At 49.3% G+C, this 121,896-nt stretch overlaps 1 protein-coding gene across 1 annotated transcript; it reads right to left on the bottom strand.

Moving 5' to 3' along the window:
- Positions 1–356: 356 nt before the first annotated feature.
- Positions 357–105,760, bottom strand: SH3PXD2B (SH3 and PX domains 2B). Its single transcript, XM_043595955.1, has 13 exons — positions 105,529–105,760; positions 70,961–71,041; positions 59,440–59,515; positions 52,792–52,868; positions 39,927–40,018; positions 35,980–36,005; positions 27,869–28,003; positions 23,702–23,806; positions 19,618–19,735; positions 16,372–16,598; positions 14,405–14,454; positions 13,366–13,491; positions 357–5,800 (listed from the first exon to the last, which is right to left on the bottom strand). The coding sequence occupies exons 1-13, from the start codon at positions 105,601–105,603 to the stop codon at positions 4,256–4,258; spliced, it is 2,733 nt and encodes a 910-aa protein (XP_043451890.1). The 5' UTR covers positions 105,604–105,760; the 3' UTR covers positions 357–4,255.
- Positions 105,761–121,896: the final 16,136 nt, after the last annotated feature.

Here is a 121,896-nt window from a genome sequence, read left to right as displayed (position 1 = left end):
AAATACGGACACCTCAGCTGTGTTAGAATTGCTTATTGCTGTAACAAGCCTGGTGGGGGCACCTCCTTTTGTATGTTTATAGAAGACCTAGAAGTGAAGGCTACTGGCTGTAGCACTGGGTTTGGCCTCTTCAAGGATAACAGCAGTTGAGTCACTGAGAGGCCTAATTTGGAGGAGGGATGCAGACAGGAAGGAAGAGGGAAATGCTGAAGCGTGATGAGGGTGTGGATAGCTTGGCAGGGTAGCACCAGAAACCAGACATTACCCTACGAAGCTGGACGTTCAAGTCTGTGGGAAAGGGTCCTCAGCAGGTGGTCCATGAGCAGGTGAGGACCAAGGAGCCTTCTGGGTTTTCACTCTGCAGTGCTGGGACTGGTCCGTCTGGGACCCCGGCTGTGGTCTGTCTCAATGTCAGAACCTCAGCCAAGTTAGGAGCAATTCCTCCAGGCGAACAGAGGGCATCCTACACCCTCAGGCCTCAGTGTGAGCCAATTTCCCACTCCTCCAGGCCATAGAGTTTGACATTAGGTAATCTTTGGTCTATGGTGTGGTGTGGCTGGTTTGCAGCAGAAGCCTGGACAACCAAGGGGGAGGGATAGGACTGCAGTGCAGGGCTCAGGCTGTCCCATACCCACTGACGCAGTCCAAAGAGAAGGGCGAGACCTCCCAGGGAGCAGCCTGACCCAACACTTAAGAGACGTGGGCACAATGAAAGGATGGCAGCCAAGCCCCAAATGTTCCTGTTCCTGATGATGTCGAATTACCAGCTACTTGAAGGCAGGAGTGACTTCTTGATCCCACACAGTGCTTTGTACTTGATAGAGGCTGTAAAAATACTACACAGTGCGTCCCTCAGCCTAAGGACCATCCAGATCCTGGGGAGATATGGCACCTGCCCTTTCACGAGGCAAGTTTGTTTTCCTACGTTTCGCCTGGTAGTGGGATCCTCGGTGGGCTCAGAAATGTCCTAAGGCCAAGAACTTTGCCTAAGAGATTGGTTACATGGGAAGGCCTTGTGGTGGAGGCTTAAGATGATTGATTAATGGGAGCTCATGTGGGCTCCAGCAATTTTCAGCGGGGTAGGGCGTTAACAGTGGTCCAAGCAAGCACCCAGCTCCCCCGTCTCAGCCTGGGACAGTGACATAAACCCACCAAATGGCAGAGATTTTTTGCAAAGGCCTAGTCTGCCAAGTGGTGATCCTACAACTCAGATTTTCCAGAGAGTTGGTGGCACTGTAAGCTGTAGTTTGGTCGTAGGACGTAGGCTGAAACAGTCATCACAAGGAACGAAGCAGGGGTGAGAAAAGAAAAGAAAACAAAACCCACCTCCGCCTGCCTTTGGCCTGTGGCCTACTGCTACGTGTGATCACGAGGTGAGGGGAGGAGAAACCGAAATTATGAGCGAGGGTGACCCGCTTCACGCACATTTCATTGCCATTGGCAGAGGAAAAGTCCCGGGACCTGGGGAGAGAGCACCCATGGACGCGAGTCTCAACTCGATCACAACTTGAATGAAAACTGGGCACGTGGCTTCACCCTGTGAACCTCAACTTTCTCTCCACCGCTCAGGGCTGATCCTATGCCCTCACAGGGCTGTCGTGAGGGTTAAGTTAAAGTAAGGAGTTTAAGCACCAGTGACCTGCCCTGAGCGTGGCATGGGAGTTTTAACTGTGGTCTTGGGCATTTTTCTGTGGGCATCACCTCAGGGGAGTTTTGCATAGGCTTCACCAATTGCTCGCAGAATGGTGGCCACCGGGCTGAATGCTGTAAACCTAAGTTCCCGAGCAAGGACAGCTAGGGAGAGCCACAGGGCCATCAAGACCCCCTACTTCCAGTTGCCTGAGGAAGGGCCCACCACTGTGGCAAATGGAGCCGGCCCGAGAGAGGAGTCCTCAGGCCCTAGACGTGTCCTGAGCAAAGAACGGTGAACAGAGAGGAATGTGGTTTCAGTACCTTCGGTTCGCGTCAGAATTATACTAATAACAAAAAAGCAAATTCTTTCATTTGCAGGACCACTTCTGCCCACAGGGAGGTGGAACCAGTCTGTTCCCACCCAGCGGACCTTCGGGAGGAGGGAGCGGAGCCAAAGATAACCCCTTCAGTGGAATCAGCAAACAAAAGCCAGAGCTCTTAGAGCCGGGCTTGGAGCCACACGTATCCTGGTGTACCCAGTGCCTAGCACGTGGTAGGCACTCACAAAATACTTGGAAAGGTCAACGGAAGCAGAAGTGAATCAGCAAAAAAGAGACCGAGTTCTGTCTTTGGAAATGTAGTCGAATCCTGCATAACAGCTTCATAAAAGCTGTTTAAGCCAAAGTGGGTCAAAAACTCCGAAAACCATGCTACGGGCTCGCTCCCTTCCAAATGAGGGGATGTCAAAGATGTGGGTGGCCCTCTCCCGGCTCCCCCTTTCCCTGACTACTGTCCTTCCCCACGGTTCTGGGCAGAGGGCCAGGGGGCAAGTGGGCACCGCCAGAAGCACCCCGGGGCCCTGCCCGGGGTCCACGAACCGACTGAAGGAAGGAATAAAGACGCTACTGTGACTCAGGACGCTCCTTCTCCCATAGAAGCATCCAGAGCCCACATGGCAGTGCAGGCAGCGGACAGCAGAAGAGGGCTGTTTGCACAGAAGTCTTTGGCACTGCAGGGGGACAGTGGGCATCCCTGGGAAAGCTGGCCCTGTGGTCCCCAAAGCATCACAGCAGACGATCACTGAATTGGAGATTGCCGAGCTGGATCCTCTTCTGCAGGGTAGGGTGGGTAGCTGTGCCTCCGTGAAGCATATCTGTCCAAATGGGTGGAAGTGAGATGACAGAGAGGGAGAGTGCATGCAAAAAAAAAAAAAAAAAAAAAAAAAAAAAAGAAAAAAAAGGAAGAAAAATTGCTCTGTGAATGCCAGAGAGGAGCAGGAAGCAGCAGCAGAGAGGGCCGGGAGGCGTCCGCCTGTGGAGATGCAGCTGCTGGCCCCTGAGCCACCAGGGCCCCTCAAGGCTGGCACGTGAGACCATCTGAGCTCCCTTGGCTCCACGAGCTTTATCCCCCAGAGCGGGCAGCAGCACAGGAGGAGGAAACAGGGCCCTGTGGCAGCCGCCAGAGCCCTGGGCATCCCCGCGTTGCCGAGGAGTAGCTGTCCACGGTGTAGGGCAGCCTTCGGTGCAAGCTGTGATGGGTTGGAGGCGTGGTGGGTGTGGGAGCAGCTACTGGTGCCCACGCCACGAAGAAGCCCTTGGCCACCTGCTCCTGACACTGTTAGCTTCTTCCTTTTCCCTGCCTGGTTAGCCTCTTACTGGGGGGAAGGGCACCGGCACCGAAGTCACACTAGCTCGATTCAAGTCCTCGTTCTTCTTCTGCCCAGCTCGTGTGCCCCTGGGCACACTGAGTCTGAGGTTCTTCGTCCGTAAAACAGGTATACTACAAGAGAGGGTTGATGTGAGGGTTAAAACATGAATGTAAAGTGCCAAGTACAGAGTCTGGCACCTACTAGCTACTCACAAGGGGCATGGATTGTGATGAGCTCCTTTCAAACCGACTTTGAGATTCTTGCTCTATGGAGACAAAGTGAAATGCCCCATGGTGGGGCAGGGATTCCTATTTAAAAAGCCCTGCTGTGGGAAAGTGAAGCGTGCTGGGGCTGGGACCATGCCCTCAGGATCAGTCAGGGTCCCAAGACAGAAGATGGGAGGCAGAATGGCTCAGCAGACCTTCAGGTCCACTCCTGGGACAGCTGCATCTGGTCAAACCTGAGAGGCTCCCGGGCCCCGAGCCTCGAGGAGGACATCTCCTTGGGATTGGCAATGGAGCCAACTTCCAGGGGATGGAGTTCTTTCTGGTACCAGGCATTTTGGAAACTGAGTAAATAAAGTCACTGGGATTTTAGAAACACGGAGAAGTTGGGGGCCAGCCATCACGGACTGGGTGGGGTGCCAGCAATGAGAGACCCTTTCTGCAGTTTCCAGATCATGGGTTCTGGTCTTGGAGGCGTCGGAGAGTCACGGTCCCGCTGCTAGGTGGCCTACACAGGGTGGCAATGCCACCGGCCTTAAGGCAGGGATGCTGGCTTGGAGAGGAAGCAGGGGGTGTGGCCTCTGACCCTCTGAGCCTCCAGGGAATGCTGTGATGGGAGGGAAGAAACCACAGTACTCCAGAGCCTTCCTTCCTTTTAAGCTGCATGAAGGTTGATAAATTAAGAGGCATATTAAATATGTGGGTAAAGCCAGCAGGGATGCACGGGACCGCCACACAGGGAAGGAGGTGGCTACGGCTTCTTTCTGAGATAGTTGGAAGGAATCCACCCTTCCCAGGAAGGGGCCCCACTCAGGACCTGGCAGAACCACCAGCCACTGCTGTTCTTTTCCCGGACCTCGAACACCGTCCCCTCCTGGAAGCTGCTGGTATCTTCGTCTCCTTCAAAGTTGGCCACAGCCACATATAAAGAGTCCTTCGGGCCATCCGCATTGGGGAAGGGGGTTGCGGCTACTTTCTCCCTGTTTTCTCCGATCTTGCCCGCCATCCGTGGTCCCGGACCACCTTTGCCTCTCATGTCGTCTTGGCCACCTGAGGAATTGGAAAGGAAAGGTTTGGCTTTAGGAGGGACCAGCAGGGCCCGGCCTGGGGCAGGAGCTGTCTTGCCTTCGTTGGCTTCTCGTTGTGGTCCTCTGACCTCTGGGAGGGGCCTGGAGGATGAGGTGGTTTTCTTGGGGGGCGGTGGTCTGCGGGGCAGGACCACGGGTCTCTGCGGGGAAGCCTCCTGCAGTGGGGCGGGCACACTCTTAGGCACAGGATCTGCGGTCTTGGCTGGCCTCGGAGGGGCTCTGCAGGACATCTCCTTTGGGCTGAGCCCATCCTGTTTGGCCGTCCTGTCCTGGGTGCGGCCAGGCCCGTCGCCTGGGAGGAAGCCCCGGCTGAAGGCTGCATCTTGGCCCCCAGCAGGCTGGTGGCCGCTCTCTCCATCTAGTAGGGGTTTCTCTTGGGACTTGGCAGGCCTCAGCTTGCTCCTGAGGTTGCAGATGTCTACTTGGTCTTCGCCCTGAGGTGGCTCTGTCCTGGGGGAAGGAGTTGGTTTGGGCCTAACCTGAGGTTTGGACTTCAAGAAGGGATTCTGGGGAACAACTTCCGGCTTCTCCTCTGGTGGCTCAGCTTTGGGTCTGGAGATGGGTCGGAGGTTGGGCTTCTTCACTTCCTTGGCCAAGACCTTGTGGCCACACTCCAGCCCCATCTCGTTTTTCAGCTGGAACAACTTGCTTTTGTCAGGTTTGGGCTCTGGTCTCCTGCTGTCTCGGGACGGGGGGGTGTGTTTGGCTGGAATCATGGGCAAAATCATGCCCGGAGGCTTGGGTGAGGAGCCCCGGAGCTGTTCCATCCTCTGCCGCCCCCTCTCCTGCAGCTCCCCTTCCGACTTGACGATGGATTCTTTCCGGGGAGGGAGGCTGGGCTTCTCCTCCAGGTCGGGGCTTGAGATCTCTTCGTAGCCTGCGCACGAGGACATGTCGGAAGACGCCTTCCTCAGGACCTCCTTGCCGCCCTTCCAGTCTTTGGACCACGGTATCCCGGAGTCCGCGGTACCATGTGGCGCGTCGGGCAGGGGCCGGGAGGGGCCGACGGCTTCACTGCCCGTGTTGTTCTCCGCTGCTGCTGTGTCCCCCAGACGGAGCTGGGTCACCTCGTTGGGCAAGGGAGCCAGGAAGTTGGGTCTTGAGGCATTGCTTGTCTTCTTATACTTGTCAATGAAGGTGGCTGGGGCCCACCCTTCCTTATCTTCGATCTGAATGTACCACCAGCCACTCAAGTTCTTCTCGATCACCTGGAGGGAAAGACAGAGGAGAGCATTTAGTAGGGATGGTCTCAGGGCCAGTGGACCAGAACAGTCTGGGAGAACCCACATGTGACTGGATTCTGGAAGCAAGGACTTTTCACTCAGCAGATCCCCAGACAACGGCTGCAGTGGACCATCTATGGAGACCTTACTGTGGGTCAGAAACATCTTACATGGGGGTAGGTTCTGGTCTAATCTTGAATATCCCCCAAAGCAGTCCTGGAGACATGGACTTGGGTACAAGTAATTAATCTGAGAGGTGATTTCAGGAGGTGCAAGTGAGAAAGTGGGAAAAGAGAGCCAATTATGAGTATGTTATTGTTTCGGGCCACGGGGGCTTAATCTGCCAGGACCCTTTGAGACCATGCAGAACTCACCCCAACTTGGGGGGTGGGGACATTTATCTCCTGATTCCTAGTCCCTGCTCCCCCCCACCCCCCCAGGGCATTAATCCCCTGGCCTCTCTGGGTGGTGCCCTAATGGGGGTGTAGGAGATGGGAGGCTGTCATATTCAGGGACCTGTGTGCGGCTGCAGGAGGGTCGGGCTGCAGGACAGGCCACCGGCAGTGTCTGCTCCAATTCCACACTCAGCTCATCTTTAGACAGAGGGGAACCTCTGCCGATGAAGGTAAAAGAAACTTTTATCTCCTCTCCTTCTCCCTCTGGGACAGACACCCATGGGTGGAATCACCCATGGTATTTAAGATCTTATGTTTCCTGTCTCCTTTTTGTTCAGTATCATATGGCTGAATTGACTAGAAGGTGTGTATGTTACATGTTATGGGCTGAAGTGTGCTCTCTCCAAATTCATAGGTTGAAGCCCCAGCTCCCATGTCTTAGAATGTGACTGCATGTGGAGGTAGAACCTTCTAAGAGGTAATTAAGTTAAAATGAGGTCATATGGGTGGGTCTTGATCTAACATGACTGGTGTGCTTATAAGAGGAGATTAGGACACAGAGAACACACAGACTGAGGGACGACCACGTGTGAACACAGTTAAGAAAACAGCGGTCTCTAAGCCAAGGCAAGAGGCCTAGCGAGAGACCAAATCTGCTAACCCTTTGATCTTGGACTTTCAGCCTCCAAAACTGTGAGGAAAGAAACCTCTGTTGTTTAAACCACCCAGCCTGTGACATTTCGTGGCAGCAGACTGAGCAAACGAATATTCTGCAGTTCCCTGGCAGGCCCCCTCCACAGGAGACCTGATTAATGCTTGCAACCGCTGTGTGAGATGGGGATTATCATCCCATTTTACAGATGCAGAACTGAGCCTCGGGACAACTGAGGGACTTGCAGAGGGTCTTGTGGAAAGTTAACGGAGGAGGCGGGAGCAAAAGGCAGGTGTGTGCGTTCCAGAGCTGGAGCCTTTACCACTACGCGACCATGGCCGCCGGGAAAGGGGACCTGTCTGGGGAGGAGCTGTATTCGAGGTGAGAAAGTGCTGGGGGCAGAGAGGGCCACGGGTGCAGTCCTGCCGCCGCACTCCTCCGCCCAGCCTAGGGCAGGAGGCAGAGGCCGGGCTCTGAAGCCCGAGGTGTGGGTTCCAGTTCTGGCTCCACCTTTTATCGCCTGCGTGGCCCTGCACAAGCCACCTGCTTGAGATTCCACAGCGTGAGATGGAGGACGGTGGCGAGAACAAGAACACCCCTTACAGGATTTTCAGGAGGACTGCATAAGCGAATGCACACAGTGGCCCTTGGTCAATGCCGAAAGGTAAATGTTTCCTATTATTAAATTACAGTGGAGATCACTGACAAGGCAGGATGCATGTGACAAGTGTATATTTAACAAGCCCTGCTGGTTTCCCAGAAAGGGTATTGATACAGGCAAGCCCTTTGCGTGAGGGTGACCAGCATCTCCCCGACACCCAGTGGCTCTGGTAATAATTAAAGGTGACTCTGGGCATACAAGTCACTGTCGGCACACCCACGAATTCAACCACTCCAAGTGTGTACGTGAGAAAATGAAAACAGGACGATAATCGCGGTGAAATACATCAATGAGGATTTGCTAAGCTTACGCTCTATGCAAAGTCCTACGGCAGAAGCACTCAACACGTGTGTTCTTGATCACAACTTACGGGAGTTTTCATTTACCAGAGGGAGGCCGAGAGCTATCATGAATAAAAGCCAATGCCAAATCACAAGAATGAAGGGGAAGGAAAAAAGCCTGGGCATTAACGCCAGAGATGCCTGGGTTCAAATCCCAGCTCCACTTACTAGCAATACAACCTTGGGCAGTGGACCTAACCTCTCTTTGTCTCAGGTGCATCTGTAGAATAGGCTGAAGAGGGGCGCCTGGGTGGCACAGTCGGTTAAGTGTCCGACTTCAGCCAGGTCACAATCTCGCGGTCCGTGAGTTCGAGCCCCGTGTCAGGCTCTGGGCTGATGGCTCGGAGCCTGGAGCCTGTTTCCGATTCTGTGTCTCCCTCTCTCTCTCTGCCTCTCCCCCGTTCATGCTCTGTCTCTCTCTGTCCCAAAAATAAATAAACGTTGAAAAAAAAATTAAAAAAAAAAAAAAGAATAGGCTGAAGATATCGACCTCTTGGGACTTCTGTGAAGACTGTTATCGAGGGCGTAAGGTCCCCGGCACAGAGAGGTGCCTCTATCATCATCATCATCAGCAGCAGCAGCAGCTGCACATGTTTTGAACATACACAGACCAGGCAGGCAAGTAAGGTGATCCTGGGCATCGTGTTGGAACACTGTGGCTCCATTAACGAAATCTGAAGGCTAAGATGAGATTGAAATGAGCCAGGAAGCAAAGTAGGGGAGAAGGTAGAGGATACAGAACTGCTCATGAGAAGAGAATACTTGGGTAAGCCAAAAGCTTTAGTGGCTTCCCACCGGAGGCCCCCAGGCTACCACTGGCAGAGCCGTATGCTGACATCATGGAACAACAAGCAGTTAAGTTTCAAGGTTGGGTTATGTCTGTGTTTTCTGGAAAAGAATGTCGGGTATGTGAGCTTTTAAAATGGATCAGCTTCAGCAAAGAGAGACAGGATAAAGGCCAGAAATAAAAAAGGGGACTGGTTCTAGTTGAAGTGGGGGGTGGAGACTGGCGGGAGGCACCCCAACACCCCCAGGAAACTCCAGGGATCCATGAGCCCCTGGCTGCACGCAGAGTCAGCCCTCAGCTTTGGCGCATGGTCCACGACATCCTGAGCTGCACTTGGCTGATTTCAGAACATTCTGAGCCAGGTAGCGGTGGTGCCTGTCGGCAAATATTGTTTGCCGACATGCTTGAACAACGGTGTGTGTGTGTGTGTGTGTGTGTGTGCGTGTGTGTGTACAAAATGCTGGAAACTTATTGTCTTGAAGGAGAAGGTGGTTTTATCATATTTTTCAGCACTCCAAGGGAAAGAAAACCAAACCTTTATACTATGCAAGTTGGATTTCTGGTTTCGAGAGGAGGGTGAATAGCAGCTTCCCCTCGATGCGAAAAAGCCAGGGAAATAAATGAATACAAAGCCAAGCTCAGAAGGAGGAAGGGGAGAAGTTAGCAGACCAGGAATTGTGAAGACTCACAGATGGACAGAGGCAGCAGAGGGAGGCTGTGGCCCAGGGCTGCTGCAGGGGTACCTGCCACCAAAGGTGGAGCAGGGCTGAGGTCTGCCAGACTTCAAGGTGGGGGAGCCTGGGAACAGGGTGCCCAGGAGCAAGCAACAGGGGATTAACTGAGATACCAGAGCAGAAGCAGCCAGGCTGGTTGATTCCTCACAGCCCTTCTTTCCATTTTTTTAGGGCAGGCAGAGTAAAGAAGGTGATTGCTTATAAGTGGAAACAGGGAATGTGAGAGCTTGGGTCAGAGAGACCCCACACTATTCAGTGGCTGGCTTGAAGTCTCCAACCTAGCGCTGGAACTGGTGGGAGCTGACCAGCACTTTGTGTACAAGCCCCCTCTGGACTGTCTGACTGCTGCCTCTTCTTGCACAGCCCAAGGCAAGTACTAACACCATGAGAAGAACGGAAATAAACCAACAGCACTGCAAAGGATATACGGCTGAGAAAAGAGATAATGGACTATAACAGTAGGACCTTAAATTCAACATATTTAATATTCTCAGAGCATGACGGAAGGGCATCAAATTTGCGAAAGAACAGGCTCTGCTGAAACAAGAACAGGCACCCGGGAAAAAGAATCATTACTGCACTCTCAGAAATGAAAATAATTGTGGAAATAAAACCAGCAACAGACTGAACTGTTAAACAGCAAATGAATGAACTAGAAGATGAGGCACAATGCTGGGGCACCTGGGTGGCTCAGTCGGTTGGGCAACCAACTTTGGCTCAGGTCATGATCTCCCGGTTGATGAGTTCGAGCCCCACATCGGGCTCTGTGCTGACAGCTCAGAGCCTGGAGCCTGCTTCAGATTCTAGGTCTCCTTCTCTCTCTGCCCCACCCCCCGTTTGCACTCTGTCTCCCTCTGTCTCTCAAAAATAAATAAACGTTAAAAAAAAAAAAAAAAGATGAGGCCCAATGCTCCAAGAAGGCAGCACCAAGGGACAAAGATGGAAACGTGAAGAAAAAGTCAGGAGACGTGGAGAACAGGGGCAGAAGGTCACAAAGCTGTTTAATAACTATTCCAGGAGGAAAGAATAAAGAGGGTGAATGGAGGCACTATTTAAAAAAGTAAAAGTGGGGAACTCTCTAGGAAGATCTCGAGGCCTAGATCAAAAAGGCCCACCACAATGCTAAGCAGGTAAAAATAAAGAAAGTCACACCTAGACGCACTTTCGTGAAATCCAAACATTTTAAAGATAACGAGCTCCTGCGAGAATCAGAGAAATGACAGATTTTGAACGAGAGAATAAGAATTAGGTAGGTAGTAGCTCGTGACCAGCAGCACTAGATGTGAGAAAAGAACAGAGTGATCTATGCAAAGTGCCAAGGGAAGGGAATTTTCAACTTGGATTACAAAACCCAGTCACTGAAGAAGAAGAAAACAACACTCATCTCTCATTATGTCAAGAAAGCATGTACAGAAGTGAGGGGCTTGCTCTCAGCTGAAGACTGAGACATAGGGCTCAGATAAGCCATACAGGGTAGGGAAGGGAAACCAATGTGAATCAGGGGAGGCTTCCTAGAGGATTGAAAGAATGAATTTGATTTTGAGATGCCAAGTTCAGTTCAAAAAATGGCCTTCAGTACCTTTTGTTTGCTTGTTTACTTATTTATTTTGAGAGAGAGTGAGAGAGAGAGAGCACAAGGTGGGGAGAAGTAGAGAAAAAGAGGAAGAGAGAGAAAATCCTAAGCAGGCTCCACATGGTCAGCACAGAGCCTGATGCGGGGCTCGAACTCATCAACCTGGAGATCATGACCTGAGCTGAAGTCAGACGTTTAACTGACTGAGCCACCCAGGCCCTGAGTGCCTTCTATGAGAAGGCAGGTGGAGTGCTAGGAGCTGGGTTAAAGCAAGGTCAGTCCTGGCAGAGAGAGTAAGAGAGCTGGAGAAGGGCCAGCTTGACCAGTGGGGTTCACAGAAAAGCTGTGGAAACAGGCTTTGGTTGGAGACACAGCCTGGGGTGTGAAAAGATGCTAGGAAGAAGGCACATGTTTCATGTCGAATCGGATGTATAGGTTTTACAGCAGCAAAATGGGGAACTGGGCATAGAATGATCTTTTAGCACAAATCAAGATGCCTTGAGTTCTCTGTAGATATGAAGTTGGAAAGGCCAGAAAGGCCAAAAAAAAAAAAAAAAACAAACAAACCGGCAAAAGGAACAGCTATGAAGTCTTTTTAGAACTTTGTGGGTATTTCTGCTTTCCCCTTAGTCTGTCTACTTAGACTGGGATTTGCATTTTATAAAATTAGCTGGAGAGACTTTAGCTCTCTGCAGATAGCCCTCCCTCAATGGGCTGAAAGACATTTGGTTGAGGATGACTTTCTGGAGATGCCTGGGAAGAATCGGTGGTGGAGAGGCCCAGGACACAGCACCTTCGGGGAGCCACCTTCTGCTGAGCTGCCTGGGCAGCTGCCCCAGGGCATGAGGGGAAAGAGAGAGAGAGAGAGAGAGAGGCAGGAAGTGTCAGAGTGGGAGGGAACCAGCAGGTGCTTTGCAGATCTCTTAGAGAGTGATTAAAGACCCTCAGGGCAACCACACTTGTGCACTGGCTCAATAGTCATCCATCCACTGCTTATGTCCTTCAATCAGCCAAACGTTCACTTCTTTTTTTTTTTTTTTTTTTTTAAATTTTTTTTTCAACGTTTTTATTTATTTTTGGGACAGAGAGAGACAGAGCATGAACAGGGGAGGGGCAGAGAGAGAGGGAGACACAGAATCGGAAACAGGCTCCAGGCTCTGAGCCATCAGCCCAGAGCCCGACGCGGGGCTCGAACTCCCGGACCGCGAGATCGTGACCTGGCTGAAGTCGGACGCTTAACCGACTGCACCACCCAGGCGCCCCCAAACGTTCACTTCTAAAGCACCCACTACGGACCAGCCCCAATGCCAGGGCTGTGGGTAAGAATGAAGAAGATACTCCCCGGCCTTCTGAGTGTCAGGCAGGAGGCTAGTGGGGAGACAGATTTTCACTGAATCGATATTTCTGGCAAACCTACCATGTGCCAAGCACTGTGCTAGCTGCAGATAAGGTGCCCGCCCTCCCGACATTCCCAAATGTCCAGCAGATGGCTAACAATAGGAGGTTAACAGTCCTGGCTCAAATCTGGAGACACACATGGGTTCAAATCCTGCCTCTGCCACCTTTCAGCTGTGTGACTTTGGACAGCACCTTTTTTCCTGAGCCAAAGCTTCCTCATCTGAAAAATGGGGATTGTGAATGGTCCTGCCTCACCAGAGTAAATGATTAAGAGAGAGACTGTGTGTGAAGTGCTGAGCTCAGTGCCTGGCAGCTGACTGCTACAGCATTACTTCCAGGCTCTCCGGGAAATACGGGAAACAGCCTCAAGCTCTGACTCCACGAGGAAAGGAGAAAGAAATGGAAGGAGAGAGAGGATTTATGTTGGCCTTGGTGCAGGAACAGAGCAGACAAGCAAAGGAGCGGGACGAAAAGGAGAGAGAGAAGCAAGAAGGGAAGTAGGTGGTGATAAAAACAGAATACAAGGCAGTCACAAAAGATCACACAGTGTATGATTCCACTTATATGAAATGTTCACGCAGGCACAGCAACAGAGACAGAAAGCAGATTAGTGGCTGCCTAGGGCTGGGGGCAGGGGGGCTGAGAACAGTTGAGGGGAGACAGGGAGTGGTGGCTAATGTATACAGCCTTTCTGTTTTGGGTGTTGAGAACGTTCTAACACTGAATGTGGTTGCACGATTCTGTGAATATACTAAAAAAACACTGGATTGTATACTTTAAGTCAGTGATGCGTATGGTGTGAATTATGTATTGGTAAAGCTGCCACAAAGAAAGGAGAGAAGGGAGGAAGGGAGGGAGGGAGGGAGAGAGGAAGGAAGAGAGGGAAGAGGGGAGGAAGGAAAAGAAGAAGGGAGGGAGGGAGGGAGGGTGAGGAGAGAAATGAGAGAAGCAGGAGGTGGTGCATGGTTCAAGAATCACAAGTAGGCAAAGGGGCACCGGGTCCACTCACCTCGACCTTCAGACCCGCCTGGAAGCTGATGCCATCAGGGATGGTTGTCTGGAACTCAGCAATAGTGTAATACTCTTCCTCCACTTGGGGTGGAACGGGAGGCTTGGGCAGGTTAAGACCTCGAGGCTGGCACAATTAAACACAGTGCTAAATCCAGGGTAAGTCCATTGCCATTGGCTGAAGGGGGGAGGCGCTAAGGGTCGGGGGCACACAATCACCCTCAAGGGGAGCTGGTGGACCCATTTGGATTCTAAGGGACAAAACACAGAGGACCATCTGTGCAGATCATCTCCTAGATGGTTCACTGGACCATCAGCTTCAGAGTGAGGAGGAGAAACATGGGACATTTATCTACAATCATGAAAATCTGGGGCAGGACAACAGTCTCTGAATTCAAGAGGCAGTGAGGGTTGTGGAAAGAACACGGGCTTGCAGGTCAGACCCATCTGGGTTGGAAATACTGCTTATGCGTGCTGTGCACCTTTGGACAAATCACTTCCCCTTCTGGAGCCTCAGTTTCATCTCCTGTAGAATGGGTATCTACCTGGTGGGATCACTGTAAGCATTCAATAGGTCCACGTAATGAAGCACCCAGCACACTGCAGGGTGCCCAACTGGTGCTCAATAAATGGTAGAAGGCTCAATTTTCAAAGTATTGGTTAGAAAAGGTACCTAAAGATTTAAAAACAGAGTCTGAAAGTAAAATACCAGAACGGCACCACAAATACTTATGCCTCATCCCAGCTTTGGTTTCGAGTTACCTTCTCTGAGAAGACTGACCTACAATAAAGCAAAGTGGGCTCAGGAAGCAGAGGGCTCATCCTGAGACCTAACCGTGGCAGAGCCATAGGTAACTTGCATCACTCCCAGGGGACCCTAGCCTTTCCCCCTCTGATCAGACCAACACTTGTCTGGTCTGCGACACTTGTCCAGGCAGCTGTGTGGAGAGGCAAGAGAACATCTCTGGGAAGGGCAAGGTGGGAGTGAGGGGCCAGATTCGGATCAGGGCCTGGCTTCCCGGCAGCAAGGGTCCACTTACTATGGTCATATCTCGGCGAGGAGGGGGTCTCTGCCTCATCTTGGGCGATCCTACAAAGAGACGAGAGCTTACTGCACACACATGCAGAATTCTGCAGATGGAATTCTTCAGGGGGACACCAGGCAGGCATTCGTGAGCTGCTGTGACCCTTCTTGTGGGAAGAAACAACCTGACTGGGAAGGAGCCGCTCAGACTTGGCTTGGGACTATGAGGACTGCCCGTGAGCCGGAGCGGCGTGCAGCTCTCCAGACAGGCCCCACGATGTAGGCTTCGGTGGAACACAGGCATGGTAATGCCTGCCTGCCACCCAGGGGCAGTGGCAGAGATGAAAGGAAAGGGTGCAAACGAGGCTGGAGGCACCTGGTGGGCGTGCAATGTTAAACCACACATAAACAGAACAAACAAATGTGGGCTGACGACATCAGGGGTTTCTACTCTGGAACTGGGCTGCCCTTGCTCTGAGTCTCAGGCTCAGGAGGATGACTGCGTAATGGTCCAGGCTCCTGGCTCAAGGCGGAACATGTGTCATCCCCTGAGCTGGCTCAGCACAGGTCCACACGGAGGGCAAGTCTGGCAGCTGGGATGTGCTAATCTCTTAAATCCCCATCTCCCCTGTCTTCTGTTACAATTAGTTAGCGATGGAGTTTTAGCCAGCCACTAAGCTGCCTATGTAAAGACTGCACTTCCCAGACTCCCTTGCAGCTAGGTATTGCCATGTGACTAAGTTCTGGCCAGGGGGACGTGACAGAGTGGAGAGCATGTAGCTTCTGAGTCAAGTCCTCCACTCCTCCCTGCCTTCTTCACTGGCTGGACTAGTGGGGCACCACCCTGGGCCAGCAAGATGAGGGCAACACAAGATAGCGTCTCATAAGAACTTTGACTGCACAGAGCTGCCCCAGCAGCCCTGGACGCAGAGCCGGACAGCTTTGTGAGAAAGAAATGAACATCTAAATGATCTCAGCCCCTGTTCCGGGGGGGGGGGGGGGGGGGGGGGAGGGGTTGTTACTGGGGGGGGAGAATTTGCTTGAGCATCGGAACCCATCTTCTAACAAAGACATGGGGGTTCAGATTCTTATTTGCTCAGCGTTAATGGGAATCCTGTGCTCTTGGCCGTGATAGATTAGAATCACAGAAGCCAGGGGCTGGCCAGAAACCCCGCCATGGCATGCCAGTGTTTTTTTTTTTTTTTTTTTTTTTTTTTTTCCTGAGACATCAGCTGAGCAGAGAATGGAGAAATTCTTGGGTTTCAAGAATTCACTGACTTTTACGAGTTTGCTGAGCTGCTGTAAACAGTTGGAGAAGTCTAGCTGGGCCAGGGGACTTTCCCAGCAGACGGCTTCCTCCTGCCCTGCACAACTGGGGCAGGGTCACGTGCCCGGGGGTGGGGTCCCATGCTCACTGCAGACAACAATAAGGAACCCATACTCTCAGGTGTGTTGGGAACATTCAATGGAAGCATATATACAGAAGGCTTTGGAAAGTAAGATGCATAAAGAACTGTTGTTCGAGTCAACTCAACGCAAGGTCAACAACTTCTGGCTCAGAAACGAGGCCCTAAAGAGAGGGCACAGGTGTTGGGGTCAGGTGGGCCTGGGTTCAAGTCCCGGCCCTACCATTTACTAGCTGGGTGGCCCTGGACAAATCACCTCATCTCTCTGGCTCCTAATCTGTAAAACAAAAGTAATTTAGTCCCTCTGAGGTCGTTACAAGGAGTCAATGAGACTAACTGTAAGATTCCTGGTACATAGTAGGGCTTGAGAGATAGAAGCTATCACGATCAGCGCAAGATCGTGGAAAAAACCATGGTCTGGAACAAGCTCCCCAGGGTTTCTGGTCCTGTTTTCCTGTCTACAGGATGTTGGGCAGCAGGGCTGTTGTGAGGATGAGGGACACGTGAGGAGCTCTGAGCACGGAGCCTGGCACATAGTAGGTCCTCAGCCCCCGGAGCTCGGTGGGGAGTCACTCACTCTGCTTGATGTCGCTGTCGGGCCCCGGGCGGCCTTCAAACCGGCCGTCCCTCTGGTTGTTGAGCAGCTCTCTCTCCCTGCCCACCGTGCTCTGCTGCCGGGAAACTCCGTCCAGGTCGAGAACGCCGGTGTGGGTGGACGAGCCAGGGCCCAGCTTCGGGGGTGAGGGCTCCCCACTGCTCTTCTTTAGGTAGGAGGCTGGGGCCCAGCCCTCTTTGCCCTGGTACCTGGGAAGAGGAGGGATGCTGGACAGGCTGCTCTGCCAGACGCACAGAAAGAAGCCGTGTTCCTACCACGCACGGCACTTCAAGTCCCAGACGGCAGGAACGATGGGCCAGAGGCCCTTGCTGACCTCAGCTCGGCATTCAAGGCCTTTCCAACCCGCCCTCTGCCTGCCTCCCCAGCCTCATCTCTTAACAGCAACCCCCATGCCCCTCCTACCGCACAAGACTTGGAGTCTCCCAAAGGCACCACCATCGTTCACTCCGGCGGCCTCTGCTCTTGGAAACTCTGTGTCGGGAAAGCCCCTTCCCACTGTCCTTCCTGTTCTTTCTTCCCCAGCTCTGCTTACTGTCATTTCCTTTCTCAAGCCTTTCCTGAGCCTCACAGAGAACGAACCCCTCCCTCCACGGTGACCCAGTGTCTCCCGCACACAACACCACCCTAGCACCTGGGACACACAGTGCACTCGGCTGTGGCGGTTCTGTCTCCCCAGCTAGAACACGAGCTCCTGGGGTACGCTGCACCTGACTGATCTCTGTGTGGCAAGAGCCTTGGTGCCAGGGAGTTGAATAAAGAAATAAAAGGACAAGTAGACAAACTGCCCACGGCCTGGCAAAGGCAAGCAGCCATAAAGCTCTGCTACACTCACTGTCCCGTTACAGTCATCGCAGAGATGACAACAGTGATAACTTCCACTTAGTGGGCACCTACTGTATGCCAGTCTGTTCTACCCACTTTCCCGCTGTTGACGTACTTCACGCATCCAACCCTGGGAGGCGGCAGAAACGGATTGAGACCTAGGCAGTCCGCACCAGTCTAGTCTCTGCTCCTAACCTGTTTTGCTGCCTCTTCCCAGCAGCCCCAGCTTCTGGCACAAAGCCTGGCACAGCCAGGGCATGGCTCTAGTCACACTGGCTAACATGTAGATTAAACATGCATTCAGGGGGTGCCTGGGTGGCTCAGTCGGTTAATTGGCAGACTCCTGGTTTTGGCTCAGGTCACAGTCTCAAGTTTTCGTGAGTATGAGCCCCACGCTGGGCTCTGTGCTGGCAGCATGGAGCCTGAGAGTCTTTCTCTCTCTCTCTCTCTCTCTCTCTCTCTCTCTGCCCTTCCCCCACTCATACTATATCTTTAAAATACATAAACTTCAAAAATAAAAAATAAAAAAACAACCACCATGCATTCAGCTGGTCAGGAGCTGGTTCCACGACTTGCTAAGAGTCAGCTGGTGGTCACTGAACTGCAGAGTGACCGAGACCCTGACGGACAGCTCACTGAATTCCAAAGGGATTCAATGAATGCGATCGCTTAATTCTCTGCACAACAGAGCTCAGTTTCATAGCATGAGCCGAGGGGTCAAATTGGACCAGAGGGGTGCTGGAGCCTGCGTGCACCAACCGGTGAGCGTCAACTGTGTTCGTCTCTTCCGAACTCCACATTTAGTGACATTGCACGGGAGGCTTGGAATCACCCGGTGGGACTATGTACACTTTGGAAAACACCACAACTCAAGGGTAGTTTTCCCTTGAGAACCGGATGTCAACTATTTGCAAGCACCCCGCTGGTCTGGCCCACATAATGCATGCCCACACCTCTGGGGGAGAGTGGAAGAGACCTGAATGGCTGGAGATGATATATGGCAAGGCCAAATCTCTCGTCAAGAATCACTTCAAGAACTAAATAGCACTGTGTTTCAGTGACGACAAAGGTCCTTTATAACTGGAAGCCAATTTACAGGAGACAGAAATCTGCAGGATTTGATGCCTTTCAATCTTAAAATATCTTCTGAGAGAGAGCCAATCTTGTCCTAACTGGAAAATGTCATGCTACCTAGAATCCAGGCCCTCGGCACGAGACAGTTCACTGTCTGGGGTCACAAAGCCACAAGCAGAGCAGTGCACGTAGAGGTGAGTGGCTCTGGGGTGAGAAAGGTACAGGTTTAAATCCTGGTTTGTCACTTTCCAGCCTCAGCTGAACCTTCAGATGATGGCATGCGTCGCTGACATCCTACCGCAACCTCAGGAGGGACCCAAGTAAGTCACTCCTTGAATTCCAGAGCCACTAAGTTTTGGGATAATTCGTAATGTAGCTGACACCATATGCACTCAGGATAGGTTAGGTGTCACTGTCACTACTCCTGCTTCAAACCTCAGTCCTGTAGACCCCTCCCAGGAAGCCATCCTGCCCCCTGAGCTCAGGAGCTCCTCTTCTGTGCTCCAGAGTCCCCATGCATCACCACCCTGCCGGGGGACTGAGCCTGCCTGCCGTGCCTGCTGGTGTGAACCTCTGTGTCTTTCTCACTGTTGACTCCCCAAGTCCCAGAATGGGGCTTGGCCCAGTACAGATTCTTGGTGTGGGTTTGTTGAGTGAATGAATGAAATGCCACAGGCTGAACCCCGATGAATGGCCCTAATATCCTGCATCACATTGCTGTATAGACACCAGGTCCCAAGGACTTCTTTTTTTGCCCTGATGTCTTGTTGCCACTGCCTGCCTCCTAAGGTAACCAAGGAGGGGTTCCCAGGACTAACACTGGGGAAGTGGCAGGCAGGCCAGGAGGAGTTGGCACTCATAGGGTTCTGATTGCATCACATAGGCGAAAGAGCTGTGATAAAGAGTTCGAAAGCTGGCTTCCAGCTTATACTACTGAACTCTGAGATGAGGGCAATTTTTGGCTCTAGGATGAATTGCGGTCCTGTGGTGTTATGCATCCTGTTGGTGTCAGAGCAGGGCTGGAGTGGGAAATCACCCGCACAGGGCAATGCAGCGTCTCCTTACGAGAAACACATGGGGGTGGAAACCAGTCTTGCTCAACAGGGTTACCACTATCTGTGGTTTGGGGCATTTGGAGGTTTTGTCTATTACGGATTTTTAGAGAAGGATCTGGATAGGGAGGGAGTCTAAACGGCACCGAGGAGAAGCATCCTTTTGTGGCTCAGGCCAAAACCTCATCCCATCCATCTGTAATCACTTACAGCCTCTGAGCACCCAGAGACCATGTGACCACTCAGTTGCAGCAGGTACCTGATCTTCCACCAGCCTTCCAGGTTCTTCTGGATCACCTCCACCACAGCCCCTCGCTCTAGATTCATTTCATCCTGGTCACGAGCTGTGTACGGGTAGATGACTGTGTACTTCTCCTCTGCAGGGACAAAGGGATGCTGGGTTAAGCCAAAGACAGTGAGAGTCCTGGGATGCTGACGGCCAAGGCTGTGATACATGAGACGCCCTTGCCCACTGAAAGGAACGATTTCCTCCAGAAATTTCTGGGGACCCCCTAGGCCCTCATTTAGGCCTGGATGACCCTGTGCAAGCAGCAACAGGACACAGGTCAGGTCCCAATCCCTCTGTCCCTCTGAAATCCCTCAGGGTCATGCAGTCATCCTCATCTTCCCCAAGGTCAAAGCTGTGCTTCAGGGTTACTTTCCTTGACCTTGCTTTATGCAGTATTCCAACTCATGGCAATCTCATCCCCCTTACCCAGGTTTATTTTTTCCCTCATACCAGGAATTACCTTCTAACACACCACACAATTTACCTGGTGATTGTGTTTTGTGTCTGTGTTCTCTGCTAGAATACAAGCACCACGAAGGTAGTTATTCCTCTGTCTCTAGCACTGGGCACGGTACTGGCAATACTGTGTAACTATTTAGTACATTAGTCAACGTTTAGTAAATGAATAGTTCTCAAAGGCCTGGTGGGAGCCACCTAGCTCATGCCAGAGGGGGTTAAGTCATCTGTGGCTCCTCCACATTCTTGCTGGTAGAGGGTTCAGGGGTAAGCTAGATTTGGCAACAGATGGTTTCAGGCTGAAATCCCTACCAAGGAGGCTACAGCTAGCAATTTTCTTTCTTCCTTTAATTTTTAAAAGCAATTGTCATTACCTAGTGGGTAACTGATCTTCATTTTTCATTAATTATTTTCAAGCCGCTGGATCCAACCACGCCTGAAGCTTCAAGTTTATTTTTAATATTTTGGTTTTTTTGAGATATAATTGACATTTAACACTGTATTCGTTTTAAGCGTGTCACATGATAATTTTATGCACACACATGACCGCACGCGTGCACACACACGTGCGCACAGTGAAATCACTGCCTACTTCAATTTTCGTTAATGTGACTGGGGTGCCTTCCACCTCACTCTCAGTGGTGCCTCAGTCTTTCCCCTCAAAGCCATGGGACTATTTCTCAGGCTCTGCTTGGAGGACTGCTCACTGTCACAAGCTGGCAGGGCCCTCCGGAGAACAAGAGAATAGCTCCCGTGCTCAACACTGTCAGCAGGGACTCCTGAGACAGAACAGATGAGTGTCCCCAGGGACCCTGAAGAGGACACGGAAGGGCTTTCCTATTTAGCTTACATTCCGGCCCCCAGGGAGTGACCGAGCCAGCTGTGGGCTGGTGTTGCTGGCCAGCATGTTGGGGCCGACTCTCTTCTCTTTGGGAAAACACCACAAGCTGTCTGTGGCCTGCCCAGCTGGTGTCGAGGGAGGTGGAAAACACAGAGGGAGTTTATTTATTTATTGATCTAGCCCACTGACCTGCTCTGTGGGGGCTGAGCTGACTCAAGTTGCAGATATCCTGCGTACAGCAGAGTCAGCTGCTCCCCTCACTCATGGTAGCTGCAGGGTGGGTGCGGGTGCTGTGAGGGGTGCAGGGGGTAATTCAAACCCGTAGATGCACAGAAGTTCTCTCTGGTTGGGTGGGAAGGGTTGCTGCTTCAGTCCTAGACTAAATGCAGTCAGTCTTACGGGCCCTGGACTCCTGGGGGCCCACCCCTCACCTGAATTACACAGGGAGATTCTCCGGCACCCGGAGGCGCTCTCTGGGCTCCATGAAACACTTAGTGATCCCGAACAAACCTTACGGTGGGAAACCTTGCAGACTGCATGGCAGGTGCCCGCTGACACTGCATGCCTAGCGTCCATCTGCCCTTCCTCTGTCGCCACTACCAGCCTCCATCCACATGGTTTGGGTAAGGCTGACCTCACCACTGCCTTGGAGGGACGGGGAGGGTGCAGGACCCCGGCCTGGCCAAAGTGCTGTCTTCCCCTGGCCACTGTGATTGGTTCAGGGATAGCATGTGGGTCGGTCAGAACCAGTCCTAAGACTTGTGTTGAAGGAGAAGCACTTTCTTTGGTAGGTATCTCTGAAAGGTGCCTGGAATTGCTGTCATGAGAAAATGGTGTCGGCAAGGTAGACAGCAGAGCAGAGGGGAGGAGAGTTAAGTCCCAGGTCCCCATAATGTTTTCAAGCCCCTGGATCCAGCCATGCTTGAAGCTAGTCCTTCCCCAGACTTTTCAGTGACGAGCTGGTACATTTCCCTTTTGGCCTAGGACAGTTTGATGTGGGTTTCTTCCCCTTGTGATGTGTCTGATAAAAGAAACAGGTCACTGGCTCAGCATTATAGAGGCCCCAGGCATTATTTTTCAACTTGGTAAACTTTAGAGCCCCAGGCCGAGAAATATTGCCCAAACCTACATACCAACACACACAGAACAGGCAAGGTCACTGTTTCTCACATGCAACAGGCATGGGCAGTCCCCGAGCAGGAAGACGCATGCAGACGCAGGGACCCAGCTCCAAACACTGAACAGGGAAGAAAACCCCAAGGTAGGCACCTTGACGCCAGCTGATGGCATACAAGTCCCCCAGAGTCCGGCGGCGGCCCACAGGCCGGGGCAAAGACCAGTACCTCCATGAGACTGGACAGGCAGCATGTAGAGGTGAAGGGCAGAAGGCAGAGGTGAGAAGAAAGCACTCCCAGTGTCTGGAGGCAAAGGGGACGCTGAGCGCACGTTCCCATTTAGGAGGAATTATTTCTGAGCCTACGCCAAGCCCCAGGTATCTTAAAAGGACCAACTTCCTGAGTATTAACCTTGAACTCGGGTGCAGAGGCCACCAGTAGATATAATTCTATTCCTAGCGTGACTTATAAAGAGGCACTAAAAGAAGCCCTTGTGTCAAGGGAGAAGAAAAATGTGCAAACTTAGGAAAATGTGGGATCTCTCCACCTTTTAGCTGTGTGACCCCAACCAAGTGTCTCTACCTTTCTGAGCCTGTCTCCTCATCTATCAGATGGGGTTAACAACCAGTCTCTTACAGCGGGGTGCCCACAATGGTCATCATCAACTGCCTAAGGGAGCTACAGCTCTCATGCAGAACACCACAACCCCTGAATCTGAGTGGATTCTTTGAGTTGGCCCAGCCCCTCAGAGCTTGGGGGCCCCACAAAACCACCAGTAAAACGACATATGTTTTCGATGAGGGGTGCTGGCTGTAATAAAACTAAACGCAAACCCACATACACATTTTTTATTAACCTTTCAGCACAGAATTATCCCCCTTCTTGTCACCCTCTTTTCTGATAAACACAAAAAGTGGTTTTGTGCTTTCCCCGAACAGTCAGCTAAAAGCCCAAATCGTCACCCCTGGGTAAGGCATAGTTATTTAATAACTGTTCCCAGTTATTTATTGTCTCCGGTTCTTTGCCAAATGCTTTGCATGTGGAATCTCCTTTAATTAAGAAAAAAAAATCTCACAGTACAGACACCATCATTTCCATTTTTAGAGGAGGAGGCTGAGGTGGAGAGAGGTTAAGGTGCTGGCCCAACTCAGCTAACTCACATTCAGGTCTGACTCTAAAACCCTTCGATTTATTAGCTAAGATGGACTCCTACTCTAGTCTCAGGAATGCTTCTAGTGGGGAAAACAGAGTCAGCTGGGCGTTAGCATTTTTGGCATTGTAGGAACCACCCTTCAGGACACCTGTAGGGGAAGTTCTCCAGGAAACAGAAGTGTGCGTGGAGAGGGTCAGTCCTAATGCTGACACCCAGACTGGTCGCTGAGAAAGCACACGCTGATAGATACTTTCAGATGTCTTGCGAATGAGCTGGAAGGAGCCCAGCATCTTGGCCGTCAGAATGGTTCGAGTGAGGAATAGTGAGGTGCGGGGGTGATCAGGCTAGGGCCCTCCTGGGGGTCCCATGGAAGTGTTAGGTCCCCAGCTCTGGCCAGCCTCACCTGGGTTGGCTCCCAAAGGCCCCTAAGGGTGGGCTTGCTGTTAGCCCCGACCCCACGGCAAGTGCAAGGCTCCAACTCCTTCCTACCTTCTTCAGGCTGTAGTGAAAACTCATCCTGCATACCATCCTGCCCTTCCAGGCAGGTTGCGGGGACCCAGCCTTGCTCTTCAGCCGTGCTGACAAACCACCAACCTGGAAAATGAGAGTGCAGACTGATGTTAGTTGGGTCAGATGTGAAGCTTGGGGGTCAGAGTATAATAATATGTTCAGCCACTATGAGTCCATGCTTAGGGTAAGGCAAAAAGTTGCCATTTTGTCATGGAACACAGCTACCCATGTTAGCTGCCTGCTAACTGCTAAGAATAGCCTAAGAAGAAACCCACTTCTGGGGCGCCTGGGTGGTTAAGCATCAGACTTCAGCTCAGGTCATGATCTCACAGTTTGTGAGTTTGAGCCCCATATCGGGCTCACTGCTGGCAGCACAGAGCCTGCTTTGGATCCTCTGTTCCCTTCCCTCTGTGCCTGCCCCCCCCTTCTCTCTCTCTCTCTCTCTCTCTCTCTCTCACACACACACTCTCTCTCTCTCTCTCTCTCTCTCTCTCTCAAAAATAAATAAACATTAAAAAAAAAAAAAAAAAGGGGCACCTGGGTGGCTGAGTTGGTTAAACGTCTGACTCTTGGTTTCGGCTCAGGTCATAATCTCATGGTTTTTTGAGTCTGAGCCCCACATTGGGCTCCGCGCTGACAGTGTGGAGCCTGCTTGGGATTCTGTCTCCCTCTCTCTCTGCCCTTCCCCTGCTCACGCTGTCTTTGTCTCTCTCAAAATAAATAAATAAACTTAAAAAGAAAGAAAGAAAGAAAAAAACCCACTTCTGAGCTGGGACAGGGGAGAGAAAGGTCATCCTGAATGGTGAGAGTAAAGAATGTAGCTATCTTCACTAAGGTATGCAAGGCACTAACCATTTTACTTACACTGTTTTATATAATCTTCAGATTATCATCCCCATTGCACAGATGAGGAAACTGAGGCTCCAAGAAGTCAGTACGCTTGTCCAAGTTCACATGGCTCAGGGCAAAGCTGCTATGTGCACCCAGGGCTAAGAGATACTGAAGCCACTGCCCTGATGACTTATCTGAGACACTGAGTTTGCATTTGCTCGTGTCAAAGTAAATCTGGCTGCTGTGTAACTGAGAGGCCTCTCACCCAGACTCAGGTCCTCCTCCTTTCGAGAAGGGCTTGTACCCTGTGGCAGGCAGAACAGTGACTGGCCAAAGATGTCTGAGTCCTCATCCTGGGAACCTGTGCCTATGTTAAGGAACTAAGGTTGCAGGTGGTGGGATCAAGGTTGCAAAGCAGCTGAACTACAAATAGGGGGTTATCTGGGGTTATCAGGGTGGGCCCCATGCATTACAGGGGAGGCAGAAGAAGAGTCAGGGAGGTGTGGCTGTGGAGGAAAGACGAGAGAGGCACAGTACTGCTGGCTCTGAGGACTGGGGAGGGACCATGAGCCAAGGGATGGGGTGGCCTCTAGAAACTGACTGGAAAAGGCAGAGAAGCAAATCCTATCCAGAACCTGCAGACGGGAACTCAGCCCTGCCAACGCCTTGATGTTAGCCCAGTGGGACCCAATTTGGACTTGAGACCTACAGAACTGTAAGATAAATAATTTACGTGGTTCGAGGCCACTAAGTTTGTGGTACTTCGTCACAATGGCAACCGGAAATTAACACAGGGCCCAACAGGCTCTGCACAGTATAATGGAAAAACAGGATCTGCTCCCCAAGATCACATACCTCCAAGCCCTGGAGACCCCAAAAAAGAAGAGAAGGAAGGGCCAGCCTACTGAGTAGCCTTTCTGGTTTTACAGGGAGGCCTTTGCTTTTGACCTCCCTGACTTGGAAGTCACCTACTTTACTCGGCTGGATACTCCTTTTGCAATACAAGTTTTGGTGGCTGTGTGTGTGTGTGTGTGTGTGCACGCGCGCGCGTGTGAATGGGGTGGATAAGTCTGTGGAAAACCAGAAATTAGAAGATACACCGTATGTCTTCCTAAGAACTCGTATCTGCCGGTATTTGTGTGGGGGTTCAGGAAACTCACTATATAACAACGACAGTAACGTGTGCCAGACTGTCACAGTGCTTGACATCTGACTGGCGGGATCCTCACAATAGCCCTACGAGCTGCCTACTATTACTGCCCCATTCTACAGATGAGGAAGCCGAGGCTCAGAGAGAGGCTGTGACTTGACTAAGGTCACAAAGAAAGTGGCAGAGCCAGGATTCATTCCTAGGCTGTCCTAGCCTCACAGTCTCAGCTCTTAACTCTGCACCAATGCCTCATGCGTTGCTAGAGGGAGAGTAAATTGCCATGACCAGTTTGGAGGCAATTTGGCAGGATCTTGAAATTCAAAATATGTGTACCTACGGTCCAGTAGTTCTATGTCTCATTGTCTAACCTAAAGAAACACTCACCAGTGTGCACAGATATTCTATTCATGGTAGAGAAAAATATGGCTTAGGTAGATCAACAGTAGGCAGATGTTAAGGGAATAAAAGCTGAATGTTGACTAAAAAGCATGTTGCAGATCAAAATGATCAAAAGGTACAGAATGATAACACTGGGGTTAAACTATAAAGTTATATCAACACACACAAAATGTTGTGTGTGTGTGCAAATGGTTACGTATCTATGTATGGGCACACATGTAGACATACAGTTCACACACATACACACATGCACAAAGACACACATATACATATATGTATATGTACGTGTATACAGTTATCAAGAAGGATTCGGAGTGAACCGTTAGAGGGTCTATTTGGGGTTTTGAAAGGGGACTAATGTTGAAGCTAGTGGAAAAAGCAGATTTTAACTTTATGGTTGTTCTAAGAAGAAGGTGTCCAGTATTACTTGGCTGGTAAAATACAATCAAAAATAAATGTTGCCAGTTTTTTGGCCCCAGGAAGATTTCATTGTCTGCCTCCTTTCCCCTGCCGCCTTCTGGACACACGAGGCTTATCCTCAACACCCCATCCCGGCTTCCACTCTCCTCCCAGCCACAGAGTCTTCCCGACTTCACGCAAGTGGGCTGCCCAGAGGGGTGGGGGCTGCCTTCCTTAGTCCCTGCGGAGCACATATTCATTCCCAGGAATCAGAAAGTCACGTGCCCTTGGGGCCAGCTGGAATTGGTTTGGAATTCCAGCTCGGTAACCTGTCATGAGATCTGGGGTGAGTGACCACGTCACTTAGCGTCTTGTTTCTTTGGCTGTGATGCAGGGATGGTAGTTGCTATATTGAGTAATTAACGAGTTTGGTTGGCTAATGCAGATCTCATGACTGTGGTAACATGATTCAGATGCTGCTGCAAACACAGCTTTCCCTCTGTTTGTTGGCCGTTTGTTGGTCCTTAACTGGCCAATGGGGTGTCACAAAGACGGGCCTGCCAATCATATTATTAGGCAAGGTCACATTTTAGCCACAACAAAGCGGGTGGGTTTATGCCACTTTTTCCTGGAGAGGAGCTGCTCACCCCCTATTCCTTGTCCTTTTCTTTCGATAGTGCTGATGGCTACTCTGTGGCTAAGGAAGGCAACCGGGAGGGAAACCCACATCCTTGAGTACCTATTGTGTGCCAGGCACACTCTAGGCACTATCTCATTTGATCCTTATAATAGCTCTTTGAAGTAGCAGCGTTTTCTATTTTGTATATTTTGCATATGAGAGAATTGATGGTCTGAGAGGAGCAGCAAGCTGGACTGCTGTGAGATGCAGAGTTCAGGCTCAGTGTCGGATCATACCATATTCCGTCCCAGACCTGGCCAGTGTACATGACCAGCGGCCCCCGTGATGACAGGTGGGCCAAAGAGTCAGGTGGCGCGTCCGTCCCACCAGAGCCTACAGCTGGCGGGGCCTTCGTGAAGACTCCCACGGTAATCAAAGGCAATGTTCCAGTGGAATGCTGGACTCCATGTCTCTAAGTGCTTTGAAACCAGAAGACACGTTCACGAGATGTGACCCTCAGAATAAATCAGTAACAACTGACCCAACAGGATGGTGGTGAGTTGTGACCAAGGGGGATATCTGAGCACCGTGATCAAACAGAGGCAGCTTTCTAAGAGGTTGTCAGCTGGATCTGTGGAAACGGCCCAGCTCAGATCAGCGATTGCTGTTTCTGTGTTTCTAAACATCTCCTGTCCTAGGGGCTCGGGGACAGTGTAGGGCGGGGAGGGAGATGGTTTAGTTCCCCTACCTGACTCGTTCTTCTCGATGATGTCCACCACCTGCCCCACGCTGAGGCTGATCTCCGAGCTCTCCTGCTTCTGGTAGTCTGCCACCACCACATACTGCTCCAGGACCATGGGGTCCACTGAGGTCAGGTCACCCCCTGTGGATACAAAACCCACATGCAGCCACTGCCCACACGTGAAGGAGCGAGAGCCAGGGGAGAAGGGTGGGTCAGGAGAACATTCCAAAGAGAGAAAGAAGCTATCATAGGACTTACCTTGAGGGTCACCTCATCCATTCCTTCCTGCATAATTTGCTCGTGCAACCACCAAAATTTACCAAATACCTATTCTATGCAGACACTGTGCAAGGCACTGGGGATTCAGAGTTGGTCAAGATATGGTACCTGCCTTGAAGAAGCAGACAGCCTGATGGGAAAGTGCATTCATGCATACCAATCCTTCCTTCCATCCATTTATCCGTCCATCCACCCGCCCATCCAAAATCACTCATCTTGTAATTCAGGAAGTCACCAGTCATGTTCCAGACCCTCTATTAGGTGCTGGGGGTACTAAAGTGAATGAAACAGACATGACTCCCAGTCTCAAGTAAGTTAACCTAGTTGGGGCACATAAACAAATGTACATCATGACAAGTATACAGGATAACAGAAGTATTAATTTTTGATAGCTACATTGCTGGAAACAACCAGGAAGCTGGACCAAGACTGGGAAAGGGGATGCCACATTCAATGGGGTGGTGAACAAGACCTCCCTAAGACAGGGGCATGAACAGAAGACATGAGAGGATGGGGAAAGAACGGTGCAGGCAGACTCTTGGATGGGAAAGGGCCCGGAGCCTTCTAGGAACTGGGAGGAGGGCAGGGGACTGAAGTCCAGTGAGTGAGGACAGCGGTCCCGTATGAAGACACACAGGCAGGCAAGGGCCAGAGCAGGCAGATAAGAAGTTTGGATTTTTTTCACCCTCAAGTAGAAAGCCAGGAGAGGACTTGAAGAAAGGAATGACAAGTACAGATTTACATCTTTAGAAAGATAATTCTGGCTGCCACACGGAGCCCGGAAAGAAAGCAGGAGACCAGACGGAGACCAGCTGTCAGGCAGGAGACGGCCGTGGCTTTGGACCATGGCAGTGGCAGTGGGAGAGAAGGGTGTGGACAGGTGCGCCAGGAGAGGCAGTTTCCACAGGACGCGGTGGATGGTGCCCTCTGGAGTTGTGTGGTCCTGGTTAAGCAGTAAATCACACCTGCCTAACAAAAGAAAAGATATTGCAGACTATGGCTGATGTAAAGGGAAATCTGCATTCAGAGACTCCAAAGAGAAGGGAATGGCCCTCTTAGAGCAGCAGACGGAATGCGGTGGGAGGGCAGCCTGACATTTCTGGCCACAGGGTCTTCATTTTCTGCAAGTCCTGATTCACAGCATTTCCTCCTATTGTTTCCATAAACAACTGAAATAGCCAGGGAATCCCACCTCTCTGTGTCCAAGCACACCCGGTAACGGAGTGGTGTGCGAGCGCCAGGCCACCCTGAGCCCGTTTTGTGCATCTCTTCCCAGCTCTGTTGGGTGGCGCCTTGCCGGTAGCTTGAAATTGGCCACCGTGGGAGTATTTACACCATGGATATTGGCAAATGCTACAAAGCAGGGCTTTCGATCAGAAAGCTGGTTGTGAAGTATTTACCAGCATGCCAGTGCCCTCCAGCCTCCGGCATCCAGAAAGAGCACAAAAGCCCTTTGTCAGCACCATGCGCTCTGAATTTTTGATGTGGGAAGCCAGAATAGGGCATTGTAGCAGGGTGAAGCGTTACTGCCTCTTGGCTCTGTGACTGAGGCCAGTGCCTCTTCCCAGCTGAGGTTGATGGAGGGAAACAGGAGTGGGAGGGTCCCAGGGCCACCCTGGGTAGAGAAAGCACGGGAACAGAGAAAGAGCAGAGGAGAGAGAGGGAGATGTAGGCCAAAGGTTCGGGAGCAGGTCTGGAGGGAAGCAGCCCCACACGAATGCCCGTCACACCACACGTAAACTGTATGGCTGCACACCATACATAAACTATGTCAACACAACCACCTGGAAGGTGGCTACTACCTTGTTTTACAGACACGAAAAGAGAGGCCCCGAGATATCAAGTGACTTCCCTCGGGTCCCACAGCTGGATGGTGACAAAGCCAGACTTGAATCAGGTCCACCTGGCTCAAAGGCTCCCAGCGTGGTGGGGTGTGGTGGGGGTAGGTGAGGAAAGAAAAGACGCTAGGGAAGGAAGTGTGGTCTGAGGCCCGCTTGCTTTCCTTCCCTGTGGGTTCCCATGAGCACCTGTGAGCACCCCCGGGGACCAGTAAGGCCAAGTTTTATTTCCTTGTGTCTCTCAGGGGTATCTTCTCTCCTCCAGCACCTCTCCTGAGGCTGGCCTGCAGGGCTGACTTCCTCATTGCCTTGAGCACAACAGTCCACCCCAGCCAGCCCAGCTGGGCTTTTGGTCGCCTTCGAGCAAGCTGGTTATTGCCCCTCCCACTGCCCCCACTAGATAATAAGCTCTGGACAGCAGAAGTCTTGATGGTGTCCTGAACCACCTGGCACTGGGCCCACAAAGATCCTACCATGTGAGTGAATGGAGGTAGATTCTGGATTGCTGGAGGCTCCTGGCCATTGATAGCTGGGGACAATTTCCCCAGGGAATGCAAGAGGTAGAGACTCCAGAGTCTAGAGTTTTTACCCCGGGATATAGCCTGCCTTGGGGATCACAATCCCAGGAATGCAGCTACTCTTCTGATTTGGCCCTCTGGTGGGCTGTATCCAGGCCAACTGTGTTTCTCTGTGCCTTAACTTGAGAGAAAGAACTGGAGAAGACAGGAGAAAAGTATCCACTTCACAGTCAGGTTGGAACTTGTGCCCACTGCTCAGGTGCCCAGGGTCTTCCAGGCTGGAGGTCAGGGGGCTGGTGGAGTCACAGTGCAGCTGTACTCATGCCTGGGGGTTCTCTGCTGCCACCTGGAGGCAGGTCGGGATTCTTTGTCACAGAGCCACAGGTTTGATGAGGGTGGACCTTTTTAGTGCTTTGTCACCTGACTTTACTCACATCCTCTGCACCAGGGACTGAGTGAGGCTTCTTTGGGATGGTGGTGGTGGTGGGTGGGGGGAGGGGGGAAACGACACTTATAACTGGTCTCTATCCTGTCCTCCATATTGCAGAGTGCTTGCTTCAAAAATGCTACTCTGATCATGCCTCTCCCTGCTCAGCACCTGCTGTGGCTCCCCAATGCCCTCAGGTTCTCTACAATCTGGACTCTGCTGGCCTTTATGGCCGTGTCTTTTGGCTCCCTCATCCCTGGTGTACCTAGAAAACATCATAGGCTGTTTTCAGGATGCCTTTTCCTCTCCTCTGCATTCACGTGGGAACCACCTATTCTTAGCCTCCTAACTCGTCTCTTGCCCCAGCCTTGACTGCTATGATTTGCTCTGGACACAGCAGCTATAGTGATCCTTTCAAAAGATGTGTAAGATCATGTTCCCCAAAGGTCAAGACCCTACAGTGGCTCTGCCTCACTCAGGAAAAGCCCGGTGGCCCATGGGGTCCTGCCTGATCTCTCTGACCATGTCTTCTCCACTGTGCCCAATATGGCATAGGAAAGTGCATGGTTCAGCGTCCTGCTCAAGTGGTATCTCATCAACGGGACCTTCTCTTGACCACCCTGCACTGCCTCACCTAATTTTATTTTGCCATAGAGTTTTAAAAAAAAACAAAACACAGAGTCTGTGTAGTCACTAGTTTTCCTGTCTGTTTTCCCACTCTAGAACATAAGCCCCATGAGTGCAGGCTCTTGTTTAGTGTTGGACTCCCTGCCTAAAGGCTCACAGGCCCATGTGGTCTGCTTTGGTGCAAAGGGAATTTGGAAAGTTGTTCTATTTTTATAGGGTTGTAAAGGAGAAGGAGAGGAAGAGGAAAAATTATTATTATTGACAGAACCTGTATGTGGCCTGCAAACCCTAAAATATTTGCTTTCTGGCCCTTCAGAGAAAAAGTTTGCCAACATCTGGCCTAGAACGTGAAAGGCACCTACTAGGCTCAATGAACACCTGAAGGAAAAAAAAAAGAATATTCTAAAACTCATCCTTGGCAGACTTCCTTCATCAGAAAGAAATTAAAATGTCTTCCTTTGTCATACCTACAACATTTCATTTTCTTTATCCTCCTATTCGTTCTACCAGACTGTAAGAAGGCTTCCCACATCTTGTTTACCTTTGCATTCCCTGGGGGCCTAGAGCACTGTCAGGTACACAGTAGGTGCTCAGTAAACATTTAATCAACAACTGCATTTGTCCTGTTCACTCGCCACTTAGCACAGACACTCAACGGATACTTGTGGACTGAATCGACAAATGATGAAGGGAAACTTCTAGAAACTCTTTGCTTGGCATGGCGCCAGGCCTCCTCCTGTGTTGAGAGTTACAGAAGGCACCTGTCCATCTTATGGGCAACCAAAGACTGTTCCTTCTTGCCTACAAGTAGGGATAGAGCTTCGATTAAGTCAGGGTCCAGTTAAGTATGGTTGCTCTGTCCAAAAAGTTAATTGTTGCCACCCAGTTTTAACAACTGATGGTGGTACACCTGTACCATATAGTTTTCAGGAATCTGATCAATGGAGTGATCTATTCATTTCTGCACCAACTCTCCCAACCATGCTGCCAAGGGCATTTGGGAGAACCAACAGCAGTGACAGAATCAGAAAATCACGGGACTCACTGCAAACAAGACACAAATCCAGGAAGTGAGGAGGTCAGGGAGCAAGGGTTAGGACTCTGGGCTGGCGATGAGCAGATCTGGTACTGGCACAGGGCTCAGGGCTGGCACTTCCTCCAAGACTTGCTCAGGGGCCACGTCTCTGTCTTACATCTCCTTCTTCTTCTTCTACGACAGCAGCTTTTATACTGAAGTAGCCTGCCATTAAGTGGTTCAGAAAAAAGTGCATGGGGCTGCCTTTCCAGCAGTTCTTTTGCCTTCATTTTACCCAGAGCACTCAACTTACGAAAACTTCATTGGTTTGACTACCAGAATTCTCACACTAGGCTTCAGGCCACACTAGGCTTCAGGCTTTAGGTGGACACCTACCGGTGGACAGTGATACTGCACCCAAGCTCTATAATGCATGTAATAGCAATACCTCAAGCTGATGCAGGTAGCTAAGTACTAGGAGCTACAAGTTTGAAATCAAAGTGTTCCTAGGTAAGCAGTGTCATTCTTGTGGTCCAGCAGGAATAAGAGAAGGAAAAGGTGAGCATAAAGGAGGAGATTCGACAGCAGAAGGGTGATTTTGACATTGAGGAAGTGCTATAAAATATTCTCAAGAGATACAGTGCCTAATCTACCACAGAATTTCCTAGTTGGGATGTTTTGATTCATGATGACATGTTTTGAATTTTATTAAATTTTTTTTTAATGTTTATTTTTGAGAGAGCGAGCAAGCAGGGGAGGGGCAGAGAGAGAGGGAGACACAGAATCTGAAGCAGGCTCCAGGCTCTGAGCTGTCAGCACAGAGACCAATGTCAGGGTCAAACTCATGGACCGCAAGATCATGACCTGAGCCCGAGGTGGATGCTTAACCGACTGAGCCACCCAGGTGCCCTGACTTGTTTTGAATTTTAAAGATAACTGCCATGGACTGAATTCTGTCCCTCTAAAATTCATATACTGAAGCTTTAACTCCCATGGGATGGCATCTGGAGGTGGGGCCTTTGGGAGGTAATTAGGTTTCGATGAGGTCATGAGGGTGGGGCCCCCAGGATGGGGCTAGTGCCCTTACTAGAAGAGACACCAAAGGGCTCGCTCTTGCTCTCTCTCTGCCATGGGAGGACACAGAGAGAAGGCAGCAGCCTAGAAGCCAGGAAAAGGACTCTTGCCAGAACCTGATAATGCCGGCACCTTGATCTCAGACTTCCAGGCTCCATACTTGGAAAGAAATAAGCTTCTGTCGTTTAAGCCACTCAGTCAATAGTTTTTTTGTTATGGCAAAATATAGTGAGCAATGATAAAGTGGGATTTTCTTTCCAGAAATTGACCATACTGCCAGTCTTACTGGAAGCGCCAGTAAATCAGAGTATACTTCAATAAGTAAAGGGTAGAAAAATCAAGAAGAAAGATGCTCCTTAAATAATCAGATGACCTCTTAAATTTTGGTGGGAGGATTTTTTTCTTGCAAGATGAGCAGAAGTTGAGACCACATTAGCCAAAGTCTGCTGGCAAATTCTGGAGACAGGTGAGCTTTCTCCAATTCAGAGTACCAGCACAGAAATCTCTGGGTTTGGGCTGTCGACCTTAAATCCCTTTCACACTCAATCAAGAAGGCCATTACTAACACAGAGGAAGAGTTCAAAGGTCAGATAAAAAAATAAGGCTCATCTCCGCATGGGTCCTTAGTCTGAAAAGAAAAATGTTATTTTCCATCCAGCTGAACTATAAATAAATCCACCCCTCCATCATTGCAGGTGAATGATGTAATAGTCATCACCACAAATTAGAGCTTCTTCTCTCTTTTCCAGACCAGTCCCCTCATCAAGCCTGTTCCGACCGGACACTTTGGTTTTTGCAAACTAGAGCTGTCTCTTTCCTCTCTTCCTTCAGCCGTTCTCTCCAGGAAAGTCTCTGCACACTCAAAGCCAGAAACTCTTGTGATCAGCCCAAGAGTTCCTCTTCTCCTCTCTGTTCTTTTCTAAGAAACGTATCATTATCCTCAGAGCCCAAGGGCTGTGCACAGCTTGAACAGGATGCCATGGCTCTGGCCAGTACTTATTAAACGCAAAGTGCAGCTCTAAACAGACTGGCTGGGGAAAGGCGGGCGTTCGTTCCAGACACGAGACCTTGAGGCAGAGACCTAGCTCCTCTCCACTTTCCCTTGCAAGCACAGCTTGGGCCCTGTAAAGCTGACCACAGGCCCTGTACCCAGGGGCAGTAAAGGGACCAGGGCTACTGAATTTGGAATTTCTACTGATGCTGGACAGGGACATCCATGTGCTTTGAATTAATGGCAGCACTATAAAGACGGCAGCAAACACGTATCACTTAAAATGTGCCAGGCACTGGTCTGAGTGCTTTATACATATTACTATAAATCCTACAATAACCCTCCAAGATGGATTACTATTATTATCCCCCATTTTACAGATGAGGAAATGGAGGGCCACGAGAGGAGGCAGGCATCCTTTTTTACTTCTGGGATCTCTGCTTGGCCCTTCTCTCCCCACAGCATTATCAATGCCCTCAAACTTCCTGGAGTCCTAGATACATAAAAGAACTTGGAATTCTGGAAGCTCTGAGGACCATGCTGGCTCCAGGTGTGGTGGTGTGGGTAGGGGACTCTGCAGATATGGGGGGGGGAGGGCGCAGATAATACTGGGTTTGCAGAAGAAAAGGTTGGACTATTGTGAGTCTAAAGTTATCAACCCCAGGCCTGCGATGACTCAATCATTCCTCTGTGCATACCTAAATCCCCACCTTCTCTTTTCCCATCACTGCTCTAGGGAGTGGAAGGGGTGCTGGGAAGGAAGGGAACTGGTGCCCGGGAGAAGGGAGTGAGTGCCAGAGGTGGTGGAAAGAGTCGCCCTTATTGCCCAGCAATAACAGCAGCCCAGAGGCTGGGCCCAAACCTGTGCCTCCCGCCTGCGCACCTCCCCGCAGCCCTAACTGCCCCTTCGCTCTGTGGAAAGCTCCCGTCCACTCTTTAAGACCCAGTGTCCCTCCTTTTGTGACCCCTTCCAACACCTGAGAAGAATGCTCTTAGCTGTGAGTCACCACATTCCTCTGTCTACAGCAGAATAAAGGTATTTAATCCCCTACAGGTGGTCAGGAGGTATCGGGCTCCCCTATTCCTCTGAGGCATTCTCAGGGAAAGACAGCAGGTCTTATCCACTCTAACTTTTTGACACAGGATGCAACAACCTCCAACACTTTTTTTGGAAAACAGGCTGGGGTATCAACCAATCAATCAAGCATCAACCCATCCATCCACCCATCCACCCACCCAGTCCCATGCTGTATCCCTCAGGCAGTGCCCAGGGACTGGCAACCATGGGTGCAGAGTAGGGGTATGCTCACCATTGAATGAATAGGAGAAAATGGAAAAATATTCTTACCAGATTTCTTTTTCCCAACATGCTCCCTGCACAGGAAAGAAAGGGGTGGGAGAGAATAACAAGTCAGTACTGTTATATAGCGACACGAGTTATTCCATTAGGAAATGGAGATTCTCCATTCCACATCAGCTCCAGTGAATGAAGAAAAGCCAAGTCAGCCCCAGGGACCCAGACTCTTCAAAGAAGAAAGAACTCCTTTTCATTTACTCCTTTTGCCTGATAAGTGCTTCGGTGCCCTGGGGACTAGCATCTCCACTCTGTTTGTAGAGTAGGGGGCCCTGGGGAGGAGCTGATGTGGGGGCATGCAGTATAAAAGCAAGAGTAGGCCCCCATGTTGCACTGAGCCTGATGCGCACCTCGTCAGGCACAGCAGAGGCCCTGTCCCACCTCCTGGGGGTGCCCTGAGCCATATACACGAAGCAGAAAGCTCTTGGCAGTAAGTGGTGAGGGGAACACACTATAACACTGGGTAGGAGTCTGGATAGCAGTGAAGAAAACACATCTCCCTCGTGGTGACAGAGAGAACACTACCGTGGGCTAGAATTCACACCGAACAGTGAGTAATGTATTTGTCAACCCTTGTATTTGTCAACCACATCAGAATGTGTACATACCGCTGCATCACAAATACAGTATGACAAATCAGGGTTTACACATACTTTTTAAGTAAATTATCCCAGTAGTAAAAAGGTTTCCAATGCCATAAAGAGAAAAGGGAGGTGACAGGGTGGTTGGGTTGAGACAGATGTTGTGGTGGCAATAACATTAGCCAAATGTTATTACCATATGCCAGTACCCTGCTAGATACTGTTTAGTTCACTCACTTAACACTCAGAACAGCCCTTGGGAATAAGTACTCTTTTAATGCCTATTTTATAGATGAGGAAAATGAGGCCCAGAGAGGTTAGGTAACTTGCCTAAGGCTACACAGCTAGTAAGTAGCAAGCGGAAGCCAGATCTACCTATCTAATTTTTGTTTTATGTTTATTTATTTTTGAGAGAGAGAGAGAGAACGCGAGCAAGCAGGCGAGGGGCCGAGAGAGAGGTGGACAGAGGATCGGAAGCAGGCTCCGCGCTGAGAACAGAGAGCCTGACACGGGGCTTGAACTCACTAACCGCGAGATCACGACCTGAGCCGAAGTCAGACACTTAACCAACCAAGCCACTCAGGCGCCCTACATTTACCTAATTTTCAAAAATTGAGCTATCATTCACACATCATAAAATTCATTGTTTTAAAGTGTAGAGTCCACTGGTTTTTGGCATCTTCGCAAGGTTGTGCAATCATCACCCGAATTCCAAAAAAATATTCATCATTCCACAGGGAAGCCCTGTACCTATAATGGTCACTTGCTATCCCCACCCCTCCGAGTAGCTGGCAAACGGTAATTTGCTTGCTGCCTTAAATGACTGGTCTATTCTGGACGTTTCATATGAATGGGATCATACAGCAAGAGGCTTTTTGTGATGGCCTTCTTTTGGGTGGAATGTTTCCAAGGGCCATCCATGTTGTACCATGTGTCAGTATTTCATACCATCTGATGGCTGAATGCTATTCCCTCATGTGTGGGTAAACCACACTTTGCCGATCTGCTCATCAGCTGATGGGCATTTGGGTTGTTCCCGCTTTTTGTCCATTATGAATATGCATCTATCAACATCTGAGCTGAGGTCAGATGCTTAACTGACTGAGCCACCCAGGTGCCCAAATTTAGTCTCATTTTACAGTCTGGCTTTTTAGCCACCATGTAATGACGCTTTCACCGTTATCTTAGAAGGGGGTGAGGGGGCTCAGACAATCCCCTGAGCCTGGGGCCACACTCCTGTGCAGCTGGGAGGAGTGGCAGGGCCCCAGTGCTGGGCTGCGCAGGTCGGTCGTGATGTCCCCTGGCCAGGCACTACCTCAGTGGGGCTAAACTTCATCACCCGTGAGTGGGGGGTTGGGGGGGGTGGTGGTGAGAGCTACGGAGGAATAATGTAGCTCAGGCTTCCTGGCACTTGCTGTGGAGACACTGCTGGTCAGAGCGCTGTATCTGGACCGCCCCAGTGAACCCTCATGACAATCCTCGAGGGTTACTCCATTTCACAGACGGAGACACGGAGGCCCAGGGAGGCGAAGCACCTCAGCCAACATCAGAACCCAGGAGACCTGGCTGGGGCCCACTCTCCTGCCCGAACCCTGGCCTGGCCAGGGGCAGGGGGGGCTGCAGCTGGGGCAGGGGGCTGGGGGCAGGAGGGGGCTCTTGGTTTCCAGCAGCAGCAGCAGCAGCATGTGTGGGCTCACGTAGGCACATTACCTCTCTGTGTGACATGCCTGGCAAGGTCCCAAGTTTTCCCGTGCACGGCAGCAAAAACCTTCCTTTAACAGCACCGTTTGGAATCCATCTCCTGTCTGCCTCAAGACTGCTGGGAAAGACCCCCAGTCTCCACCTTCAGCCCTGACTCGGGAACGAGCTTCAGGAGGCTGACCAAGGGACCAGCTGCTTTGCTGCTGTTCATTCCTCCCTAAGCCAACAACCAAGGCCCACCAGGGACTGCCTGAGGGGCACCAGAGCCATCCCCTGGGCCCTCAGCAACCCTCCAGGAAGACGTCACCAGGTAAGTACCTGCCACGTGCCAGACTCTCCTTTATCGGCAGGGTGGTGTTCAAGCCTCACAACCATGATGCGATCAAGGTCAGCCAAGCCCACCTTGCTGATGAAACAGAAGCTCAAGGAAGTCAAGACACTTGTTCAAGGGGACAAGCAGGAAAAGGAAACAGAAATTGGGAACTTTTCCTTCTTTCCAGGGAGCCTCTTGGAACTAGATACATATCCTCCAGCAGGATGCTGGTTAGCTGCCGTAGCTGTTACTTTGTGCTTTCTTTGGTACAGTCCAGGCGATGTTTTGTATTTTTAGTGGATGTTCTATTGGTGTGCATGTGTGTGTGTGCACGTGCTCTCTCTCTCTCTCTCTCTCTCTCTCTCTCTCTCTCCCTCTCTCTCTCTCTCTGGTCAAAGAGCCTGGCTGGCACTTCTCAGCCCTTCCTGACAGGTGCTGTCTCTTGCTCCTAGGACCCCATGACGGCCCTGCATCTGTAGGCTGGTCTCCCCTCCCCTCATGGCGACTGCAGACACACATGGTGGTCTCCCCCACAACAAAACTTGTCAAAAAGCACTATGTGTATATCACTGTCTCACTGGCGGGGCATCCGGTGCCATCAACTCCTGGTATGTGACAGCTAGAAGGCAGGTGGGGAAATTATTTGCCGCATGCCCCAGGTGGTGGGGACTATCGGCTGTGCACGGACAGGCGCCAGGAAGTGCTGTCTGTCTGCCGTAGGGGCTGTGGTGAACATTTTGGATAGCACTGGACCCTGGACGACCAAGATCAAATCCTGGCCCTGGCCCCGTAACCCTGAGCAGGTCTCGTCACTCACCCGTCCATCTCCCTCACGGTCCTGAGCACATTCACCCTTGTGGGCAAGGCACTGGGATGAATCTCCTGCACAGGCCCTGCCTCAAGGGCCCGTAGCCTCCTGTTTCTAGCATGCTCCATGCATTCCGTGGTTAAGTGTGGATCTGTAAGGGGTTCCTTCCCTGGGAGGGCCACATGGAGCAAGGCCCCACCAGGGCTCAATCAATGGGATCCAGCTCAATTCTTACTTTGCTTTAGCGGCATCTGGGTGGCTCAGTCCGACTCTTGATTTTGGCTCAAGTCATGATCCTAGTGTCATTGGATTGAGTCCCACATCAGGCTCTGTGCTGAGTGCGGAGCCTGCTTGGGATTCTCTCCCTCCCTCTCTTTTTGCCCCTCTGCCCCACTTGCATGTTCTCTCTCTCTCTCTCTCTCTCTCAAATTAAGAGAAAATCTTTACTTCGCTATACTCTCATTCTTCTTGGGGCTGGCCTGGCAGCAGGGACAGCTGTGAGGGCACACTCTGGGAAGCTGTACACACGCCAACTTACTCTTTGGGGGGATTCAGGTCCTCAGGTCTTGTCTCAAAGAACTGCAGCACCTCATCACACTGAGAGATATAGGGGGGAAGCTGGATCAGGGCCTGGAGAAGAGACACAAGTGAGTCCAAGGGAAGGAAAGGGGTGTCGGGAACGCAATGAGCCAGGGGTTCTCAAACTTGGGTATGATCAGAATCTCTTGGCGGCGGTGGGGGGGGGGGCGTGTGAAAACAGATGGCTGGGGACCAGCCGCAGATTTTCTGATTCAGTAGATCTGGGGTGGGGCCTGAGAATGTGCATGTCTGACACCTTCTCTGGTGCTGCTGCTGGTTTGCAGACCTCACATACACATGCATGCACACACATGCACTCTGTAAACACACACACACGCGCGCGTGCGCATTATGGGCGTATCTGAACAAATAACACGCACACATTTAGATAAAACACTCAACTATGGACTTCATGCCACGTCATCATTCTTACACAACTTCGTCTCTACTGGATATTGGGTGTCTACTGCACAAACATATTCTAGTTTACCGACCCAGCTGCCTAGTGGTGAATGCTTAGCTTGTTTCCAACACGCCCACATGGATGTCTTAACTCACAGATCTGCAGTGTTAAAGTGAAGGTGCAGCTTTAGGATTTGGGTGGAGGTTAGAAGTTCCCAAGTTATGGGGCATGTGGGTGGCCCAGTAGATTAAGCATCTGACTTTGGCTCAGGTCATGATCTTACAGTTCATGAGTTTGAGCCCCACATTGGGCTGGCTGCTGTCAGCACAAAGCCCGCTTTGGATCCTCTGTCCCCCCTCCCCCACTCGTTCTCTTAGATAAATAAAAAAAAAATTTTTTTTTAAGTTTTACTTTTTTATTTTTTTTAATGTTTATTTCTGACAGAGAAAGAGAGAGAGAGAGAGAGAGAGAATAAGAGAGGAGAGCAGAGAGAGGGAAACACAGAATCTGAAGCAGGCTCCAGGCTCTGAGCTGTCAGCATAGAGCCGGATGTGGGGCTCGAACTCACAAACCATGAGACCATGACCTGAGCTGAAGTCGGACACTTAACTGACTGAGCCACCCAGGTGCCCCGCGCCCCCCCCCCCCCCCGCCAAAAAAAGTTTTAAAGAAAAGAAGTTCCGAGGTTACTGAGGGGTTGAAACATCTGGTATCTCCCACTGCCCGAGTCATATAAATCTGCCATCCCAGCTCATCAGTTAAAGGACCCTCAGAGGTGTGCCAGCGGATTGGATAAGGAGTGGGTAGAAAGCACAAATGGGACTAGGTGTCGTGCTAATTTACCTACCAATAGGTATCCATTCATTGATTCAACAGACATGATCTTTGTGCCCAGAACTGCATGGTTTCTGTGTCCAATACAAGAAGTATAGGGTACATCCTGATCACGAAGGGATGTGAAACTAAGACATGGCTCCACAACGAATAAACAGCTCAGCTTAACAAATCTATTTAAGCCCCTTCTGGCGCAGCTCCTGAGGACGCGGATCTGTGTGCAGTAACGCAGCTTCGTGCACGCATTTTATTACAAACTTCTCTGCAGGGAGGGTGCCTGGGCCCATGCACACATTTGAATAGCACAGGCCATTCTGCCAGCCCACAGTCATGCTCTGGAGTGGGCAGGACTCCCGTACCCCCTTACCATGCTGAGTGTGAGCTGGGTGTGGAAAAATCGTGCCTTGTATTTTCTACATGACAAGCCTCCATAAACTCACCTCCCATTCATCCCCTGCAAAGTGACCCCCACAACCCTGCTACAGGGCTGTGATGGACTAATGGGGAGACGGATGCAGGGGAGGTCTCCAACGGAACCCTTCTTGGAGTCTCAAGAGGTATTCTGAGTTATTTTTCTGGTTTTTAAAAAGTTAAAAAAAATTTTTTTTTAATTTTATTGATTTTTGAGAGACAGAGAGAGACAGAGCGTGAGTGGGGGAGGGGCAGAGAGAGAGGGAGACACAGAATCCGAAGCAGGCTCCAGGCTCTGAGCTGTCAGCACAGAGCCCGATGCGGGGCTGGAACTCACGGACCACAAGATCATAACCCGAGCTGGAGTTGGACGCTTAACTGACTGAGCCACTGGCGCCCCTGGTTTTTAAAAAGCTTTAATTGTGGTAAAAGACACATAAAATTTGCCATTTTTATCATTTTTTTTTAAAAGTAGGCCCCATGCCTGACATGGGGCTCGAACTCATGACTCTGAGACCAAGAGGTGCATGCTCTATTGACCGAGCCAGCCAGGTGCTCCATCATCTTAACCATTTTTAAGCATACGGTTCAGTGGCATTAAGTACATCCACTGTGTTGTGCAATCATCACCAACACCCATCCCCAGAACTCTACTTTGCAAATCTGAAGCCCTGTACCTATTAAACAATTCCCCCTTTCCCCAGCTCCTGGCAATCATTCTGCTTTCTGTCTGCATGAGTCTGACTACTCTAAGTACCTCATACAAATGGACTGATACATTTGTCCTTTTGTGACAAGCTGCTTTCACTTAACTAATGGCCTCTAGGTCCATCCATGTGGCAGCATGTGCTGGAATTTCCTTCCTTTTCAAGGCTGAGTAACACTCCACCGGAAGGATATGCCACATTTTGTTTATTCGTTCAGCCAAAGATGGTCACTTGGGTTGCTGACCCTGCACAGCCTTTGAGTCAGGCTCCTGTCCCGGATCTAAAGTGGGAGAACACATGCGAAGCGGGTGGACATGTTTTTAGTAGGGTGATGTCCCCAGTTACTGTCCATGCTCTATCCTTCTGGGTTGAAAGATGTTGACCATACGGGGCCTGATATTTGTGGTTCGTTGATTTTGTTAGCCTTGAAGTAGCTTCTGCTCTGTAGCAAATCCCCAGGAACTGACCTTTTCCAGGCCGGAGGCAGACAGCCCAAGAGGGAGAGAGTGGGCCCTCCCCTCCCCTGCCTCTGGTCCCTGACCGCCTTCTCCTTCTGGTTTATTCATTCTTCCTGGGACGAGCTGCCATCTTGGGGACCCCTGTGGCTCTCTCATTCCTCCGAAACCCTGCAGTTCTTACAGTTAGAACCACATAATGAAAGAGCTGATTATATGCTGGACCGTGGCTGCTTAGTGGGCAGAAATCTTGCGGCTCCCTCCAGACTGCAATAACACCATTCATTCCCTTATGTGGGCTCAGCACTCGATGGCTCCTGAAACGCGCTTGTCTGTGTCATTCCATGTAATCCTGGGAGGGCTGGCCCATTTCAGAGATGGGCAAATGGAAGCTCTGGGGAAGTAGGTAGGACCTGAGAGCCCAGGACTGGCTGACACCAGCTCCTCTACCCCAAATCTACAGAGGGCAGGGGTACATAGTTGCTCATCCTGCACCTCTCTTCATGCCTAGACAGTGCTGGGGAGACCTTCATACCTGGTTGAAAGTATTCACTGGATCAATGACATGAGGAAATGGACTGGATGTGGCCACGTGGCCCTGTTTGGGGACAGCAGGGTGGGCCCCGAGGTGGCCATGGCCTCTGCCTACAGGGACTTCAGCAAGGGTGCTCCTTGCTGAAATGAGCAGAGGCTCCAGAAGGACCAGCGAGGGAAGGGACAACAAGGCCCACGGAAACTTCCTGACAATGCCAAGTTCTCTTTTGGTTTTGAGTAATTCCTGGGAAGTAAAAGCCAAACCTCCAAACCATAAAATACAGCCAAGTTACTAATAAAAGGCAGCCCGAACGCTTTGATGTTTGCCCCTTCCATTCTGGAAGGACAGGCTAACAGTAAAAACATGACCTGGGGCAGAGCAATACTCCAGAATCATCTTGTGTTTGGTCAGTAAAGACAAAGAACCATAGTTCCAGGAAAACTCGGTTCTTCCCTGGATAGAGTCCGGGCCTTTTGGATAAATGTGGCTGGTCAATGCAGGGAGGAGAGGAGAGGTAAGAACAAGTGTTGTTTGCTGAGGGTGACGAGGAAAGGTCAGACAGACCCAGCTCCTCATTCTGGCTCTAGCCATGTCCCATCACCTCTCTGAGCCTCAGTTTGCTCATCTGTAAAATGGAAATCACTAACATCCATGTCGGAAGGTTGTGCTACAAGACTTTAAGACTTCCATCATACACCAGCCCCGTGGTAACATTAAGTTAACCCTTTGTCTCTCAGTACTGTATCAAGTACAATAGGGTGGTGGTTCCCAGAGGTGGTTTTAGAGCCAGCAAAAGGACTCTTAAATAACAGCGGCTTGGCTAGTGAGGGAGTTTTCTCAGCTTCAAAAGAGTGCCCCAGAGAATGAACACTTCTCTCTCTTTACATTTTATTTTTATCATGTTTAAAAATTGACTTACTTTGAGTGAGGGGAGAGAGAGAATCCCGAGCAGGCTCCACGCTGTCAGCAGGGAGCCTGATGCGGGCTTGAACTCAAGAACTGTGAGGTCAGTGACCTGAGCCCAAATCAAGAGTCGGATGCTTAACCGACTGAGCCACTCAGGTGACCCTCTCTTTATATTTCAACAATTTTATTTTAGGGTGATAAGAACAGTCCCCATGAGATCTACCCTCATAGGAAATTTTAAGTGTACAATACAGTATTGTTGGCTGTAGATCTCTACAGCTCATTCATCTCGCTTGCCTGAAACTTTATGCCCGTAGGTTAGTAACTCCCCATTTTTCCGTCCCTCCAGCCCCTGGTTAGCACCATTTCGCTCTGTGATTCTATGAGTTTGACTATTTTAGATACCTCATGTAAGTGAAATTATGTAGTATCTTATCTTTTTGTGACTGGCTTATTTCACTTTAGCACAGGTTCATCCACATTGCCACACATTCAGAATATCCTTCTTTTTAAAGGTGGAATAGTAGTCTATTGTACGTATATACCACATTTAGGTTGTTTCCACGTCTTGGCTATCATGAAGGGTGCTGCAATGAACATGGGAGTGATTATATCTCTCCCAGATCCTGACTTCAATTTCTTTGGATGTATACCCAAAAGAAGTGCGATTGCTGGATCACATGGTAGTACTATTTTAAGTTTTTTGAGGAACCTCCATACTGTTTTTCAGAGTGGATGCATTTTGCATTCCCACTAACAGTATGCAAGGGTTCCAATTGCTCCATATCCTTACCAACACTTGTTTTTTTGTTTTTTAATAATAGCCGTCCTGACAGATGCGAGGTGATATCACATTGTGGTTGTCACTTGCATTCCCCTGATGATTAGTGACATTCAGCAGTTTTTCATATATACAGTTAGTCATTTGTAGATCTTCTTTGGAGAAATGTCTATTCAAGTTCTTAACCCATTTTAAAATCAGGTTATTAGCTTTTTTGCTATTGAGATATATGGGTTCTTTATATACTCCGGAGATTGACCCCTTCACAGATACCTGATTTGCAAATATTTTCTCCCATTCTGTAGGTTGCTTTTTTTTCCACTCTGTTGATTATTTCCTTTGCTTTGCAGCTTTTTAGTTTAATACAGTCCCACTTGTTTATTTTTATTTTTGTTGCCTCTGCTTTTGGTATCAGATCCATGAAATCACTGCCAAGAGCCCTGAAATATATCCACACATATGGGCAACTGATTTTTGACAAAAGCGCCAAGAACATACAATGAGGGAAGTGACAGTCTCTTCAACGAGTGGTGCTGGGAGAACAATATCCACACGCAGAAGAATGACATCGGGCTCTCATCTCACACCACACACAAAAATCCACTCCACGTGGATTAAAGATTGAAACATAAGACCCCAGACTCTGGAATTCCCGGAAGAAAAGGCTTTTCTAACTTGCCTCTTAAGAGCAGGACCAGGCTGCATGGAGCTTTGGGCAGGCAGGCAGCAGCAGCTGGCTAGATTTAAAGACATATCCTTTGTTCCTGTCGTTTCATTGCTCTTATTTTTATTTTTATGGCAAATGATGCCAGTTTTATATTATGGTCGTGTTAGAAAACTTCCTCTAAAATGTGTATTTTTAAGAAGTTAAAAAAGTGAGTTCATTTGAATAATAATGATACAGGGGATAGCATATAGTAAAACTCTTGAAGAGAGGTCTCAAATGGCTGGTGTCTGGTGAGCACAGCTGTTAGGTGCCTACAGTTTACTTGTTTTTTAATGTTTATTTATTTTGAGAGAGAGGGAGAGAGCATGCATGCATGTGAGCAGATGAGAGGCAGAGAGAGAAGAAGAGAGAAAGAATCCCAAGCTGGGTCAGGGCTGTCAGCACAGAGCCCAGTGCGGGGCTCAAACCCACCAACCGTGAGATCATGATCTGAGCCAAAATCAAGAGTTGGTTGAGTGTCTGACTCTTGATTTCGGCTCAGGTCATGATCCCAGGGTCGTGGGATTGAGCCCCGTGTCAGGCTCCAAGATGAGCATGGAGCCTGCTTGGGATTGTGTCTGTCTGTCTGTCTGTTTCTCTCTCCCTCTGCCCCTCCCCCCCTTGTGCTCTCTCTTTAAAAAACAAAACAAGGGGCACCTGGGTGGCGCAGTCGGTTAAGCGTCCGACTTCAGCCAGGTCACGATCTCGCGGTCCATGAGTTCGAGCCCCGTGTCGGGCTCTGGGCTGATGGCTCAGAGCCTGGAGCCTGTTTCCGATTCTGTGTCTCCCTCTCTCTCTGCCCCTCCCCCGTTCATGCTCTGTCTCTCTCTGTCCCAAAAATAAATAAACATTGAAAAAAAAATTTTTTAAAACAAAACAAAACACTACATTATGGGTGTGCATACTCACGTGTGTGTAAGCTACACTCCAATGATGGTTAAAATCTGAAGCATCTTCACTAGAAATGATCATTTTTAGCAAGTAAAAAACTCTGATCACAAGCCCTCCCTCCTGAAAAGGCTACTTCATGGCTTCTGTTGTCTTCACCTCTGATCAACACCATAGCCTTTATCCACCAGCACAACAGTTGTTAGAAATGAAATTCTTTACTGGTGGAATGAAGAATGTTCTAGAAATATTCTCAGATACTCTAACCCTTGCATAAAAAGAACCTGACACATCCATCCTCCAAAATGGTGCACCGGGTCTAGGATTCTGAATCCACTGTGTTCTGTTTCTTCTAGGGGATTTTACTATCACACCAGCTAATCACCAGTGGGATTAGCTGATCCTGGCACAGGGATAATCATTCCATTTGTCTTGAGGAAACGTTCATGTGAAGTGGTGTCAGACAGTTGGCATTCCAGTAAGCTTGCAGAACAACTTGAGAGGCTGTTTAGGGAGGTGCTTGATAATAAATGTTTGTATATGTGGCAGAATTTGGCATGTTTTCACTGTGTTCTTCAATGAACAGAGGTTCTTAAATTTAATGTAGTCAAATAAATCAATCTCTTTATGGTTGGTACTTTGTGCCTTTAGAAAGCCTTCTAAACCTAGAGATTATCAAGTTTCCCCCCCCCCCCCTATTTTTACCTTCTAAAGCCATTTACAGTATTGCCTCTTACATTTAGGTCTTTAATTTCCTTGGAAATGATTACATGTGTGGTGTGAGGCAGGGATTAGTTATCTTTTGTTTGTTTTCCTCATAACGATTCCCATTAAAATTTTTTTTTAATGTTTATTTATTTTTGAGACAGGGAGAGACAGAGCATGTACAGGGGAGGGTCAGAGAGAGGGAGACACAGAATATGAAGCAGGCTCCAGGCTCTGAGCTGTCAGCACAGAGCCCGACGAGGGGCTAGAACTCACAGACCACAAGATCATGACCTGAGCCGAAGTCAGCTGCCTAACCGACTGAGCCACCCAGGCGCCCCATAAGGATTCCCATTTACTGAAGAATCCAACCTTTCCTCAATGACCTGTAAGGCTGCCTTTGCCAGTATTAAAATGTCCAAATACACACAGGTCTGTTTCTGGATTCTCTATTTTGTTCCAAAGGTTTGTTTCCTTATGCCAACACCATACTATGTTAAGTACTGTAACTTTATAATTGGTCTAGCAGAGCAGAAGGTTTCTTCCTAGCTGGTAACTAGGTCTAGGGATACCTACAGCCTTTGTCTATCTTTCCCTATTGGAGACTACCAATTTCTACTAAAATAAGGCTAAGAGTGATAGATTAAATTGGCTTAAATCAGCTCACAACAATGTCAATAACAGATACCCAAATGCTAAATAAGTCTATGTAGTCTGTAAAAGATTTTGCAGACTGTGTGAATAGATAGTTTCATCTCCCTCCAGGAGGGCAGTTCCCTTGAAGCTAAGCCAGGGAATTTGGCCAACCAAAACCCCAAAATATCTGCTCTGCTTCTTATGATGCAGTAATAGCAGGGGGTGGTAACTTCCATGTGGCTCATACAACGTAAGCGGCTTCTTCCCTATGGCTAATCCAAGTGAATTCATGATCTCCGTACCATTCCAAGCATCAGCCAGACGCAGGCAGCTGCTGCTATCTGTTCGTTTCAGGGTTTTATTAAATCTCCTTTTCAAAATCAAATGTCTAGAGGTTTGTGACCCCCTGGGTATGAGGAAAGTGTGACTCTGGAGAGGAGTTGGGTGGGCAGGGGAAGAAGCAGGATAGCACAATTTGGTCTGAGAAATCCTCAGCTGGCCAAGGTGACCCCAGAGGTCCAAAGTTCTTGCCAGCAAGGCTGGCACAAAGGACTTTTAGGCTCTAGAGGTTTGAAAAGACACAAAGCACAGATGATCCGAACTTTCCTCTGAGAGCTGGGAGGCAGTAGTAGCATCTTTGTGCCTGGGTGACCTTCTCTGTGCTTCACTCCCCAATCCTTTTTTAAGGGTATCTTTAGGAGAGAAAGAGTCTGAGTTTATCTACGTCTATGAAATATATGCTTGAATATTTTGATCTCTTGAAGTTTTACTTTCTTTTTTTTTTTTTTTATTTAAAATTTTTTTTCAAGGTTTTTTTTTTTTTTTAATTTTTATTTTTGGGACAGAGAGAGACAGAGCATGAACGGGGGAGGGGCAGAGAGAGAGGGAGACACAGAATCCGAAACAGGCTCCAGGCTCCGAGCCATCAGCCCAGAGCCTGACGCGGGGCTCGAACTCAACGGACCGCGAGATCGTGACCTGGCTGAAGTCGGACGCTTAACCGACTGCGCCACCCAGGCGCCCCATGAAGTTTTACTTTCTTAAGAGAGGCCATATGTGGTATGTGAGTGCCAAGGCCTAAAAGGCCAGGGTTCAACCATCAAACTCTGTAATACTCTCATTGTAAGTAACTTTGTCGGGCCTCTGTTTCCTCATCTACACAATGGGAATAGTAAAACCTACTTCTCAAGGTTATTGGAGGGATGAAACGAGGTTATGTCCAGTAAAAAGAGGACAGGAGTGATCAGGAATGATTTTCCACCCTTCCATGACATCTCCTGCCAAGACAAGGGTCATCTATGCCCACACTGCCTCCTTTAAATTTTTTTATAGATGTATTGAAGTATAATTTATGTACATAAGAACCACCCATTATAAGCGCACAATTCAATGATATTTAGTAAATTACAGAGTGTGCAACCATGACCACAATCCAGTTTTAGAACTTTTCCATCACCTCAAAAATTTCCCCCACCTAATTTGCAGTCCATGTCTGCCTATGCTGTCTTCAGGCCTAGGAAACCACTGATCTGCTTTCTGTCTCCGTAAAGTCGCCTCTTCTGCACATTTCATGTAGATGGAATCATGCAGTATGTAGTCTTTTGCATCTGGCTTTTTTCAGCATCATGTTTTTGAGATTCATCCAAGTTGCAGCATTTATTGGTCTTTCACTGCATTTTACTGTCGAATAATGGTCGATTGTATGATTACTCCACATTTTCTTTATCCATGCGCCTGACGATGGACATTTGGATTGCTTCCAATTTTGGGCTATTATGGATTAGTACTGCTAGAACATGTACCTCCGAGTCTTTGTGTGGACATAGTTTTTCAATTCTCTTGAGTAGATATCAAAGAGTAGTTATACGGTAAATTTCACTTTTTGAAGAAACTGCCAAACTGTTTTCCAAAGTGGCTTTCCATCATGTATCCCCTCCAGAATGAGGGCTCCAATTTCTCCCTATCTTTACCAGCTCTTGGTTTTGTCTGTCTTGTTGATTATAGCTATTCCAAGGGCTGCGTAGGGTATCTCATTATGGTTTTATTTTGCATTGCCTAATGAATAAAGAAGCTGAACACCTTGTTATGTGTTTTATGTGTTTCCTAGGTGAAATTTCTATTCAAATCTTTTGCCTATTTTTAAACCAGGTCATCTTTATTGTTGAGTTGCAAGAGTTCTTCATATAGACTCAATACAAGTCCTTTGTCAGAGATATGATTTACAAATATTTTCTCCTAATCTGTGGTGTGTGTTTTCATTTTCTTCATGGGATCTTTTCGAAGTACAGAGTTCGGAAGTTTAATGAGTCCCATTTATCAATTTTTCTCTTTTGGTGTCACAGCTAGGAACTCTCTGCCTAAACTACGGTCATGAGGATTTTCTCCTATGTTTTCTTCTAGAAGTTTTATAGTTTTAGCTCTTACATTTAGGTCTGTGATCCATTTTGAGTTGTTTTTTGTGCATGGTGTGAGGTAGGGATCCAACATAATTTTTTTCTTTTATTTGGTGTACAGATGTCCTATTATCCCACACTGTTAAAAAGATTATCCTTTTCCTACTGAATTTCTTGGCACCATTTTGAAAATCATTTGACTATAAATTTCACAAAAGTTTATTTCTAGCCTCTTACTTCTATTCCACTGATCCACATGCCTATCCTTATGCCAGTACCACACTGTCTTCATTGCTATAGCTTTGTAGGAAGTTTTGAAAATGGATAGTAGAAGCCTCTAATTTTGTTCTTTTTCATAATTGTTTTGGCTATTTTGGGTTCCTTGCATTTCTCCACACAATTTAGGATCAGCTTGTAAATTTCTCTAAAAAAGCTTACTAGGATTTTGCCAGAGATTATATTCAATCTATAGGTCAACTGGGGGAGAATTGCCATTTTATTTTATTTTATTTTATTTTATTTTATTTTATTTTATTTTATTTGTAGTATCTTTTGTTTTGTTGGTCATTGGGAAGTTTGAGAGAGACAGCGTGAGAGGGGAAGGGGCAGAGAGAGAGAGAGGAAGAGAGAGAGAATCCCAAGCAGGCCCTGCACAGAGCCTGATGCAGGGCTCAAATTCACTAACTGTGAGATCATGACCTGAGCTAAAACCAAGAGTTGGACTCCCACCAACTGAGCCACCCAGGCGCCCTGGGATTTGTTTTTCTTTGTATTTCTAGTCCTGTCTTTCATCCATTTTTCCTATATGGTTGTTTGTCTTTTTCATATCAATTTCTCTACACACACACATACACGTGTATATATTATACACACACACACAAATATACAATATATTGTCCTCATTAAGACATTCATCCTAACACTCAAATTCTAATTTGCCCTCCTAGATTTTTAAAAAGTTTTTATTTAAATTCCAGTTAGTTATACAGTGACCCAACACTTCCATACAACACCCGGTGCTCATCGTAAGTACCCTCCTTGATCCTCATCACCAATTTTACCCATCCCCTCCCCTTCCCACCCCTCTGGTGACCACCAGTTTGTTCGCTATAATTCAGAGTCTGTTTCTTGATTTCTCCCCCTCTCTCTCTCTCTCTCTTTACCCCTTTGTTCATTTGTTTTGTTTCTTAAATTCCACATATGAGTGAAATCATATGGTATTTGTCTTTCTCTGACTGACTTATTTCACTTTGCAATATGCTCTCTAGCTCCTTCCATGTCGTTGCAAAGGCAAGATTTCATTCTTTTTTATGGCTGAGTAACAACTGCCATTTTAACACTATTGAATCTTCCAATCCATGAGTATGGAATGTCTCTCCATTAATTTTGAGCTGGTTTAATTTCTGTCAAGTGTTTTGTAGTTTCAATGTATAAACCTTGTAATTCTTTTATTAAATTTATTCCTAAGTATTTTATTTATTTTGATATTATTGAGAATGGAATTATTTCCTTAATTTCATTTTTGGATTGTTCATGCTTAATGCTTAGAAATACAATTGATTTTTCATATTGATCTTGTATCCTGTGATCTTACTAAACTTTTGTATTAGTTCTAGTAGGTTTTTTTTTGTGGATCCCTTAAGATTTTCTACAATAGAATCATGTCATTTGTGAAGGAAGGCAGTTTTACTTCCTCCTTTCCAACCCATATGCCTTTTATTATTTCTTTTTTTGTCTGCTTACATTGGCTAGATCCTCCAGCAAAATGTAGAACAGAAGTGGCAAGAAAAATGTACTTGCTTTGTTCCTGATCCTAGGGAGAGAGAGCATTTACTGCTCCATTGTGATAGTATTTCTTGCTCTTCCCACCCTCTCCAATCAGAGCTTCTAGTGATTTGAAGCTAGAGAAATAAATACTAAAGATAAGGGAAACTAAACAGAGGAAAAGCATGCTTTTTTTCCCCAACCACAGCCTCCAGTCAAACGAAATACAACCAAAAGGCAGGCACCTTGTGGTTTAGAACATTCAAGGGATTGGAAGCCAGCTGCACTGTCCAACAACAGGGGTTGGCTGAATAACTTCTGGGACATTCACACACACAGTAGAATACCATGCAACCAGTTACGGGAGGTTCAAGAGAATGTTTTTATAGCATGGGGAAATTCTTATATTACAATATTAAAGGAAAAAGAAAGAGCAAAAAAAATAACACATGTGGGATAGTGTCAAAACCATAAAGAAATGCATGCAGAGAGAAAAGATAGAAAGGAAACATAAGAACCTTAATAATTGTTGCCTCTGAGTTGAGGGATCATGGGTGGTTGTTTTTCTGTTTTTACATTTCTTCGAACTGCAGATGACTATTTTGTAGCCAGAAAGGGAAAAGAAGGAAAAAAAAAAACACCACACAACCCAATGAAAGACATGAGACACAGGGCAAGTGTTGGCATTTCTTAGACCGACCTTACAGTATTCATCAATTGGGATCAGGCGTTTGACAGCAACATCCCGGATGTGGCTTCTTCGGAAGAGAATTTTGCCTGCAGAAAATGAAAGCACACATGACACTGTATGCGAGCAATGACAAGCTGTCAGCAATCCTGGAGGGTGTGGATGTGGCTGCCTCTGTTAGGTGTGAGTGGGACCCAAATTCCTGGCTTCCATTAATATCCCCTGTTGGATGTCCACAGGGCCTGGATGACCCCACGCATGGTCCTCCAAAGCCTTGTTCACAGATCAAGTGCAAGGGCTTGAGTGACTGGGGTCGACTAGGCAAGTTTTGGTGAGATAAGGGAGGCTGGACCAATCGTGTGGAAGGAAGGGGCTCCTGCCAGATGAAGAAGGTAGGTCAGATCTGATGATCCAACTCCAGGGTTCTCAGATGGGGCAAGCAGTAGAGAGGACACTCTGATATGTCCAACCTAACAGCTCAGTCTCCTTTCTTCCTCTTTCCTCGTACACCTAGTCTAGCCTTACATTCCCCAAATACTCCACAGTCTTCATTATTTTCTATCTTTTTCTCTGTCTGGAAAACCTTCCCCATCTAACATCACCCACTCTCCCAGTGGGAAACTTTTTACCCACTTTAAATGGACTAAGAGTTCATGTCTCTTTCTGACTGCACACATCACATTGTTGATTTCCATCTTCTTCTTTCCTACTAGTCATGGAGCTCTGCACAAGAAGGGATGGACTGGGCCTTAGTCAATTGTATGCCCTCACCACATGGCACTCATGTTTGATGAATGTATAAGGGGGGATTTCACTTGCCAAGATGACAAATCCTTCAATTGACAAATCCTTCAAGATGACAAATTCCTTACAATCAGTTCTCTCTAACAGAAGAGTGCCAAGCCTTCCTATTTCACTGAAAACGAACTGAGAATCAATTGATGACTTGCTCGGTGATATCCAGAGCTTCTAGTGTGACATGTGGGCAGGTCACAGGCAAAGACAAGTATATAAATGATGCCGCTGAGGATGTCTGGAAATATCCAAGATGCTAAAATGTTATGGGTGAGGTTTGTTTAAAGCAAATTGGTGAGGGGCTCCTGGGTGGCTCAGTCGGTTAAGGGTCTGAATCTTGATTTCGGCTTAGGTCATGATCTCATGGTTTGTGGGAGGGAGCCCAATTCAGGCTCTGCCCTGACAGCACAGAGCCTGCTTGGGATTCTCTCGCTCTGCCCCTCCCCGCTCATGTGTACATGCGCATGCTCTCTCTCTCCCAAAAGACATAAATGTTAAAAAAAATTAAGCAAATTGGTGAGTTCCCGTGAGTCTCACAGGGGAGAGTCATGGCAGATGGTGGTCAGGTACATGCACTGACCATTAAGACAGCTCGGCCTTACCCTTTTGGACCTGTCACACAGGGAGGGGGTGAGCAAAATCAGAAATAAGACACCAAGGGGGGGCCAAAAAGGTGGGGGATGGAGACAAGCTCCTCTGCCAAGCTTATCAGAGTGTCAAGAGGTCTCCAGGGGGAAGTCAAAGAGGAAGACACAGGGGGACCACAGCGTTTCAGACAGCAGAGTACGGACAGCTATGGAGAGCTTCACTTACTTCTGGTCTGAGGAGGCAGGTCAAGGAAAGGAATTTGGGCCACGAGCCTGGCAGGGTGAGGAGAGATCAATCAGCATGCCAACATTGCTCTGGTGAGACCACACAGAATGAGCTTGGGTGAGCAGGAACCGAATAGGAGGAAAGATCCAAAGGAATTTTCGTAATAGGACAGAACTGGAAATGATGATGGGAGACAGTGTACTGCCTTTGAGATGTTCCATGCAAGCTGGTAAGGGAGATTTGCACCCAAAGAGACCGTGTGGCTAATCTAACATTTAAAATTATCTGACCACTTGCTCTTGGGCAAAAGGGCACAATTAGTATATTAGGTAGATATGGTCAGCCTCATAGTGAGGTGGTTTTTTTTGTTTTGTTTTGTTTTGTTTTGCTTAATTTCTACCAATTAGAAAGAAAATAACAACCCACAGTGAGATAAAATACATCTTCCTCATATTCCTTAATAACAAGGAATCTCCTTTGTTTATTATGGTGATTGTTTTAATTCTGCTCATGAGTCAAACTTCGGACATACCATGTCTATTAGGAAAGAAAAAATCGAGAAGAAAATGCATCACAGGATTTAAAGTGCTTGTCTCCAAGGGGTAGAAGACAGAGCCTTTTTGTTTTCTTCCTTGACTTTCCCCAAATTGCCTACCATAAACATGCATTGCTTCCGGAATCAGAAAATTTTGTCCTTTACGATAAAAAAGTAAATTACACAGCCACGCGGGGAGGGTTTACAACCTGGCATCCCTGCTCTTATTCAGTTGATAGATAACAGTCTCCACGTGAGCCCTCTGCGGGCCAGCGCAGGGGGCTGCCCTCTTGGCACTGAGTCAGTGTTTCCCAACAGGGAGGGACCCTGCTGACATTTCGGGTGGGGCAGTCTTTCCTTGTGTGGGAGGGTTCCCCACCCTGCAGGATGTTTAGCATCCGTGGCCCAAATCCAGAGAAAGTGCACAGCCTTCCCAACCCCTTTCCACCCCCAGTCACTGTGATAATCACATTACCACCCTCATGGGTGGGACCATTTGCAGTCTAGAACCCCTAGGAGAATCCTGAGCCTTGAGGAAAAACAAGGAATGCATGCCTGTGAAGAGAAATCTCCTACAGCAAAAACATTTGGTCCCATTTTGATATAACGTCCCTTTCCGTAAATCAGAGGAAGGGTGGAGAGTGGGGTTGTTCAGGCCTCTTACTGGGGAGATCGTGACCTGACTCAAACAATTCACAACGGGCATGCTGCTAGCACCAGCCCATGGGAACAGCACAGGCTGGTCCTGGAGGCACCACCACCAAAGAGAATTCACCTGAGGCCCAGCCTGCAGGGGCGGAGAGAGGATGGAGAACTCAGGCACCTTCAATGTCTCCTGGATGGGTGACACAACAACAAAAGCACCATTCCTCTCCCTGCGTGGCCTCCGTGGGATAGGAGTCTCTGGGTAGATGTCTGGGGACAGGAAGCCCTGTGGCAGCAGTGGCACCTGCCAGGGAGGCCACAGACTCTGCAGTCAGAGGGGCCCTGGGCCAATTCCAAGGTGGTCTCATACTGACTATGCTGCCTTGGGAAATTCATTTCTCTCTCAGATCCTCAGTCTCCTTATCTGTAAAATGGGAGAGCAGCCCCTATTTCTTAGTAGTACCCTCCATGACACACGCAGCACAGGGCCTGGCCCTTCCTAGGTGCTCACAAAAAGAGTAAATCACTTAAAAAAACATGGGTTAGACGATACGGCCTTATATTCTGCAATTAAGAGCACACATTCTTTCCTCAACCTGCAGCTTAGTTTGTGAAGACCTGTCTCCAATGGGCTAACTCATCGTCTATCCGCAGCAGAACTGGAACCTGGCTCAGGCCCTGGGCTGCGGGGCAGAAGCACGTGGCCAGTACCTCCTTGACCGGTGGCTCTGAGTGAAATGCCAGTTGGGCAACGGCCCCTCGTCTGCACCTGATGCCTTTCGGTGTGAGCTGTAGGGAAGGAGGGTGAGCCCGAGCCTTCCCCGGCAGGCCAGCTTTCCTGGAGTGGAAAGGGTGCTCAGCGGAGAGCACAGCCTTTGGTGGGAATGGGCAGGCTTTTGTTTTCCACAGCGGTGGAAGGCCAAACTGTAAGTCTTATTTTTCAAGCTGCATCCTCTGCCAAGTTGGCTTCCCCAGCTCTTGCTGGGATGGAAAATTGTACAGGGCTCCTTTCCCCTCCCCCTGCCTTTGTGCTAACATGAGACTTGCTTTTGTTCTGCTGACGCGGCAGTCCTGGCAGAAAACTGACCCCGAGGAGAGGGGATGTGTCTCCCGCGTATCCCTGCCGTTGGCCTCAGCTTCAAGGAAAAGCCAAGGGGTGGGCTGGGAAGGAATGCTCTAGGGGTCCTGGGGCCCGACCAGACCACTCCAAGCTGCAAGTCGGTACCCTGAGCAGGGCAAATGGGGCTGAGTCTCTGAGAAGAGCATTTTCATAAATTCGTGGGTGGAAGATTACGTAACCACAAAAGCTTTCAGGGGCTTGGGAGAGGGTCGGTTCAAGTTCTTCCCTGTCCTGGGAAGTTTTTTCAGAGCTGGTTTTGCCTTTCATCCAGTGAAGAGTTACAACTTACTGCTTTCCTTCCTTTCCTTGAAGAAAGGCCTACATTTAGAGTCCAGTTCAACTTGAATATTCAGACTGATCATTTATGTATGATTCTCAAATATGAAAACCAAGACATTCCAAAGGAATATCCCAGGATCCTGGTTCTAACTTTGACAGAGAACCCACTATATCCAAGGGCAAGAAGCTTGTAAAAGGGGAGTCATGGTCCCATTTTATAGATGTAGAAACAGGCTCAGGGGCAGGGGGATGTCATCTGCTGGAAGTCACACAACTGGGTCTGTTGGACTTTAAAGCACACGCTGTGGGGCACTGCTATTTGGCAGCTGCAGTCGGTACACTGGGTTTTCTCCAATAGGAAACAAAAATTCCAGGGTGATTGCACACTTTCTCCGTGGAAGAACTAAAAACATTAGCTTTTTTAGGCAAATGATTCTCCCAGTGGATGGGGGCCTGGCAAATACATCTACCCTGTCTCTAAACCCACTCGATGATGCTAACATCTGGAAGAACCCACTCGATGTGTTGCCGACTGCAGAACTCTGGGGCGGGGGAGGGGTGAGTGAGCTCCTGTGTGACCTAGGGAGTCCCCCTCCTCTCTGGGTCTGCTTCCTGTCTGCAAAATGAAAAAGATGGAAAGGGCCCTCCCAGCGCTAAATATTTGTGATTTGGGGCAATTGTCAATTTGCTGATTGTCTGTACATAATAATAGTAAGTGCTTGGTTGCTGCTAGTTCTGTGCTAGTCCCTTAGCTAATCCTCATAACAACTTTATCATTTAAGCATCATTATCATCTCCAATTTGCAAATGGAAATAATGTGCGTGCTTAAATAATTTACTGAAGGTAACCGAGTGGATCCGCAGGGCACTGGGATTTGAACTTGGGCCCTCTGACTTCAGGCATGAATTTTGGGGCCAGCCATACCAGTGTTTAACCCCAGCTCTGCTACTTGTGCAAATGATTATAATTCCTCTGAGCCTCAATTTCCTCATCTGTGACATGGGCACAGGGTTGTTCTGAAGACTAAATGTAATGAATGTAAAGCACTTAGCCCAGTGACTGGCCTGCAGTAGACATCCAATGTTACTACTTGAAGCACTAACTCTGGTTCGGGCAGCCCCATTTTTTGAGCTGAAGCCTTCATGCTGTTCCTTCGGTAAGGGAATTTTTGCGGGGGAAAGGAACACTTAATGTCTTGAGAGCAGGGACCAGCCATGATTGTATTAACTCCTCCACAGTGCCCAGAGTGGTGCTGGGCACTCAGAAGGTGCTTGGTAGCTATGGTAGATAGGCAGGCAGAATTTCTCAAACGGACCCCAAAGATGTCCCATCCTAGTCCCCAGAGCCTGTGAATATGATGAGATCTCATTCCTGGGCTCATGTTACAATATATGCCATAATTCACTTTAAGTGAGGGAAATTATGCTGGATTAGCTAGGGAGGTATACTGTAACTGTATGTACTCTTAAAAAAATTTTTTTTTTTAGGGGCGCCTGGGTGGCGCAGTCGGTTAAGCGTCCGACTTCAGCCAGGTCACGATCTCGCGGTCCGGGAGTTCGAGCCCCGCGTCAGGCTCTGGGCTGATGGCTCAGAGCCTGGAGCCTGTTTCCGTATCTGTGTCTCCCTCTCTCTCTGCCCCTCCCCCGTTCATGCTCTGTCTCTCTCTGTCTCAAAAATAAATAAATGTTGAAAAAAAAATTAAAAAAAAAAAATTTTTTTTTTAATGTTTATTCATTTTTGAGACACAGAGAGAGAGACAGAGCGTGAGTGGGGGAGGGGCAGAGAGCGAGGCAGACACCGAATCTGAAGCGGGCTCCAGGCTCTGAGCTGTCAGCACAGAGCCTGATGTGGGGCTCGAACTCACGGATGGCAAGATCATGACCTGAGCTGAAGTTGGACGCCCAACTGACTGAGCCACCCAGGCACACTGGAAACAGTACTTTAGCTCTATAGGTACAAGGAAGTAAATTCTGCTAACAACCTGAATGAGGCTGGAAATGGATTCTTCCCCTATCCTCCAGCTAAGAGCCAGCTTGGCCAAGATGATGACTTCAGCCTTATGAGACCCTAAACAGAAAACCCAGCAGAACTGCCTGGCCTTCTGACCAACTGAGCTGTGAGATAATAAATGAGTGTGGCTTTTAAGCTGTTAAACTGGCATTAATTCATTATACAGCGATAGCAAATTAATATTGCAGCCATAATAAAGATGCCACTCACTACAAAAACTTTATGAGCTCTAATTATTCCCATTTTAGAGACAGAAAAAACTGAGGATCCTGGAGGTGAAGTATCTTGCCTAAGTAGATGGTGTGGCATCTAACCCCAAAGCCCATATTCTTAGGCACTAATTTCCACAAATGACTGGGACTCTGGTCATTAGTATTATGCCCCAAGGAAACTGAGCTGAGAGATCTGGGGGCGGTCCTGGAACCCCCAGAAGCCCCTTCTGACAGCATGTGTCTCACCTACCTGGCAGAAAGGGAATGATCCGCTGTTTGGGATCCTTCTGTCCTCCTTCCATGGGAAATTTGTCCAACATCTGCATCTAAACGGAGAAAAGAGCAAAAATGGAAGCCTTTAATATGATACATGCATCTCTGACATTTTAAGGGAATTATGTGAAATATGTGATTTGATACATAAAGGCTCACTTTGTTCAGCTTTTCAGAAACCCAGACATGTGCACATGGGAAAGACAATGTCAACTGGACTTAGGTTCTCCATGAAAACAGTTCTTTATGTCCACAACCGCCATATTAGTGAAGGCTCAGAGCTGGGAGAGACCATTCTCAGTTTTCTTGGGGTTCTCTAGCCACAGGACCTGAAATGTGAACAACACCCCCAGAGCCACCAGGCCAATCTGCTTCCTAAGAACTGCAGGTTTTGTTAACTAACAAACCAGTACGACTCAGTCTGGTTAGGTCTATGCCTGTGAATCATTACACTCCCATGCCCCACTAAGACTCCCCAGCTTGGCTCAACAGATACATCTGTGCCTGAATCTGTGCTAGGCGCATGGGGTACAGAGATGGAAAGATGCACAGTCTAGAGAGAGACTGCAAAGGAAACGGATCGTTACAGGGTGGTGTAGGCGGTGCCTGCAGGGAGAGGCGTAGGCTGCTGTGGGGGTGAGAAAGAACAAGGGCAGAGTACCCGAACTGAAAACCTTTACCAGTGGGACGACGCTTCGGATTTGATACACAAAATCACAAGGACCTGCAGCTGTGGTCTTGGGGAAGTGACATACCTTGGGCCTCAACTTTTAATTGGCCAAAATGATACCAACTTGCAGCCTTACTTTATGGATTAAGGCCGGGCCGTGGTAGTGACTAAGGCTGTCGTCAGATTTCTGGTTCTTCTCACGGAAGATGCGCACGTGATAGATTTGTACTTCCCACCCCGCACTTGAGCTGGGACATGGCCAGTTAAACGTGAGGGAGAAAAGACACGCGTCACTTTGGGGTGGACGAGTTACGAGCGGTGCGTGATTCACTACCCCCCACTTCCTTCTGCCATGTGACCGGCCACACTCCAGACCCTGGCTTCTCTGCCACTGAGGGTCTGGAGCCCCCAACGACCTCTGATGGGCAAGCAGCCCAAGGGAGAGCTGACCCTTGTTGTATAGAGAGGCCATGACATCCTACTGGTATCTGGGCCCAGGATTCAAGCAGAGGGAAAGGGAGTCTGGGGTGTCCCAGAGCGATGGCTGGAATGTGAGAAGCCTGCTCATCATTTCCCCTCCAGGAGAGAGTCACCCTGGCTTTCAAGATGTCCCTCCAATAGAAGGAGAGAGGCTCTGACTAGCCCTGGAGAAATAAGCAGGGCTCTTGTGCAGGGGGAGGGAGAAGAGGCCGGAAGAGCAAGAGAAGCAGGTTGTCCGTGCCAGGCATAGACTCGATTCTTTAGACACAGGCTCTCACTAAATCTTCAGAATGCTCCTTCAAGGTGGACAAGATTAGCCAGGAAACTGAAGCCCAGAGAGTGGAGAAACCTGCCAGAGGCCTGCAGCCAGCAAGTGGACGGGCCAGAGATGGAAGTCCATGGCTTCTCCACCGTCGCACACCCCGCCTCTACGAAGCAGTGAAGATAACAACTAACACGGACTGCTCCTCAGGCTCGAGAAACGGGCTGGGGTTTCACGCCTCCTCCGCGCTGTCTTATGGGATGCCCCAGGGAGGTGGGTCCCCCTCAGCTTGGCCAGCACCCTGAAGGGCTGCCCGGAGGCCATGGTTTTATATGTGGTTCCCACCCCCCCCCGGCCCGGCCCTACTCTGTGCTGTGTGGTGATGGGGAAATGCTTGGTTCACGTAGTTCAGCAACTGGCGAGGCCACGGCGGGCCTTCTGGAAAAGGCAGGCTTCTTGCTTCAAACCCAGGAGTTTTTCGAAGCCAGCACAAAGTAGGCTCTCAATAAAAACCGACGAAAGCAACCAATGTTCACTGAGTGAACACTGTGGAGGACAGCTTTACATGTTTGCCAAGTACCCTACTTAATACTATTCACGTCACTAATATTAAGTAACAATCAGTAACCGCTACTAACATTTGCTTGGCAGTTTACAGTTAACAAGACTTCTCCTATGCATGATTTTATCTGCCCTTTACAATAACTCTGTGACATAAACGTATGCTCCCCATGTCACAGAGGGGGGAAACTGGGGAGCAGAGAGCGACGGCTGCCTTAGGTCGCCCAGCTAAGTGGCGGTCCGGCCAGTTCAAGTATCTTAATGTAAATCCCATTCTCTTTCCCTAAGATCACCCTCAGAGGTGGCTTTGGAATGTCATGCCAACGTGAAAACTCAGCCCGAGATGTAGTTAAGTGTAACATTCTGGGCACAGGTGAACGTGTTTTCTTTTGAAAAGCGGGGTGACCCATCAGTCCCAGCTGCAGTCTTCTAGCGATTATAGCTGTTGCCCGACACCATCTTTTTTTGTCCTTCTCAATTATATTTGTTAAGACACTGCTGAAACACCACTACAGGGAACTTAGGGGGGAAAAAAAGGGTCTGCACCAGTAATCCATCCACCCTCTCATGCCCGTTCTCCATTCTTCAGGCTTCCTTCTGAGCCCGTCCGAATGTGCATGCCAGCTGAAGAGGCCTCCCCCCAGTGTTTCTTATGGTCAACAGTCTGCTTAGGAAGCTATTCTCTCATTCTCTGTCCTGACTTGCTTTTTTTTTTTTTTTTTTACCCAGACAAGCATGGCCCAAAGAGCTGAAGTGTCTCCCCAAGTGTTCTTTATTAATTTGAGGCAGCAGACCTGGGTTTAATGCTGCAAAGAGTAACCACAGATTATTATTACCCCTGGGGACCAGACAGCCCTGGGGTTAAATCCTGATGTTTCCTCATGCCAGCTGTGTGTCAGCGGCCAGACTCCTCACCCAGGGAGCCTGATTCATCATCTGGGGAACAAGGACCACAGCCTGCCTGTCAGGGTCCTTGTGTACATGAATGCTGAATGTGAGCCCTTTAAGGACATACAGGTGCTCGCAAACAGATCCTCCCTCCTTGCACTCTGTTCATAAGGAATACATTATTCTGAAAGTTCTTTGGGAATAATTAGTAGTTTGTGAGGCTGTGACTTTCTTTTTCTTTAATTTTTTTAAAGTTTTATTTACTTATTTAGAGAGAGACAGCATGAACAGGGAAGAGGCAGGGAGAGGGAGAGAGAGAACCCCAAGCAGTCTCCGTGCCACCAGCGTGGAGTCCAATGTGGGGCTCAAACTCATGAGTCGTGAGATCACGACCTGAGTCGAAATCAAGAGTTCGACGCCCAACTGACTGAGCCACCCCCAGAACCCTGAGGCTGTGTGTTTTTAAAAACTGTGTTATATACACTTAACATAAACCATTTCGACCATTTTAAACATAAAATTAAGCGGCATTAAGCACATTCATACTGCTGTGCAACCATTACCATGATCCATTTCCAGAATTTCTCCATCCTCTCAAACTAAAACTCTATCCCCCATTTAACACCAGCTCCCTATTCTCCTCCCTTAGCCCCTGGCAACCACCATTCCACTTTCTATCCGTATGAATCTACCTATTCTAGGTACTGCATATAATGAAACCACACAGTATTTTGTGTCTGGCTTATTTTACTCAACATAATGTCCTCAAGGTTCATCCGTGTTGTAGCAGGTGTCAGAATTTCTTCCCTTTTTTTTTTAAATGTTTATTTATATCTTAGAGAAAGAGAGAGAGAGAGAGAGAGAGAGAGAGAGGCAGAGGGACAGAGAGAGAGGGAAACAGAATCTGAAGCAGGCTCCAGGCTCCAAGCTGTCAGCCCAGAGCCCAATGCAGGGCTCGAACTCATGAGCCGTGAGATCAGGACCTAAACCAGTCGGATGCTTAACTGACCCAGCCACCCAGGTGTCCCTTCCTTTTTTTTTTTTTTAATGTTTATTTTTGAGAGACAGAGCACATGCGTGTGCGAGTGCACGAGCAGGGGAGGGGCAGAGATAGAGGGGGACAGAGGATCTGAAGCAGGCTCTGGGCTGACAGCAGAGAGCCCAACGTGAGGCTTAAACTCACGAACTGTGAGATCATGACCTGAGCCATAGTTGGACGCTTAACCGACTGAGCCATCCAGGCGCCCCAGAATTTCCCTCCTTTTTAAAGCTGAAGAACATTCCATCGCAAGGCTGTGTTTTAAACTTAGCAAAACTCCTCAGACTATCCAAGGCCCCCCCACAAGCCAGAGCTGGGTTGTGCAAGAGAACTTTCTGCAACCATGGAAATGTTCTCTATCGGCATAGACCTTTTACGGTCACCACTAAGCCCTAGGTTGAGCTCCAAGATTGAGCACTTGCAACAAGGCTCTGGAGACTAAAGAATTGAACTTTTAATTTAATTTAATTCTTATTAATTTAAATAGCCTCACATGACTACTGCCATCATAGTGAACAGTGCAGGGCTGGACTAGAACATCCATCCTCCTCGTTTAGCCGTACCCAGGTTTATTTCGCTTTCTTTATCACCCTGTCAATGGCAACTATAGTCTAAGACTGCTATTTGAAAGGACAGAAGATCGGAGGCTTGGGAGCTGTTTTGCTTCTGGTCTTAGTGTGTCCAGTGTGGCCAGTTTCACAGGCCACAAGCCGCTCCTATCCAGAGAACCGTCATCCTTGGCACCCACAGGCCACGTTCCAGACACTCTGTGGGGACCCCCCAGACCCAGGCTGTCTGCAGCAGCAGGACCAGAGACATGCCAGGCTAAGTCCCACTGTGGACCGCTCTCCTTGGAAACTAGAAAATCCATGCCCCTCCCCCCAGATAATAAAAGGCAGTGGTGAGAAGGACTGGAAACCAAGGAGGAAAGTGAGTCAGTCTGAGGGGTAGGGAGGGAGAGGGAGCCACGTCAAGTGGCTACACTGCAGGCCTCCGAGGGGGATGAGAGAACCCTCCATCAGCAGTTTTCAAGACATCAGCTTGTGGTAGAGAGAAAGGAGACGTGCTGTCCAAGGAAAACAGCATGGAAGCTGGCATGGAGGGCCACACGTGGTTTGTGTTAGTGGCAGACTGGACTTGGAGGGCTTTCCTCCCTCAGTATCACCAAGCTTCACAACCCGGAAGAGCCAGGGCGGCCCATGGGGACCGTCATGTGCAGCCGCTGGCTGGACAGAGGCCGCGTGGTCCTCAGAGCAGGACACAGCATACCTGGACCTGTGTGACACGGCTCGCTGTCCTTGAGGCTTCTGTCCCCTCGAGGAGCTGGCCTAAAGGTTAGCCTGCTCCGGCGTCCCGGTGGACATGCCACGTGGGGCCCGCCTCTCGTCCCACCGATCCATCTCTCTCTCCCGACTGCCCCTCAGTCCACTGCCTCAGTCTGACCTCCTCACTGGTCTGCCTGCCCGTTGGCCTGCCCCACCACCTCCCCACTGGTGTGTGCCAGCAACTGTGCAAAGAGGGAACAGATGAACGAATGAACGAACAAATGAGTAAAAGAAAGTGGCTCTCTGGTTTGGCCAGCCATTGCCTAAGAGAGGGGAAGTTATATGATAATGTTCCAGGTGGAGCAACAGGACCCGGGCTGGGATGCAGAGGCAACTGACCAATACAGTCTCGCTTCTTTCTAGTTTAGAAAGAAAGACTTGCTAACTGTGTGGAAAAGGGCAACGACGGTATTGTCTTCTTAGCGACACACGACTGAGGTGGCAAGAGCTCTTCAGACGGAAGGGAAGGAGTGTATGAAGCGCGTACAACACGTGGGAGGTGCGCTGCGATCTCAGAAGAGAACGTCTGTGCAAAGGAGTGTGTCCGAGCATTTGGATAAATATGCGTGGCGGGCTCCTCAGCCGGCTGTGGGCTAGGATCTCACTGGGAAGCCCCCCCCGGGTGGGCAAGGCCCGCCTGGGGAGTGAGAGCTCTTCGGTTCTGCCACCCCTGTACTTGCCCCCAGAAGAGACCAGAAAAACACTCCCTTCCCTTTGGCCCCTGGGGTGGAGCGTGGGGGCTCCTGGGCAGACAGTCCCCAAAGCTCGGAAGTGCACGGGGGGGGCAGCTAGACTCTCAGCAGGGGGACAGCCCAGTCCTGTCTCAATCACAGTGGGAAACAAATGACTTTGCTGCGTGACTTGGGACGGCCTCTCCCATCTCTGGATCTCAGTTCCCTTCTCTGGCGAGAAAGGCGCGGATCGACATGCTGCCTCCAGGTTGCCTCCAGCTCTGAGATGTGCGGCGTCCAGGGCGCAGCATCCCGCGAGAGCCCCTGTGCCTAGGAACAGCCCTCTCTGGGTCCTCAGAGATGGAGCGTTCTTGCACGTGGGACACATGTGAGCTCCCTGCTGGGCAGAGTGACCCAGCTGGCTCTGTGTCCCCCACCATTGTAATTCTGCAGGGCGCCCTAAAAGTCCTGCTTCCTCACGCCTTTACACCTTTGCACATGCAGTTTCCTCTTTGCGGAAAGCCCTCCCCCCGTCCTGCGGGCAGGTCAACTCTTTACTCCTTGTCAAGGCCCTGCTCAGATGTTTGTTCCTCCAGGAAGCAAGCTCTGCCTGGGCTCCCTGGCTGGGACAGAGGTCCCTCTCTGCACACCTGGGGTCTGGCTCAGCACGTGTTTAACCGTGCCTTCTGTGAGGGAAGCCCTGGCTCCAGGGATGACCATGACCCCAGCCCAGGGGATAGAATGAACCAGTGGGAAAACTCAGAGGGCAAAGGTCGCACGGTGCAGTGTAAAGCAGACCCCCTCATGCATCTGAGGCCCGTTTGTGAAGGGCTTGTGGTCTGCGCGGAGTAGCCCTGAGGATAGGCCCCGCCCACATCTAGAAGGAGTGCCAAATGGGTCTTTGAAGGCCAGCTACAGGCAGAACTCTGAGGCAAAGCTAACTCTGCAGAGACATGGGTGAAGGCAATTCTGGGCCTCAGGGAGGCCAGGGGGCTCCGTGGTTAGGAGCCCAGGTTTCAGACTCAGTGTGCCGCAGCCTGAATCTTAGCCATGCTGTTTCTGGGCACATGACTCTGCCTCTCTGAGCTTCAGTTTCCTCATCTGTGACATGGGCACAATACCGACTTCGGGCCTGCAAATCAGGACTAAACGAGGCGGCGTAGAAAATGGGCACCTGGCCCATTTCAGTACGTGATTGCTGATACTGTTACTGTGCCACTCAACCAAAATGCATTTTCTCTGGGCACTGCCCTCAACACTGTGGGCATCTTGCTCAGACGCCAGCTCCCTCTGTCACACTCTGATGGACTCTCCAACGTGGGCCTAGGCTAGGGCAGAAAGGGAGGTTCAGAGAGGCTGAGTGGCCTGCCCAAGGCCACACAGCTGGGAAGACAGAGGACTAGGACCTGACACCGGGTCTGCCCATTCCAAGCCCAGGGCTCTGTTACCTGCCCCCTCATGTCAACCAGACTTGTGGCCAGATGTCAGCTAGTAGTGGCAGGCATGACGATCAGGGTCCGGCTCCTCTAAGCGTGAGAGGGTTAGGAAATCACATTGGAAGGTGAATTGTCGTAAACAGGACCTTCTCGCTGGTGACTGTGAGTCTCTCTTCCCACAAAGGAACCTGAGTCATGCTCCTTCTTTCTATTCCAGGCAGCCTCTCTGGAGAGGATTTCCTCTGCCTGAATGTCTCGCCCCGACCAGAAGGAACATTTACTGGTTTTTGTCATCTACAGGCTATTTCTCCCTTTCTGGAAGCAGCTGTCTGATTTCTTCCGGGGACTATTTCTACTCCTCGATTAGTCTACACTCATTCTCCTCCAGTCCCCAGGCTGGCCCGGACTGACCCAGCCATCGACCCAAGATGAACCAATGAGACTTTTGCTTAAATTGTTGGGGGCATTCTTCTTTTTCCTGAAGCCACTGAGCTGACCTGTTGGATACAGCTTGGAGCTGCGGCCACCACTATATCACACACCACCCTGCTTGGGCATGAAGAAAGCTAAGAAGTGGAGAAAGGCAGGTGGACATTTTTGCTCCTGGATCCAGCCACACCTGCAGCCTAGTACCCTTAGACATCTCAGTTACATTTGGCCGATCAATGCTCTTTTTGAATAATCCATTTTGACTAGGTTTCTGTCATCTGCAACTAAAACAGTTCTGACTAAAATGAGATCTCACAGCCAGTAAGTGGCAGTATTTGGATCAAGGCCCAGGATCTTAACCACTCTATTAAACTGGCATCGTCGCCTCCTCTGATCTTCATGCCAGTTCCTAGCAGCAACCCACGCCCATCAATAATCCCAACAGCTGACATTTGCTCAGGGCTTGACAGCCCAGAGACTGCTCGCACACATCATCACTCTTTTTAAAAAAGCAATTGAGAGATACTTCATGTGCCATAAAATTCGCCCCTTTAAAGTGTACCATTCAGTGGTGTTTAGTACATTCACAAGGCCGCGCAACCAGGGCCATCATCTAATTCCAGAACATTTCCATCACCCCCCAAAAGATACCCCGTACCCAATAACAGCCTCTCTCCTTTTGCCCCTCCCTCCAGCTCCTGGCAACCACTAATCGGCTTTCTGTCTCTACGGATCTGCCTCTTCTGGACACACATCATTACTTTTAACTCCATATAAACTTTGTGAAGTAGCCACTAGAGACAGGGGCACTAGACGGCACAGTGGCAAAGAGTGCGGTATCTGGTGTCGCCCGCCCAGTTTCAAATCTAAGTTCGGACGTTCACTAGCTGTGTGACCTTGTGCAAATGACTTAACCTCTCTGAGCCTAGAATTCTTCATCTATGTAATTTAATAAACTTAATATGAGGATTAAGTGAGTCATTATATCTAGATGCTTAGCAGTCCGTGCTCCAGAAATGCCAGCTGTTTCTTTTGTCATTACCTTGTTACTGGTGAGGACAATCAGGCACAAAGGGGTTAAGAGGCGTGCCCAAGGCCTCATAGCACAGGTGGCTGGGCCCCAAGTCTCCTGACCGAGTCCTCTGCTTTTTCCATTACGCCACATTGGCCTAGCTGTTTCTCCACGAAAGCTTGGCCCTCTCCATACTCTTTTGTGCCAAGTTACTTTTGACAAAGCCAAGGCTACTCGCCAGACAGGAGGAAGGGGAGGGTGGGATCATGAAATCACCTCACTTTAGGGTGTCACGGCCCCACACGGGCCGGCCTCCTTGCTTGCTCCTCGGGAACAGCTGACTTTGGCTGGTGGGATCCCGCCCTGCCCTCTTCCAGCTTCCTCCTCTGGGTTTGGGGGGTGGCTGTTTCTAGGACAGCAGGACCCTCTGGAATTCTATGACTTTCCCACTCCAGCCACCCATCTGGGCCTCTTTAAGGCTGGCTGAAGCACTGCCTTTGGACTAACAGGGAGGGGAGTCTGAGGCAGCTATTTATGCTATACCAAACCCCCAATTATTGCCAATTATGCTGAGTGGGGAAGAAAACCTCACTTTTAAGTTCTGGTAGAAACAAGAAAGTTGAGTCAGAACAGGAGAGTGGAGGGAGTACAGGCTTTGGGCCAGGGACACTCGTGATCACGCTCTGGCTCAGGCATTCCCAAATGATGTCACCTCGGGCAAGTCCCTTCTGAACTGAGGGACAGCTAATGGCAGCTAATGTGCTTATTGAGCAAGGCGCAGCTCGATTAACTGTCACCATGAATGCATGAGGAAAGTTCTTTCATTCTTTAACATGCAGATGGGGAGACTGAGTCTCAGAAGCATACAGAGGTGACACCAAGCTGAGACCTGAAACACGAGGCTGAGACTTGAACCCAGTCTCTCTAACCCCAGAGGTCAAGGTCTAAAGCCGTGGGTATGCCGCCCTGCTGGCTGCAAAACAGCAGCCATGGACATTTCCATATGCCCTTCTCCTCACTCCCGTCTTCATCCAACCTCCTCTTCTAGATGATGCCGGAGCAAACACCCCAACCTCTCTGGCCAAGCTGACAGGCTTGGAGGTACACTTAGGACCCTTGGGACAATCAGATTCTCTCTCTCCTGGAGACTGGACTCAGCACCTAGAAACTCCAGAGGGTTGACAACAGGGAAAAGTGAGGGACTGAGGTGCTGTCTGGGGGATGTGGCCAATGGGCTAGGGGACGAAGCCGGTCCAGAGAAGCTAGCAGTTAATGGGATGACTTGATGGGAGACCCTGTGGCCACAATGACAGATGGCTGGGGAGCTGCTGGTCCTCTGAGGGTCAATCAGGTGCTGGTTCTGGGGCCCTGTGGGGCCAGCTTCATTTCCTGCTCTGGGGCTCCATGGGACACACCTGCCTCCTCCCATAAATCTACCCCACTCTTCTCTTCCTGCCTAAGCTGCCCAGTGGCCACTTTGCTCTGTGGATTCCCATAATCCCCGGGACAGCAATCCTGAGTGTCGCCGTTCTCTGTCCCCCCTTATCCTTCATCCTTCTTGGAGGTGTCAGGCAGGCAAGAGGCCTCTGAAAGCAAAATACAGGTGGTCGTCCCTACACAGACCCTCTGTGTGTGAAAAGTCAGTCTAGCAACTTCAATCTCTGAACTGAAGATCTGCTATAATAGATCTGCCTAAATCACCCCTGCACCTGGCAAAGAGGTGTGGATCTTGGTCCTTCTCAGACAGGACGATGCCTCCAGCTCATCACATTCAAAGGTGTTGGGCATCATCTTCCCTTCCTTTCCCCCACGGTTCAGCCCTTTCCTGGCCCCCATGCTGCTCCTGCCAAGTCTGTTTTAGCTAGAGTCTCAGCAACCTTACCATATAGTCTCTTTGTGCACTTCTAGGTCTGCTGTAGACTAGAAGAAAAATATAATTTACATATGGTACTGTTTAATTTTGTTTCATTTTGTTAACACAGAACACCACTAATGAGTTCACTGCATTTTAATAATTAGGTAACAGGAGTCTCCGTTGGCTGACATTACACAACGACTCTTGGCAGTTTGTTATGTAGGCGTTTGAGATTGTTTTAGTGATACTGGGGAAACCTGCGAGAAGCACATTATCATCTCCTCTTCCTTTAAAATAATGAAATACAGGTTCTGAAAATGCTTTATTCAACATTTTTAGGAATGGATCAGGTCCACACAGCCAAGATGTCGGTGGTTAATATCACCCAAGCTTCTAAAAGAACATGTGGGGTCAAGAGATAGGATGGCGTGCAGGACACTGTGTTTGCCGGGACTTCTGGGAAGTGACCTTTCACTCTTTCCTGCTGAGTATAATCCCAGAGCGTTTTGTAACCACGTGGGATCTGAGGATAAGGCCAACACCACTGAAAGTAGGAATGCAGGATGAGAGGAAGGAGCTGGGTGAGGTGGTACCATGAAAACCCTGGATCAATCTGTGCCTGAAGCCAGGAAGGTTTTTTTCTCCTGGGATATTCAAACGTACGCTCCACAGATTTGCATGTCATTCTTGTATAGGGACCATGTTAATTTCTGTATCATTCTGACTTCTGTAGCTGTGCTGCTCAAGGGAGCACAATGGACACTCTGTGTCCACTGTGGGGTGAGCATCTAGACCCTGAAGTCAAAATGGAAAGTTAGTCCAATTAAACTTTCCCGACCCTGCAGCCCATTGGAGACTCCAAATCCTTACCTGGAGGTCAAAGAACTTGCTGTAGCGCCGGTAAATGGCCTCTGTGGAGCCACTGGACCACGTGACCCGGATGATATAGACCTATAGAGAGGGACAGAGGAGACAGGCATTAACACCAAGGGATCTCTTCCAACATCCAGACAGCGAACAGACACGTGAAAAGATGCTCAGTGTCACTCCTCATCAGGGAAAATACAAATCAAAACCACAATGAGATACTACCTCACCCTTGTCAGAATGGCTAAAATGAACAACTCAGGCAACAAGAGATGTTGACCAGGATGCGGAGAAAGAGGAAGCCTTTTGCACTGCTGGTGGGAAGGCAAACTGGTGCAGCCACTCTGGAAAACAGTATGGAGGTTCCTCAAAAAATTAAAAATGGAACTACCCTATGACCCAGCAATTGCACTACTAGGCATTTATCCAAAGGATACAGGAGTGCTGATTCAAAGGGGCACATGCACTTCAATGTTTATAGCAATGCTATTGACAATACAAAGTACGGAAAGAGCCCAAATGTCCATCGGCGGATGAATGGATGAAGAAGATGTGGTATATATATACAATGGAGTATTACTCGGCAATTGAAGAGAATGAAATCTTGCCATTTGCAACTACATGGATGGAACTAGAGGGTATTATGCTAAGTGAAATCAGTCAGAAAAAGACAAATACCATATGATTTCACTCATGTGGAATTTAAGACACAAAACAGATGAACATAAGGGAAGGGAAGGAAAAATAATATAAAAACAGGGGCGCCTGGGTGGCTCAGTTGGTGGAGGGTCTGACTTTGGCTCAGGTCATGATCTCACGGTCTGTGGGTTCCAGCCCCATGTCAGGCTCTGTGCTGACAGCTCGGAGCCTGGAGCCTGCTTCAGATTCTGTGTCTCCCCCTCTCTCTGCCCCTCCCCTGCTCATGCTCTATCTCTGTCTCTCAAAAATAAATAAATATTTAAAAAATTAAATAATATAAAAACAGGGAGGGAGACAAACCATAAGAGGCTCTTAAATACAGAGAACACACTCAGGACTGCTGACAGGGTGTTGGGTGGGAAGATGGGCTAAAGGGACGAGGGGTATTAAGGAGGACACTTGTTGGGACGAGCACTGGGTGTGATATGTGAGTGATGAATCACTACATTCTATTCCTGCAGTCATTATTACACTACATGTTAACTAACTTGGATTTAAATGAAAGGAAAGAGTTGGGGGTGGGGGCGGGGAGCTCTTCCATCTCCAGGACTCTGGAGTAAAGCACAGGGCTGTCAGAAAGACCTGGGTTTGAATCTAAGTTCTGCTGCTGACCTGCTGTGTGGCTTTGGAGAAGTTACTTGCTTTCTCTGGGCCTCAGCTTCCTCCTCAACAGTATGGGTATAACTCCCACCTCTGAGAATTATACAAAGGATTAAGTGAAATCAAGAATGGAAAACATTAACACCCTGCTCATCTCGGGAGATAGTGTTATTTTCAGCACTGCAGGGACTTCTTGCTTTCCACTCAATCCAGAGAGCCACGGGGCTGGCTATTTTTCCAGTCATTCTTAACACTTTGCCTTTTGTCAGAAGTCGCAGAGACCTATGGCTCTAAGCGCTCTGGTATTTCTCATAAGCTAAGCCTCACGCCACTGCCACCAGTTAGGGGCCTGGGGCCAAGTCATTTTCTCCCTCCAGGTGTGTTTCTTCATTGGTGAATTGGTCTGACAGCATCTGTTCGGGGTGACAGTGTAAGGATCTCACGCGATCGACGATGGGGGGGGGGGGCAACCACAGGGCCATGTTTCCAATCATTGTCACAAGTCACGGCACATGCAGAAAATAATATATGATGACAAATTTGGGCAAACTGAGGTGGCAGCTGGTCAGAGGCGGTACCTCGTGGCCCCGCACACCACCTGGACAATTAAAAAGGATGTATGTGAAAGCTCTTTGGAAAGGCGGAAATGCTGTATAAACACGATGGGCTCGACGGTGATGGAGGTCGTGAGCTGAGGAGTGGCTGGAGGGACAACACATACGTAAATGAAAATAACCTGTGGGCAGTGCACGCCTGTTATTTTTTGCCCAGTACTGATTCCCTTTTCTTCCCACCAAAGCTTTTTTGACTTTTCTCCTGGGAACCTCCTTTCCCACCCCAGCACAGTGCCTTAGATACAGAGGTGCGTGCCATTCATGATCCATGGTGATTGGTTGAGAAATGAGCACGTGACCTGTGCTGGGCCAATCAGAGCCAGCAAGAGTCGGCTCTTTTGCTCCAACCCTTAAAAAAGACAAGCTGTCTTTTCTTTGAAGTTGCTAGGCTGCTAGGCAGTAGATCTGGAGCTGCTGCGGGCCATCTCACTACTGCCTGCAAGGATGCCAACATCAGCAGGTTCCTGGGAACACAGTCGAACCATTAGATCCAGTTCTGCTTGAAGCTCAATCTACTCCTGGTCTGTCAAGTTTACTGAGCCGAGAAACCTTGGGCCAAACCTGACCTCTCGAATTATTTCTGAAGCCAGTTTAAGTTGGGTTTTTGACATAGGTAATCTAGTCCTGACCGAGGCAGGATGGGAGGTAGGAGAGAGCTCTCTGAAGCCTGGAGTCATCATGGTGCACTTTGAACGATGTGGAAACTTTACAAGGAAACTTCCATTCCAAATGGAACAGGGTGGAGAAACCATGGGGGGCTGGAGCCAGGGACCAGTGTGAACACCAGCGTCTCACAGAAGACCCCATAGAAGAAATGAATAATGGAAAGGTAATTCAGGACAAGGTGGGGAAGTGCCCTTGAGTGCCAAGCTAAGTCCACCACGAATGACCTCTCCAAATCCAACATGGAATTTATTTCAAAGAAGCATGATGGAGAGGAAGAAACCTGGGCTCTAGACTCACACAATTTCCTAACCTTGGGGCCACAGCCTCCTTAACTGTAAAATGGGGTCAGTAAGCCCATCTCACACATTGTTACGACGATTATAAGAGGCAAAGCTCTTTGAGCTCTTTGCCTGGCAGAAAGGAAAAGTTCAAGAAACTTTAGTACCCCACACTCTGATTCCCCAGGGCCTGTCCCACCCTGTTCATAAAAACAGGCTATTTCAACATCAGAGATTTGGGCATCTGGGCCCACCCCCCACCCTTGTTGGTGCTCCCTGGTCCTGGGAACCTCATGGAGCCAAAGAACAGGTCAAGACATCCTTTAGGAGTCACCTAGGAAGGGTGATTTTCTGACAAAAAAGAACTGTCTCCAAAGCCACCCAGATAGTAGTCAGTTTTATGAAAAAGACATCCATTCTGTTCATCAAGACTCCGGCACAGAGATTCTGAATGGCTCCCATTTGTCATTCATTCATTCATTCATTCACTCTATGACATTTATTAAGTACCTCTTGTGTGCTAGGCACTCTCTGGGTGCTGGGACGTAATGAAGAGCAAGAGCGACCTAGACCTTGCCCTTGGGAAATGGAAAGATGGGCAACAGACCAGCAGACAAGCAAGTACGTATGAATTATAAGTTCCAGTCAGTGCTTAGGAAGGACCCAAAGTCTGGTATGATTGTACAACGGGGGAGGCTGGGGTGGATGAGTGTCCCCGGAAGGGAAGGCCCACTGGGGCAAGCAGGCTTTGAACGGAGACCTGAGGGACAAGGAGCTGGCAGGGAGAAGAACTGAGTGAAGAGTATTCCAGGCAGAAAGAAAAGGATGAACAAACATGCGGATGCTGGATGGTTCAGGACATGTCTGAGGTGCAGGAAGGCCGTCATGGCAAGCCGAGCCGGGGGAGGAAGGAGGCTGGGGCTGGGAGGCAAGCACCAGCGGCATTATGAGGGGCTTGCAGGTCACAGGGAGGAGATGGGCTTCTATTCTGTTAAGGAGTTTCAAAGGGTGGGGGGTGTGTGTGTGTGTGACATGACTGAACGTATGTTTCAAAAAAAGTTTTCCTATGTATCCTTCTGGCTGCTGTGTGAAAAACGGTTTGACAAGGAGCAGGGACATCACTAAGGAGGCGTTTCTGTCACTGAGAGGGACACAGCCAATCCAATGGCCCAACATCCAGATGGGTAAATTGAGGCCCAGAGAATACCATACCAAAAGTCTTGTCACTGGGGGATGCTTAAGCAAAGTCTGGATGACCATGTGTCAAGAATAATACTAATGGGGATTAAAAAACAAGGGAAAAGGGGCGCCTGGGTGGCTCAGTCAGTTAAGCATCCGACTTCAGCTCAGGCCATGATCTCACGGTCCGTGAGTTCGAGCACCGCGTCGGGCTCTGTGTTGTCAGCTCAGAGCCTGGAGCCCGCTTCAGATTCTGGGTCTCCCTTTCTCTCTGTCTCTGCCCCACTCACACTCTGTCTCTCGAAAATGAATAAATGTTAAAAAAAAAAAAAATAAATCGAGTATCGAAATAAAGCTCATTGAGTGAACTAAAAAAAAAAAAAAGGGGGGGGGGGAAAGGTTGACCATCAAAGTTTCATTGTTTTCTGAAAACCAGTAAGAAAAACATTCCCATAAATGGAAAAAAAATTCTGCTTACACAATTCATTTTCGATCTCTTGTTTATAGTTTTTAAAGTTCTGTACATATGGTACAAGGACTCTGCAGCAGGCCTAATTGGCTTAGTGGAACCAACCTGTGAACACAATTTAATGTCTGCATTTTTAGGCACATATCTAATTTTTAACGAGCATTGCCCCAGTGCAGGGTTTTGGTCTTGCCCGGGGTTTGGGGTGGGTGAAAGGGCATACTCACTGGCTTCTAATGACAACCCTGTTGCTGGGTGAGACTCACATGCACCAACCTCTCTGGCCGCAGTGTCCTTCTCTCTACTTTCCCTTGAGGATTCACTGTAATCACTAAGGTACATGGGGCTTTGCCCAATGCCTGGCACACAGGACATGTGCAAACTTAGTCTTTCCTGCATAGCAGCTGTCTGACACATTACTGCTTCTCTGGTTCTCCGCTACTCCTCTTGGTAACACCACCTGATTTCCCTTGGAAGATCACTCCTCTGCCGCCACCGGGTCTTTGTGACAGGGAATGGGTGGGTGTCCCAGACTACTGTCTACCCCTGGCCTCAACAATGCTTCAGGGATGGGCACATGACCCAAGCCAGGCCAATGAGACTCAATTCTGGGACTTTTGATGGCACGATCTGGGAAGAGCCCCTCTTCCCTACTGTGACAGCTAGCTGGGAGAACCATGTGGGAAGCACCTGCCACACAGAAGCAAGCAGCCAAGAGGGACAGAGAGGGCCTGAGTCCTGCGACATCATTTGAACCCCTGGATCCAGCGTCCCGGTCATTTCATGGACACAAGCCAAAACCTTCCCTTTCTTGTGTAAGCCAGTTTTAGTTTGTATTACTTGCAACCAAAGCAATCCTAACATATCTGACCTTGACTTTTAGAGTTTTTTTTTTTTTTAACGTTTATTCATTTTTGAGACAGAGACAGAGCATGAACGGGGGAGGGTCAGAGAGAGAGGGAGACACAGAATCTGAAACAGGCTCCAGGCTCTGAGCGGTCAGTACAGAGCCCGGCGCGGGGCTTGAACTCACGGACCGCGAGATCATGACCTGAGCCGAAGTCGGACGCTTAACCGACTGAGCCACCCAGGCGCCCCAACGACTTTTAGATTATATCCCAAATCCAGTTAAAGCTCAGTGGCCTGCCGTTGAAGGAATTAAAAGCCGACTTCTTCATGGCAGCATTATTCACAACAGCCAAATGAGGAACAAAATGTGTTGTATACATACAGTGGAATATCACTCAGCCTTAAAAAGGGAGGGCATTCTGACACATGCTAATAACATGAATGATCCCTGAAGACATTATGCTAAGTGAAATCAGCCAGCCACAAAAAAACGAATACTGTACGATTCCACTTATAGGAGGTCCCTACAGGAGTCAAATTCATAGAAACAGAAAGTAGAGTGGGGGTCGCCAGGGGATGGGGTGGGGAAATGGGGAGTTAGTGTTCAATGGTGTTAAATGAAAATATAAATGTTAATGAAAAAATAAAAGGTCTGGAGACGGATGGTGGTAGCAGTTGCACAACAAAGCGAATGCACCTAATGCCACTGAACGGGACACTTAAAAACGGTTGAGGGGCGCCTGGGTGGCTCAGTCGGTTAAGCGTCCGACTTCAGCTCAGGTCACGATCTCGCGGTCCGTGAGTTCGAGCCCCGCGTCGGGCTCTGGGCTGAGGGCTCAGAGCCTGGAGCCTGCTTCCCATTCTGTGTCTCCCTCTCTCTCTGCCCCGCCCCGTTCATGCTCCCTGTCTCAAAAATAAATAAACGTTAAAAAAAGAAAAATCAAAAAAAATTTAAAAAAAGCAAAAAGAAACAAAAAAAACGGTTGAAATGGTAAAATGTTATGTCATATATATTTTATCACAATTAAAAAAATAATTAAAAAAGGTTTTTTTGATGTTTATTTACCCTTGAGAGAGAGAGAGAGAGAGAGAGAGAGACAGAGTGTGAGCAGGGCAGGGACAGAGAGAGAGGGAGACACAGAATCTGAAACAGCCTCTAGGTCTGAGCTGTCAGCACAGAGCCCGATGCAGGGCTCGAACCCACGAGCCATGAGATTGCGACCTGAGCCGAAGTCAGACACTTGACCGACTGAGCCACCCAGGTGCCCCTAAAAAAATAATTTTTAACAAAAGCAGATTTATATAGTCCATGTCACGTTCCTCTGGAAACGACACTGAAATGTTCTCCCTGGTACAGCCTTCAAAACATGTGCTGCATATCCAAGAAAGGATTTGTATCCAGAGCATGTTTTTTTTTTCTTTTTTAAAACTCTCAAAACTCAACAGTAAGGAAACAACCAACGTGATCACAAGATGGACAAAAGATTTAAACAGACCCTTCACCACAGAGAATATATGGATGCAAAGACATACATGAGAAGATGCCTGACATCATTAACCATCAGAGAAAGGCACGCCGAAACCATGATGAGATTTCACCACGTATCTACCAGAATGGCTAGAATAAAAATTGCTGACAAGAACAAACAAAAAATTACTGAAAACAAATGCTGACAAAAGTGTGTGGTCACCAGAACTCTCACACATTGGTGGGAAAGCAAGATGGCACAGCCACTCTGGATGGAAACGGAACCACCGGGTGAAAGGCTGTTGGTCAGGGTAGTCAGACGGTGAAAGGATCACCCCACGGATTACTCTCCCAGCAAGGGGACAAATGTACCGTTTCAATGGAGATCTGGCAGTCAAACTGGAGCCAGGTGACCAAACCCAGCATTACCAATAGAGGCAAGCAGGCACCGCGTGGCCCCCGAGGTGATGCAATGTGGAATCAAGAAAATCTTCTGTCAAGTACTGTCGCCCAAATGTTGAACCTGAATCTCAAGCCTCTTGACCTAACTTCCAATTTACAGAAAACAAAAGAGGATGGGGAACAAGCTAAATGACACCATGAGGAAACAGTCAGACAAATTCAGAATGTGGGCTATTCTAGAAGTCTGCTAACAGGGCATCGTTCAAATGCTACTTCTTCCGGAAAGCCCTCTCGGACTGCTCCTTCCCCACCAATACTGGGTTGGGTCTCCCTGCTACATGTCTCCTTTGGTACCTGTTTCCCCATCACTGTTTCTTCATGTCAGTTAAGCTTTACTGCAATTGCTAGGTGTCTGCTTTCCCTCTAGGTTCTAAGTTTCTTGACAGAAGAGACAATGCCTGTCTTGTTCCCCGGGTGCTGTATGCCCAGCTCTGAGCACAGTGGAAAATCTATGCTTCATGAAAAAATGAGAAAGAAACGGAGATGCCAGGTGGTCAAGCTCTCACAGGTGGCAACGCCTGCCCGAGGCAGGCCTGAGGTCTGTGGGAAGGGAGCCTGGTCTAGCCGTGTCTCTTAGATGGTCCCTCAGGCTCGCCTATCCTCTGTGCTCCGTGCCCTGCTTCACAACCCCTCCTACCGACCCGTCTGCCTGGAGCAGAGAGTCTCCCCCAGCAGCCGGGACTCCTTCCCTCTGGGAATGAGGAAGCAGAGACCACACTGGTGTCTGAGGGCCCCCAAGGGTTTCCTCCTGCTCCCTCACAGGAGGCCTTAAACTGGAATTAGCCACCATGGAACCCTCTTCTTATTCAACCTCAGCAGTCAGGCCTGCGTGATTCACAAAGCCCAGACTCCCCAGGCCCGGGTTCCCACCAGGCCCAGAAGTGCTGGGTTTCTTCACTTCCTCTAAGTCAGTACAGAGATGGACTGGTGGAGGGGAGGGCTGTGGGGGCAGGGTATACCATGACCAGGGTGCTTGGGGTAGAGTTGGGCACATGGCTGGGCCGTGGTGTCTCCCAAATTCCCCAGAGCCCGCAGGCTAGGATAACACGTCTCACATTTTCCTAGCCACCAACGGAGGCACACAGGTGCAGTGACCTGCCTGAGGTCACGAGCTCTGCAGTTCAAAATGAGGACTCTGATCCAGGTTGCCTCTAACCCCGATGGCCTTGCTGCACCAGGGAATCAGGCCTCCACCCCGGCAGCTGGACTGCAGCTGGACTGTGGGCCTACAGGAAGATGCATGCTGGTTCTTCTGTTTTTGAGAGCCCACCAGGAGGCTGTGGGATTCAGGAGTTAAGATGGCCCTGATTCACCTCTGCTTTCAACTACTCAACTAGCTGCGTGGTCTTGGGAAAGTGGTTTGAACTCTCTGTGACTCAGCTTCCTCTCTGGAAGAAATGAGGATCACAATAGTTGCAACCTCAGAGTTGGGGTGATGATGACACGAGAACGTGCACACAGAGCGCCTAGCATGGTGCCTGCACGTCGTAAATGGTCGGTGTAGAGAAGGCACCATTGCCCTCAGCAAGGTGAGCTAAACCCAGGGACACAAAGCTGAGGGAGACCTGGTCTCTGCTCACTGCCTCTACAGATGTGCCTCCCACAACCCGCCCACCAGCCCCCATCTCTCCACCCCCTCCAGGGCCCTGCCTCTTCTTCTGTCTTCTCTAGGCCCCATGAGGGTCAAAAGGACTGGCCCCTGCGTGGCCTGGGAACACAGGCCTAGCTCACCTGAGCCAGGGCACACATTTTCTAGCTGTCAGATGAGTCAGGGCCCTGTCCCCTCCCCGTGAATGTCTGCGGGGAAGGCCCCCGCCACCTCCTACCCCCACCCTGAGCCTCAGCCTCAGCGGAAGGGAGTTCTGTGTCTGGCCCAAATGCAGGGTCACCACATACCTGTGAGCCTGCCTGGTGCCAGGCTTTACCCACTCTGGCCTTTCCTCCTCTACCAAGGGGTGAAGACTGTCCCAGGAGTCCTAGGTCAGTCTAACCTTGCCAGGAGGTACCTCACAAAGGATGAAGAACCCCATCTGCTCATGGATGGTGTTGGGTGTGGCCTTGGCCACAGGGACCCCTGTATTTTGAGGACTACTCTGTTCTGAGGCTTCTAGAAGCTACTTTTCTCAACTTAGACTGCTCTCAGAAGACAGAAAAAAAAAAGCCCTCTGGTAGATGCTGAGAGTCCTTCTTGGACCCCCCACGTGAGAAGCACCACCTGTCCTGCCGGTCTCATGGCCACAACTGGCCACAACTGATCCAGGGCGGGCCAATCAGCTTCTCTCTCTCAGGTATCTAGAATCAGACCACATGTCAGCTCCAGCCAGGGGGTTGGCTGCAGCCTGAGCACCTCCACACTTTATGAGGGCACTCAGTGTGCAGAAAGGGACAAATGAAGGAAAGGCACAGAAAGGAGAGAGAGCGGGAGCCCTGCTTGGCTCCCGCCAGTGCTTCACTTCCTGCTTCCAGGGCCCGCCTGCCCACCCATGGCTTCTATGACGCACGACAGGGGCCTGGGCCTTCCAGTTAATTCCCCTTTTGGCGAGAAGAGAGTTTTTATGCAACGAAAAGAATTCTATGATGTACAGAAGAAAGTTCAGGCACTATCTTAGGTAAAAAGAACAGGCTAAAAAAATGTAATCTCCATCTTGAAAAAGTTATACGTACTGTATATAAACGTATGTGTGTGCATGCATATACATCATTTGTGGTAGTTATGTTCTATAAAGTCTTTTGTGAACACTGATTTAGCAAATACTGAACCACTGCTCCTGGGGAACTACAAGATTAGGATCCTGAAGGTTCTGGTTCCAACGTTTTCATTAACCAGTCAGTATATAGCCTGGCTGTTTCTGTGTAAAGACACCTTATTTAATGTATAGTATAAATTCATTAATACTGAACTCTGGGCCAGTGATACTATATCTCATGCCTAAATGAAGCTTATCTAACACGTGTATTTTCTCTGCTCTGACACATCACAGGCTTTCTGAGCTTAGGAACGCTAGACGGCACTTTAGCACTATGTTTGGGGTCATTTTAAAATGTGAAATAACCGGGCGCCTGGGTGGCTCAGTCGGTTAAATGTCTGACTTCAGCTCAGGTCATGATCTCACAGCTTGTGGGTTCGAGTCCTGCATCAGGCTCTGCGGTGACAGCTCGGAGCCTGGAGCCTACTTCAGATTCTGGGTCTCCCTCGCTGGCTGCCCCTCCCCCGCTTGCACTCTCTTTCTCTCTGTCTCTCAAAAATAAACATTAAAAAAAAAAAAAGGTGAAATAATCAACAAAAGTACAAAAAAAAAAAATGGCACTAAAGAGATTATGAAAAAGACACTTGTGTAGCGTATAAGAGCTGAAACCAGAGGGCAGAATGTCGTCCTGTCTAACCTCAGCTGGGAACATGCACCCTGTGTGTTTTTGCTGCTGTGCACATGCCCATCGTCTGCAAGCGACCACAAAACTGTGGTACGTTTTGATGCTGGATTACGAATCAATTTTACCAAGTAGGCAAATTCCCAAATATGGAATTTACAAATACTGCAGATTGACTGTAGGGCACATAAATGTGTGTGTGTTATGTGGATAAGCCAGTGAGATACATATATCATATATATGGTTTGCTTGGGTTGGCAGGAATATGTAGGACTTTTTTTTATTCTGTTCTTGAAGTTTTCTCATATTTTTCAGATTTTCTTTTATAATCAGAAAAAAGGATGCCACTATTCTAGGATGACAGAAGGGCCTGTGGCCCACTTTCTTGCCTTGAGCCCCGGGACAGCATCTTCTCTCACTACCCTGGCTCAGCCCTGGGGCCTTCCCTCTGGAATATCCTTCCACATCACAGAGCACCTACCGGGTGCTAGCATAGTCGATGGCACAGGTGAGAGTGTGGGGTGGGAGGAAGTTGGGAGCTGGCAGAGGGGGCCTTTGTCCTGACCTTACCGTGAGTTGGGTTAAGTCCTCAGCCTCTTTGAGCCTCTCTGTTCTTTGAAAAATGGGGATAAAAATCCAACCTACGGCATCGTAAGATCAAATGGGTTTTTTTGTTTTTGGTTTTTTTTTCTAAGCTCCAGAAATGGAACCTGTGTTAGCTGTAATCTCAGCTTATGGCTGGGACACCAGGGAGGGTATTCAATGTGTGCTCCCTAAGCCCTCTGCCCTCACCTCACCTGGCAGGTCCAGCCCTGGCCCAAGGGGGTGAGGGCTCCCAGTGCTTGGAGGGCCCCCATTAAGCATGCAGGAATTTAGACCCCATTTCCAAGAGACAACAGCCAAGGGGCCAATCTGTCCATGAATAAAGATTTAAATCAGAACAAAGCTTTAGAGGCCCCTGAAACACTCCAGGAGCAGTGGCTGGTCTGAAACAAGCCAAGCGCCTGGGTAGCTCCCAGCAGCCTGGTTAACTGTCACCCCCATCCCCCGCAGACCCACCGGCCATGGCTGCAGCTTTTGGAAAGGCCCCAGTACTACGGCCCCAGGGCAGCATGATATGAAGCAGCTGTCGCCCTGCCTCAGGAGTGCTCTGATCTCAGACGCTTGCTTTCATCATATGAACTCTCGAGAACATGAGAAGGTGTTTCTGCCCTGTGCATAAAATCTCTGAGACCCGGGGGAACATCCTCCAACATCACTTCGCTTTGCATATGTATTCAGTGGGGTTTTTAGGGTTGACAAAGAACCCAGCTTAAGGTCCCAGCTGATACTATTAGAAGGGGTGGGGCTGCTGCACAAGTCATGGCCAAGTGATTACATTTTGATCTGGATTGCAGTGGCCACAGAGCTTTGATTTGGTGGGGTGGGGAGGGTCTGGTCCAAGGGCTTTCCAAAGTGACGGTCTTTCCTAAGATCACTGTGTCTCAAGGTCCACAGGAGCTCAGGGCACACGAGAGGGTACTAGCTGATACGGGATCTCAGCACTAAGCTGCAGGGAATCCCACAGAGGGAAAATTAGTCTCTGACATTCCCCTCCCTTCAGAAGGCTGGCAATAATGGCTTTTTAACACTTTCTCCAACATTTGCTGGTCTCTTCTTAGAAAAGAGGGGACAGCTCAGGGCAGGCAACACTAGCCAGGAACAACTTGAACACACGGCTTTTTCCTTTTCCTTTTTATTTAGTTTCCTTCTATTTCTAGCAAGTGCTAGTTTTCCATTTATGGTAGACAGCGAAAGCCTCACCTTTAAAAATAATTTAAGTAAAAAAATGGAGTCAATCTGAAGAATACTGAATTAAGAATATGTAGCACAGGGGTTTGTGGATATGTCAGACACTGTGACAGGGCCAGAAGGAGGCTCGAGAATGAGGGCAGTACTGTTTCAGTGGAATCCACTGCCATTCTCACTTGGTTTGGAGTTCCGTTGTTTACAGGCCAATGAGCCCACAACATTTCTCAAGTTGGAAGCCCTCTTCTGGCTCTACACTGCTGGTGGGCAGTCTGGAATGACCTGGGAGATGGAAAAAAAAAAAAATATCTAAAGAGAGGGCACCAGTGGCGCAGAAGGGACTGAGGCTGTTCTCCTGCAGAGGCTGTAAGAAAGGCACATCAGCAAGACAGAGTTCTGTGATCCATTAACAATGTCTGCCACGGGCATGGGGATTGTAGGACGTGTGCTGCATACTCAGCATCCCTAATCTGGATCAACCCCTCCATTTTACAAATGAAGATACGGATGGGCCAAGAGGTGCAGCAACCTGCCAGCTGTGGACTCTTTCACTTCCACGAGAGTGTCCAAATTTCTATACAGGATCCTCTTGCCCCGGCTCAGGCCTCCTGCACAATGACTTGTCTGGAGGACTTTAGGAGTGATTAAGCCAGTGGCCAAATTGGCCTGTAAGGAGCCCCAGGATCCTGGGGAGGTGGCTGGGTCTCTCTACCTTGGTTTCCACTAGGCAGCACCACTTTAGCTCTTGTATATATGAAGGAGGGTGTAACCCAGCAGCCTACAGGCCCGACTGCCAGACCTTGTGGGTCCGCAAGGCAATCATCAGTGAAGGTTCTCATAGGGCCTGGCCTCTTCCACTGCCCACAGTCCTCACTGCCAACAGCAGGGGGTTCCAAGACTTCAAAATACTTGAAAATCCTGCTCTAGACCATTCCTTATTTTTTATTTTTTAAATTAATTTATTTATTTTGAGAGAGAGAGCGAGAGAATGTGCATGTGAGCAGGGGCGGGCAGAGACAGAGGGAGAGAATCTGCACTGATAGCACAGAGCCTGATGTGAGGCTCGATCCCTCCCATGAACCGTGAGATCCTGACCTGAGCCGAAATCAAGATTTGGACGCTTAACCAAATGCACCACTCGGGCACCCCAGACCATCCCTTATTTTACAGCTGGGGTTATGAGGCCACAGAGGGGAAGCGACTTGCCCAGGTCACATAGAGGGCAGATAGGAGGGTTGGAACCAGACTCAGAGCTCCTCTTGGGAGGTGCTGAGGACGCAGGAGCTCTGCTCCAGAGTGCCATTCTTCAGATCGGAGGAGCAGCAGAGTCCCTTTCAGATGGAGGAAGGAAAAATGGTCTCTTACGCAGCTCACCGAGGGGCTACAGCTTCTGCTTAGAGTCACATAGTTTCTGCAGCGGGTGCTCAGGCAGCGATAACAGAAGCTATCTTGTGCCGCAACCTTAACTGCAAAAGCACGTGCAGCCCTGAAATCAGGCAGCTGTGTCAGTTTCAAGATCCAGATGAACCCACTTCCTGCAGAGGAGGCTCCTGGGGATATGTCTAAGGGCGCCCAGGAGACGCAGACCCTAGTTTAAGGAAGAAACCAGCTTTAAAAGGCTAGTGTAACCCCCTCTTCCATTAAGCTCCCACACTCATTGGGTTTCTGGGTTGGCGGATCCCGGGGACAGCCTGGTAATGGCTGGCCGGGCTCCAGTCTCTGGCAATATGCTGGCCTAAGGTGGGGGAGCCCAGTCTGAGGGGGGTAGGAGGCAGGCAGGGAGAGAGAGAGAAAAGGGTGGAGGAGACAGGGAGAGAGCAGAGGCAGTTGGATGGGCTCCGAAGGCTTAACTAATGGGAAACATGATTCTGCCGCTCCCCGTGGAGACCACGAGTTCCCTCTGGTTCCGATCTGTCGGCTCTCCCCAGCTGTCTGCCCAACATCTGGCCTATGTAGGTCAGCACTCCCAACCTCTTTTTGGAATTGCAACACCCTGCAGTTTGTCTGATTCCCAGCACCCCGGAGCAGCGACACCACCGGAAGTGCTGAAGACCGTGTATTTATCTTTTCAGAGAAAGTACGTTGAGGCTATTCCTGGGGAAATGCTGCCAAATGTCACAATGTCCTGGAGACCCAGGAGGTGATCGCAGGGTGTCACAGTGAGGCAGGACCAAGGCGAGTGGGGGCCCAAGACAAAACTATTGACCATGTTGGGAAATGTGCTGCTAAACACTGGCCCTGTGCTAAGTGCTTTATGAATAGAGTGTGCAATCCTCATGAAATGTCTGCCAGGAAGGTGGGGCCCCCCCTTAGGTCAGGGGAGGGAAACTCAGGCCCAAAGTGGTGATGTGGCATGCCTGAGGTCACGCAGCTGCGAAGGGCAGGTGACTTCAGATTGGATCCTGGCCCCTTCAGCCTCTGAGGTCCTGTCTCCTCCTAGCTTCCCAGGGCCAGGCCTCAGGTGTCCTGGCCCCAGCCCAAAACTTTCCTGTCCCCACATCGGCGTCAGGAATCACCAAGCTCAGGCTCTACAGCAAGTGACACATTGAGGGTGGCTGGCTGCCAATTTTTCTTTTTCTTTTTTTTTTTTTTCCCAATCTTTTCAATTAAGTGAATGCTTGGAATGGGGCCCAAATCCAAGTGCTTGTGGCGTTAGCTGCAGATAAGATGCTCTGGTTCAGGGCTGTGTTCTGACCGTTCCTCGTCCATAGGGTACGCGGTGAATGTGCAGTGGAGCTGAGGGTCTCTGACCACCCGTGGGCAGAGGAGTGCGAGGCTGGGAGGTGGGACAAAGGGGCACTCTCTCTAAAGTGAAAATCTAATTGTGTCTCTCGCCTCTGCTTCAAACACTTCAGTTCATTCATTCGCTCATGCATTCAGCCAATATGGACAGAGTGCCCACTGTGTACCAGGCTCCCTTCCAAGAGCTGGAGCTCTGGCTATGGAGGAGACAGAGGCCCCCGCCCTTCTGGAGCTTTCAGCCTTGTCAAGGAAGACAACAGCAGCACGCTAGGGGGTTTTAGGGGCTTCCTCCCAGCAAGGCTCTCCCTTGCCTCCTGGCCCTGCACATGCTATGGCCTTTGGCAGGAACACCTCTCCCTTTGCCTGTCTAGTGCCTCTTTACTTCTCAGGGGTCAGCTCAGGAAGCCTTTGAAGACCCCACGTCTGGGTCTGGCCCCATTCTGTGGGTTCCCGCAGCCACTGGGACTGCCCTCTCTCAGTATACATTCCTCTGGGTGTGCTGTTCTGTTTGCACGACTGTCACCCCTTCTCCCCCAGGAGCCTTGAGGGGGCAGGGGCCAAATCCATCTGGTGCACCGTGGCTTTGCCACCCAAATCCATCTGGGTGACATTAGGCCCTTGGGAAACATCTGGTGAAAGGCAGACGGATGGACAGGCAGGCAGGCAGGCAGGCAAAGTGACAAAAAGCCAAGAGAGGGCCACACAGTCATAAATCAAGGTGACCTCACTCAAGGCTCTCTGTGTCTGGAGAGCGACAATGCTCTTGAACTGGCTGAATGGACAGCTCAACTAGAAACAGAACCAGCTTTGTGACAGAGGAGAATGCAGGCATGGGGCCCAACCCGGGAAGAGAAGTCCACCTCTCACCCCCAGGCTTCTCGGAACAGGCGATGGAGAAAAAGAGCACACCACAGGAGCAAATTCCCATCCCACCAGGCCAGCCTGAGGGAATTCTTTGGCGGGGATGATGGAATTGTTCCGTATCCTGTCTGTGGTGGTGGTTATGAGAACCTGCACATGCATAAAAACTCAGGATGCTATACCAAAAGAGGGAGTTTTACCGCACACAACTAAAAACTAAAAATAACAATCACACACACACACACACACACACACACACACACACACATCAATCACTTCTTAATGTCATTAAAAAAACAGGCAGGCGCTGGCCTTAGAGTACCGGGTATGAATCTCGGCTCTATAGCTGGAAGCTGTTGTGTGACTTTGCAAGTTCATGCATGGCTCCAGCCTCCATTTTCTCATCTATAAAATGGAGAGAATAGTACCTACTTTTTAGGGTTGGCTAAGGATTACAGGAGCTAATGCACGCAAGGTGCCTGGCACACCGCCCGACTCTAGGTAGCTTCCAGCACTATCACTGCTAACCCCATTATAGAGATGAGGCGCTGGAGGCTCAGACAGTCCGTCTCCCCTGGGGCCAACTCAAATCTTTTCAAGGTAAAGCTATGTTAAAAGGAACAGTCAGGAATGTCATGCTGCGAAACCCAATCAACCGTCCCCTCCTTGTGTGCCTGCACACGGAGCTGCCCACCCTTGGAGCCTGTCTTTCCCTCACTGCCAGAGTCTTCTCCAGATGGCGGGCAGCAGGAACCACTTCCAGGCTGGCCAGGCTACCTCCCTTCTTCTATACAGAGCCATGGAACTGATGGAAACACTCGCTGGGCCGGGTGTGCAGCTCCAGCCTGGGCCTCTGGCTGCCAACACACGTCCTCGCACACATCTGGCCCAGAGCAGCATGGGGAACTTTCCAATGGCAAGCAGAGGTGCTGGCAGCTGGAGCCCAGGCTTGCTGAAACCAACCTGAAGGCTGGCTTTCTAGGAAAGCCTCCAGGGCAGGCACTTAGGGCTTGTGGGGATCTCTAAGGCTGCCAGGCCTCAGAGGAGCCCGGGGCCTTGCAGGAAACAGAGCTGAGAGATTTCAAGTTGGGACCTGTCTGTGTTAACAGGGCTGACGGGACAGAACTGGGAAGCCCACGTGAGCACCCACTATGTGCAACACATCTGTATGTAGGGATATCCCCACAGACAGTAGGGATAAAGCTGCCCAAGTAATGAAAAAGAATCAAAACGGACCACATTTATTGGGCTGATCGGGGGCTATGCCAAGTACTTCGTTTATGGTATGTCGTGGGATCTGGAGACTCGGAAAGGGCAACTAGCTTACCCAAGGTCACACAGCCACCATGCGACACAGCCAAGATCTAAACCCCAGCAGCGTGACATGGTAGGAAAACCCCAGGATACGTGGTCAGGCAGGCAAGGTCAGGTGGGTCTCAGTTCTTACCTAAAGGGTCCGGCACAGTGCCTGGCACAGAGTGGGTACTCAAGAGAGACGACATCACAGGCCACAGGCTCCCTAGAAGCATTCTATAGACTCTGTGGGGGCATAGAGGGGATGAGGGCTAATTTTGCAGGGAGAACTTCAGAGAGGCTTTCCAGATGAAAAACAAACAAACAAAAAACCCCCACAAAAACCAAAAAACCAACTGCTCTGGATCTCGAGGAATCTCTGCTCTGGATCTCGAGGTAAAAAACCAACTGCTCTGGATCTCGAGGTAGGAGTTTTCCAAAGGAGGACCAACACCTAATGACCACTTACTAAATCCCCAGCACTCTGCTGTCAGGAAACCCTATGGAGTGAAATTTACTATCCACCCATTTCACAGCAGAGAAAACCAACATTCAGAGAGGTTAGGTCACTGCCCCAAAGCCATGCAGCTGGTGAAGGAGGATGACAGAATGTGAACCCAGATTTATTTCACTTCAGAATGCCCATTCCTAACCAAGAAGACCAGGTAAAAAGGAGTCACAGGGACCATAAGCAAGTATGTTCATCTCCCCTGGCTCCCAAGAACATCAGAGCCGACCTCGAATCCTGCTTTACCACTTACCAGCCAGGTGACTTTGGGCAACAAGTCTCTGTTTTGAAATGTAAATGAGGCCACATATGCGAAGTCAAAGAGTGCCTGTGAGCAGTAGGCGCTCTCTAATGTACAGATTACATGGGCTCATAAACCAGTGCACGGCCCCAACCACATACCTACTGTCCCCGACAGGTTCGCAAACCTGGCTGCACAGTACATTTGGGGTGCGTTTGAAAACTCCAGAGTGTGACCCCTGCCAGACCCGCCCAAAGCCTGGGTTCAAACCCTGTGACTTCCTAGCTGCATGGGCCTGGGCAAGTCCTATCTCAGCCTGTAAAATGGGGGTAATAGTGGTGCCTCCCTCATGGGAGGACAGTAAAGATCAGCTGATTCAACGCATGCAAAGCTCTAAGCACAGCACCAGGCACACGGCAGCTACTCAATAAAGAATAGTTGTTACTTCTCCCCCAACCTACAGTTAGTGGGTACAAAGGCAATGAAATGTGTGCAGGTGCCTGGCTATTCTTGATCCTGCAGAAATCAGAAGACCCCAGAAGTCTGGCACCTTCTAAAACAAGGTCACATGGACTTGGGACCTCCAAGCTGGGAGGGAGTTCAGTGGAGGAGGAGATGGGGGCCAGGGTGGCTGGAAAGATGTAGGAGAGAAGACAGAGCAAAGAATCTGGCAGCCAGCTCTCATCCTGGGTCCTCCCCGCCCCGCTGGCTCATGCTGCCTCCTCGCTGGCTATTTCCTCCACCACGCAGCCTCAGCTCAGGCCTGGGCCACCTCATTTTGGATGCAGCGGCTGCTCCCTCCAGGGCCTGCTGCCCCTCTGCTCACCTCAACAGGGATATTTCTAAAACACAGCATCTGACTGGATTTCCTTCTTCCTTAGAGTCTCTCAGGGGTTCCCTCTTTTTTTTTTTTTTTCAACGTTTATTTTTATTTTTGGGACAGAGAGAGACAGAGCATGAACGGGGGAGGGGCAGAGAGAGAGGGAGACACAGAATCGGAAACAGGCTCCAGGCTCTGAGCCATCAGCCCAGAGCCCGACGCGGGGCTCGAACTCACGAACCGCGAGATTGTGACCTGGCTGAAGTCGGACGCTTAACCGACTGCGCCACCCAGGCGCCCCAGGGGTTCCCTCTTAATGAAAAACAGCAAAACAACCACACAGATTCACATTTAAGGAGCACTTCCTTACTACTGGCCATGCTCAGGCCAGTTAATCCTTATTCCCCTATGGGGCAGGACCTACTGTCTTCCCCATTTTACAGATGGGGTAACTGAGTCTGGAAAAGCCGATGGCCTTATTTAGTTCAGGCCAACACAGTCACCAGTCTGGGTTTCTGCAAGGGCCCCCTGTCTGGCCTCCTGCCTCTAGTGGCCACTCTGGCTCTGCCTCAGTGGGGCTGTGGACAAGGACTGGACGAGGGGACACTGTGCCTGGATCCAGAGTCTAGACACCAGGATCTAGGTGTTGAATCAGGTGAACAGGAGGGCTTGGGAAGAACCCTCCCAAAGTTCGGAAGGATAACTGACACAAGTCCTTATCACCCTCCAGTCCTCCAACCAAGGCCAAAGGCACTGCAGCAGAAAACTGTGGAAGTGGAGACAGTCTAACTGAGGGTCAGAAATGTGGGGTCCCCCAGGTGACATCTCCGGGAGCCTCTGGTCCACATCTGCCAGTTGCTGGGCCAGGGGGCCCAAGAGAATGCTGGGAGCTCTTCCAGCAACGAGGTGAGGCGACACCACACAGGACAGGCAGCCCAGCCTCAAGACAGCAACAATGCCAACCACACAGACTCTGAGTTGGACAGACGTGGGTTCCGATCCTGCTAAAAACACTTCCTCAAGCAAGCTACTGAGGAGCCTCAGTTTCCCCGTCTGTAAAACAGAGATGCTAATAAAAGTATTTCCTGTCTCTCAGGGTTGTTGTAATGCATATGATGGGATAATGTCTGCAACATGTCTGGTATAGTAGTGAACACCAATCCCCTTCCACGCAAGCAGAGAGAGTGCCTTAGGCCCAAATCCAATTCATATCATTAGGTTGAACCCAGTGAAACTGCCATTTGGGTAAAAAATGGACAATTTCATAGGGTTCAACCTAACAGCATCCCAGAGGGTTAGAGGATTCCTTCTGTTTCCAGATAGACTAAGAATTACAGTTACTTTTCTCTTGAGTGTTCACTATGTGTCATGTACTGGGATGACTCCTCCATTTATAAATGAAGAAGATACTGAAGTTCTAAGAGGTTAAGTTACCCACCCAAAATTGCACAACTAGAAAATGACACAGCCGGGATTTGCATCCAGGTCTGGCTGCCTCCAAAGCCTGTGCCTTAACAGCTATGACAAAAGGCTTGGTCTGGTGGCAAAAGGAGGTCGTCAGGAGGAATCTAATTGTCTCAGCTGAACAATGTCAACGGCCATCGCCCTAGAATCATGGGACCTTGGGACTGAGAGAGCCCAAGCAGTTATGGCTTCAAGGAATACACGTGGCTCCTGTCCTGAGTAAGGCCCTGGACTATGAGGGACTCAGGCCCCGTGGGAGAGAAGACACGTCAATGGATGACTGGACCCAATATATGGGCACTGCAATGGTGCTTGTCCATTGAGAGCCTCAGAATCAAAGCTGGGTGCCCTGGTTGGGTGACAGGCAGAAAGAGGCCAACTAATCTAGAATACTCCCTAAACAACTGCCCCCTACCCCTAAGTCTGGCCTCATCTTGTCCCACTGGGCTTGGGGACATGGAGGAGAAAACAACTAGATGAGAATGTGGAAGGACCGAGCTCTCAGACCCTGGGGACAGCCACCTAGTAGAGGTGTCATAAGGAGAGAGGGATTCTTGCACCAGATAAAGGCGGGGGGGGGGGGGGGCTACAGAAGTGGGTTCCAAGCTTTGTACAGACAAGGAGCCCTTTTTCCTGCAAAAACCGTAGTGATTCCTAAGGGTCAAGTTCTGTGAGTATCCTTGGCCACCCCTGTCCCCATATCCTACTGGGCGCATCTGGCAGAGAGTATTCCTCCCAGCCTCAATTTGAGCTCCTGTGTGGAATTTTCTGCCAGCTTCTCATGGTTCATACACAAGTCCATGAGACAGGAAAAGGGGGAGCAAGGGAACAGGGTCCCCTCCTTCTCCCTCTCTCCTTCCTGCCTCTGCCATACTACACTGTCCTCTCCCCTCCAGGGAAACAGGCGATAACACACAAAAATATAATGCAATATAAAACAATATAATTCTTCACAACGACTAACAGCCTAGATGTACTTCCTATGAGGCTGCATTGTATCGCTGTTTCCATTCTGTAGTGGAGGAAGTAAGGCCTCGGGAGGTCAAGTCACTTGTGCAATCCAGCTGGGAACAAGCCCTGACAGCAAAGTCTGAGGTCTTAAAACTGTCCGTGTTTCCACCACCAGAAATGCTGTTTTGGGCATATTTCTTCCCCAGACTCTTTTTGGAAGTACTCAAGAAATGAAGATCACATTGTATACACAATTTGTCTTTTTCACTTGCATTATATAGTGAGCATTTCCCCATCTCGTTAAAAATTCTTTGAACAAACCATGTTTAAAGAACCCTTAATAGTCCACCGAAGGCCATCTATCATTTATCTAATCACATTTCCAACGACAAACATCTAGGCTATTTTCGACATCGCTTTAATTACCACACCGCTGAATATCCGAATATATAAATCATCCAGGAAAACTGCTTTAAATCTCAGGGGGTGCATCCCGGGCTAGTCCATTTAGAGGATGCTTCTCAACGTGCGATCATTCCAGACCACCCGAGTCGTATCAGCTGCGTTGCTTGTCTGGAAAGTAATGGTGATAATGATGATGCTAAGACAATACTAACAGGTAACTACCCAGCCCTTTCACAGACGGGTACTGCTCTAAACCCTTTATGTGAAACAACCCACAGTAGGTGCCATTCTTATTCTCATTTTACAGATGAAAAAAGTGAGGCACAGAGAAGTTAAGACGCTTACTCCAGCTCACACAGCTGGGAACAAGCAGAGCCGGGTTGAACCCATGCCATCTGGCTTCCAAACCCAAAGTTGGAAACTTCTACCCAGAAGTTTTTCATCTTTTTTTTTTTTTTTGTGCTTAGGACCCCGTTGGCAACCTCGCGCAACCCATGGACCACTTCTCAGAATGATCTAGCATTAATAAAATAAAGCACAAAGGATTTCAAATGAAACAGATTACACTGAATTATATATATTGAAAGGGTTTCAAAACCAAAACGGCGAATACAGGTACCCCTTTATTAACGAAATCTGGCGGTAGGATGAGTAACACTACAATTCTCAACTAGTGAATGATCTACTTACTACTAGCAGACGATAAATAAATGATCTTTGGGATCCATGCAATAACTATAAAGTGATACGACACTACCTCTGGCGACAAAGTCCCAGGTATTACTAACATCACTGAGGGCTGCTGCCTTCGTTCACAAAGAAAGGCAATGCTAAGTTATGGCCAGAGGCTAATGGAAATAAAGATGAACTTTCCCCCTTCCAAGTTCAGGACCCTCTGAATTCTACCCATGTTGAGGATTCCACTGCCAGTTGGCTTTCCCCCTCCAGAGCAAACCTCTCTGTCCCAGTGAAGAATAGGCAGCCCAGGCCTCAGACCCCTCCCTGTCACCACAGCTCCATGCTATGCCCCATCAGGGCCCCAATGCAGTGGTGATGCATTCCCAACAGACGGTGACCTCCATGGGGACAAAGGCTGCCTGGCTATCTTAGCCTCTCTCCGGCCTGGGGCCAGGCTTGGCCAGGGCAGACAATAAACCCACATCTGTGCAAGGGACTGGCAGCCAAGGCTGGCCCGAAGCCAAAGGCTGCTGATTCACACCTTGGCTGGGGAGGAGGAAATGGTGACGCCACTGTGTGGGTTTCTAGCTGTCTTTGCCAATGCAGTGGGCAGGGGGTCCATGCAATTCTGCTTAATTAAGCAGACTAGAAAATATTATCCTTATGTGCTTTAAGGCAATGTTTCCCTTCATGTCTGGGGAGAGAGACTATACTCTCATTTGTAGTCAATGATGAGCATACAGCTGAGTGCAATCCTGGGTAAATTATTCCACCTTTCCAAGCCTCAGTTTCCACACTTGTGAAATGGGCTAATAATAGTACCCATGTGGCTGGCATCAATGGTTTCCACCAGCTCCTTCTTCAGCAACAGTACCCTGAATCTCCTACAATGACTGTCTCTCCCACTGCTTGCAATTTAGGGGGAGTATCTATCCCAATATCTGGCCCTTGCTGGGCCAAAGGACAGCCAGGTGATCTTGGGCTTGGCCAATCAGATTCTCTCTTCCTGGAGCTGGACTCCCACAGTCCCCTCTAATATTTCCCTCCCATCCCTCCCACCCCGACTTCATCTTCACTGCACACAGCCCTTCTGTGGACAGGTGCTTTCTTTCTCCAAGATCCTCCCACTTTTTATCTGTGTTCTGCCCCCTCCATTCTCCTGTGAAAGGCCTTTCTAAAATTTTTTTTTTCAATGTTTATTTATTTTGGGACAGAGAGAGACAGAGCATGAACGGGGGAGGGGCAGAGAGAGAGGGAGACACAGAATCGGAAGCAGGCTCCAGGCTCTGAGCCATCAGCCCAGAGCCCGACGCGGGGCTCGAACTCACGGACCGCGAGATCGTGACCTGGCTGAAGTCGGACGCTTAACCGACTGCGCCACCCAGGCGCCCCTGAAAGGCCTTTCTAACCACCCAGCCAGCAGGAGGGGCCCTGACTACCAGCTTCCTGACTACTCCAGTGACTTCCTTTTGGACACCTCTGGTGTCCCCAGCCCGTGTATACTAGGGCCATGGCCTTCTTGAGCGTGGCGTCCATGCTTTGTATTCTTTTCTTTGTATTCTTTTGTGGTTGCTGGCCCACTCAGGAGCCCCCAGGTCCTTCTGGCCTGCACCTGCCAGGCACGCTGCATCTCCGTCACTCAAAGCTCTCCTGCTTTTCTCAAACACACTTTATGCTGGGGTTTCCATTTCTTCACCTTCCTGTTCTCTGCCTGAAATTCCCCTCCCTTTCTCCACTTGTGGAATCCCTCCCCGGCTTTGTGATCGGCCTTGGATCACCTCTGCCATGCCGCCTCGTCCAAGTCCAACTTCCCCAGAACCCAAGTGCCTACTCCCCAAGTTCCAGACTAGCTCCGAAACACCCTGTCTACCTGTCTCTCTCAGAACGAGGACCTCCTTAAAGTCTGAATTCCTGGTTTGTTTATCTGTATATCATCCCTGCATGTCAAAGTGCCAGGCTCCTGTAAGGATTTATATTTGTTCAGTGAATTCTCAAGAAACATGGTCGACTACAAAGTGCAAAGGTCTCTTGGTTGTTGTTTCTTTTTGAAAGTGGTGGTTTTGGTGGAACGGCCAGACAAAGTACAGGATGCCTGGTAAAACTTGAATTTCAAATAAAAAATGATTAATTCCGTAGTGTCAGTATGTCCCAAGTATCGCATGTTTATCTAAAGTTCAAATTTAACAGGTCATCCTGTTAAAGTTGGTAAATCTGACAACCCTAAGGATGCCTGAGGATGGCCTGGGATAGGCCTGCAGAGAAGCAGGCAGGAGAGCTCTGTCCACCTGCACACAATAGATGCACCAATAGTCCCTCCTCCCTTCACCACCTCAAGAGGGCCCTGCGCTTGGGCTCTCTGCCCACCTGCAGGCTTGCATCCAGGCCAGCAAGTATGGGAGGAAAACACCCCACAGTTTGGAGAAGGGGGCGGAGGAACGATGGATGTGTGACAAAGCTTGGACCTGTGGGCTCCTGGGAGAGTCCCAGAGGAGTGAGCCACACAAGCCCCTGCCCACTGGCCCACTACGAGACACCGAGCCTCCTGACTGAATTACAGCCAGTTCCCATGTCGTGGCAGGGGGCAGCAATGCCAGCTCTAGCCAGGGTCTGGCTAACCCTGCTGACAAGGGCTCTGGGGAAGGAACCACAGGGCCCCAGTGTCTGGGCATTACCCCAGGCCAGGAAGCTCCAAGGACAACTGTCCCAGCAGTACTGTCCTCAGGCATTCTGCACAAAAGCTCACTTAATTTGCAAAGCCACCAAAGCCACCCATTCCCAGAGGAGAAGGCTCGAGGCCAACAGTGAGTGAATGGCAGATTCAGACTAGAACTCAGTCTCTGAGGGCAGAAGCCACACTCACAACCCTCCGGCCACGTGGCCTTCTTAACAAGCGTCGACTTCTCTCCTTCAGCTAGGGATGGGTGCCCATGACTCACTGCTTGTATCCACCAGGCTGAGAGGACCCTCAGCCAATGGCCCCCTTTCTTGCAGCTGCAGTGGCCCACGGCTGGCTTTCATCCCCAAGGGGAAGGAAAAAACTGAGTCACGCAAAGCAAGACTATTCCCCCTACCACAGCCCTCCCTCCAGGAAAAAAGCACTCATCATTTGCAATGAGGATAGCAGTGTCCCAGATGTTCGGTACAACGAATGGTGCGGTCCCCTGGTACTTTTCTGGCAGTGTGATAACCGTACTTCGTGCTGACCCCCATGCGCCTTGGGGTGGGCTAAAAGCAAATGAATGAACACCCAGGGAGGGGGGTGCAGGGCATCCCTCTAATCTGGATGAACTTTCTTGTGCCCAGTGACCTCGGTGCAGACCATAGAACTCAGGCCTGCAATTCTTTCCAACCCTCCTTAGCTGCAGGCGATATGGGAGGAGGGCCTGGACCCGCAGAGCAAACAGCATTTTAACTAGAAAAGCGTCTGCTCAGGCCTTCCCTCGAGGTATTTTAAACTCATTTCTTTCCATTTCTTGGGCTCTCGCACTGGAAAGCCACATCCAGAGACCTCCCTCTGCAGCAGGAGAGCGGGAAGAGTCTCGGAGGCCGGCGCCTACCTTGGGAGGACAGGCTCTCTGAGGAGCCGGGAGAACCCCATTGCTTCGGGACAGGATGGGGCAGCAGGATGTGGGAACCCAGCTGGAGCCACCCACAGTTTGGCACTGCTTCTTTTAAAACAATTTTTTTTTAAATCTTTTTTTTAATGTTTATTTATTTTTGAGAGAGACAGAATGCGAGTGGGTTGGGGCAGAGAGAGAGGGAGACACAGACTCGGAAGCAGGCTCCAGGCTCTGAGCCGTCAGCACAGAGCCTGACGCGGGGCTCGAACTCACGAGCTGCGAGATTGTGAGCTGAGCTGAAGTTGGATGCCCAACCGACGGAGCCACCCAGGCGCCCCGGCACTTCTTTTTTAAAATGAGCATTTGCTGTTTTTTTTATTTTCACTAAAAACAGGAATATGTGTTCACTGCAGAACATTTGGAAAACAGAAAAGCACAGACGAGCAAAAAAAAAAAAAAAAAAAAAAAAAAGTGACATTTTATCAGCTATATTTCTGTGCTTATACAGACACATATTTTCATCCTTCATTCGTAATCAGGTGGGAATCAGCCTGGGCATGTTGTTTTGCAACCAGCTTTTACTATTTAATATTCCCATGACAGAAGACAGAATATATTTTTACCATCTTGATGATATCCTAGCATGCGACGGGCGTTTAAGTGGATACCAACTTTTTACTATCATAAATGATACTATGTTTGTATGTTCCTAATAAAGCTCATAGTTGTGAGATGCTAGGCTTGTTTAATCCTCACATCCGCCCTATGATATTGGAACTGTTATTATTCCCATTTTACAGAGGTGCAGAAAGGGTAAGTCATTTGTCTGAAGTCACACTGCTGGCAGGTGGCGGAGCAGGGACTTGAACGCAGGTTTTCTGGTGTACTTTCTCTGCTCACCAGAAGCGCGGAATGACACAGGTTCAAAGTCTGAACTAAAGTGACATGTAAATAATCTGAAGATAGGAGAGCCCCACCCGCCTTGATCTTGAGACAGCTGCAGGAGCCCAGAGTATAATCAGCAGGCTGATATCTTCTGCTGAGATGCCCTATCTAGCTCCTTGCATCTGTGGGCCAGACAGAGCAGGATGGGGCAATGCAACTGATAAGGTCCACTATTTTTCTTTCTTTTTTTTTTTAAAAAAATTTTTTTTTTCAATGTTTATTTATTTTTGGGACAGAGAGAGACAGAGCATGAACGGGGGAGGGGCAGAGAGAGAGGGAGACACAGAATCGGAAACAGGCTCCAGGCTCTGAGCCATCAGCCCAGAGCCCGACGCGGGGCTCGAACTCCCGGACCGCGAGATCGTGACCTGGCTGAAGTCGGACGCTTAACCGACTGCGCCACCCAGGCGCCCCAGGTCCACTATTTTTCAATCAGAAGAAAGCAACAGCCACTGAAAACAAAAGCCTACCTAGGGGTGCCTGGGTGGCTCACTCTGTGCAGTGTCAACTCTTGGTTTGTACTCAGGTCATGATCTTGCGGTTCGTGAGTTTGAGCCCCGCGTGGGGCTCTGTGTTTGACAGTGCAGAGCCTGATTGGGATTCTCTCTCTCTCTCTCTCTCTCTCTCTCCTTCCCTGCTCTTGCTTTCTCTCTCTCTCAAAATAAATTAATTTAAAAACAAACAAAAAAGCCAACCTGAGGGGTCTTAATGTCTACTTCTTTGTGACCCACATAGGGCGCACGACAAGAACCCACCTACAGAGTAGATACGAAGGCTCAGCCTTGCTCAAGGGCCTATGCCAGTGGCCGTAGGGTGTCCAGCCTGGGGTTGGCACCCTAGAAATGCCTCTTGAATGAAAGAGCATGGAGAACCTGTAGCCTGGCCTCACAGCAGCAGGTAGGAAAGAGGCACAGATTTGGATCATGGCCATTATTACTGTCAATATTATTTTTCATGACTACTATGATTGATTAAGCGCCTCTTATACACGATGCTTCAGACTGAATATTGTGTGACACGAGTGAATCTTCATAACTGCCCACACTTTAGGTAAGGACTATTACAACTCCGGCTCCCTTTTTACATACACTCAGAGAGCTCATCTAACTCAGAAGTGCTTGGAGAGGACTCAAAGCTAGGTCTTCTTGGGGTGCCTGGGTGGCTCAGTTGGTTAAATGACTGACTCCGGCTTAGGGCATCTCGTGGTTGGTGAACTCCAGCCCGACATCAGGCTGTCTGCTGTCAGCACAGAGCCTGCTTCGGATCCCCTGTCTCCCTCTGTCTCTCCCCCGCTCTGCCCCCCAATATAAACAAACATTAAAACAAAACAAAACAAAACAAAACAAAAACCTTGGTCTTTTCATAATGAAAGAAATGTGCTAGTCACTGGCATTTATCTCTCCCGGCAGAAGGCATGGAGTATAGATAGAGTCCATACATTATCAAAAACAGCACACAACAGTCTTAGGAGGACGACACTGTACTCATTCTACAGATGCAGAAACTAAGGCTGGGGGCGGAGTCAGCCAAGGCCATATTCATCTCTAACACCCAAGTTCTTTCCACTCAAGTTCGCTGCCCTGTCCTGCATGTTTCTGCAAAAAAGGGGGTGCCAGGTAACTAGTAGCTGGAAACTGAATGCAGCTAATGCAGACTCACAATTTGTTCCAGACCACCAAGCTCACCACCCAGAGGCTTCCTACAGGCTGAGCTGAGATTGCCAGTAATACCTAAGAAGGGCATGATCAGCAGCTCTGAATAGTGACCCCTGGGCTCTAGGGGCCTGGCAAAGGGAGAAAGGTTTCAAGACTGGTGGCACAGGGTCTGCCACCCCATCACTCCAGGGGCACTATCAACCCAGAGCTTCCTGGGGTGAGAATGTTTAGGGCTGGTGGCCGCCTGAGCTGCATCAATCCAGGCTGAGGGAGCAGTGAGATGGGGGGAAGGGCAGGGTGGAGAAACTGGGGTCCAGAAGCCAGGTGACACACCCGACATCACTTGGCTTAGGGGTAGGATCACACAGTTGCCACCTCTCCTAGACCACGTACGTATCTGGCTCAATCCCCATGCTGCCACTCCTCGCTGTGTGACCTTAGTTAGGTGCACGCCCTCCCTTCCAGTCTCAAGGGGAGAATAGGAACCCTTAATGTAATAACTACCTGAAGGATTAGGATCTTGACTGTATAAATAAATCGTCCCAATTAACAGAAGACAAATAACTCAATATACTGAGAAAGGAGCAAAAGATAAAACAGGCAATTCACAGAAGAGGACACTCAAATGGCCGACAAAGGTGTGAAAAGATGCTCAACCTTACCAGCAAGCAGGGAAAAATCCAAACACACACCAACCGTCGGATACTATTCTGCACCCAGCAGCTTGGCAAAAACTAAAAAGGCTGACAATTTGGGATGTTAGCTAGGACACGCAGCAAAGGGATGCACAGACACTGCTCTGCGGGCATCTAAATGTAAAGGCTGAAAGTGCACAAACCCCCTGACCCAGCAACTCCACCACATGCAGGAAGCAGCCACACAGATCTGAACTGCTGGGGACACCCTAAAAGACCCCGCCAGGAGCTAGAATAAATAGTGGTATATTCAAATGGAATATTAAAAAAAATTTTTTTAGTACATTTATTTATTTTTGAGAGGCAGAGAGAGAGCGCGAGAGGGGGAGCGGCAGAATCAGAAGCGGGCTCCAGGCTCTCAGCTGTCAGCACAGAGCCCGACGCGGGGCTTGAACCCACAAACCACGAGATCATGACCTCAGCCAAAGTCGGACGCTTAACCGGCTGAGCCACCAGGCGCCCCTCAAGTGGAATATTAAATAGTAGTTAAAATGAAACTGGGGCCATGTGCGTCAGCATAGATCTTGAAAGGGCGATGTTTTTATGTAGTTTTAAAACACTCAATGCAAGATTTGGGGCCTTTAAAAAGGTAAAAAAACATTAAAAGGGGCATAAGGGCTGGGGTGGGAAGGGGACTGACTGCAGACCAGTCCAAGGGATCTTTTTGGGGTTGATGCAAATGTTAAAAAACTGGATTGTAGTGGTGGTCTCACAGCTCTGTAAATTTACTAAAATAATCAGCAAACATACGCTTAAAATGAGTGAATTTTATGGCATGTAAATTATACCTCAATAAAGCTGCTAGAGAAAGAAAATCCTATCTAATAGACCGAATGTTCTATTTTTTTTTTTTTTTTTTTTAAAGCAAATGGGAATGACAAACATCAAACACCAAATGCAGGACACTGGTTCACTTGAGTGGGGGAGGGGGTTGGCGTGAGCTGGGGAGGGTACACAAGGGGCTTTGCATCTGCCATGTTTTATTTCTCAACAAACAAAATTAATGATCTGAAATATGTCAAGATATGAAGTTCTGGGGCGCCTGGGTGGCGCAGTCGGTTAAGCGTCCGACTTCAGCCAGGTCACGATCTCGCAGTCCATGAGTTCGAGCCCCGTGTCAGGCTCTGGGCTGATGGCTCAGAGCCTGGAGCCTGTTTCCGATTCTGTGTCTCCCTCTCTCTCTGACCCTCCCCCGTTCATGCTCTGTCTCTCTCTGTCCCAAAAATAAATAAACGTTGAAAAAAAAAAAAAGATATGAAGTTCTGACAGAGCTGGATGGTGGAGAGATACTTTCTGTATTCGTATATTTGAAACAGTAGATTAATATAATGAAAAAGTACCTATTGTATTATTATTAGTTTTTAAATATGCTCCATGCCCAATGTGGGGCTTGAACTCATGACCCTGAGATCAAGAGTCGGATGCTCCACCAACGGAGACATCCTGGCGCCCCCAAGAGTACCTATTTCAAAGGACTGTTATGATGACTAATTATATAGAGAGCTTAACCCAGTGCCTGACCCACCACGACTGATCATATTTCAGCTGTTGTGATTACTGCTGTTGTAACGACTACTACCGTCTTGCTCCTCTTAACATCTCAAGATCTCGATTAGGCAAGCCAGCATCTCCTAGCTCCTGCAGACAGCACTGTCTTCTGAACCCAAGGCTTCTACACATCCCGCTCCAGTGCAGGAAATGGGGTGATCCAAATAAAACCTGCAAAACGTACAGGGAGCACTTCCTCCTCCCCTCAAGTCAGAAAGAAGACAACCTAGCCAGGAAGGGTCTTCCCAGGGTATCGCGCTTGAAAGCCCCCTTTCCATTCATTCAGAAAGCCCTGGGTTCCAGGGCAGGAAAGGTGGCAGCACAAAAATGGAGCAGCTCTCTAAGCCTTTATCTCTCCCTGCCTCTGACAGAGGGTGGTGGCTCCGGGAGAGACTCTCCAAATAATCCTCTCCTTACTATCAATATTATCACCAACAAAACCCCCTCTCCAACTGTTAGGCTCTCAGAGGCCCCGGGAGCTTCTGCCCCTGCATTCTCCAGATCTCCTGACCTGTGGCTCTGCCCTTGGGCCCCCTGATGATGTCTGTGCCCACAAGTGAAGGAGGCTGGGGCTGGGCAGAGACAGGATGTCACCCTGATCATGGAGATCTGCCCTTCCAGGTGGAACAGGGGGCCCAGCCCTGAGCTCAGATGCAGTTTCTCTATGACATCTACAGTCCCTGTGACCTGTTCCTTCCAAAGCAACTGAGGGATGAACAGGTGGTAGGCAAGGTAGCTGCAAATGGGGAGGAGGGGGTGGAAAATTACGGGGCATGGCTAACGGAACTCTCCATAACTGATACGTATATTCTAACACAATGGTTGGGGCAGGGGGTTGGGGGGAACCATGGGAGACATGTCCTGGGACATTTTTGGTTGTCACAATTTGGGAGGGGGATGCCACTGGCACCTAGTGGATAGAAGCCAGAGAGGATTCTAAACATTCTACAGTGCTCAGGACAGCCCTTGGCAACAAGAATGATCTGGCTCAACGTGGCAACAGAGTTGAGGTGAGAAATTCGGTCCTAGGGGGAAGCAGCAGTATTTACAGCTTGCAGATTACAGAAGCTGGAGCTCAGAGAGAGAAACTGAGCAGCCTAAGGTCACACAGCAGAGCTCAAGACTGTCCAACTTCCCTTCTCATGCTTTCCCTCCAGGATGGCTGGGCCAGGTTCTGAGAGGACGGTACCAAATGGGATGAGAGTCTAGGCCTATGCCAATAGGTGCCTCCACACTCTTCCAGAGTGGTGGGGTGGATGTGTTTTGAGAACAGGAGGGGGGAGGCACTGGCAGTTTCTGGTGGGTTCAGGTCCCCTGCCATCATGGCATTAAATCTGCCCTGTTCCTGTAGATAACTCAGGCTTCAGTTCAACCCATCGCCCCATGTCATCTGACGAACCCAGAAGGCTGGATCCAAGGGAGGGGGCCCCCTTGAGTCACAAGAGTGACTAAACCCACATGCAGAAAAACAAGTTTTTGGTGAAATCCCTCCACATGTGACCTCGGCACACTCCCAATCAGGGTGACATGGACACCATGGAACAGGGAGGCAGGCTTCTAACAGTGATGGCAAGCCAGCCCTGGTGTCACGTGGTCCCTCCCCCGAGGAAGTGGGGCACCATCACCCCCCAGGTACAGATGAGAAAACTGAGGCTCAGAAGCCGCACAGCTATCAAGTTGAGGCCACAATGTGAACCCAAATCCATATTGTAACTTGTCTCAAAGGACCCTGAAAAAAGGGATGGAAAAGCAAGCAAGATGCCCCCTAAAGCGGCCGAACCTTCAAACAGCTGGCGGATATGGATCCGACTAAGCAGGGAATGAAAAGCCGCAGGATGATCACAAATGATGGCAGACTTCTTGGTTCTTAAGGGGACTTTGCTTCAGGAAACTATGAAGGTATGGGATCTAGAAAGTGCTGTAGTGGTCAGGTGAAACACCACCTTTTGATGTCCAACAGACGTGGATTGACATCCTTGCTCTGCCTGTGACTGTGACCTCAGGCAGAAGACCTCACCTTTCTGAGCCTTAGTTTCCTCATCCGTCAAATGGGCTCAAGAACCTCTGCCTCATGTGGTGTGCACCAGGAGCGGAGAGGAGAGAGTTAGTGGATGATGATGCCCACTTCGTGGTGACTGTATCTATTCTGGTTTTGCCAGCTCACAGATTGGGTGGGAGGCAGCATGGAGAATTTTAGACTTCCTCTTGTTGCCATGTTGGTGAAAACTGTCTTCATACCAAAAAGGCAACTCAGTTACACACTCAACAAGCTCAAACAAGAAACCACGATTTGGCAGTATTTGAAACAGTTGACAAAAAAAAAAAAAAAAAGAAGAAGAAGAAGAAGAAAAAAAAGACAATTTAGCTCAGCTCTGGAATCAAGGGAAACTTCACTCTATTTAAGGATGCCACAGGTCCAGGAAATTGCTTCCCACAGCCTGGCTAAGGGCTGAATAACTGGCTGCCCAGCCAATAACAATACGGACTCACACAGCACACCCTTTCTCGTGGAGAGTGCAGAGTGGATTCCGGCTATCTCCTTTCAGGATTTTATAAGCTATTCACGGAAGGCATATAGATCTGCTCTGTAAGAATGAGCCTCTTAAGAAAATAGACCCAGAGAAGACTTGCAGGGAGGCCAAGGAGCTGAATTTAGCCAGCCAACGCCCTTTGCTATTCATTGTTCTACACTTCTTTGTTAGGATTTTTTCCCTCCCTCTTGCTTTTTTCCTTCCTGGTTAACTTCTCTGCAGCTAGGCGCTGCCACTGCCCCCTTCTCACCACCAGAGACACCAGAGCCCCCTTCCCTCCAGTAAGGGAGGCCTCCCCAAGGCCTCACCTGGGCCCAACATCCCACAGACCCATTATACCTCCACCCAAAACCTCTGAGGTGATCCCATGGCCCCTGAACCCAGATTCAGCTCCTAGATTGCTGCAGAATCCATTTCCCATGTGGGGGTCACCGCCTGCCCTGGCACACCTTCCAGAGGCAGGGAAGGCCTGAATGCAGCTCCATGTTCTAGAACCTGCAGCTTCTTGGAGCCTCAGCCTTCCCATCTGCACAATGAGGTTACTGGCCCATTTTCTCAAGTCCTCACTAGCTCTAAACAAGATTCTCATTTTACAGAGGGAGGTACCAGGAGAAAACTTTCGCACATTTTTTAACAGAAGTTACTGGAGAAAAAGGGCAGAGACTTTTTTTTTTTTTTTTAAACCTTTTCACGGTGCAGGCACTCAAAGGATCCATTCTCAGAGATCGCTCAGGCTGGCTGGATGCTCCAAAAGGACGGAGCCAAACTTGGCGATCCCTAGAGGGGCTACCTGTGGCTAAGACACTGCGGGTCTGAGTGCCTCTGGACAAGGAGGAACAGGGCGGGAGGTCCGAGAACAGGAGCTTCTATCTGTGTCTCTCTCTTTCCCCCTCCCCCTCTTTCTGTCTCTCTGTCCCCTACACTGCCTGGGCCAGACTTTTCCACAGATGGGCAGGACGGAGTGGGGGGCCGAGGAGAAGACAGTTAAGGGGGAGACGAGCGGCGGAGGGGCGAGGCGGGAGAACGGGAAGGAGGGGAGGAGAACCGGGCAAAAGAGAGGAGGGGGAGGGGGAGGAGCTGGAGAGACCCGGGCTCGAAGCAGCAGGGCCGAGGAGGGGAAAGAAGGAGAGGGTGGGGAGAGAGCAGACGGTTCGGAAGTTTTCAGAGCCGGGGGGCTCGCGGTCGCCCCCGGCGGGGCACGGGCTCGAGGGGGCGTGGGGACCGCGCGGCACTCACATAATGCTTGTTGGGCACCCGCCGCTTCTGCACGTCCAGCACCTTCACCTCCACGATGCTGCGCCGCGGCGGCATGGCCGTCCTCCGCGGGGCCGAGCGCGGGTGCGGGGGGCGCGGGTGCGGGGGGCGCGCCGCCGCGGGCTGCGAGCGGGGTGCCGAGCGCTATCCGGAGCCCGGGCCGAGCACGAGCCGCCGCCGCCGCCGCCGCCCTTCGCTCCGCGCGCCCTCGGGCCCGGCCGGCCGCCGCCGCCCGCCCCCGGCCCGCCCCCGGCCCGCCCCCCGCGCCGCCGCCCCGCCCCCCTTAAAGGGCCCGGCCCCGCTCCCGCCCCCGGCGCGCGGACCCGGCTGGCCCACGTCCGGCCTCCGCCGCGCCTTTGTCCCGGCGCCCTGCCCCGGCGGCCGGGGGAGGGGACGGGCGGGCACCCGCCGTCCAGTCACTCACTGGCTCATTCCCGCACGCGCTCGCTCGGGAGTCGCGGTCCAGCGCCGGACCTGAGGGCCTGGCTCCCGGGTTCAAATTCCGACTCTGCCGCTGTCTATTCTGTGGCCTTGGGCGAGTTGCTTCTCCTCTCCGGGTTCAGTTTCTCCATCTGTAAAATGGGCCTGGTACGACTGCCCACCAACCAGGGCTGAGCTCCCCGCGTGAAGATGCACGTGAAGCTGTCGGCAATGTCTGGCCAGGGTATAAAAGTTGGCAGTTTTAAAGCCAGACCCGAGCCTCGGAGATTCAGGGAGTAAAATGGCAACAAATACAAGTACAATATAATTGCAAGAGTGGCAGAACAGCGTAGGGTGGTCAGCGAGTGAGGGGCAGTTGGGTGCTTGGTAACAGAGGCCATTGAGTCCCAAATGTGGGGCACTTCTTCCATGCCAGATGCAGAACCTTCTTTCTGCTTTTCCAAAATGTTCTCTTTGAATCCGCAAAACAACTCCGGGAGGAAAAGTTGGTTGACCCGTATTACAGAGGAGGTGACTGAGAACAGCCTGCGGACTGACGGATCGGTGGAAGGAACCCATCACTATCTGGCTCTAGGCATATTTCACAAGCTAAGGGTGGCTGGGGCTGTTCCACATTTCTTCATCCAGTGCCTCCTAGCCCTGGCTTGGCTCAGAGTCATATTCAGATGTTGGCTGAACAAATGTCTGAATGAATGTACACATCGATGCATGGATGGGAGCCTGGCCAATGCCGTCACACTAGTAAGCGGGGGCTCTTTCCAACAAACTGCGTAACTCCCCTCCGGGCCTGAAAGAGCCCAGGGCTCCTTCCCACCCTAGATCTGAGGTCAGCCTTTGAAAGACGGTGAGGGTCATCCTGGGGAGGATGCTTCTCGGCAGCCCTGGCCAGGTTCCTGGATGGTTTGGTGCTGATTCATTTTGGATTCACCCCTCCATTTGCCCCTCCAACTTCCTTGCCAGGTTTTGCCACCCTGCCCTGGCCCTAGAGGATGGCCTGTTAGGATTTCAGGGACAGGCTCCCTGTCCTCAGCTTCCTCTTGGGCTTGGCCAATGGGAAGCCCTGGCAGCAGTTTGAGGGCAGAAGAAGAGAGAGGTCTAGGTATTAATTTCCTGAGTTCTCTTTTGTCCTGCAGGGTTGTGCCTCCAAGGTGGCCTTCCACATACCTTTTCCCTGAGGGTTCCTGGGGCCACTTTTTCCACTAAACAAGTTAACAGTCCTGTCCCCTTTTGGTTCCCCAAGTCCTGCCACACCTTTGCAAGGGGACTTTTCAGTACACTTCCCCTGGTGGCCCTGTTTGAGGGTGGCATCTGTTTCATGCCAGGACCCTCAGTGATATCGTTTCTGTAAGGCACATTCTTCTGAAGCACAGTTGCAAGTCGGATTACTTGGAAATGTCCAGTATGTCGAAGGCCTGGCTTTTCTGTTCCTTTTACCTCATCCTGTGAATAAGCCCGGCCTTCCTAATAAGGCAGAACCACAGAACGCAGACGCTAGAGGAAATCTGTGAATCAGCCAGCTTCCTCGGTTTTCCCAGAGAGGCGATGAGACCTGGCCCTAATTGTGTGCTGAGTGGCAAAGTTGGGTCCTCAGCCCGCCTGTGCTCACCTCTTCTGTGGTGGCAGGAATGGCCTGGAAAGACAAACTTTCTTCTCACCTGCCCGTAGCAGAAGAGGCAATACCTGTATCTTTCCGTACCCTTCCTTTGTCTTCCATTTTCTTCTTTTTTATTGTAGTGAAATATACACAATATAAAATTTACCATTAAAAAAATTTTTTTAACACTTATTTATTTTTGAGACAGAGAGAGACAGAGCATGAACAAGGGAGGGTCAGAGAGAGGGAGACACAGAATCTGAAACAGGCTCCAGGCTCTGAGCTGTCAGCACAGAGCCCGACGCGGGGCTCGAACTCACGGACCACGAGATCATGACCTGAGCTGAAGTTGGCCGCTTAACCAACTGAGCCACCCAGGCACCCCTAAAGTTTACCATTTTAACCCTTGGTAAGCATACAGTTCTGTGATATTAAGTACATTCACATCATTGTGCAACCAACACCAACAACCATCTCTAGGACTTTTTTGATCTTCCCAAATTGAAACTCTGTACCCTTTAAGCAATAACTCTCCATTCCTCCTTGCCCAGCCCCTGGCAACCACCATTTACCTAGTGTGTGACCTTGGCAAGGCACGCACGCCACCTCTCTGTACTCTATCTCCTGATCTATAAGATGGGATAAGAATAGCCACTGACCTCATTGGCTTGTTCTGTAGTCTAAATGAGATAATGCATGTCAAGTACATGTATTTTTGTTATTTTGCTATTAGCTGATCTGAGATAGCTAAATATCTCCCTTTAAGTGCATCCAAATCTCAAACCTAATTTTAATCCCAACTGCCATGAATTACATCTACTCTTTCCTAGTCTTTTTTAAAAAAAAATTTTAATGTTTATTTATTTTTGAGAGAGAGAGAGACAGGGTGTGAGTGGGGGAGCGGCAGAGAGAGAGGGAGACACAGAATCCGAAGCAGACTCCAGGTTTGAGCTGTCAGCACAGAGCCAGATGCGAGGCTCGAACTCGTGAACCTCGAGATCATGACCTGAGCCGAAGTCGGATGCTTAACTGACTAAGCCACCCAGGTGCCCCCTTTTGAAAAATTTTTTAAATGTGTATAGGGAAGGAACAGAGAGAGAGAGACATGGAATCCTAAGCAGGCTCCAGGCTCTGAGCTGTCAGCACAGAGCCTGGCACAGGGCTCGAACTCACAGACCACAAGACCATGACCTGAGCCGAAGTCAGATGCTTAACCAACTGAGCCACCCAGGTGCCCCTGCTCTTTCCTAGTCTTGACTCTCTTTTTAGCCCCTGATTTTGTGTCCAGCCTCATCTCCCACCAGCTGCCTCCCTGTTCCCCCAAATAGAAATGACTTGTGATCTCCAGAAGGAAATATATTTTTGGTTTTTCCTACCTGCATACCTAAGGGTAAGCGATTCATTTCCCCACCCTGTCTGTCAGTGACTTCTTATTCAGCCTTTAAAGCCCAGGTGGGATGTCACTTCCTCCAGGAAGCCCTGCATCCCAGATATGTAATTGTTTCCCCAACACCCATCCCCCGCAGCTATCACTGTCCCTTGTCATAGCCATTATTTCCTTCTTATAGATCTGATTCCTTTGCCATACTCTGAGCCCCCAAGGAGCTGAAATGGGTCCCATTTGTCTCAGATCCCCCAGCATCTGGCACAAACTAGCACAGAGAGGCCCCTGAGGAAATGCCTGTGGGATGAATGAATCCATCTCCATCTCCTTAATGCTAACCTAACTCCTCTCCAGGGTTGGGTTGGCTTTTGTCCTTACCTGTTCCCCAGAGACCTCTTCACACCAAGCTTCACTGTGTCCACACTCCTGGGAACACTGGCATTTTTCCTGATTGGGATGTGAGGAGACCAGGGCAGAGAAAAAGGTAAATTTGTTGCCTTAGCTGACTTCACTCTTCTAAATTTCTGTTCTAGAAGTGCATTTTGCAAGCTCAAGAGCTGTAGACCGTAGAAAATCAATGCTGAAGCCAACGGACCGCAGAATTCCATATGGCAGATTTACTTGAGAGGAGGGCTATACATTCGAGGGGCATTGAGCCCATCAGGCTGAATGAGGCCTCTGGTCATTTGGTGATTTTTGATGTCTGCCTGTCAGGCTTCACTTCTCCCAAATCCCAAGTCCCCAAGACAGACGGCTAGGCCCAGGGAACTGAGGCTCCGCTCCTTTCCTTCCTCTGTCCATCAACTGTCTGAGATGGAATCAGACCTCTCTCTTTCCAGAACAGAGGCGGGGGACTGGAAAAGAGGTTCTTTCCCTCCAAGACTGGCACAGCAAGATGCTCATAGCTAAGCCTACAAGTGCTCAGTGGCCAGGCACACGTGGTCCTGTGGAACGGATTATGGGCTGGGAAGGAAGTGGGCTTTAAAGCAAAGTTCCAGGTGCCCAGGCGGCAGGGCAGAGCCTTGGATGTGGGGGAGGAGCTTGAGTGAAGTTACATTTCAGCGGCTGGAAGGAGGAGAGCACAGATTCCTTCTATCTTCTTCCTTTTCCTGGCTGCCATAATTATCTTCCTCCTGAAGGAAAGCACTGTCCCCGCCACCCCCTGCTGCTCAGAAACCTTCACTGACCTCGCCCCCCCCCCCGCCCCCCACCCCGCTGCTCAAGGTGTTCATGTGCTGTAGATTGGCATTCAAGGCCTCCATGACCTGGACCCTTCAGCACTGCTTTCATCTCTTCCTACTTTGTGTCTATAAATTGCACCTGTTTCCGTCTGTTCCTTACTTTGTAAAGGGATGTGCATGTGTCTTGTAATGTGTCTTTTACTGAGCACCTACCAGGTGCTATGTACAGCCGCAGACATTCTATGCGCATTCCTCTATCCAATTCGTCCAGGAAACCTGCGGTGTGTTATTTTTCCCATTTTCAAGTGAGAAAAGCAAAGTTCAGACAAGTTGCCCAGGGGTCCTAGCACAGAAAAGTGGTGAAGCTGGGCTTTAAGCTCAGATCTACTGGGTGCGTGAGCCATGTTTTTTTCTGGAAGCAAGACCCCACTTGAAGATAAGACTGATGTTTCCTTTTCTTTAAATGTTTCTTTATTTATTTGGAGAGACAGAGAGAAAGAGAAAGCATGCACATGCGAGGGAGGGGCAGAGAGAGAGAGAGAGAGAGAGAGAGAGAGAATCCTAAGCAGACTCCTCACTGTCAGCACAGAGACTGACACAGGGCTTCATCTCATGAACTGTGAGATCATGACCTGAGCTGAAATCAGGAGTCAGACGCTCAACCGACTGAGCCACCCAGGCGCCCCAGGACTGATGTTTTCTTAATGTTTGTATCCACTCGTCTTCATTAAGTAGATATCTTTCTGCTACAGACTGAATGTTTGTGTCCCCATATCCACGTTGAAATCTAATTCCCAAATTGATATAATCTGGAGGTAGGGGTCTCTAGGAGGTGATTAGTTCACAATAGTGGAGCTCTCATGAAGACGATTAGTGCCCTTATAAAAGATATTCTGGAGAGTTCTTTCACCCCTTCTCCCATGCGAGGACACGGTGAAAAGGCAGCTGTTGATGAATTAAGAAGTGGACCCTTACCAGACTCCAAATCAGCACCTTGATCTTGGAATTCCTAGACCCCCGAACTGTGAGAAATTACTTTCTGTTGTTTATAAGCCAGCCAGGCTATAATATTCTGTTATTGCAGCCCAAATGGACTGACACCCCTAAAGCCGTTCTATGTCTCCAGCTAGATGGGTCTTTACAAAAAGGAAGTTAGAAAATATCTACAAGGTTAAGGCCTCACTATGGTCAAGCCTCTGCTGACCTCTTGGCCTCATCTCATTCCCTCCCCCTGGCACACTCCCCTGCAGACACTCTGGCCTTCTCTCCATTCCTAGAATACTCACCATTTTGCACATGCTGTTCCCTCCTTCTGGCATGCTTTTCCCTCACATGGCCCGTTCCTGTCTTTCAGGCCTTAGTTTAAATATCATCTCTTATGAGACCTTCCCTAAAGTAACCCCTCTCTCCCATGTGCATTTCCTTCACAGCATTTATCATTGTTGTCATGCTCTTTCTTTCTCTGTCAATAGAACATCAGCTCCACCATTTCAATTCAGACTGTCTCATCAGTTATCATCTGTAATGTCAGCACAGCGCTCATAGGCTCGTAGTGGGTAAATAGTCTTGGAATAAATGAATGGCTTTCTTCTCCACGAGAAAGGTAGGGCCTCTTCTCCCCCACAGTGTCTGGAGCCCTGGCAACTGCTCAGCAAATGTTTGTTGAAGAAATGAATGGAGGGGCGCCTGGGTGGTTCAGTCGGGTAAATGTCCAACTTTTGATTTTGGCTCAGGTCATGATCTCACGTTCATGAGTTTGAGCCCTGCATCGGGATTCTCTCTCTAACTCTCTCTGTGTCTCTGCCCCTCCCCTGCTCATGCTCTCTCTCTCTCAAAATACATACATACATACATACATACTTTTTTAAAATTTCAGTCTTTAAAAAAAAAGAAATGAACAGATGAACAAATGGATGTGAGAGTGTGTGAGAGATCAGATAGATAACGAAAAGGGTCTGGGCTACATTTCAGGTCAATGGGCACATACTCCAGAGACCTTGGACAGGGATAAGCCTGGTGACTCCCACCTTGTTCACAGAGCCTAAAGAAACTTGAAGAAAGGTAGTAACAAGGTAGAGATCACCACCTGTCAGTTTCCCAAAATCAGACTGGGTGCATTTCCTCACTCAGCCACAGGGTGGCAGCCAGCTTGTCACTCCTGCCAATGCCTCGCCCCATTCCCGTCCCAGGTACGACAATTACTGTTTAATCATCCCCAGTGCTTCCCACACCCCACATTAACAGGTGAATCTAACTGCTTGATTACCCTATAAGTTTGTTGCACCGAAGGTTATGGTTCAGCCTTGCCTACTCGTATAAAGTGCATCAGAGCATGATCCCACAAAGGTAGCTCATGGATCCCAGTTATGTAATCTGATACTTATTTATCGCTTGTAAGCCAAATACTGATCACTTGCATACGCAGTGCTTATTGGGTGCCTAATATGTGCCAGGCACTGCATGAGGTTCTTGGGACATATCAGTTTTATTAAACAGGTAAAGATTTTTTTTGGTGGTACTCCTATTCTAGCAATAAACATAAGAAATAGGGAAATTAGAAGGTAAAAAGTGTTCAGAGCAAAATAATAGTGCAAGGTAATGCGGACTAGGAAGCTGGGGGTCAGGAGAGCAGGAAGCAATTTTATATAGGGTGGAACAGGTAGGCTTCATTGAGGAGGTGACCTTGAGTACAGACTTGAAGGTGAGGCGGTGAGCCATGTCTGCGCCTAGGGGAAGAACCATCTAGAAGAGGGGAATAGCCAGTGCAAAAGTGGGAGCATGACTGGCACGTCTGAGAACAGAAAGGAGGTCAGTGTGGTTGGAGTGGAGCAGGGAAAGGGAAGTGAGGTAATGGTGCGCTGACTTCCACAGGGTCTTGTAGGGACCATGGAATGCTGGCTTTGACCCTGACGGGCAGCGTGATCCGATGTATGTTTTACAGAGATTGCTGTGTCTGCTAGAATGAGAATAGACTCCAGCTCTTCTGGACACATGCTTGGATTGCAGTCTGCCACTGCTTATTCAGAGTGGGTTATGAGACTTTCTTGGCCACTGAAATGTGAACCGAAGCAGTGTTTCACTTCCAGGCAGAAGGGTGAATAGGCAATTTCACCTCTACTCTGTTGCCTGGCAATGCTCCGGATTGTGGCTGCTCTGCCAGCTTGGGTCCCGCAAAGACCATGGTGATGCTATGGTCTGAATGTGACTCCTGCCCCACCCCCCATTCATACGTTGAAACCTAGCCCCAAAGTGATGATCTTAGGAAGGGAGGACTTCGGGAGGCAGAGCTTTTACAAATGGGATTAGCGTCCTTGTAAAGGAGACCCAAGAGAGCTCCCTTGCCCCTTCTACCCTGTGAAGACACAATGAGAAGACTCCAACCATGCCAGATCGCAGACTTCCCAGCCTCCAGAACCGTGAGAAATAAATTTCTGTTGTCTATAAGCTCCTCAGTCTGTTGTACTTTGTTATGGCAGCCCGAATGGACCAAGACAAATGAGCAGAGCCCCTCTCCAGAACTGTGCTGAACGTGAGTGTGGAGCGAAACCATTGCTGGCTAAGTGAGTGGCTGGGCTTTTTGGAGTTATCTGTCACTGCAGCATAACCTGGCCTATCCTGACTGCTAGATGCAAGGGGAGAAGGGGAAGACCGCTGGGAGGTTACTTGAATCATCCAGGGGAGAGATGATGGTGGCCCAGACCAGAGTATTGGCAGTAGAAATGCTGAGGGCGGTAGGTTCTAGATACGGTGAATTTTATCCTGTTGGGTGCTGGATATTCTTATATTCCTATAGACATTTTTGAGGTTTGTTCTGGAATGCAGTTATGTTATGTGGAAATAGTTTGGTCCTTTCAGATCTTATCTTTACGTTTTTTTATGAAGTACCAGAACTGCATTTAATCTAGGGCTAATTTTTCCCCACTACTGAGGCAAGATCCTTCTTAGAGACCTTAATGACGCCCTGAGGCCCTTTAGAAACGAGTGGGAACATCACTATGAGGTTTTCTGCTCTTGCTGTTGGAGAAAGGCATGATTCCTGCCCCTGCGTGGGCTCTGTGCACATTTTCCTCTAATCTTTAAGGGTAGTTCTTTGCCTGGCCTTGGTAGTTTCCTCACATGCATGTGCTGATAAACTTTCAACTGAATACTCATAGGGGACCCTCTGTAGATGTCTGGAATTCTCTCTGAGAATCCTTCTCCTCTCCAATACTTTGTTCTGCAAACTCTAGCTGCTTTGGCTTCCCTACGCTCCCAACTTTTTCTCTGTTGGACTCAGGGAGGCTGCCAAGGTTTCTCTTCCTTGAGCTGTGTTTGGGGCACCCTAGGGCTCCCTTCAATTGTTCCATGGCTCCCTGGGGTCACCATCCTTTGTTGTTGGTGTGCAATATTGCGACTGCCATGGTTTCATACACCTTATCCTACTTTTTAGTTATTGCTGATGGAAGGGTAAATCTGGTCTCTGTTAGTTCATCTTGGCCGGAAGCCCTGTACTGCATTTTGATACTGAAACTATGCAAAAGATTGCCCATGATTCACCAAGCGATGCTACTGAAGGCAAAATAAATTGCCTGATCTCTTCACATGGTTGAAATCCATTTCAAAGTCACGAGAGGCTCATGTGACCTATTGGCAGCCTAACCTTCTTCTTTTGGTAAGACATCAAATAATGCTATCTCTAATGATTAATGGCATTTTGGAGTTGATAAAATATAGCATTTCACAGTCTGTCTAAGGATTCAACACCCGGGATTCTATGGGTCTATTTCCGTGGCTGGTCGTTTCTGCTGTTTCTAGTTTATTTTTGTCTGGTCTCCTCATATCTTCCATTTTTTTCCCCTAGACATTTTACTTGAGAAAGTATTTGTAGAAATAGTTTGAGGCCCAACATAATATTATCTTCCTTCATAAAGGATCTTGGGGTCCCTTAGCATAAGCTCTGGGCTTAATGCTACAAAGTTAGGCTATAGTCTATCCCATGGCTGGCTTCCTTCTGATCTATAATTATTTCTTGAAGATAGTCTATCAGTCTCAGACCAAATGTGTTGTACTAAGATCCCTGCCTTGATTCTATATTGTGCCCACCTAGCACTTGGAACCTGACAAAAGGGCAATTTAGCCTCTCAATTGATTGCATTGGCAAATACCTCTAGAATAAAACTGGCCTTGAGTTCTTTGGTCACCAATTTGGGTTCCTGGCCAGGGACACATATATTATTACATTTCTGATGCTTTGGGGAGATTTATTTAATTCTTTTAAAGTTTATTTAATTTGAGAGAGAGAGAGAAAGAGAGAGCGAACGTGAGCGTGAGTAGGAGAGGGGCAGAGAGAAAGGGAGAGAGAGAATCCCAGGATATGGGGCTCGAATTCACTAACCATGAGATCATGACCAGAGCCCAAATCAAGAGTTGGACACTTAACCAACCGAGCCACCCAGGTATGACATCTTTTGGGGAGATTTAAAAATACTTCCAGCTTAAAAAAAAAAAAACAACAAAACCTTGTATTACTATTAACCTGCCATTAATATCACATATGTATTTTTATTTATTTGCTTATTTACATAAACATTGTACTTACCTTGGGCCAGGCACTTCTAAGCCCTGTGTATATAACAAGTCAATCCTCACAGCAGGATTATGGGGTAGATACTATTTTTGTTCCCATTTTGCAGACAAAGAAATTGAAAAAGAATGACTTGTTCAAGGTCTCACAGCTGATGAGTGGCAGAACCAGAATTTGAACTGAAGCAGTCTGTCTGCAGGTGTCACGTGATTTACGTCCATGGCTGCACGTGAACTTGTGGCCACAGCAGTGACTGGTGTACAAAGGGACCAGTTGTCTGCTGGCTGCCCTAAGAAAGTCATGTTTTGTTTTGTTTTTAATTTTTTTTAAACGTTTATTCATTTTGAGAGACAAAGAGAGCATGAGCAGGGGAGGGGCAGAGAGAGAGGGAGGCACAGAATCTGAAGCAGGGTCCAGGCTCTGAGCCATCAGCACAGAGCCCGACGCGGGGCTCGAACCCATGAACTGCGAGATCATGACCTGAGCTGAAGGCAGACGCTCAATCGACTGAGCCACCCAGGCGCCCCAAGGAAGTCACGTTTAAGTGGAGAACTGATGGATAAGTAGGACTCACCTAATCACATTACTGGGTGGCAGGCCAGAGGTTCAGAGCTGGTACATTCAAGGAATGGTAAGATGGTTCCCCTCTCTTCCCTCCGAAGGATGACTTCTCTGCTGAGCCTGTGGGATCGAGCAGCCAGTCCCCTGAAGCCCTGGCCGCTTGGGGGCATTTTGAATGGCTCCCCCTCCTGCCCTTCCCTCCTGCTCCCTGAATCCGAGTCTTCAGCAAAAGGCTTCCCTTGACTTCAAGGTCTGGTTTCCCAGGACCCCAGGCTGCACCGAGTCGGTGTCCTGGATGGTGGGTCATGTGAAATGGCAGAAAAGGATCACACAGGTTTGTGCAGAGAAACCGGGATGGGAGGTGGACACGGAGTCCTCGCTTCCTTTCAAGGCTGGGTACAGAGTCATCTGGAGGCCCAGCTTCATCTCTGCCTTGTAGTTCATCAAGACACGTCAGTGTCCCTTTCATCCCCCTGACTTAATCCGGTGTAGGAGGTATGGAACTCAGGCCACAGATGTACGTATCCAAGAAAGACCTAATTTCTTAATTTTCTTAAATTAGCTAATTGTTGACTCTCTCTAACCTGCTGGTTATTGGATAAATTCATCTCAGCCACTCTCGAGGCAACCCTTCCCCTAGGCTCTAACAGGGCAACTTCTTTCTGGGTGTCGTGGCCAGCCATTCTTGTGGTGCTGCCCAGGGCTCTAGCCCATGTGGTCCTTTCATGTCCCGTGCCCAGAACATCCACACCCTGCTAGGGGTGCAGGATCTCTGGGGAGGCTTAGGGGGCGCTCTAGGCCAGGATCCAGCCTCTCTGGTAATCCCCAGGATCTCTGCAGAACTCCCATCGCTCTTCAAGGTGCAGCTCAAGAGGGGACACAGATCCCTTCTACAGACCCTCTTGCTCCTCCCCAGCCTGGGGAGGGGGGGCTCTTTTTGTCTTGGGGGAAATCTTAGGTGATGGCCACCAGCCCAAGAGCTCAGGCACACACACCTGTGTGCAAACAGAGTTGGGTGTATCATCTGCTGCATTGAGCAGGACGCACACAATGGAGAGCTGAGGCATCTGTGTAAGAGAGGTTACGGGGCTTATTACAGCGTTGGGGTCTGTGTTAGGGGACATGGGGGTTTGTTTTGGATTGGGTGCTGTCAGGAAGTGGGGTAATTCAGTGATCGGGTGACACTTTGTGCCTGGGAGGTGGGAGGAACTGGGCTGTAATCACTCAGGTGAGGGGGGAGGGGATGTTCGCTAATTTAAGGGATTGCTTGAGGGTCTCTGTTTTTATCTCTGCTTGGGTGTGACTAAGGACTGGTCTTTTTTTGTTCTGTTCCATCACAATCACAGAACGTCCTCATCTGACACTGGTGCTCTAGGAGATTGTGTATGTTCAGGATGGACCAGCACAGTCTGGCCGGGAGCAAGAGACCATCATACTGCTTTTTTTATTTTTCATCCCCTTCTTCAAACTTGTTCTCATTAGGGGAACCCTGTTATTCCTTGGGTTTGGGAAGGGAAAGGTCTTGCTTCAAATCTCCCAAGAGGCAAGGAGGCCCGGAGCCTGCCACCTGCTTGAATTGGGAGAGGAGGCATGTCTATAGAGAGGGGTAGGAATTCATTTGTAGACACATGTTTCTGCCCTTGTGGGCTTGAGGTTGCTGTGGAGTCTAACCAGGGTCCTGATGGCAAGAATGGGGGTCTTACTTTATAGGACCAAAGTTCAGAGTAGGGAACTGTGGGGTCTAAGGTATATAGTCACCAAGGATTAGTAAACCTGGATTCCAAAAAAGTAGTTATTTAGTTGTAGAGAGTCATTTTATGTTGAGAAAGAGATACAATTTCTTTTTTTAAATTTCATTTAAATTTTAGTTAGTTAACATGCAGTGCAATATTGGTTTCAGGAGTAGAATTCAGTGACTCATCACTTACATACAACACCCAGGGCTCATCACAAGGAGTGCCCTCCTTTTTAGAAAAAAAAAAAACCTTTTTTTTTACATTTTATTTACTTTTGGGAGAGAGACAGAGCACAAGTGGGGGAGGGGCAGAGAGAGGGGGAGACACAGAATCCAAAGCAAGCTCCAGGCTCTGAGCTGTCAGCACAGAGCCTGATGCAGGGCTTGAACCCATGTACTGTGAGATCATGGCCTGAGCCAAAGTCAGTTGCTTAACCAACTGAGCCACCCAGGCGCCCCACAACAAGTGCCCTCCTTAGAGCCCATCACCTATCTAGCCCATCTCCCATCCACCTCCTTCTATTAACTTTCAGTTTGTTCTCTATCATTAAGAGTATCTTGTGGTTTGTTTCCCTCTCTCGAGAAAGTGGTACAGTTTGCATTGATATCAGTCCTAGGCATTGATGTACTGGAAAACATTGCAGCAAAATAGATAAAGCAGAATAGAAAGAAACAGAAAGAAACCCAAGACAGAAGGGGCATGTTAAAACACCCATCTCCATCTTTGACAGGTGAAATAGACAAAAAAAATACACATGGACACAGAACAGTGCTTTTTCACCTTTTTGGAGCATCTAATGTGCTCAATGAACCCTTGCTTCAGAAAAATGCACATCTGCAGGCATGCTGGTACTTTCGTAACTGGGATGGGCGCTGCTCATTATGTCCCCCAGGAGCTCCATGAGTCCCTGATATGGAAGACTTCAATCATATACTAGCCTGAGCTTAGCAATCACCTTAAATTTGAATCCCAGCTCCGTGCCTCTCATTGTGTGGCCTTACACAAGTTACTGGACCCCTCTAAGCCATAGTTTTCTTGTCTGTAAGACGAGGATCACAGAGACATTTCTTGCAGGGTTGTGGGGGATCACATGAGAGAATGTGTGCAAAGGGCACGGCGCAGAGCCTGGCACCCAGCAAGCCCTCAGTGGAGGCTGGCTCTTACTTGGTGCCCTGGACATACATGGAACTTTGTACTTTGCAAATAAAAAATGCACCTTCTTTATGTGCCCGTACACAAGCTACAAAAATGGATCCTACCTGAAGCCACTAAGAACAGTTAAACACCAAAGGCAGAAAGCATATCGTCCGTATCCTTTGCCCACAAGGCAACTAAACAAAGACATAAATAACACTAATTTAAACTAAAAGAAAAAGCTCGAACTACTTAGAAATAGAAAAAACAAAAAATAAAAGCTGTTCTGCAGAAAACCCAAGAGAAAAATCAATGAAATGTGCCCTTGTTGTGATGGAGAAGCTATCAGAGATGCTGCTGCGGGTACCTCGTTTTCCCAGTGTCTGGTGGTCCCTAGGGCCATCTTCTTTCCTCAGCAGAATTAGGGACAGGCGCTGGAGGTTCCTGTGGGCACCAAGAGTTGTGGGAGGACCTGGGGACCAAGGCCAGGATAGATGAGCCTCCTGGGAGTGGAGTCAGGGCCCACATGGCTTTGACTGTGGCAATGGCTTCTGTTGTGGAGTTAATCACAAGGGAAATGGATTCAGGAAGATAGAAGCTTTACAAATGGATGCACTAAATGGCACCGGGGACAACTGAGAAGTGCCACGTGGAATGGAGATCAATATTTGTTGCTTTCAACTATATAGGCAAGGAAGCTAGAGAGTAGAATATCAAGATTCTGAATGGCAAGCAAATAAAATAATAAAGAAAATGGGAGAAAAATAATTAATATGTTATGGAGTAATAAAGGAAACAGGAACAATTCAATGAGAGAAAGATTAGTAATTGAGGTGTATTTTTTTTTTTAATTTTTTTTTCAACTTTTTTTAAAATTTATTTTTGGGGCAGAGAGAGACAGAGCATGAACAGGGGAGGGGCAGAGAGAGAGAGGGAGACACAGAATCGGAAGCAGGCTCCAGGCTCCGAGCCATCAGCCCAGAGCCCGACGCGGGGCTCGAACTCCCGGACCGCGAGATCGTGACCTGGCTGAAGTCGGACGCTTAACCGACTGCGCCACCCAGGCGCCCGTTGAGGTGTATTTAAAAGCTAGCCAGCACAGGGAGGGGCTGGACCAAGTAGAAGGAAGAGCTCAAAGGTGGATGGCTCTAGGTTGGAAGATTGTAAGGCAGGAGGGAGGCGGATCTGCCTGGCAATCCTGAGGTTTCTGCTTTGACAGGAGACGTTCAACGGAAGACAGTTTTTGTAAATGTCCTTTGTGAGTTAGTAGACCGAATGTGAAAAGGAAGCAAGATAATGAAGGCAATGATGGCAGGCGATTGAGATCCAATGGAACCCTGTCCAGGGAGGGGTCCTGAAGCTTTGGAGAGTGTGCTGGGGGAAAAGGTAAGATGTGATCACAGACAGAGATGAACGGAGTTTTGCAAGGACGCAGAATTCTGAGTCTGAGTGAGGAACTTTTTATCTTTCATAAAAGAACTGTGAGATTACATTTAAAACAAATCATTGCAGGGCAAAGAGCACCATCGGGCACCTTACATATTCCAGATGATTGTGGAAAAATCCTGCTTAATGTGAAGACTGTAAGAGGTGCCAAATTAAATATCAACCATACACTATTGTAGTATTTACTTAATAGCCACCATTAACCGTGTGCTCCAAACTTCCTAGGCACTATGGTCATAATGACAGCTAATACCTTACGCCTTCTGAGCTCTGGTCTAACCTCTGTATGTATATTAGTTTATTTAATTCTTGTGGAAACACTGAGAGGGAGGTGTTACTGTTTTCCCCATTTTACAGATGAGAAAACTGAGGCACAAAGGGATGAAATAAATGCACGAGATGGGGCCAGGACATTGGTGAGCTAAGTGAAGCACTCACTTCAGATGCAAAATTTTTAAATTAATTAAAAAAAAATTTTTTTTTAATTTATTTTTGGGGCAGAGAGAGACAGAGCATGAACGGGGGAGGGGCAGAGAGAGAGGGAGACACAGAATCGGAAACAGGCTCCAGGCTCCGAGCCATCAGCCCAGAGCCCGATGCGGGGCTCGAACTCACGGACCGCGAGATCGTGACCTGGCTGAAGTCGGACGCTTAACCGACTGCGCCACCCAGGCGCCCCCAAAAAAATTTTTAACGTTTATTTATTTTTGAGAGAGAGAGAGTGAGGCAGAGTGTGGGGGGGAGGACAGAGAGGGAGACACAGAATCCAAAGCAGGCTCCAGGCTCCGAGCTGTCAGCACAGAGCCCGACACGGGGCTCGAACTCATGAACTGTGAGATCATGACCTGAGGCGAAGTCAGACACTTAACCGACTGAGCCATGCAGGTGCCCCTCAGATGCAAAATTTAAAGGGGGTGCCAAAAACCCTCAGGTACAAAGAGAAAAAATATGTTAATGAAAGATTTATTAATAACAAAGTTAATGCAAAAAATATGATGAAGTAGCAGAATCTTTAAAACCTTTTTTTTAATGTTTATTTATTTCTGAGAGAGAAAGAGAGAAACAGAGCGCGAGCAAGGAGGGGCAGAGAGAGAGCGAGACACAGGATCTGAAGCAGGCTCCCAGCGCTGAGCTGTCAGCACAGCACCCAACGTGGGGCTCGAACCCACGAACCACAAGATTATGACCTGAGCTGAAGTTGGACGCTTGCTTAACTGACAAAGCCACCCCGGTGCTCCAGAAGTAGCAGAATCGTAAATAAAGGCAGGATCAGCAAGGTCACACGGCTCCTAAGAAGCAGAGCCAGGATC

This window comes from Prionailurus bengalensis, chromosome A1, assembly GCF_016509475.1.
Source record: "Prionailurus bengalensis isolate Pbe53 chromosome A1, Fcat_Pben_1.1_paternal_pri, whole genome shotgun sequence".
NCBI lineage: Eukaryota > Metazoa > Chordata > Mammalia > Carnivora > Felidae > Prionailurus > Prionailurus bengalensis.
Note: the sequence above shows the minus strand (reverse complement) of the source record. Positions and strands in the feature narration are given on the sequence as shown.

Coding starts and splice junctions, on each gene's coding strand:
- SH3PXD2B (XM_043595955.1), bottom strand. CDS start 105,603: ATGCCGCCGCGGCGCAGCATCGTGGAGGTGAAGGTGCTGGACGTGCAG. Junction 59,516..70,960: donor GCAAGTTCTTTGACCTCCAG/GTAAGGATTTGG, acceptor TTCTCCGTTTAG/ATGCAGATGTTGGACAAATT. Junction 40,019..52,791: donor CAATTGATGAATACTGTAAG/GTCGGTCTAAGA, acceptor TCTCTTCTCCAG/GCCCTGATCCAGCTTCCCCC.